At 40.0% G+C, this 139,047-nt stretch overlaps 1 protein-coding gene and 2 long non-coding RNA genes across 7 annotated transcripts; 1 reads left to right on the plus strand and 2 right to left on the minus strand.

Annotated features, from left to right (window-relative positions):
* Nucleotides 1-1,727: 1,727 nt before the first annotated feature.
* LOC138735640 (uncharacterized) lies at nucleotides 1,728-27,065 on the minus strand. Of its 2 annotated transcripts, XR_011339850.1 has the most exons (4): nucleotides 26,976-27,065; nucleotides 18,540-18,679; nucleotides 9,892-10,110; nucleotides 1,728-4,000 (listed from the first exon to the last, which is right to left on the minus strand). It is a non-coding gene; the product is annotated as an uncharacterized lncRNA (long non-coding RNA). The 2 variants fall into 2 exon arrangements; XR_011339835.1 differs by lacking the exon at nucleotides 26,976-27,065 and having other exon boundaries at nucleotides 18,540-19,271.
* A 4,788-nt stretch (nucleotides 27,066-31,853) lies between these two features.
* Nucleotides 31,854-70,088, minus strand: LOC138757083 (SWI/SNF-related matrix-associated actin-dependent regulator of chromatin subfamily E member 1-related-like). Of its 4 annotated transcripts, none has more exons than XM_069923835.1 (10): nucleotides 70,035-70,088; nucleotides 65,426-65,501; nucleotides 64,104-64,224; nucleotides 50,536-50,742; nucleotides 48,992-49,112; nucleotides 48,710-48,747; nucleotides 48,085-48,163; nucleotides 45,806-46,021; nucleotides 38,390-38,525; nucleotides 31,854-35,734 (listed from the first exon to the last, which is right to left on the minus strand). In XM_069923835.1, the coding sequence occupies exons 2-10, from the start codon at nucleotides 65,446-65,448 to the stop codon at nucleotides 35,611-35,613; spliced, it is 1,065 nt and encodes a 354-aa protein (XP_069779936.1). In that variant the 5' UTR covers nucleotides 65,449-65,501; nucleotides 70,035-70,088; the 3' UTR covers nucleotides 31,854-35,610. The 4 variants fall into 4 exon arrangements, with proteins under 4 accessions (XP_069779936.1, XP_069779926.1, XP_069779955.1 ...); XM_069923825.1 differs by having other exon boundaries at nucleotides 69,985-70,087; XM_069923854.1 differs by having other exon boundaries at nucleotides 35,642-36,454; nucleotides 69,985-70,087.
* LOC138757092 (uncharacterized) lies at nucleotides 70,022-83,592 on the plus strand. The gene is made up of 3 exons (XR_011353339.1): nucleotides 70,022-70,491; nucleotides 78,316-78,404; nucleotides 82,036-83,592. It is a non-coding gene; the product is annotated as an uncharacterized lncRNA (long non-coding RNA).
* Nucleotides 83,593-139,047: the final 55,455 nt, after the last annotated feature.

Consider the following 139,047-nt stretch of genomic DNA (forward strand, 5'->3'; position numbering starts at 1 on the left):
GTGATCTCAGAATCAGAAAATTCGATGTTTAGCGGCAGTATTATAATGCAAGCATTCATATTATATCCATCTCACAACATTACCATAAAAAATAACACAGTAAGGCAGTTACTTTGGTTCATTGATTATTCAGGAATCTGATGGCAGTGGGGAAGAAGCTGTCTTTGTGCCACTGAGTGCTCATCTTTAGGCTCCTGTACCTTTTTCCCCGATGGTAGCAGAGCGAAGGGGGCATAGCCTGTGTGGTGGAGATCTTTGAGGATAGAGGCTGCTTTTTTAAGACACCGCATCAAGTGGATGTCCTTGATGGAGTGAAGTCTGGTGCCTGTGATGTTGCAGGCTGAGTTAACAACCCTCTGGAGTTTATTCTTGTCCTGAGAGTTGGCGTCTCCGTACCAGGCAGTGATGCAACCAGCCAGAATACTCTTCACGGTACACCTATAGAAGTTTATGAGAATTTTTGATTACAGATCTAATCTCCTCAGACGCCTCACAAAGTATAGCCACTGGCGAGCCTTCTTTGTGATTGCACCAACATGGAGGCTCCATGACAGATCGTCAGAGGTTATGACACCCAGGAATTTGAAGTTCTTGACCCACTCCACTGCTAAGTACACAATGAGGACTGTGTTGTGTTCCCATGACTGCCTCCTGATGTTCACCATCATCTCCTTGGTTTTGTTGATGTTGAGCACAAGATTGTTATCATTACACCATTCAACGAGCTAATCTATCTCCCTCCTGTACGCTTCCTCATTGCCATTTGTGATTCTGCCAACAACTGTGTTGCCATCGGCAAACTTGTAGATAACACTGGAATTATGCCTGGCCTCAGAGATGGGTGCATAATGAATAGAACTGTGGGATAAGCATGCGTTTTTGAGGTGTCCCTGTGTTGATCATCAGTGAGGAGATGTTGGTTCCAATTCGTACTGACTGTAGTCTTCCTCAGAATAAGTGATACAGTAAAAATACAAGTAAATACATAATATTTTACCCTATATAATCTCCCACTCCCAACCCTAACCCACCCACCCATCCTGAACCACCTCTAAACTACCCCAAAAGAAAGAAAAAAAAGAGAATAGAAGAGATCAACCTACATAACAAGCTTCAACTATTGCCATGATTTAGGGCAACCCCAACAACTTGGAAAAAAACTATTACAAATTCAGTCCCATACATCTCATATACAGGCACTAAACTTTAACAAAGATAGAATAATTGTTATGTAAATTATACATGATCTTTTGCAATGGAAAGACCTCATTTCCAAATGCCACCATTGAATACTCAAATCAGTCTAATTTTTCCAAGTAATTGCTAAACATTTTTGAGCCACAGCAAATGCCAATGAGATTTATCTAATTTGAATTCCAAACTCAATTTCTTAATATAGCCCAATATAAATACCATAGGATCAAGCAAAATTTTAAATTTAAATAGAACATCTAAAAGTTCCTTAATTCTATTCCAGAAAGGTTTCACTGTTTCACATAACCAAGTCAAATGCAAGAAAGAACCAACTTGTTTATGGTACCTAAAACATAAATCAGAAGAAATAAACTTATATTTCCTTAACTTCTCAAGAGTTAAATATAACTGGTAAATAAAGTTATAATGAACCAGTCCATACCTTACATTTACAATTTTAGTCATTCTGTCCTCACATAAAGTCATCCAATCATCATGAGAAATAGACATGAACAAATCTTTTTCCAATTTTAATTTAGATTTATGAACATCTGGCTGAAGCATTTTATTCTGTAATAAAGCATACATCTCAGATACAAATCCTCTCTTTCCACCTTCAGTAAACTTTCAAATTTAGACTGCCTAAGTAACTGTAACGTATGCTCAAAATTATCCAACAATAAAGCTCTAACTTGATAATAAGTAAACAATGTATTCGAAGAAATTTCATAGTTCTCTTTCATTCTTTGGAATTAAATAAAATACCCAGCCTCATAACAATCCTCTACCAATATAATTCCTTTCTGTTCCCACAATTTCAAATGTTGATTATTAGTGTAAAAGGAAAAAGCGTATTTTGAAATAAAGAAGTTTTAGCCAAGATTTTACCTTCAGTACTTATCATTTCATAGGGACTCGTTAAAAGTGGGATCTTATAGAACGATCTCTTTATTAAATGTAGATTATAAAATTGTTGCCAAGGTTCTAGCTAATAGATTAGCTAAATATTTATCAGATTTGGTTAATGTAGACCAGGCGGGTTTTATTAAAAATCAGTATTCAGCAGACAATATTGTGAAGTTGATTTCTTTAATTAATATTTCTCGGGAGCAATTCGACCAACCTATGGTAATTGCCCTTGATGCAGAAAAGGCCTTTGACAGAGTGGAGTGGAGTTTTTTTGTTTAAAGTGTTGGAGAAGTTTAAATTTGGGCCTCTTTTTATTGGCTGGATTAAGGCTTTATCTAGAAACCCTATGGCTAGAGTTGTGACAAATGGACAGGTATCTTCTTTTGCGTTATCTAGATTGACTAGACAGGGCTGTCCTTTGTCACCAGCTCTATTTGCGTTGGTCATTGAACCTTAATTAACTTTGGCTCAGTTGATTAAACAAGATAGTAATATTAAGGGTATTACGGTGACAGCAGATGAGTATGAAATACATTTATTTGCAGATGATGTTTTGATATATTTAGCACAACCTATGCAATCTTTGGGGAGTCTGCATGTTAGACTGGAGCAATTTGGTGAATTATAGGGATAGAAGATTAATTGGGATAAGAGTGAAATTATGGCCTCTGGCTGATGTGGATTATTTGTCTTGTAGGCATATTGTGAGATTTAAGTGGTCTGATCGAATTAAGTATTTAGGAATTATAATAGATAGTATGAATTGAATTATTTACCTTTGTTGTCTAAAATTAAATATGATTTAAATTGGTGAAAAGATTAACCAATTACATTAATAGGACATGTTAATTATGTGAAAATGAATGTCTTTCCCCATATTCAATATCTTTTTCAGTCTATTCCTTGTAGGATTCCCCAAAATTTTAAAAAATATTTGAATGCTTTGGTGAGGACATTTTTGTGGAAAGGTAAAATGGCGAGGGTGTCATTGCAGAAATTGACTTGGAAATATGCTTTAGGAGGACTTCAACTTCCTCATTTTCAGAATTATTATGAATCAGCGCAGTGAAAATTTATTAATAGGATGTTTGAAGTGGATAAACCTTTGGTATGGGCTAATATTGAATTATCTCAGATTGATGAGAAGAGGATGGATCAGTTTATTTATAAATAGAATTCTCAGCTTTTACAGAGTTATAATTTACCAGTGTTGAAGCATTTAATGGAATTATGGACTAAGAAGAATGAAATTATAGGTACTGAAGGCAAAATCTCGCGGACTGTGGTCTTCTGATGAGAAAGTCAAAGATCCAGTTGCATTGGGGTGGTGGGGGGGGGGTGCTTTTTGACCAACACTGAGGAATAATGGTATTGAAGGCTGAGCTGCATTCGATGAAGAGCAGTCGTATGTATGAATTGCTGTTTTTGAGGTGATCCAGAGCTGAGTGGAGAGACAGTGATATTGCATCTGCTGTCGAGTGATTGTGATGGTAGGTGAATTGCAGCAGGTCCAGATCTTTGCTCAGGAACTTGTTAATTCTGGCCATACCAGGCTCTCAAAGCATTTATCACAGTCAAAGTTAGTGTTACTGGTGGCAATTGTTGAGGCAGCTCACACTACTCTTCTTGGGTACCGTGATGATTGATGCATTTTGAAGCAGATGGGATCCTCTGACTGTAGCAATGAGAGGTTGAAAATGTCCATGAACACTCCAGCTAGTTGGTTGGCGCAGATTATCAGCCCCCTGCCAGACACGCCATCAAGACCTAACACATTCCGAGGGTTCACTCTCTTGAATGATGCTCTGATGTCTCCCTCAGAGACAGATATCACAGGGTCCTCAGCCTTTTCAGGGATCCCAGTAGGACATGTCTGTCCGTGTTTAGCTAATAGCCTCTGTAGAGTTAGATAAGTAGAATAGTAGTCAGTGGTTTTTTTTTTATTCCTCCCATCCCCACTCCTTTATTTAAAGGAAACATTGGTTGCAATATCATCTATTATTCTATAAGATTTGTCAATATTCAATTTTATTCTCATGTACTGTACCTGTGTAACATTTATATGATGAAACAAATAAAAATATGGAAAGGGAGATTTAGATTGGCAAAGAAGAAAGGAGTAATCCAAGGTTTAAAAAAAATTAATTGGAGAAGTGCTAATTTCAATTGAATGAGAATGGTCTTGTCCAAGAAAATTGAAACCAGAATTTAACAGTCAAAACTGTGTCATAAGAGAAAAAGGTGGTTCAGATAAACATATTAAGACATATTCTGTCAGGGAGGAAAGGAAGAACAAATTTAGATCACCTTGGATGTTACCAAATACAGAGAAGAAGATAAATCAAGTACAGATTATGGATGACAAAGATTATGTTGTAAATATCAGAGAGAACTGGGTTGATTACAAAAGAACCACAGGGGAAATGCAAATTAAAATAAAGAGTGCATGAAAAAAGGTTAGCTGTCAACATAACCGAGAATTCAAAATTGTTCTGTAGACAAAAAAAAATAGCTGGAGGGTAGTACATAGAGCACAGGGGTACATTAAGAGAAAAATGGGTACTTGTGCATGGATGCTGAAGGCAATGTTAAAGTACTGAATGAGAAATTTGCACTTATTTTCACTAGGGAAGAGGATGCATTGACATTAATAGTGGATGGATTAAGGAGGATGATTTGTAATATATGGCATGAAGGTATTAGAAAGGTTTGCTAAACTTTTAATAGCCCAAGACCAACAATCATGTGGTTCATGTAATTACCACTCAAGTGGTCTTTAAAGCCATTCAAATATACCAAATCTCAACTATCTTCCTGTAGCAGCCTACAATGGTTCATATTACAGTCTTCTTCAGCAGTTTGAGGACCTGGTGGCAAATGCTGGCCTACATCACATGAGTTTTCATTCACCTCATCTTTCCAGTCCATCACAGGACCTTTCTGCCAGATCAGGCAAACTTGTGGCAACCAAATGACAAATCATACATTTGCAAAGGTCAGCATCTCCTTCAACCGGTTTATCTCTTTTATCTCCATGAATTTCTTGGGTATTATAAGCCCGAGCAGTAGGGGTTAGCTTTGAAGCCAGAAACTATTCATACAAATTGACTTATCAATGGGATTGATATGCAATGATGTTGCTTGACTGAAACATCACAACAGATATTTGGACATTAACATTCTTATACATCTTAGACTGCAGTTTAGCTGCACCATTAATGAAACAAATGCAATGAATTACTGCCAATCTCTAGAGCCACTTATCTCTATTCCTTTGCTTATCTGATTCAACTGGAAAGGATATAGATTTTATAACTTGAAAAGATTTAGATCCGATGGATCATATATCTGCAGATCATATAGATATAGAGTTCATAGCTCTCTTTAATACACCTTCAAGAATTCCTTTGCTCCAGCATCCCAGAGCAAAGGAAGTCAAAAACATCATCTTCAGTTTCCATTAGGATGAAAGCATGGGCACAGGTGTCTGGCGCCTCATTGCCACACTATTGGAACCACTTGTTTCTGCTTATCCTCTTCTATTACTTAACAGCACAGGCCCATTAATGCTTCAAGGGGGTATAGGGAGATTAGGTTCAAAATATTTTCTTTCCTCTGGGGATGAGAGAGATATAGTGAGTGAATGCTGAGTCAAACAACACTTTAGTTATACAGAGTCCTGTCCAAGTAATATTCATTTAGAAACAAAACCAATCTCAAAACTATCAAAGAATCAGATGTCAGCTGTCTTTAAGTGTTCCACTTTAAATGTTTGAGCATGCATGTCTAAAGGATAGAAAATATGTGTGACTGGATATTTGCATGAGGGCAGGTGAATGAGCAGCAGTAATGCATTCAGCATTCAAACATACCAGTGTTTCTGTGTGGGACCATCTTACATTGTTTAAAGAGTTTTGTTCTTAAATATAGTGGCATAACGTCACTATTAACCAATGTAATCTTAACAACAAATAAGAAATTCTGTGCCTCTAACATTAGTTCACCTTTTGCTTCTCGAAGGTAAACCATGGATCATGAGACACAATTAGCTGAGCCACATAATTACCAAATTTACATTTTCATTCTGCCCACAGCTAAAGAAAAATAGAAAGAAGTTTCACCTTGAAAGCTATGGATTATTTTTATTGATGCCCTTAGGTACAAGCTCCAGTTATTCTTATTTGCCTTTGCGACCGATGTAAGAAAATGTTTCAAATTATAAAATCAAGTAAGCAACATTGTTATTTGCAGACAAACTTACCACTGTTCTCTAGGACAATCCACTTTTATCTACAGGATTAATCATTGTGTGCAAGATTCAGGGAAAACTACCATCAAAAAGTGTGATGACATTTGGCTTAATTTGCACAAACCGATTCTTATTAATTACTTTCTTTCCTGCACTATTGTTACCCTTCATGACTGGAATATCTCTTTGGCTTGGCTTCGCGGACGAAGATTTATGGAGGGGGTAAATGATATCATTGCAATTTTTGGGGAACTACTCTCTTGAGCAATGAATCCACAAGTGGAAATATTTATTTTCTTTAAAAATCTGTATTCTTGTTTTCAAAATCTTATCTGGGCTTGATTGTCTGTAATCCATTCCAGCAATATACCTCTCTAAGATATCCATACCCAACCTACTCTCTCTTTACCATTCCCATAGAAAAGCACAGAAATAGGCCCTTTGGCTCATCTAGTCCATACTGAATCATTTATTACTCTTAGAACCATAACCTGCGACCAGACTCAATGACTGGGATTAAGAATGATTGGGAACTTCATTATAATTTTTTACATCAGTTATGTATTACACACCAGAAATTGAATAGATGTGGAGAAGATATTGGATAGATGTGGAGAAGATATTGGAAACTCTATTCATTACACATGATCTTGTTTAAAAATTAAACCTTTTAGGATCTCCATTAGTACGTTTTTATGACAGGTTATGGGTGTGTTTTTCCGTTAAATCCTGAATTATTGTTGATGGGAAATTTAGAGAATGTAACTCCTAAATTATCTCTATCAGATTTGCAATTGAAATTTGTTAAATTAGCTTTGGTAATAGCAAGGAAATGTATTGCTGTTACTTGGAAATCAGATGTTTCATTAATATTAGGAAGATGGCATACAGAGATTCAAAGTTGTATTCCATTAGAAAATATTACATATAATCTGAAGGGTAAATATTATGTATTTTTACAGATTTGGACCCTGTATGCTCCAACAATGTGATTAAAATTATAAATACTTCCTTTGAGTCCTCCAGTCCGGTGAAGTCTTCCCTTAAAAATTAGTAACTTTTTTTTAGAAAAATGTTTTTTTTTAATCTTTGAGCATCTTCTGAAGAAATCCAATTCACTATATAACTATGTTATTAGATATGTATATATATTATATATATATATTAGTAGGGATCAGAGTGGGAGGTAGGGATTAGTTGGGGTTCATATGGGTTTTTTCATTATTTTGTTTTTTTTCCTTTTTTTCTATATTAATTAATATATATTTCTAAGTTTTGTAACAATGTGATTTATGATTTTATTAATTTGATTGGAATATGATTTAAACATATCATTTTCCATCCAAGATTGGTTTTCCACTCTTAACTTGATTAAAGAATCCTAATGTTGTGCACAACATTGTTTGTTACAATTTAAGGTGGTACATAGGAAACACATGTCTAAAATCAAATTATCTTGTTTTTACGCAGATGATGATCCACTACGGAATAAGTGCAAAATCTTTGAAACCTCTGATTCATGTGTTTTGGGAATGCCCTAATTTAGAAAAAAAATTTGACAGATATTTTTCAGACTTTATCAAAGATTCTAAAAATAAAATTAGAGCCACACCCTCTCTGTGCTTTGTTTGTTTTTTTTTCTCGAGAAGACTTCAACTCAAGATAGAATTTTAGCTTTACCTCATTGATAGCTAGACAAACAATTTTAATGAAATAGAAAGATGACATTCCACCTACTCATACACAGTGGTTACATGATGTAATTTCCGATTTAAGTTTGGAGAAAATTAGATACAGCAATAAACATATAAAGTTTGAATTTAACAAGACACAGGGCCCATTCATAGAATACTATCATGATCGGAATATTTAAGAAGTCTGGATGCTCCGGAGACTCTCTGTCAGATGTCTGAAGGTTGCTATTAGATCCATAGGCCTCACAATTTTACGTTAACCTTGCTTAGAGGGAGAGGTTAGATTAGTCAGAGGACTTTTGTTTTTTTTTTATCTTTTCTAGATTAATTGGCTAAATATGGGTTTAAATATGGTTGACACGAATCATATCATTAATTATGATAGAATTTACCATTTATTTATATAAAGGGATGTTTAATTTTGTCTCATCTATTTTATATCCAGAACTATATTGGAATATATTATGAGAAAGGGATAAACTGTTAATTACCATATTTATAGAATTTGATGTCTTAAAGAAACAGGTCAAATAAACAATTATGGATAGGTTTTTGATAAACAATATTTATTTAATTTGTGATATGTATATGATATGATCAGTTGTTTGTTATATTAGAGGGCTTTGTATTTAGGAATTTATATGTTAAACTCATTAAAAACAAAATTAAAAAGAAATGAGATCTGCACCTGGACCATGGCCCTCTATACCTCTCCCATCCATGTACCTACCAACTTTCTGTTAAATGTCAAAATCAAATCCACCACTTCCACTGGCAGTTTTGATCCACACCTTCACCACCCTCTGATTGTTGGAGAGGTTCTCCCAAAATGTTCTCTTTAAGCATTTTGACTTTAACCCATGTTCTCTGGTTCTTGTCTCACCCAGCCTCAGTGGAAAAACTCTATTTGCATTTAAACTATAAGCCTCATAATTTTGTATACCTCTATCAAATCTTCCCTCATTCTCCAATGCTCCAGGGAATAAAGTCCTAACCTGTTTAACCTTTCAGTACGAGTCAGCTTTTCATTGCTACTTCCAAATTTTTTCTGCATTCTTTCAACTTTATTTACATCTTTTCTGAAGGTAGGCGACCAAAGCTGCACCACAAAAGCTCCAAATTTGGCCTCACCAATGTCTTTTATTGTTCCATTAATGGTGGCTCCCTGATCTCATCTTCATCTCTCATGGAGGACCTTAACCATAATTTAAAAATCTGCTCCAGCACCTCGACTAGAATACAGTTCCAACTTTCATCTGCGGACTGATGATTCCTTAAGTTCCATAAACTCATCACCATCCAATGCAGGACTGGCCCATCAGTCAATGTAGATCTTAGTTTGGAAACCAAACATTTGTCTTGGGGTTTTTAAATAGGTGGTTATGAATGATGACAAATGAAATTGGACCAAACAAAAACACACAAAGAAAAGGCAAAGTCCACATAAAAATGACAGCTGCTGTACCTCAGGAGATGAAGTAACTCAGGTAATGGGAATATAAGCATTTAGGAAGACAATTAGCAATAAACTCAAAGATGCATTTAGGCATTCATTACTGACATTTTCAGCTGAAAACATCAATCCTCGGATCCCATTCATAAAATACTCTTGATGACCCAAGCATTTTATCACTTGTCCTAATATCACTGTAGTAGCCCTGTCAAAATGTTCATTGCCATCATTACTGAAGCACCTTATAATTCACAAGATGCAAAACAATGAACGATTATTGATGCTGTTAATATGTATATATAAATTTAATTAATTAATTAATATTTCAATAGCTTGAATTTTTTTTAAAATTATTTTCACGACCATTTATAAAATGTTAACCACAAACTTACTGTCACGATGTGTTGAAAGAATCAAGACATCTGGTATTCTTGGTGCTATGCCCTCTCTTCTTTCACCATAACTAATATCTTGGCCCAATTTTAGCACTAATTCTTACAGCCTTGTGAGATATGTCGAAGCACTCCATTCCTGTTCTGTCGAATGTCATCAGTTCCTCGCTTCTCTTCACATGCCATCAATTCTTCCCCACTTGCAGGATCAGAATTAATCTGTGAGACAATGGATTCATCTACTGAGACTTTATTTAGGCTGTGAGCTTCTTCAGATATACAAACATATGCAAATAAATACATTACATATATTGAACAATGTCAATGCTGCTCTTTAGAATGTGCATAATAAAGCTAATTAATGTGCAGTTTGCTTAGGAGTGGATTTGTATGCAGCTACACCAGAAGCTGTTAAAGTAGACCTCACATGCTCTGATACAAGCATGAATACAGCTGCAAAGTGTAAAAGCTCTATTACAGCAAGAAATACAGCCACAAGCTGCTATCTAACTACAAAGGAGACTACCATGTAGCTTATAAAATCACAGTTTATAGTTTCTAATCTCTAGTTTCTGGAACCTTTGAACAGACTGCTTCATACAAGTAGATATTCTTAAACTCCTTAAATTCTCTCGGATTTTGTCAATTAGTGTCACACCACTCCACCGAATAAGGAGCTTCTCATCAGCTCCCAAGCTGATAACAGAAAAAAAGGAATGCTGCCTGAAAATGCAGCCCTTTTCCCTGCCAGCCACCACCTTAAAACTTCCAGTTACCATTTTAAAGCTTAGTTACCATTTTAAACTTACATTTTATTATATTCTAAAATCTATCCTATCAAAGCTGGGAAGAAGTTGAAGGTTTGCTCATCCAGTGAACTGTGACGAACATAACCAGATACATCTGCAAGAAATGATTCCTCAAGTGGATATTGACAAATATGCATGGCCCCTTTCATTTAGAACATTAAAAGGAACAAAGTTATTAAATTAATGCACACTCTTTGAAAACTCAAAATCAAGCAGTTGAAAGGGGAAAAGTCAAAGATAGCTGATGAACCTTTATAATCTGTCTATTCTGGTTAACTCTTATGTTGTGATTGACACTTCTTTGTAAACCCATAATAAAAATGCTGGAGAAACTCCGCAGTCTTGCAGCACCAACCTGTTATATCTGGACCATATAACCGATGATTCAGGTCTGAGCCTTTTCTCAAGATATTTTTTTTCACCCATACAAACATGGAAAGGGCAGATATAATTCAGGAAGTTTTGGGAGTGTACGTTGTGTGCTGGTGCCATCTAGTGGCCAAGCATCACAATGCCAAAAACGACCTTGATGAAGAGGATATGCAGGATAAACCATGGAAGAGTTCAGAATCAATCATGAATGTTTTCCAGTCAATAGATGAAAGCATGCGCCCTGCAAAATGACAAATTAGAGAGATTTTTGCTCTTATTTAGGGGTAACTATTGGCACGCACAACTGGATGGCAAGTTTGGTTACAATTCAATCTATCAATTTGCTGGCGACACCACTATTACAGGCCTAATAACAGCTAGCAATGAGTCAGAATATTAGATGGAGATCAAGAATCTGGTTTTGTGGTACCAGAAAAAATATCTTGCTCTCAGTGTCAGCAAGACTAGGAGTTTATTGTGCATTTCAGAAAGGGGAGGGGGAGCAGGCAAGAGACCACAGACCAGTCTTTATTGATGGGTTGGGAGTAGAGAATGTTAGTACCTTCAAATTCCTGTGTGTTCAAATATTGGAGGAGCTCTGCTGGAGTCAGCACATTGAGACAACCATGAAGAAGGTACACTAATCCTCAACCTTTTAAGAAGTCTGAGGAGATCTGGCATGTTGTTGAATACCTTGAATTTCTGAAGCATGGTGTGGAAATTTCTTAAGTATACTGACATGTTTGGAAACTTGATTTCTCAGAAATGCAGAGAGAAGAAGTGGCAAACCTAGCCCAGTTTATCTCGGACACTGACCTCCTGTCAACTAAAATACATTTACATGAGACACTTCCTTAAGAAGGCAGTCAACATCAGAAAGAATTCTCATCACTCTTCTCACTGTTACTTTCAGGTAGAAGGTGCAGAAGCCTGAAGTCCAGCACCCCTAGATTGTTGAAACTCCCTGCACTACCCTAACCATAAACTACTGTGTGACTACACTATTGGAACAATTTATTTTTGTTGCACCAACTACAAATGTGGATACTTATTTATCCATCCTATTATATTTAATATTTTTTTTTCAGTCTTGTCATATTATGTTAAATTGAATATTCCTTTGCAGTTGCCAGTTGGTATATCTTCTGCATCTATGTATGTTTGGCTACATCTATTAAGAATTTTGCTTCTTCTACAAATACAGTGCCCCCCCACCCCATTATGTTAAGGACAAATATACTTTTCTTCCTAATTTAACCCTGTTCTCCACAATTTTAAATATATAATTTAAAAAATCACGCAATTAAAGTGCACATTCCAGATTTTATTCTAGGTTAATTGTATACATTTTGGCGTGACCATGTAGAAATTACAGTACCTTTTATACATGGTCACCTCATTTCAGGGGACCATTATGTTTGGGACATTTGGCTTCACAGGTGTTTGTGATGTGAGAGAGCTAGGCTTTGCTTCTAAGCTTTTTATCACCTTTGGAGTCTGTAGTTGCCATTTTTCAACACGAGGACCAAAGTTGTGCTAATGAAAGTCAAAGGTGTCATTATGAAGCGGAAAAACAAGAATAAATCAGTAAGAGGCATCACCCAAACCTTAGGATGACCAAAATCAACAGTTTGGAACATCATTAAGAAGAAAGAGCGTACTGGTGAGCTCAGGAATCTAAAGGTACTGGTATTCCAAGGAAGATCTCCACTGCTGATGACAGAAGAATTCTCATCATATTGAAGAAAAATCCTCAAACAGATCAGAAACACTCTTCAGGATGCAGATGTGGCTATGTCAACATCCACTGTCTGCAGAAGACTTCATGAACAGAAACACCCGAGTACTCACAAGCACCTGTGAAGCCAAATATTATGATACCCTGAAATGAGGGGACTATGTACAAAGAGTGGTGTAGTTCTACATGGTCAAACCAAAATGTATACAAATAATCTTGAATAAAATCTGGAATGAGCACTTTAATTACAAGTTTAAAGCACAGGGGAAAATAAAGGAAAAAGTTTATATTCCCAAACATTATAGAGGATACCGTATGTACTTATGCAATGATAATAAACTCTTCCCATCATCATCAAGAAAAATAAAGCATTCTGCAGAGGAGGTCCACTGAACCAAGGAAATATTTGGATCTAGGTTTGGAGACAGAAAGAGGTAAAGTGAGCAAGTGCCCACTGACTTCCACCGCTGTCTCCCAAGCAGGACTATGACATCCAGCACATTCAGCGGGTGAGAGCATCTGTGGAAAGAGCTGACATTTCAGGTCCAAAACCCTTCATTAAAACTGGATAGGTGAAAAAGCAAGCGGACTAATATTACAGAGAGTGCCAGAAGAGATCAAAGAGGATATCTGTGAGAGGGTGCAGGTCAAAGTTAATCATTATGTTAAAAGACTGTCAGATGGAAAGAGAAACAAGCAAGTTATAAATCTATTGCCAGAGAACCCTAACAATATACAAAAAAAAAATTGTCTTGAAGTACATAAACAAGAACAAATCATGCAAACTGAATTACATAGCCCCCAATATGGGATACAGGAATTATGGTGTGACTAATTCACAGTCAAGGCAGCCCATATTCAACAAAGTGGATGCACAAATTATAATCCAGCCACTCCAATCTAGACATTACAGTTTGGCAATCTAATTCCCAATAAGTCAGTAAATCCATAAATTACAATCCTGATTCGTAACCCTAAATATTTTGAGACAATTTTATTGATGTGGACATTCAATCTATTTTAATCTTTTTTCATATAATTTAATTTTTTTTTGTTTTATTTGGATTCTGAATTCCATTAATATTTAAATCAATTATATCTTGTTCACAAAACCATTTAGTATTAATTGTTTACATCAGTTTATCATTTTTAACAAATACCAATTAGAGTCGTCATGAGGGGGAACAAGGGCTTGAGAGTATAGTTTAAGATTAGCTAAAGTTTGTGGATGCTGGTGAATGACTAAGAGAAGGGTGCATAATTGAAAAGGGATCTGATAAAATGACTGATAACAATTTCTGAAACAAAGACGTGATGAAAGGCTTCTTATCTTTTTGAGGGATAGTACCTGCAATGGCAGGTAGAAAATTTTGAAACTCAGGACAAGAGTTGAACAGAACACCAAAACTTCAAATAGTTTAGTTCAGCCTAGATTATTCAATGATTGTCTGTGTGTTGAAAAGGTAAGTATGTCTTTTTGATATATTTTGTCCAATTTTAATAACTTTCCCACATTTTAATGTTTTTAAATACATTTGGCATTTTCATTTACTTAAATGCTTATTTTTATTTATCTGTTCTAAAGAAGAAAAGCAAAAATAAAGTTTATGGTATTAAACAAAGTTTGGAAATGTGGAGTAAAAAAACGACGAAAGAACAGTTGAACTGTTGTTTTGTCATTTGGAGGCCTATACAGGTACACAATCCTTTATCTGGAACCCTTGGAGGACAGTGTGTTCCAAGTTTCAGATTTTTACTGATTTCAGAACAAAATCCAGCTGCCTCAGATTTAAGCCCACCTGAACTCTGCTGCCGTATCCATCCCCTTCGAGTTATGCTGACGTCTCTCTCTGCCTGAGTCGCACTGACGTCCCTCTCTCCTCCCCCCGACCAACCAAGTCGCATTGCCGTCTCTACCCCCCGCCCACCCATGTCGCGCTGCCGTCTCTCCTCCCCACCCACGTCGCACTGCCGTCTCTCCTCCCCACCCACCTGAGTCACACTGCCGTCCCTCTCTCTTCCCCTGCCCACCCGAGTCACGCTACCATCTCTACCCCCCCGCCCACCAAAATCATGCTGCTCTCTCTACAACCCCAGCCCACCTGAGTCACACTGCCGTCTCTCTTTCCTCCCCCCCCCCCCCCCCACCCGAGTCACGCTGCTATCTCTCTCCCTCCGCTGTACCAGCACCAGGGAAAAAAATGCCGGTATTTAGAGCTTTCTGGATTTTAGATGTCCGGATAAAGGATTGTGTACCTGTACTGCGGACAGTGTGAGGAAAGTTACCTTTTAAGCATACACCCATGACCCAGAAGTTAAAAAAGAAAGAAAATCTGTAGACACCATGGTTGAAGTAAAAACACAAATCTGGAGAAACTCAGCAGGTCAAGCCATGTCCTTTCTATAGCAAAGGTAAAAATACATAACTGTTGTTACAGGTTTGAGCCCTTTGTTGTGTAAAGGACACGACTTGATCAATAACCTGGACTTCAGTTTACAGGGCATCAAATTAAAATATGCAGATGACAAAACTTTAGGCAGCATTTCCACAGGAACAGATTTTGGGACAATTTAGGCAGATCGGTAAAATGACCATTAGAATATTTAACATAGAAAGGTTAGACCCAGTATAGTAGAATGGAAACAGAAAATAGGTCACTGGAAAAAGCAGTGCAGCCAGAGATGGCAAGTCAAGGCTCTTAGAGAAAAAGGTGAGGGTGCTTAATCTTTATTAAAAGTACAAAGTACAAAGGTAAGTTATGACAGAGTTTAATTAAGTACTGTTCCCACAGGTGGCATGAACAATGTTTGGGAGAAGCAAGTACAGTCACAAATATAATGTGGAAGATGTCACACTGATTAATATAAAAAAGGACCAGCTTTCAAACTGTTTTCAAATGTAAACTCCTACAATCAGTAATCAGAGTTGAAATTAGAAAATCAGAAACAGAATTTATTGTCATGAACAAGTCATGAAATTCATTGTCAATCAGCTACATAAACAAATAGCGCCAACTGTGAAGAGAGAAAATCACTAATTCACAGCAGAACGTGACTCATAGGGCTACATTAATTAGAGTCATGGGGAGATAAAATAATGAAAAAAATAATCTCTGCCTATCAAGTCCATGACATTAATCATAATTTATTCTCTCCAGATCTTCAACTCCTCCCAGATACCAACACACATTTACAGACTGAGGGCAATTTGTAGGCCAATTCAATGACCTATCTGAACATCTCAAGGATGTGGGAGGAAATCAGAACACCCCATCACAAGGAGAACGTACTAACTCCAGACAGCAGCCAAAGTCAGGACTGAGCCTGGGCCCCTAGTGCTGCATGTCATTAGGTGTGCCCCTGTACATCAAACTGGGCATCAGACATTTTGAGCGAAGATATTTTGCACCTTTGTGTTGAAATTCAGGGAAAGTTCCAGACTTGCTATTTTTAGCACATAAAACATGAACACAGGCAAACACTGTACACGCAGTTAATTAATAATTGGGTTACCTTTGTACTTAGAGAATCAGACTTCAGAATACTTTGATAAAAGAAGTAGATTTTTATTATCTCAGTATTTTGTTTCTCAGAAAAGTTTTAAATAATGATTTGAACCAATTTGTCCCAATAAAGATCTTTGAATATTCAGATTTGGTCTTGTCAGTGGTGCCACCACTTCAATATGTACTTCGATAAAACATTTATCCACTATGTTAAAAAAAACTTGAAAGATTTCGACCTGAAAAATTGACAGTTCCCTTTCCATCCACTAATTCTGCTGTATCCTTTGAGTTACTCCATTAGATTGCTTTTTTGTCTTAAATTCCAGCATCTTCTGGCTCCCATTTAATGATGTAACTATTGAAACTTTATTTAATCACTTACTGTTATCATTGAGCTTTACAGTGTTAAAAACTCAATGTTTCTTCAGTTCAGAGGTTCTACTAAGATTCCCCCCAACAGGGCTCCCTTACATGTCTCTTTATGCCGAATAAAGACTTGCTACTTCTGTAGATGTTGTCTCCATGTGGCTTATTCAAAGTCACAACAGGCTCCATAATTTAGAAAAGTAAGCAAGAACTTAGCAAAAGTGCATGCAGATTTGATACACACGAGAACTTGGCTAAAAGCAGAGGGCGGGGTTGTTCTCCTTAGAAAAGAGATCTGGCATAATTGCATAGATTTTGATAAAGTAAGCAAGCAGAAATGGTTTTGCTTATGAATGCAGACAAGCAGCAGCACAAAGACAGCATCCAAGGTCAGGACTGAATGTGGCTCTCTGACACTGTGGGGCAGCCACTCTACTATCTGTGCTGTCAAAGTGCAACATACACCCATTTTCCCCCTTTCTTTTCATCTTAAAAAAAAGTTTCCCTTTAATTTTTTTAATCCACCAAACATATAAACTTTTTCCCCCTCTCCACAAATGCTGCCAGACCAATAGTTCTCAACTTTACTTCAGATTTGGAACATACAGAGTATTTTGCATTTGTCGTTTCACCTCTGTGTCTGATTGCATCCAGACTGCTAGCTTAAGGAAGGCAACCTACTTGAAATGAGAGTGGAACAGAAGGGCAAATATCTTCACGCTGAATTCTGACAGAGACACCGGTTCATAATTCAGATCCAAGAAAGTACTGAAAATCCGCACCCAGCCAGCAAATCTGTGGAGAACAAATCCTTTTGCATTTTGGAATGATAATCTTTCACTTCAAAAATTATCAAAACCATTCTTTCTCTTTCTGTAGATAATGACTGACCAGGTGAATATTCCCTTTTTTTTGTTCAAGTAAAAATATTTAAAAAAACTTGACTTTAGACAGATATTGGAATCAAAAAATTAAAATTAAAAATACAGCAAATACTTAGTTGGTCAGGTGCATCTGTGGGAGGAGAAGCAAAGCGAAGACAGAAGACACTGCCGGAGGATCCCTGTTAGCTCCATTTTTCTTTCCACAGATGCTGAGTATTTCCAGCATTTTCTGCTTTTATTTTTAAACATGCTGGGGGGAAAACTTACCACTGTACAACAGTTGTAAAGTTGTAAACAGCTGTATATCTGCGTTGCTTTCATTTGATTCAGGACCTGTCCTCACCCTTGATTGATTTTGCTTGGCAATTTGAGGCTCTCTGGAGTAGCCTTTATTCCCGCCCAATTTTTAACCATTTGCCAGAAATAAATGCCAAAAATAAATTGGTGAAAAGTGCCAAAATTACAACTTACTGCTCTATTTGTTCCTATTCATTCCTCCAGCAGAGATGAATTCTATAATTTCTGACAGTAAGACACATTTTGGCAAGTGCAACAGTCTAATCAAGTCACTAAATGCCTCACAGCTTCAGTCAAAATTGCTTCTTGATGTTAGGGATCAGCCGAGTGAAGTTACTACCTGCCATCAATGCACATTACTGCCAAGATCCCCACTGGCTTTGATCACATGGTCTCCTATTTTATCACTTTATGCTATTAATGTTTATGCATTAATCTAGTTGGTCAAGCAATTTAAAAAAAAACTGTGCTTGTTTGAGTGGCTGTAACTAGGGAAGAGCATCTACACAAATTCACGATGAAGGACTCAGGCCTGAAATGTTTGCCTTTTACTTCCTGTGGAAGTTGCATTACCTGCTGAGTTTCTCCAGCATTTTTGTGTATTGCATGAAAGCCTCCTAATTACTTACTCATATTCTATATTTTCTTAAAACTTAAATAAAATAAAACTACTTACTCATATCTTTTGAAGATGGTGATATGGAAAATTCAATGGGAGTCTTTCTAAATCTTTGGGGCTTCACTCCTCTTTATCGCTGCAATCTTTTCCCACTCGACACCGCCATTGACACCATCCAGTTACCAAAGCTCTACCTTCTTTAAGAAAACAAACCTCTGAACAAAAGTTTAGTCTTTGTTTCCTTGACAATTTTGTCCAAACTTTTTTCTTAATTTTTCTGGAAAAAAGTTGCTCGACATTGTCATATATTCCAAATTAGAATAGGCAACAAATCCACTTTCCTATATCTTGAAAAAAAATAGACCATTTTCTCCCCATTGTTGCCCTTCCATTAAATAGATGCATGACTGACATTTTTTCCTCAGTGCCACTTTCCTGCCCTAATCTCATATCCCTCAATTCCCCAAGATCTACAACTCTATTCATCTCGGTCTTGAATATTCTCGATGACCAAGCCTTCACGGTCTTTTAGGTGGAGAAATTTCTTTTCATCTTAATCCTGGATATGGACAACATATCCCATTATTCCTTATCTATTCTGTAGTCAAGTGGTTCTCAACCTTTTTCTTTTCACTCATATACCACTTTAAGTAATCCTGAGGCCATCAGTGCTTTATGATTGCTTAAGGTGGTATGTGGGTGTGAAGGGAAGGTTGAGAATCACTGCTCTAGACCCAATTGTTACTGAAATATTTTGCTTGAAAAGAAATTGTCATTGGCCCATTTCCTTTGGAGTTATGAAACCATGCACAGAACAAATCAATTAGGTACAATGAAAAAAGTGGTTTTCAAACTTTTTCCTTCCACTCACATACCACCATAAGCAATCCCTTACTAATCACAGAGCACTTATGGCATAGAAAATACTTAAAGTGGCATGTGAGTGGAAAAAAAAAGGTTGAGAACCACTGTTGTTGTCTGGTGTTCATTGTGGTTCATTGGGAGTTGGTGATCCTTCTGACCACTAGAGGCCATTGAGAAGGAAGGTCCCTCCTCGGGTTAGATGAACAAAATGGATGTAACCCACAAGGTCATGAGTTAGTAATAAAATACAAGTAATGCAAAAGAACCCAAGATTCTTTAACACAATAGAAGAAACATCACATGGTACCAAGTGTGGGTATCAGTCAGAGACACTGTGAATTGGACTGGGAATGTTGACCACGAGTGGCAATTGTTCAAACAATTCATGCTGTATCTCTTACAGCATTGGACTCGATAGCAAACTGGATGCATGGAAGATTGCACTGCCTCTTACTGTGGTGGGACCTCAAGCATTAGAGGTTTTCATCACGTTTTGGTGAGGCAGATGATCAGGGCAAGTTTGACAAGTTATTGAGATGTTTGGTGGACACTTTATTTTCATACGCGTTTTGCTCAAGTGCACAGCTGCAGGCAGAGAACATTGATACCTTTTTTAATGGCCTTGAAATTGAAAGCAATAACATGCAATTTTGGATTACTGTAAGATGCAATGATCTGTGATCAAATTATGTTTGGAACTGTTGACAAGAAAGTGAGAGAGGTTGCTATGAGAGACAGAGCTTACCTTAGCTGGAGCTATGAGGATATGCCATTCCCGTGAATTAGCTCTACAGCACGCAAAAAAGTTTGGTGAGTGTGCAAGTGCTGGTGAAAATGAAGGCACAGCCATTACCGCAGTTTCTAGACGCACACATTATCAGAGAATGAGACAGAGAGACATCCAATTGTAAATGATGTGGCACATATCACGCACCAAAATAATGCCCAGCCTATGGAAAAGTCTGTAACAAGTGCAAAGGACAGAATCACTATGCAAAACAATGTTTTTCCAAAGGGAAACAAAACAGAAGTGAAAATGTGTACACTAGAGAAGAAACTGCCTTCAGTAATACATTCTTCATGTGCATGGTAGGGCAGGAAGGTTTCAAACCAACAGGCACTGAACAGTCAAGCGTGAACAGAGTTGAGCAGGATAGGTGGACTGTATCATTGCATGCTAATGGAGTAGATATTTCTTTCAAACTGGACATATGGGAAAAGGCCAATTTGATCTGTGAGTGCAACACCAGGGCAATGAAGATAAAGTTACACATCCATCCAAATTCTGTTCAGCTCAAGGCCCACAATGGACGGCACATTGATATGAAAGGTGCATGTAGACTGAAGAAGAAAGTTAAAGGTAAAGAGCACCACTCATGTTTGCAGTAGTCCCAGATGAACATGAGTCACTGCTTGGTGACAAAGCATGTGAAAACTTAGGACTGGTCAAGTCGTATTAACAGCCCCAATGCACAGAACACCATCGAGGAAATAATGGATCAATTTCCAGACATTTTCAAGGGGTTTGGAGTTCTACCATTCACCTATAAGATACAGTTAAAGGAGAATGTAAAGCCAGCAGTGCTTGCCACAAGGTGGGTTCCAGTGCCACTAAAAGACAAGCTCAAGCATGAACTCGACCAAATGACTCACTAGGGTTCATAAATAAAGTGGAGGAGCCTACAGAATGTCAGCACGGTTGGCTTAGTGGATAGCACTCCTTTACAGCGCCAGCAATCGGGACCGGGGTCCAAATCCTGCACTGTTTATAAGGAAGTTTGTATGTTCTCCCTGTGACTGCGTGGATTTTCCCAGGAGGCTCTGGTTTCCTCCCACCATTCAAAACATTCTGGGGATGTAGGTTAATTTGGTGTAAGTTGGGCAGCACTGACTCGTGGACCAAAATGGCCAGTATATATAAATTTAAATTTTAAAAATGGGTGAATTCAATGGTGTGTGTCAAAAAGAAGAATGGTAACCCATGCTTGTGCATGGACCCAAAAGACTTGAATGCCAATATAAAGAGAGAATATTATCAGATTTCAACCAGGTATGAAATTACAAGTAAGATGGCTGGTGCAAAGTTTTTCACCAATTGGATGCATCTCAGGGCTTCTGGCAATTAAAACTGCATGAAGATAGCACAAAATATTGTATATTCAATACACTATTGGTCCAGTACTTAGGTTTAAGGATGCCTTTTGGAACTTCCTCAGCTCATGAAGTGTTCTACAAGACAATAGAGCACATCACAAAACACATGGATGACATGATCCTTTGGGGATCCACAAATGAGCAACACGAGAGGCTCAGCAAAGGGCTACAACGAACCTAGAAGTATGGATTAAAGTTAAACAGAGCAAAATGCAAGTTTGGTGTGAAGAAAATCACCTTTCTGGAAAATAAGTTGTCAGAGGCAGGTGTGGAGACAAACAAGAGCAATCTCAAAGCAATTCTTGAGGTGCACAGACTAAAAGGGCATATTGAGATGCTTGGAATGACCAATTTCATTATTAAATTCACACTAAACCTGTCTTCCAAAACAACGCCTGCAAGCTCACACCAAGACACAAGAGCAACTCGTCCGTGAACTACTCTTTGCAGATAATTCTGCTTTAGTTGCCCATTCTGAGCCAGCTCTTCAGCGCTTGACGTCCTGTTTTGCGGGAACTGCCAAAATGTTTGGCCTGGAAGTCAGCCTGAAGAAAACTGAGTCCTCCATCAGCCAGCTCCCCACCATGACTACCAGCCCCCTCACATCTCAATCGGGCACACAAAACTCAAAACGGTCAACCAGTTTACCTATCTCGGCTGCACCATTTCATCGGATGCAAGGATCGACAACGAGATAGACAACAGACTCGCCAAGGCAAATAGTGCCTTTGGAAGACTACACAAAAGAGTCTGGAAAAACAACCAACTGAAAAACCTCACAAAGATTAGCGTATACAGAGCTGTCGTCATACCCACACTCCTGTTCGGCTCTGAAACATGGATCCTCTACCGGCATCACCTACGGCTCCTAGAACGCTTCCACCAGCGCTTTCTCCGCTCCATCCTCAACATCCATTGGAGTGCTTTCATCCCTAACGTCGAAGTACTCGAGATGGCAGAGGTCGACAGCATCGAGTCCACGCTGCTGAAGATCCAACTGCGCTGGGTAGGTCACATCTCCAGAATGGAGGCCATCGCCTTCCCAAGATCGTGTTATATGGTGAGCTCTCCACTGGCCACCGAGACAGGTGCACCAAAGAAGAGGTACAAGGACTGCCTAAAGAAATCTCTTGGTGCCTGCCACATTGACCACCGCCAGTGGGCTGATTTCACCTCCAACCATGCATCTTGGCGCTTCACAGTTCGGCGGGCTGCAACCTCCTTTGAAGAAGACCGCAGAGCCCACCTCACTGACAAAAGACAAAGGAGGAAAAACCCAACCCCCAAACCCAACCAACCAATTTTCCCTTGCAACTGCTGCAACCGTGTCTGCCTGTCCCGCATCAGACTTGTCAGCAACAAACGAGCCTGCAGCTGACGTGGACATTACCCCTCCATAAATCTTCGTCCGCGAAGCCAAGCCAAAGAGAAGACAGGACAAATGTGAATTCAAGTGGACAGACACCATGAGGAAGAATGAGGATGACTGAAGACCATTCCAACTACAGAACAGGTGGTGTTGGCATTCGTTGACCCATCCAGAAGGATGAAATTATCTATGGATGCTTCAAAAGATGGAATAGGTGCCATACTACTTCAGGCTGTGGGAGAAGATTGGAGGCCAGTTGCATACAAGGACAATGATCACATCTGAATGTCAATATGTACAGATCGAGAAAGAGTGCCTAGGTCTGGTCATGGACTCGAAAAATTCTTCAGCTATGAGTATGATCTACCAACATTCATGGTGGAGACAGATCACATTATTAATCGCCATTATCAAGAAAAACCTCAGTGAGTCTACAACCCCTCATGCCCTGCTGCTGATCATAAGTGCTGCCATCTTGGACACATACCCCCGCGGTCATAGAACTTTTAAATAAAACTACCTTCGGCTCTTTTAGCAGGTTATTTAAAGACAATGCGAAGCTGACCGCAATCGGACTGGGTGATTGGACCCCTCGGGAGTGCCGTTGGTGCTCCCTGCAGGTCAACACTAATGGCAGTGCTGCCTTTAAAGCAGCATCGCCATTTTCTTTATTTTATTTTGTCTGCTACAACAATGACTGCATTGGTACCACCTCCTGCAACTGTGTCAAACTTGAAAATTTTATAAAATTCCCCTGAAATCCACCCTGGCCTTAAATTTACCTGGACTGTTACTGACACCTCATCCCCCATTCCATTATCTGTCTGCCTCCATCTCAGGGGACAAACCATCCACTGATATCTATAGCTGCTTTTCAGGTGCATTCTCTGCCAAGAATGCGCCTGCAGAAGCGGATTCAGACCTGTGGAATGGTTGTTCAGGTGGCAGCACTGAAAGTGCAGCGCTGGCCACCTGAAAAGGACAGCTGAATGGGAGGAGCCTCAGAGCACACTCCGGCCCCTGACCCTTTGGCCTGTTAGGGTTGGGGTGGCCGGCGCGGGCTGTCAGAGCTGGGGCAGCTGGCGCGAGCTGTCCCCAATCTAATCCCACTGCCCCATTCTCTCCCCATAGCCCTGTGTTGGTCCCCACACTGATCCCACTTCCCCACTCTCTCCCCATAGCCCTGTGTCGGCCCCCACACTGATCCTCCTGCCTCATGCTCTCCCCACAGCCCTGTATCAGTCCTCACACTGTTCCCACTGGCCCACGCTCTCCCCACTGCCCCGTGTCAGTCCCCATGCTGATCCCACTGCTCTGCCTGCGCCGGCCCACCCCAGTGCTGACAACCCACGCCAGCCGCCTCAGTGCTGACAGCCCCCGCCGGCCGCCCAGTGTGGGAACTGATACAGGGCTGTGGGGAGAGAGCGGAGAAGTGGGATCAGTGTGGGGACTGACACGGGGCTATGGGAAGAGCACGGGACAGTGGAATCAGTGTGGGGACAGCACGTGCCAGCCACCCCAGCACTGACAGTCCATCGTGGCTGCCCCACAGTGTGGGGACTGATACAGGGTTGTGGGAAGAGCATGGGGCAGTGGGATCAGTGTGGGGACCGACACAGGGCTGTGGGGAGAGAGTGGGGAAGTGGGATCAGTCAGACCGCGCCGGCCACCCCAGCCCTGATGTCCTGTGCTGGGGTCAGGGGCAGCAAGGAGGGGGATTGTCAGACACTCGCCAGCTGATTGTTATCTCCTTAGCAGCCACTTTCAGCCGGCGATTATCCCTCCCGGAGGAGGGTGACCAAGTGCGATTCGCAGGCGCCTCCTACACTTTCAGGAGGTCTCCCGACAGTGGCATAGAGGTTAAATATGCAGCTTTACATTGGGGTATTTTGACCACCTCAAAGTGCCTTATGACAAACCCACTGACTCTCATAGCTCTCTGGATTATATGTCTTCCCATGCTATTCCTTTCTCAGAATTCTCCACTGCATTTGTTCTGCAGATTAGCTCTTCTGCGCCAGGACATCCAAAATGTAAACTTCCCTTTTGCTGTCATTGATAAACTCCACACCTGTATCTTCTTCACTTTTCAGACTTCTGCCCTCAACATCCTTAACTCCCAGATAGAATAAGGACAGAACAACCTTAACAGCCTCCACATCCCACTTATTAACCTCTGGCACTTTTGCCAACTTCAGCATGATCTCACTACCAGCCACATCTTACCCACTCCACTCTATCCCCTTTCCACGAAGACTCCCTAGTTTGCTCTTCCCATTATAACTGTGGAAAGTGCAAAATGCTACACCTGCTCTCTTGCCTTTGTCCAAGGCCAAAAACAGAACTTCTAGGTGAAGCAGAGCTTTACATACACCTCATTAACTTAACCTACTGCATTCACTGTACCTGCTTTTGCATCCTTTTATGCTGATGAGACCAGAGATTTGGTGTCCCCCTTGGCTGAACCTCTATGCTCCATCTGTGGGTTTGAACTTGACGTTCCTGCTAACTCTCCCACCTATTCCGGGAGTAACGTGTCTGCTCTTAACCTCATCTGTTATCTGGCGTGGGAGGAGTGGGTGTGCAGGTGTGGGCTTGAGGAAAAGCACATCATTTTCCTCCTGGACAGCCTTAAACCTAATGGCATGAACGTTAGCTTTATAACTTTAGGTAACCGTCATCCTCATCTGAATTCACTGCTTCAGTTTATTTACCAATTCTTGTACTTTTATTCCCCTCTAACTTCCCCTCACCCCCTCTCTTCCCCAAGGTAGAGGGAGGTTTCTCCCTCTACTTGTCTCTCCACATCCCACGCTTTCTGTTCTAGGCTTTTTCACTGCTGGACTTCTTCCCCAGCTTTATATGTAATTTTATCTTTTTTTAATCTTAGTCTTGATAGATGATTAGACCAGAAACCTTGACTGATCATTTCAATTCATGAATGCTGTCTCAGCTACAATTCTTCCAGCAACTCTTTGCCTGTGTAAGACTCCAAAATCTGCAGCTTTTTCCCCATAGAAATAATATATGGCTAGGTTTAATTTTTTTTTTAAATTTAGACAACAGGCCCTTTTAGCCCACGAGCCTATGCCAACCCCACCCCCCCCCCCCAAGCCCGCCTGGTATGTTTTGAATGGTGGGAGGAAAATGGATGGCATGGACAATGGGCTGAAGGGCCTGTTTCCATTCTGTATGGCTGTAGATGTCACTGTGAATCCAAAGACTGACGATGAAGCTACAATGTTTTGAATTTTGAATTGATGTATACACCAGTGAAAGTTATTGTGTTGGCTGACGCGCCATCCAAGGCAACGACACAGAGTGAAGCACTCAATAAGAGTTCCACGAAGACAGTTGTGAATCTCCACGTGATTCTGATCACTGAATCTCTGACATGAAATCCAAGCAGATTGTAGCTGAAACAGAAAAAGGACACTTCTACATATCATCAAGAATCTGAATGAAGGATAGCCTAGAGATGAATGTCAGCCATACTACGTCATCAAAGCTGAGTTGAGTGTTGTCAATGGGCTTCTACTCAGAGCAGAATTATTATTCCTCAATCACTGTGACAAGAGATGCTGAAAAGGCTGCAGGAGGGGCACCAGGGAATGGAAAAATGCAAGAGGAGGGTCAGAACTGCTGTTTATTGGCCAGGGATAAATGCTGAATGTTCTCAAGCTGTGAAACTTTTCTGAAACATCACACAAAGCAGCCAAAGGAACCCATGACCATAACTGACTTACCGGTGAAGCCATGGCAGAAAGTTGGGACTGATCTGTTCCACATGGAAGGAAATAATTACCTGCTGGTTATTGACTATCTATCGAAGCAGCCTGAGATGGTGCTGCGTCACAACATATCTACTGCCTATGTGATCATATACAGGAAGTCGATTTTTGCAAGACATTGAATTACTCAAATTATCTAGTGACAATGCACCATGCTATAGTTGTAGAGAATTCCAGAACTTTGCAGAAGAGTATGATTTTTGACATGCGACTTCAAGTCCTTTGCATCCCCAGTCAAACAGTGAAGCAGAGAAAGGAGCTCATGTAGTTAAACAGCTGCTCAAGAAAGCACAAGACAGTGGCTCAGATCCTTACCTAGCTCTGATGAGTTACCGAGCTTCTCTATAAACATGGCCTTTCACTTGCTGAGCTCCTGATGGGATGTAGACTACACATCACACTTCCCAACTCTGCAGACCCAAACAAGAAGAGAGATGTCAAACAGAAACAAAAACGTCTGCAAAGGAGATAAAAACCAAACCATGATAAGTCAGCAAGAGGCTTAGGCCCATTGGCACAACACGACACATTGAGACTCGGTGATTCCAACATCTGGGACAAGGTGGTCACTGTACTGGAGGAAGTAAATCCAAGGACTTACACTGTCAGAACAGAGGAGGGTCAAATACTGAGGAGGAATAGAGTCTGCAGAAAATGCATGTGATGCTGCAAGAACAGACAAAGGCAGAAGATCCAGCCTGCACAGCATCAGAGGAAACACCACCAGGGCTTGACAGTGGTGAACCAGTGCATCTGTATTCAGAACATCCGTATGCATTATTGAAGCATCTGACAGGTTGAATCTCGAAAAGAAAAAGAACTGCACACTTAAAAAGTCTGTGCTGTTTGTGTTTATGTTTGTTTTTAACCTTTAATTGAAATTAATACTAATTTACCATGTAATGTAGCAAGATTCAACATCTTAAGGAAAGGGGATGTGGAGATTGGGAGTTGATGATCCTCCTGACCACTAGAGGGCATCAGAGACAGAGGGTCCCACCTCGGGTTAGATGCACAAAATGGATGTGTCCCACGAGGCTGTGAGTTGATAATAAAATATGTAATAAAAAGAACCCAAGTTTCTTATCCAAATAGAAGAAACATCACATTCATGTGCTTTCCTTTGGTGGTGTAAGTTCATTTGGCTTCATGACAAAGATGGCTAGCACTCATTTATGAAGCTAATATAGACTGTTGTCATTCAAGGCAATAACTATTTGGAGTTAAACAAGTCTGTATAGACTGTGCTTGTAGTTTACACAAAAATGCTGGAGAAACTCAGCAAATCACATCATATTCTTTGTCTAGCAAAGATAACAATAACCATTTCAGGCTGGATCCCTTCAACAAGGGATGAGAAAAAAAGCAGACAGGTGCCTGAATAAAATGATTGGGGGGATGGGGGGTTGGGCACACAGGGAGATGGTTACAGGCAGATATGGGTGGGAAAGAACAAGAGAAAAATGGTGATAAATGATAGGGTACGGGATAGTTCTCTGAATGGGAAAGGAGACATTGGGATAAGGAAGAGAGAGAAAGGAGAGTGATTTATTGGAAATGAGGTAGATGTTAATGCCATCCAGTTGGAGAATGCCTATACTGAATATTAGGTGCTGCTCCTCCATTTTATGGGTGGTTTTGGTTTAACAGTACCTGAGAACATGGATAGACATGTCAGCATGGGAGCAGGGTGCAGAATTGAAATAGTTTGCCACAGTGAGATCCCTGTCATTGATGTGGACAGAGCTAAGGTACTCAACTAAATGATATCCCAGTCTGCGTCCAGTCATTCCAATGTAGAGAAGGCCACAATGGGTGCACTGGATATGGTAGATGACCCCTGTAAATTCACAAGTGAAGTGTTGCTTCAGTTAACAGGACTATTTGAGTCTTCAAATGGTGATGAGGGAGGTGGTATGGCACTTCCTGCAGTCACAGGGAATGTCCCAAAAGGGTGATTAATGGGAAGGGATGAGTGGATGAGGTAGTCACAGAGGGTGGGTGCCTGCAGAAGGCAGAGAGGGAAAGATCTGTCTGGTGGTGGGATAATGTTGAAGGTGACGGAAATTGCAGAGGATATGTTAGATGGGGAGCCTGGTAGGATGGAAGGTGAGGACAAGGGGAATCCTGTCCTTGTTGAGTCTAGGAGCAGATGGAGCCAGCGAGATGTGTGGAAAATGGAGGTGATGCCAGTAACGGCTGAGTCAATGGTGTTAGAGAGGAGCCCTGTTTTTGAAGGAGCACAGCTCAGATGATCTGGAATAGAAGACTTCATCCTGAGAGAAGATGCGATGGAGACAGAGGAATTGAAAGGAATAGAATCCTTACAGGGCAAGTTACAGGGGGATTCTGCAGAAGTTGTGATTGTATTGAAGTACACAAGAGTGCTGGAGAAACTCAACAGGCCATGCAGCATCTATAGGAAGTAAAGATAACCAACATTTTGAGCCTGAGCGCTTTGCACACACCATGTGTGCAAAAAGTAACCAGGTGTCTGAATAAAAAGATAGGGAGAGGAAAAGAAGGGGCAGGGGGAGGAGTACATGCTGGTAAGCAAGCGTTTATGTGGATATAGGTGGGAGGGCAGAAGATTAAAAAAAAGGTGAGGTGATTGGGGAAGGGGGTAGCTGTTTGAATGGAGAGACAAGGGATTGGGGAGCTAGAGGAAAGGAGAGAAGGGAATAGGGAGAGAGACAAAGAAGGGGCCTAATAGAAATTGGAGAAGATTATGTTAAAGCCATCTGGTTGGAGAGGGCATTCTTGACCTCATTGACTAAAAATTATATCCCAGTTGGTTGGCTTTCTGCAATAGGAGAGAGTTATCCAGCTCTGAAACCAGCCCTTTATCCCAACTTGTCCAAGCTAACCAAGTTGCCAATCCAAGCTAGTCCTATTTGACTGCATCTGGTCTGTGTCAGCCTAATACCACAGTACAGGACTTTCAGTCCACAATGTAATGCTAACTCATGTAAACCTTGTCCATAACAATCTAATGCAAGAAACAGAGGGTTATGGTGCAAAGTAGGGAAGAAATAGATTGTTGTACAATGCCTCCAGAACCATCCTTAGCAAAGCAATCCAGGCACCCACTACACTCTTTAAAAAAAACCTTTCCTCTGACATCTCCCCTAAAGATTCCTCCACTCATCTTAAATAGATATCCTCTGGTATTTGCTATTGTCACCCCAGCACAAAGGTACTGGATGTCCATCCTATCTTAGCCCCTGATAATCTTGTATACCTCTCTCAAATCACTGCTCACTTTTGCTGCTCCAGAGAAAATCTTCTCTGCAACCTCTGTGTAGCTTCTACATCTTTTCTGTAAAGAGGTAACCAGAACTGGATGCAATATCTTTCTGAACTTTTCCTACCCATGGATGTCTAAATGCCTTTTAAGAGTTGTAATTGTTACCTGCATTTACCATTTTCTCTGGCAGTTATACCTACAAAAGTTTTCCCTTGGGCCCGGTTTAAACATATCCCCTCTCATTTTAGATTCCCCTATCCTTTCAGACTGTAACAATTTACCTTATCTATGCCCCTCATGATTTTACAAGCCTTTATAACATTACAACTCAGCCTCTAAACTTCCAGGGAAAAACATTCTTAATAACTAAAGTCCTCCAGCCCCAGTAACATCCCTGTGAATCCTTTCTTGCTCAATGAAATCTTTCATATAGCCAGATGAACAGACCTGAGCATAATACGCCAAATGTAGTTTCACTAGTATGCATAGTTGCAACATCCCTACTCCTGTACTCAATGCCCTGACTGATGAAAGCTTATGTGCCAATTACTTCTTCATCACTCTGTCCACCTGTGTCATGAGTTTCAGGAACTATGCGCCTTTACCCCTATAGCTCTCTCTTCTACAACTCTCTCCAGTGCTCTACTGTTTTGGCATTAATACCCTCCTGATTAAACTACCAAATGCAACACCTTGTACCTGTCCAAGTTAAATTCCATCAGCCATTTCTTGGTCCACTGCCGAGATCATCTAAATCCTTTTGACAAGGACATTTTATGATAAAATATATTTTCCCAATTAGTTCTTTGTATCCATTGTGATCCTTAGACATCAGTTCTATCCTCTTTGAATCACTTTGCTGAGTTATTTTTTTCATCATGTGATTTTAGTATAAACAGGTTATTTGGTCATAGGGAATCAACTTCAGCCAAATCTCCTTTCCTTTTCTAGTACCTGTCAATTCACTGTGATCTGAAGAAAAAGCCTCAGCTGTTCTCTATCTTTCTGAGAAGAGCAGTTCTATTATTATTATAATACTGTAGTCCCAGCAGGATGCTAACTCAGCAGTCCATTAAAGAGAATGGACTCTCCCATATGCCTCTGGAAGAACCGAGATTCCCATGTTTTAATATTATTTAATTTGTTAAATTGATTTATATTAAATTTGAAAAGCTTTTATTATCACTTAGTGCTACGTAAGACAATGGTGCTATCCAGAAGCCAAATGTGTTAAATTAAAATTAAATACATTTTTTTTGTAATTCACAAATTTAAATATTATTGAAAAATTATACAAGGTTGATAATTACAATCATTTTGATAATCCAGATTTTAAGTGCCATCTATATGGAGTTTGCATGATCTCCCTGTGACTGCACAAGTTTCTCTAGGTGCTCCATTCTCCTTGTCATCCCAAAGATGTGCAGTGTATAGATGAAAGGCAAAATATTCAGGGAATAACGGGTGGGGAGGGAGCAAAAGGGAGTTAATAGCAATGTGATAAATATACAAGGATCAATGCAGGATAAGTATAAATAGGTGGCAATGACTTGATTGGTCGAAGGGCCAGTTTCTGATCTCTTGAATATGTTCTAAATAAAACTACATAACATTTAAACGCAAAGAAAGAAAACCCAAGAAATTCTGCACAGCAAGCAAAAAGTTCTTCCCAGCTTTACCACCTTAATTCAGAAAAATCAAATTTACCAGAACAAATCAAACCAAACCAAATTCAGATGAGATATTCTACTCATTGATCATTTATGCATTGATCTAACAAACATTTCTTTCTTTCAAAAATTATATTTTTTTTTGCTCTGTAGTTTTGGTGTTCCTTTAAAAAAATAAGATGGCAAAACAGTATCAGATGTTTATTGCATGTGTTATAAACCAATTGCTACATTTTATCAACAGACTGAACTACATAATAAAGTTAACATACAAAGTTTGAAGATATAAACAGGTTTTTAATCTGAATAACAAGACGTATGATGAGGGAAAAGAAATTAGTGAAATGGAATTAATCTAACACAATACAATCTGAGCAGTACATCTAGTCACAAAACTTAATGGTATTTAATAAAAACGTAAGATAAGGTATCTTTGAAGTTATACAACTAATCCCAAAGATTATACTGTCACAATTTTCTTTTGCTACACAGCCAAGGCTTCCTCATAGTTTATATATTTAAACAGAAACACAAGGAAAAATGACTTGCAAAAATTCCAAGAAAATGCATAATGCAACTTGCTGCTGATTGAAGGGGAAAACCAGTATTTGTGGAGATATACACTTGAATATAAAAATATTATGCAGGAAAAGAAAATACCATATATTTCAGTGTATAAGTCATGTATTGAAACCCTCAAAAAAAATTAGAGGTCAACTTATACAAAAATGAGATCTTAAATTCAAGTAAAATAAAAACTGATGTAGATTCGGCATATTAGACAGCCCTGGAAGCATCTCTTCACCGCTGATGCTCCCCACCACTGGGCATCGCCATAACAGCCCCAGACGTTTTACAATTGTAGAGCACGAGGTCCCCGCTCCTGCTCAGGAGCCGACAAGTAGCCATGGTTCCAGCACCAAGCAAATTTGGGCAGTGAGGCAATTTCTTCAATGTGGATGGCACTGCACCCAAAGTTGAGAATGGAGACACTGACTCCGATGCAGTGGATCCAGCACTGTTTGGCATCTTTCTGGCCAGAGGCAAAGGTTTTTTTTAAAACCTTTTTTTTTTAAACTTGCCTGCATAATTTGCAGATTTTTTACTTGGTGATTGGGTTGTGGCAGGAAAGCTGGACATCAGTCTCTGGCACGTTCCTTGCAGAAAATTTGGGGGGGGGGGGGGGGGTGGGGAGAGGAGGCATCAATTTGTATGCCTAATATATAAAAAATCATGAGGCTGAAAAAGGGGACTCTATTTATCTGAAGGTTGACTTGTAATGCTGAACTATACAGTAAGCACCTGAACTCAATAATAGAGCTGCTGGTGAGTTAACATTTGCAGGCTGAAGTAAGAGAATAGAAACTTGTTAGAGACCCTGTCTTGTGTAACTTTGACGCATTTCTGCACATTATGGATTTACGTTTAAGTCTTTCAGTTCCGTTTATAACTCCCAGCATATAGATAATTTTAAAGTTTAAAAAAAAGCTGGGAATTTGAAACAAAAATCACATGCTGGAGAGGCTCAACAGTCAGCAATTTTGGAGAGAGTAACGGCAGCAAGCTAGGTTCAATTACCTACCTTCAGAACAGGAGAGAAAATAGACCAGTGAAACCAAACAGATTGAGTGACTGATTTGCAGATCATATTTTGTTTCGTTCTGAAATGTCAACCTAAGCTTTTGATTGCTTACGACTTCAATTCTCTACTCCATCCTTTCTTAAAGATCAGCCTGCTCCACAGAAGCTCAGTGTAAACTCAAGGAAGAAGCACTTCGAGAAACCTCAGTGAAGGCACGTTACCAGTTTCTTCACTCAACACTGAATTCAACAATTTCACATTCTCGGACAATCCAGTTTTGTTTTGCGTGTTCCAGCACTTGTCTTTTTTCCTTCATCTGGCAATTTAAGATTTCACTTCCCCAAGATACAACTTTCTTTTATTCATAATCCCTAATCTTCTATGTTCAGATCGTTTCACCACCAGCTTTGTCATTAAAATTCCTGATTTTAATCCTATCACAACCTTCCCTTTAATTTTGTATATAAACATATGAAAAATGTTTTCTATTTCTGATAGAGGATTATTAACTGGATTTTTTTTTATTTTTATAGATGTTCTGAGTGCATTAAATATTGTTTTTGAGAGTAGTTGCCTTTGCTATTCTTTAAAATATGTCCCTACCCATCCCACCTCACTTCCTTTCACAAACATATTTGGATATACTGTACAAGCGATCTTTTATAATGGTAATGATCTGACTGGTTCAAAATGGAAATATGGGAGAGAAAATCTTAACTTGATATACTGATACCATTCTAAGCCATCAGACACTTACTTCTATCTGACTAAACTTCCTGCCCTGCATCCTGTCAGTACTCCATTCCAATCTCAGTTTCTCCAAATCCATCTTATCCATTCTGATACTGTGATGTTGGTGAAGATCACATTTATATTGTGTAGCAGCTCTCATTGCCCAGCTTAATGACATTTTCCTATAGCTGGGCAAAGAGAAAAGATTCTTAAGGATATGAGCATGACTGGAGGATTTAAGCTGCAAGGAAAGGCTACATAAGCTTGGCCATTTTTCCCTGGAACATAGGAGGCGGAGGGTTAGCCTTATAGAGGAATACAAAATCAAGAGGGAATAGTTAAGGTGAATGGTCAGTCTTTTCCCCAGGGGTAAAGGAATCCAAAGCAGATTAAAGTAAGGAGGAAAAGCAACCTGAAGGGCAAGTTTTTATATAATATATATATATAATATATATATATATATATATATACACACAGCCAATGGTGTCTGTATAGAATGAGCTCCCAGAAGAAAATTGAGGGTTACAATTACACCATTAAAAAAAAAGAAATTTAAATGGATAGGAAAGGTTTGAGGGAGATTTGGGCCAAATGCATGCAAATGGGACCAGTCTAGATAGATAGGTGGGGCCTCTGGGTTTGTTTCCATGCTGTAGAGCAATAGAGCATTGGGACTCTCAGTTCATATTTTAAACCCAAACATTGAGGATAATTTCTCATTTCACACAAAAAAACTAGGAACACAGATTTTAAAAGAAACATGTGAAAAGCTAAAATAGACCATTATAATTTTGGGTGCCAGTGAAATATATGTAATTTAGTGTAAAAAAGTCGAAGTAATGTTGAATTTGTACACTGCACCAGCTGGAAAAAGGCATCAGGTCCAAACTCTGACATAAATTTTTTTTTTTAGTTCTTTTCACTGTAATTTGTCATTCTAAGTTAATCTGGCTATGTTGAACAATTTAGAAAAGACTTCTTCCTTTCAGCCAAACTTGAACATGTGGCTGATTAATTACATTGAATAACAGCAATCTGATAATATCCAATGGATAAAAACACATCTCAAAGATTCAGAATGTACATTCTTTGGAATTTTGTCCTCTCTCTATTTTATAACCACTTCCAAATGTACTACTGGTTTAAGGAATATAACATTGAACCCTGAAACTGAAATAATTTGCCCACCAAACAATATACAGTAGAACTTTCTTTGTAACAGCATCTTGCTGATTCGGGACCAATCACTGAACTGGACTAGTGAGGTTCATTTAATTAAAAGCTCTCTGTTAAACCAAGGTATGGTTCTTATTACTTCATGATAGCAGAATGCCAATAATACTGATAAGCACTCCAGATCAAGTTGATACCACTTCGTAAAACAATCTAAAACTTGAAACTTTCTAAAAGTAATACCCCACATATTGTATACCATGAAGAAAAACAAATCATGTTCACTAAAGAAAAACTAATTCAAGCCAAAAGCTTAAATCTTTGGCTTGAATCAAGAAACAAAGTAACCCCACATACAGTAAAAGTCCAAATATCCAGATGGCAGTAATCCAGACCACCAAAACTCTCAAACATTTTTTAATTCAGCGGGCTTTTGTGTGCTTGTGAGTGCGTAAGCGCTATAGATGCACAGAAGTCACAGAAATGAACGAATTTTTTTTTTGTATTTTATATGCAAACAAAGTTTCATTAATAAAATATCAAAATTTACCTGTTCATCTCTTCTTTATTCTCCTTAAATTTGAATTTTAAAAGTAATGACTGAGAATCCAAAAATCCAGACCAACCCAATCCCTGAGCAGTCCAGATTTTAGGTCTTTTACTGTATTTCCTAAATTTAAAGAAGCAAATTTGTGATGAATTTCATCTTACCAAAATTTTTTCTCTGTGGTCAACTCCAAGAGTTAACTCATCATTAGCTTATATTTACTGGGTATAAACCAGACTATAATGAAGTGGAAATGGCAGTGCCTACAACCCTCCACTCATGGCTGTTTTCAAACCAGACTTTGTAGCTTCCTTTACTAACATAGTATTTTACATTTGTCTACAAAATGTGAATACAAACATAATTTAATCATAACAAAATGGCAGTAAACTTTTCAATGTAGTTTCTAAATCTATAGTGTGCATGGACAAAGACATGCTAATTATAAAAGTTAATAAAAACTAGAAAATCAACTCGGAGGTCACAACCTGCATGATGCCATAGTTGACAAAAAGAGTTTTATATGTAACAGTTAATTGTTTTCAGTAACTTCAACAAATAGTCCTATTTGCTTCTTTTAATTAATCCTCAAGCTTTCTTCTGAAAAGTATTTAGTGTGAAGTCAGTTGTTCCATTAATATAGCTTACTTTAAGCTTGAATGATGTTAAATGTTGGGCTGTTTTATTGGGCTGAACTCCAAAACAACAATTCTACCCTCTTCTCACAGAGTAACAGCACACTGTATAAAGTTTAAAAAGATAAAGCAGCTTGCAATTTCAGCTAACGTGGCTATCTGTGAACTGTATTCAGCGAAGAAGTTCCTGGTGTTTTAAGGTCCATCACTAAAATAAGAAAATACAACTTGGATAATTCATAATATATGACAATTAAATCAAAATGTAAATCAATTTAATTAAAAAAAAAATTACCAGTAATTTCCATGGGTAGAATAAAACCCTAGGGGATGAATACATTAAATGCATCTATCCAACAAAATTAATAATGGCTTCAGGGAAGATCATATTGACAGACCCAACACAAAATGAAAAGAAATGAAATAATTAACCAAGTAAAACTTTCTAGTTGTGAGAAGGCTTAACGAAGTACAAGGTGCCAAAACTCTTACTTGCAACACTGGAAATACCAATCTAACAGCACTGCTAAAGATTGAGAAGCTCTTACTAAATGTTTTGGAGCTACACAGCTTCCCACAAAATAATTAACTTTTAGGTAATACCAAAACTGTGTTTTTATATTGGTTTTGCAATGGTTCATAACATAATAGAATAGAAACTAAAAACAGACATTTCAGACACTTTTCACACAGACCTGTAGAGAACGTGGAGCGGAGTCGCAGTGCTTCCACAATGTCCAACTGCCGAGTCCTACTGATGTATGCTCCATACAGGCTTTAAACAGGTGGTTTTATTTAAAAATCCTGCATCTGTGGGGTCTGCGCCCAAGATGGCAGTGCCTATTATCGGCAGCAGCCACAAGGGGTTGTAGATTTAAGGGAAGCAAAGGACTGTCACAGGGCACCAGAAAACATGGAGACTACCCCCTCCCCTACCCCCACTGAGAAGGAGAGCAGAGATGACCCACAGGACAGTGACCATGGCAAACCAGTGAGGGACTTGGAGGTTGAAGAACACATAGGAGGTAGGTTGTAGGTAGCTCAAGGCGAGGAACTCATGCAGACTGTGGGCTGCTGGCAACTGCAGTTGAGAGATTAACACCGGGCTATGGAGTGGTGGAGACTGGCTGAAGAGGTACCAGGTATTGGAACTTGGATGTGAGAAGGATCCAGCGCTAAAGGATTACTGATCACATCAGGGGTTCGGATCTGGAGCTCAGGCTGCTGATAGTTTGGACTGGAGTCTGTGTGGCTTCAGGGTCTGCAGGAGCACTGGAGGCATATCCATTGATACACAGTGAGTCTGAGGGGACTCTTTGCTTCTCTTTGATTGTAAGAGGCACTTCAGGCAATTTGTGCTGATGGCAAATTTGTCTGCCTTATAGCAGACGCAAAGAATTTTGTGTAATATTGCACTGTCTTTATTACATGACAATAAATTGAATCTAGAGATCTTGCGCATCAATTATGCATTAAACAATTACAAGCTGCATAAATTACTTTATGGTATGGAGATATTTTAGAGAAAAAATCAGCTATTTAATTGTTAAGACTAGCATTATCTTTTGTTTCTACTACAATAATCTGTCAACATGCAAGACCATTATGCAGATTACTTTTTAAAGCAGTTCATTACTTAGGAAAAAAGTCTCTCCTGTCATAGGTATTCAAAGGTTTTATAGACAGCAAAGGCATAAACACTACACCTTATTTTGAACAAAAATCCAATTTTAGATATTTGACACAGTATTCAAAATAGGCATGTGGCAATAATTAAATTTCAAATTCACAGAGATCTCACAATGCATTTTCTAAAAGTGATAAAAAGAATTTATGGGCATCACATTTTCCCTCGGGCCTGTCTACTGGAGGAATTAACTCTCTGAATGAAGAGTGATATGTAGCTTTCGAAGGATGCATATATGTTTTTGATCAAAAAGACATGAACTTCCTCAGTAAACTTCTATATGCTGATGTTGGAAGAATAAGTGGAAACATATTAAGTGCCTAAAAATGTAAAGATAATGGAATTTAGCATTTTTTTTTAAAGTTGATGCTCAAACACAGTTTGCAGTTCAGTGTAAATTGTATAAATATGGGGAACATGATTTAAGTTTTACTTTTCATGCCTACATATAATTACCTTCTGTCTAGACAGCTGACCATCTCTTGCACCCTCTTCACAAGCTTTTCATTCTGCTGAGGGTTATTGTCTATGATACTGTGCAGTTTTGTCATATAGGAATCAACTGTGTCCAGTGTCACACTTTCTCCACTTCCTAAGGATTTAGAAAAAAAGAAAAATTAATGTATTGCTTTTTTGTTTCCTGAAAAACATGCTTGGTATAGCTTTTCTCAACGGTTTTCCAGCCTTCCTGTATCTTTTGCTATGAATAAAATTTTAGCATTCAACAATTGGTTTGAAATTTAAATTGATGATCGCATTTGGTTAAAAAGTAAAGCTATCACAAGATTACAAAAGTAAAAACACGACGCTGGAGAAACTCAGCAGGTCAAACAGTGTCCTTTATATAGCAAAGATAAAGATACAGCCCTTCATCAAGGTATAAGCAAAATGAAGGTAGACATCCAAACAAAATGGTGGGGGGGGTAGGGGCAGGGGGAGAACCACTGTCCCACAGCTAGGAGGTAATAGGTGGATGAGGGAGGGAGGGCACACCAACAAACAAGGGGAGGAGTGGAGAGCTGGAGGAAAGAAGGGATGGGGGAGAATGGGGAGAAGGCTAGCAAAAAATGGAGGTCAATGTTCATGCCATCAGGTTGGAGAGTGCCCAGATGGAAAATAAGGTGCTGCTCCCCCAATTACGTTTTACTCACAAGATCACAAAACTAGCATTTGACATGTTTAATACGTGATTCATTTGCTGAAATGAATTTGCCTTGTGAACTGACCATTTGTTTTTGATAGATTCAGTGTACTAATTCTAATCTATCTGATCAAGGCAAACCTAATTCAAGTTAGAATAATTTGTAAATTATGACAAAATATGTCCTGTACCTACAAACCATGACAGTTGTTCTCTTGACAATGATTTTAATGTACAAGTATTCAACGATACTTGTTTTCAGAAAAATAGGCATCTCAGTGGCTATCCAATTATGGTTAACCGAGCAATCGAATAACCATTATACATGCTTGGTCATTTGTAACAAGCTCCAAAAGGCATTCAAGTACTTAATTTTTGTAAGGAAAATTGAACAAAAATAGCTACGAGTACCAGTATTGTGCATTTGTGGAGAGAAAAATAACATTAAAATTTATGTTTGGTGACCCTTTCTAAGAATTTACAAAAAAAATTAGTAAACAGTTTTTAAAGTGACAAAGAGAAGGCAGAGAGGAGGAGGGATGGAATCAAAGAGAATCTTTGTGTTAGGGTAGAGACCAAGAAAAACCAAATGACACAACCTATTGATGGTGTGGCTGAGAAGGCAATGAAGGGTTGTTCATTGCAGTTGATCTCCCTGAAGATGCAAGAAGATCAGGCATAAAAAGATACAGCAAGAAAACAAGCAAGTCAATGCCTGCCAGCTGTGAAGCACATATTTTTATCAGTCCAACTCTAATACCATTTTATTCCCCTCCCCAACATTCCCATTAATTTTGCTTGGCTTTTACCATTCACCCAGTGTGATCAAAACTGGGCAGGAGAAGTGTACACCATTTCCACCTGAAACCTCATGATCCAGGATACCCTTTATTATGCTAGTCCATATTTAAATGAGGAGATCAACCCTAATACAAAGGGAGCAGTACCAGGCATATCTAAAAGTGCCACGATGCCAGCCTAGTGAAACTGCAGTACAAGAATACACCAGTATGCAACAGGAAAAACAGCATGAAATACCCAGAGCTAAGTGATCATCAAAACAACAGCTCAGACTGAAGTTCTGCAGTTGAGCCACATGGAGTTGGAAGGTGGTACACAATTAACTAGTTGACTAACGAGGGGTTGTCTGCGTTCCTTCCCATCCTCGACATGTTGAATTATAGAACAGAAGTGCCAACACAAGGCAGAAGCATGAATGGACAATCCATCTCATCTTCCTCCCAAGATGCCCACCAAGAAACCAGTCTGCAGTCAATTTTATTCACTCTACATCAAAGAATGGTGAGGATACAAAACCAAAAGCTTTTGGAAAAGACACACACCAGCTGATTACTGTGGAGTTGCTTAGTCCAGAATAGCGGTGCCTTGAGCCAATTTTTTCCAACAGTGATAACAACGGCACCCACTTGACAATTGCCCAAATTGATAATGCCATTGAATGGCACTACCAAGTCTTCCACCAGCCATATCATGGGAGTCAACATGACCAAAAGCACAGCCAGACCAACTGCATTTCAACTGATTCATCAGACACCTTAAAGCCTTTCCACCATCTAGAAGGCATGTCAGGAGCATGATGGAATATTTCCACTTGCCTGTGTGAGGGAGTTGCAACAACATTGAGAGAGCTTTAGACACCATGTAGGAAAAAGCAGCCTGCTTGACTGTCACACTTCCCCCAGTAATACACACTTCCTTGTGTGTACAAATGACAATGCTCCGTTTACTCCAAAACACCTTTTAAAACCTGCCACCTTTTACGAGAGGACAAATTCAGCACCTCAAAAATCACACATTCCCTGACATGGAAATGATCTTAAATCATCACTGGGTATAAACCCTGGAACTCCTTACCTAGCAGTGCTTGGGAAATATATTCATAAAAAGGACTGCAACTTACCACATCTCAAGAACAGGTAACAAAACCAGATCTTACTAACATTGCCCCAATCCCGAAAATGAATAAATGAAAATGGACAACATTAGAAGAAGACACTCTCATTTCCATTACACAAACCAACTCTTCAAAATTTTTCTGAATTTGTCCGTTATGATCTGTCCTTTGTCAGTCCATATTAATTACAATTTGACCAGACAAAATTTGAGTCAATTCTAGCACCATAATAAATCAATATTATACAGAATATTCTGGGTTATCCAGTTTCTCTGTCCTTTCTTCAATAATTATACACATCAATTTTAATGCCAATTTAGTGGAAATTATCTCAGAAACTGCACTAGATTTCTAACATTTTGCATGGTTAAACAAAAAGCCTCCAACCCTTTTTAAAAGTTAAATTGTAAGCAAAGATTGCTGGTGGAGAATCCTACAAGGACTAGGTTAATCTTGGGATAAATAAGAGGATGGCAATATTAAAAGGAACTTCAGCATTTACTTTTAGCAGTTTACAAGCAATTGCTAATTTCCTTCCTACTCACATTTTCCAATGGAATAAATGGAAACTCACTCCTTTACTTTATGCTTGCAAATATCAAGCCTAGAAGAACAATTTTGTGGCTGTTCTCAGTTAAAAATTATATTAAATGTTGCTTTCTTGAAACTGGTAATGAAAACCATAATTTGAAAACTCTCCATAAATAATTAAGCGAGTAGATGATCAGCCATGAATGTGATGAATACTGCAGGAGGCATGAGTCAAATGGCCTACTCTTACCCTCTTTCTGTTTACTTCAACTATTTCTAAAGATTTTCAATTTCAGGTGCTGGGACAGTTCCTCAGGACAGGTTTTCAAATCATCTAAAACATCTTGAATTTAATAAAGATCATGTTTCACAAAGTGTAAAACTGCTTTCCAAATCAACAGCACTAATTAGGAGAATCACTCAGAATAATCATGAGCGTGGCTCTTGCTGATCATTGCAAGAATTTGCCTAAATCTGCGAACACATGGCACCTTTATAGTGCTGGAGGGACAAGCCCAGGTCATTAGCAGGAGCCTATGCCTCAGTGCCAGGAAGGTTAATCGAATTCCAATAGCCCAAGGCCAAGTACAGGCAAGCCGGAGAATCCAGTCGAGGTCATTTATATGGGTCCAACGACAAGATGTGCACTAATGGGTGGGGCGGAACCATGCCTTGATTGGCAGCTGGTGTGTTCTCTGACTAGATAGGGGGCAGTGCTGTCACATGACAGCCACAACCCTTCCCAAAACACCCTCCACCATTAGACTCCTAAACAACAAACTCAATCAGGGACTCATTTAAGGAGTCTTACTTGTGCACTTTTATTGATTGCTTTTTTTCCCTCCTCTCTATATAGCACATTTGTTTATTTGTTTACATGTGTACATTGTGTATGTCTTTTTTGCATTACCAATAGTGGTAATTCTGCCTGGCCCGCAGGAAAAAGAATCTCAGGGTTTTATGTAATGTCATGTAGGTACTCTGACAATAAATCTGAATAATTTTAATGGATAGCTAAATAGGCATGGAGAACCAATTCCCCCCCCCCTCCCCCCTTCTATTTCTTTTATTTCATTCAGGAAATAGTGACCATCATGGATATGACTCCCATGACAAACAACTTTGCTCTAGTTTAATTACAGAATGTTGATAATTAGCTTTACCCCATCAACATTTTCATTGCTCGTCTTACATTATTCCATTACAACAAAACTTCTTCAATTGAGAACATTAATAAGAAGGCAACAAGCAAAATGTTCTGATGAGATCTGGGACCTCACCAGTACCAATGACATTCTTGTCACTCCAGCTGTCTCTAAGCTGCCCTGATCCTGGTTGTTGTGCTGGTAATCAGAGTCCAAGCACAAGACTGTGCTGTGGACCAGGCTGGGAGTAATAGAACAGTCCAGTTCCCAGACATCCCTCAAACTGTATGGTAGCAGGTCCTTGCAGCATATAAGCCCGTACCATCCAAATATACCAATTGACATACACACCCTGTAATGTTTTTGGAGAGTGGGAGGAAACCTAAACGGACATGGGGAGAACATACAAGCTCCTTACAGAGAGCAACAGATTCAAACTAAGGTTGCTGGCACTGCAATAGTGTTGTGACAGCCTTTCTGGCTGTCCCAGTTGTGGAAGGTCTACGCCATTGATTTAGGTTCCCACTACATCTTAGTTTCCTTGCAACAAGATTCAATTTCTTTCTTTGTCTCAAGCTGAACCAGATTTGGAATTGAGCAAACCCTTTGAATAAATATGGATTCCATATACTCCATAAAGCACCCTTTATATCCCACCACAAATCATCTGCTGTCAAACCCTCACCTTTGCATCTATTTAAGTTTTACTAGATTATGTCCCATTAAAGTGCCTTGAGAGGCGATTGGTTAAAGATGCTATTGAATTACACATTTCTGTCCTCAGGTTATGAACGTCCGAATTATGAACAACTCGTACTTACAAATGGACATGCACATTGTGCGCATTCTACCCCCAATTGGTGCACATGCATAATGTTAACTTATGAACGCTAAATAAGAACCATAAATACCTGTTCCACCTTACTTACAAATTTGGCTTAATGGAACTCGTTCATAACCTGGGGACTGCCTGTAACATATTTGCAAAATATTCTTATTTTCATAATTAAGCTATACAATCAGGAAAGTATAGACTGGTATCCAGAATTCAAGCAACTGGCAGCCTCAAGCACCCAGCAAAAAAAAGAGGAAAATAATTTTTAAAAATTAAAATAAATAAGAATAAAGTAATACGTTAAAAAAAATGCAAGTTTAAAAGTGTAAAAGTAAATGTTCTCTAAAGCAACACCTTTGGTGAAGATGGGTGCAAACATTCACCCACCAGAGTGGCTTGGTTGTGTTTTGTTCATAGCATGTTTGAATAAAGTTGTGTGAAACAGCAAAATGGCATTGGCAAAGATGAAGTGCTGGTTGATAGTTGCTCGCCATTGGGGTGACTCTCAAAGTCTCTCCTTATCCTAACTTAGCAAGAGTCGCCCCGGTTAGAGGCTTTATCTCTAAACTTGGGGGAGTGAATTATCTATAATATTATTGTTCATCTTTCAGGCGGTTCTATGGAGGGGAGGAACCTGCCAATGCAGCAACGGTAAAATATTTTCAAAGAATGTAACTGAAAATAAAGTAAAATGCTTCAAGGTTTATATATTCATGCAAGTGAAGTTTAACTACAGCTTAGTATTTTTGTCTTTTAAACTGTTTATTTTTAAAACAGGTGTATTAGATATTGTAAGAGTGTCTCAAGCAACCGGAAAATACACTTATCCGGCATCTATCAATGCCCCTAGGTGGCAGATATTAGCGGGTATACTGTATTTCTTTATTTCCTTTGTTTTGCAATATCAAAGGCCCCCATGGAGTAAAATCATAGAACATAGCACAGCAACAGGCATTACGACCCATAATTGTGGTGAACAACATGATGCCAAACTAAATGAAATTCCTGCTGCTTGTATAGAATACTTATCCCTCTATTCCCTGCATATTATTATGTTTATTCAAAAGCATCTTAAATGCTGTGATCATGTCTACTTCACCAGGGAGCTACCAATGTGTTTAAAAACAAAAATCTGCTAATTTCTTTAAGCTTCCACCCCCAACTCACCTTAAATGAACGTTCTGCAGTATTTGACTTTTTTTTTTGATCTTGGGTAAAGGATTTGTAATGTCTACCCTATCTGTGCCTGTCATAATTTTATGAACATCTATCAGGTCTTCCCTCAGCCTCTGATGCTCCACAGAAAACAACTTTGCCTGACCTCTTGAGTAGAGGGTGGTGAATCTGTGGAATTGGTTGCCAAGACAGCTGTGTAGGCCAAGTCATTGGGTGTATTTAACCAGAGGTTGATAGGTTCATCATTAGTAAGGGTGTCAAAGATTATGAGAAGACAGGAGAATGGGGTTGAAAAGAAAAACACCTCAGCCATTTGAATGGCGAGACAGACTTGATCTACTGAATTGCTTAATTCTGCTCTAGGGTCTTATGGTTTTATAGTTCACACCCTCTAATTCAGGCAGCTTCCTGATAAATTTCTTCTTTAGCCCTTTCCAAAACCTTATCATCCTTCCTGCAATACGAAGCATTGCACATTGTACTCTGAATGCAGCTTAACCAAAGTCTGTGATGATTTAAAGTCTTTTTATCCTGCTTGTTGTAGTTAGGTCTAGTTTTGCATTACTCCAAATAAATGTTTATGGACTTCAGTTTGTGTTTAGCAATTCAAAGTCTACTCCAGTTCACTATGAATTATTCAATTCTTATTTGAATCAGATGTTTAATCTTATGTAACGGAAACAAATGGAAAATTCATGGCTATATGCAGAAATTAAAATCTACATCATGAGCTCAATACAAGCAGAACATTTGTATATTAAAAATGACAACGAACAAGTTTGTCAACTTGATGATTGTGTCCTGCAAGAAGAAACTGTTTAAATCTCAGTATTTTTACGTTATCGGATTTCCTTTTCAAAGTACCAAAGTACTTGTATCACCCACACACAATCATATGCTTTAAACAAATCCTTTCTCTGTACAGGTTTTGATTTACTATACTGTCAGGCACATGAATTGTGGCATTTAATTAAAAAAGGTTTTCTGTTCCTGAACTCACATTTCTACGTATTAAACAAAACCAACTACTACATCAAACGAGGTCACTGAATTTCCAGTTACCAATCATAGACTGAAAATGTGTGATGGCTGGATGGGTAATTTGACTTTAACAACATATTCGTCTGACCTGGTAGTGAGACATCAATGAAAGTAGTTGTTAACATTTGCCGTAAATTGTCGAGATGTTTGTGTAGATTTGCATTTTGGTTCTGTTCTTCAGTGAGCTCCTCCTCTAGTTTCTCTTTCGCACTTCTCATGTTATCAATGTGCTTTTGCAAGACTGCATTTTGCTCTTCATATTCGATATTAGTCTTTCGTAACTTCCTCAACTCTGCTTCTCGAGCTGTAAAATATTGTTTAAAAAAATACAGCATTTTTCATTTGCTTTTCAAGGTATGCTTTCCTTAACATTGAAGAGTCTCAAAAATAAAAGCATAGAGAGAAAAGTACATTTTCCCAAATACCTCCCTTCTGTTTGCAAGTGTGAGAAGAACAATTTAATTTTTTTTTTTAAGAACAAAGATATTTTATCAGGGAGTTCTGATGAAATGTCATTGAGCAAAATTAGCACTTCCAATATCTTGTATTTTCATTTGACATTATGATCACAACTGGCTAGTCATTTGCTGAGATGTATAGGAAAAAAAATGTCCAGGATTACGATGTGTGAGAACTTGATTATTAATTCTGCATAATAGAAATGAATTGAAAATGCATGGCTACATCCAAAATTGAGAAATTCCCAATCATCATCTTAAGATAGATTTTTTAATAAAAAGAAACATTATTTATTCTGTGGCTCAGAGGCTTATTTTCCACATTCGCCCACCTCCGCTCTTAGTTGACAGTCTCTTTCACACTTTCCTGACCAGCTCAATGCAATCTTCAAGTGACTTTTCATCTCACTTCTCTGTACAGTTTGAAATGGACAGTTATTGACATGTTTGGTTCTCTTACTGGGGTAGATAGTGTCTGGATTGTAATGCCAGGTGGCCCTGGTTCATCAAACCTTATTTGTGACAGTAGGATTTTAAGCCAGGCTTTTAGCTGGGAATGTTTATATCTTCTTGAAACCAACAGATCTTTTGTTTATTTTGAATGTCCACAATTTTTTTCCCCCTTTTAAATTATTCTCCAATGGTCCTTTTCCTGTTCTTCTGCAATTACTTTGACATGATTTCACCCACTTGCATGTCTTCCTGCTTCATTTATTATCACTGTCGTCACTTTGAACAGCTTTAATATAAATGATCAGTTGCGGGGCATTCAATCCATTAATTTTCCATCCCCATGATACCGATCACCTACTTTATCTGATTATTTTTCAACTCAGCAAAAAGGTTGCTTCAATTTCAGACAATAGATAATAAGCATATCTTGATGGTGTTATATTTATTAGGTTTATTTTTTGTTTATACCTTTGTTAATTATACAATACCAAAGTTCGTCGTTTTGATCAGCATATTAAGTAGCCTTTGTTCATTTGCCATAAGCACTGTGTGATTTAAGATAAAGGCGCATCAGTAGCTTCTTTGTTTTACATCTGCTTAATTTTTTTAAACATTCCATATTTCATGCAAATAATTTTCATTAGCTAATATTTCCAGTACAATGGTAATTCTTAATTACCAACAACTCTCCCGTAGCATCTAACCCATCAGTTTCATAATAATATCTCAATGAATCTTCATGGAACATGTCATAAATGCATTTTAATTGTTAGAATTATATTTGCAAACAGCTCAAACAAATGAAATTTCAACAATTTATAGCACCCTCTAAGTCATTTAAAATATTGTTCAACGGCACAATAACCATTTGATGCATCAAGACCACTAGGCACATCATGCTCTTTTGGAATTCCTCATAATTAAGGACATCTTACAGATACACATCGTACTTCTTTATGTGATTTGCGAGGATACTATTTCGATAAATAAAGAGCTGTATCCATACATCTTACAGAAATCTTGCATCATGTTTTCACAGACTTGCATTTGTCCACAGCTTCCCTATTGCCTTAAGATTCAAACCAAGACATTGAAATTCTTTCATTGCCTTAATATATTCAGGATCACAAATCTTCTCTGTCCTATATCTATGCCTTATTTCCACCTCTGTTCCTCTTAAATTAAGCTCCTACTGTGATTCCAAAATTCACAGACACTTCAGCCATTGAAATCCAGTTCTATATCCTAATTCCATCACTCAACTTCCAAATCTCCAGCTTCCATTCAGTGTTTAAAACCATCCTTAAAGTGCACCTTTTTTTTTTCCACCCTATTCCCTTTGCTCGGTACCTATTATGCTAAAATGTTATTACATTTTTACGGAACATCGATATAAATTCAACATTGGGTGTTTTGGATCAAATATTTAACCATAAAATTATTGTTAATTCCCTACCTTTGTTATGGTCAAGAAATTCTTCAGTAAATATTGGAATATTGAACAGAGACATTTTCCCGTGCTGATCGTTGTTCTTCTAAGAAAATAAAATAGTAGACAGAGTAAAGGACGAGTGTCTTTTAAAAAAAAAGCCTATAAAATGTACTGAATTTTCTTGATTTGTTCAGCTAAGAAAAACTAAACAAAAGCCTAAATCACTTTATGTTTTTTGTTTCATATACTTCTGGTGCAATAACATCTGGTAAAAGGAGGCTTCAACTGCAGTACAGTTGTTTTCGCTTACTTCATGATCACTGATGGTCTCTATATTCACACCCTTTATGAAACATTACAATTTTATCTATTAACAAAGACACCTAGATATGCCTGTTTGGACCATTCCTCTCTGGCTCTGTGATATAGAGCCACTAGGCTTTCATGCACGCATGGTCAATTGTTATGCATTCCATAGAAACAACTGCTGTGCACACAGCTAACATAATTAAGAAAGCTGAAGACTGATTTTAATGCAAACAAAATATTCAACTATAATGAAGAGGTTTTAGATAAAGCTGAACTTTTTTGAAAATAATCCCACTGTGCCATTTATTTTAATACTGAGTAGCATTTCAGATGCTCTTACCTCAGTATGCATGCCATTTGACAACGAGTGAGTGGTTTCTAAAAAGAAAGCAGAGAATAATTAATTGAGAAAAACAGAGTTGTGGAAAAGCACTAATCAGTAAAATTTCCACCTGCGTCTTACTGTACCTTAGTTTTATTTTCTTTGCAATCTGACGTGCAATGAAAAGATACAAATCGATAAACATCTAATTTTAGTTTTCCACTAATAATCCAATTCTTAAACTAAGTAAATATTTTGTAGCGAGCACACTGTATTAATTATGTGAAATAACAGGCCTACCTTTCCTTAGCTTCTTTTCCTGGGTTGCAATTTTGCTCATTTTGTACGCTTCAGTTCGCTGATATTCCTGCAGTTCTTTTAAGTATTGTTGCTTTGCCCGTTCAGCTTCATCAAGATAGCACTTAAAAAGGAATAATTCACATCCTTAAACATAAATGATGGAAGGGGAATCATAAGTAATTCATTCGTTTGAAGGGCACATGATTACGCAGACCAACATTCAAGAAAGATGAATCATCTCAAAATAATGGCTCAGATTTTGCAGTCGGCAGCAAGCTCTGCTCGCTCACTGCTAAACCCAATAAAAAATTGCAATTACCTTGAGCATTCCTTCCAGCGCATACATAGAAAAACACTGGAAGATTCTTCTTCAGTGAGGTCTTGTGCATTGTAGTATTATTCAGATTTAAAAGGGGCATCACATGGGATAAACAAAACTAGCCCCTTCAGAAAAAAGAATATTGACAGTGGTCAAACTTAACTATAACTGCGAAACTTGAATCTTCTAAACACCCCAAAATGTTCCTAAATATTTCAGAAACAATACATTTGGTAATATTTAAAAGTTTGAAAACATGGTTTAAATTGAGCATGGCCATGGTAGGTGAGTTTAAAGGAAGTGCAGGAACTGGGTTGAAAGGAGCAGAGTGAGATCCAGAGGCAATCCTGGATGTGCCCAATGCCAGCAGAGTGAGTACATAACAGGGCTATAAATCCAAATTCCTGGATTAACAATCCAGAGAATTGAAATCAGCAGCTGTGAAATTTAAACGCAGATAATTTTGAAAAAATATTAAGTAATCTTAGTGACGATCAGTACAAAATCTAAGTTGTCAGTTCAAAAATATCCATCCAGAGAGAAATCTGCCACCCTGTATAGTCTGACTGACATACAATTCCACACCATGAAAAGGCACAGTAAACTGTTTTGTTCGCTGCTGTGTTCAAATCAGCAGGTGTATAGGAACACCACCAGCTGTGGATTCCTCACCACTCAATTTTTTTTTAAATGGATCCTTTGCTGCTGGATTACTAGCCCTGTATTTCACTGAATATTGGAAAGCCCCACTCAATGGCACTGTTGGAGCACCTTCACAAGGAGTGCAGTTGTTCAAGAAATCTGCTCACCCCATCTTCTCAAAGACAAATAAGAATGGGCATTACATGCAGGTCTTGCAAACAACACCATGATTTCCCCCCCCCCATCAAAAAAAGAATTAAATAAAAAGGGAAGAAATGGTACCAACAATTGACTAAATGAAGTAGTGATCTGGGTGTATTCGGGCAGCTCAGGCTCATGGGCCAGAAGGGACTGTTACCATGCTCTACCTCTCATTTTTTTTTTTTAAATTAAGGTTAGATTAGGGGAAAATATCAATTTTTAAAAATAAGTCTGGCATGACAATTATATTTATCTGCTGCACCATCTTCATTAACTCACTTGGTTAGTTGAACAAAATAACTTGTTGGGATTAATAGAGACACAATGCCTGACAGGCTTTCCGATATTTATTGTAATAAACAGATTATGGAAGACACCAAACCTGTTTGTCTTCAGGAGGGAGTTTGCTCCATTCACTACCCAACATCTTGGTGATTTCTGGAAAAGGTAAATCTGGTTGCTGTGCCCGTAACTGTTCACGGCGTTCATTCAAAAATCGCATATACCCTGTCAGTGGAGCTTTTGGTCCATTGGGTAAACTCTTTTTGCGCTTTTTTCCCTTCGGCCAGCCTCGTTTCTTGGTCACATGCTGTTGATACAAATATAAAAAAACAGCTGAACAGCCAGCATAAAATTTGAAATCAAATACTTACAGAACTGGGATATGACTCAAACTTTCAATAAAATCATACCTATTAACAGCACATTTTCAAATATTTCAACAAAAGCATGGTAATAATAACAAGGCTGACAGGCCTTCATTATATATTTTTACCCACATTGATAATATTAATCATACAAAGGCTGGCAATTTGCCTAGTACTACTGTCCCAGTAGCTGTTCAAGCTCCATTCTCAGAACATCTCAAAAGAGTGAGTGAAAACACTGTGCCAAACTTTTAAATCCCTGTCACAGCCTAAAATAATTTACAATTTCTGTACTCCACTTGCTTAACATTCACAACAGAGAAAAAATGTCCAAAAACTTCCCAGCATTAAATTAAGGGAAAGGATTTTTAAAATATTCCATTGAATTCATAATAGTGCCATTTAAAGCCATCAAGACTCTCTGAAATATAAACTCCACGTAAAAAAAAAACTGATAGAACGATGAGTTCTCTCTGCATCATTTCAAAACAAGCAACACAAGTTTTTAACTTTACAATACGGTGGAAAATAAATCCTGGCTGTTTAAATGAACCAGTGTATCATATACACATGGTAATACATTATGGCTCAAGTCTCTCATTAAACCCTGGGACCTTAGCCATCATGCTTGTTCACTTAAGATTTAAAACTAAACAATCACATGACTCAGTTGATAAATCAAGGGATGGACAGGGAGAATTGTCTCCATTAGGGTCTCTTCCTGCATCAAAGAGAATGCAGAGGTAAATTCACATAATTTGAGGAGGATTAATATAAATGAATTCCCTTGCCTACGTTAATTTGTATCCCTATACGCCCGATCATTCAAGTACCATTCAAAAAGCTTCATATTGTCTATCAATGTTTCTGGCAGCTTATTCCAGATTTTAATTATTCGTTGAGTATAAAAATTACCCTTTGTATCTCCTTTAAACCATCTCATTCGCACCTTAACCAATGGTCCCTAGTTTTCGTCACCCCGTCCATGAGAAACAGATCTAGTTTCTCCATTCTTCAAAGTCTTCTTTGTGAATCTTTTCTCCACCCACTCTAGCTTAAACATGTCCTTCCTGTAGTAGTGTTCAGAACTGCACATAATGCTCCAAAGGCCACCTCACTAATATTGTGTACACCTGCAATGTGATATCCCAACCCTTGTATTCAATGTCTCAGCCAATGAAGACATTCATACAATATGCATACCCGCATTCCCATTTTTCAGGGAAATTATGTATACCAATGTCTCTCTGCTCAATAATGCTCCACATGGCCCTTCCATTCACTCTACATGTCCTGCCCTGGCTTAACTTCCCAAAATTCATTATTTCTCACTTGTCCAAGTTAAATTTTATCTGCCATTCATTTGTTCAACCTATCCTTCCCCCAAAACCCAACCTGTATCTGTTATTGTTCTCTTCCCTCACCCATCAATGCACCTACCCACATGGGTTTCTTTCTACTTGGTCTAAGCACCCACTTCTCCTCCTCCCCCACCCAATACCTCTCTCCTCCACATTACCTACCTTACCCTTTCTCAATTCACCCTCTCACTTTATTGCACTGGCTATCTTTCCCCTATAATCACAATCTTGATGCAGGGGCTCAACGTGAAACACTGAACATTTCATTTGCCTCCACAGAAGCTGTCTAACCCACTGAGTTCATAGAATAATGGAATATAGCTGCAGGATTTCCACACCATCGAGAAAATGTATATGGAACGTTGCCATCGGAGAGCAGCAGCAATCCATACCACCCAGGATATGTCCCGTTCTTGCTGCTGCCATCTGGAAAAGAGATACAAGCACCACAAGACTCGTACTACCAGGTTCTGGAACAGTTCTTACCCCTCCACCATGAGACTAAACAACATTCAGAGACTCAATTAAGAACTCTTTCTTTCCACATTATTATTGAATATTTTTGTTCTACATAGAACACTACAGCACAGTACAGGCCCTTCAGCCCTCGATGTTGTGCTAACCCATATATTTCTTTAAAAAAAAGTACAGTACAACACCGATCATCCAAAATCAGATTCTCCAAAATCCTCAGTTATCTGAAAAATATTTAAAATTTCGGATAAACGAGGATATCCAAAATCCTAATTTATCCAAAATTTTTTCGGAGCCGAACTGACCAGGGACTTTGGGTTCCCAGTGGCGGTAGCAGCAGCCCTGACAGCGGGAACCTCAAGCTCTCGGGTAAGAGCGGGACCATCAGGCTCCCAGCATGAGCAGGGCCTCATTGGGGAGATGTCAGAGATCGGTGGTAGCCACCATTTTTTTTGGTGAGAATTAAACATTATTTTTAATGCTTGAAAAGCCTTTCCTCATTGTTTGTTGTTGTTTAAACACTGCTACAAGTGATTTGCTACTGCTACTGGTCTGTTTTTTTTTTAAATGACCAGTTCCCCCAAAAAAAACATTTATCCGAAATGGGCTTGGTTCTGACCATTTTGGAAAATCGGAGTTGTACTGTACTTTTGAGTTTCGTATCACTAATGCTTTTCTAGACTTTGACTTTCCAAACCACGTACCTCCCCTCCCCCACATTATATACATGCGTGCTATACGAGAATTTTTTTTTACATGTTGAAAGAACGTGCAGAATTGAATTGAATTGATAGCTGGCGTGGGAAAGTCACACCTGCAATTTATAGCAAGCATGGGAATGTTATAGTGAGCATGGGAATGTAACAGCAGCATTGAAAGAACTTGCACGATTTATAGCGGGCATTGTAAAGTTGAACCGACAATTTATAATGAGTGTGGGAATGTTATAGCTGCATTGAAAGAACACATACAATTTTGATTTTGGGAATATTCTCTTGGCTTGAGTGCCATGGTATTCCGAGAAAGAGGATATGCTGGCTAGAGCAATGCACCCTAATTGCCCAGACTTGTCCCCTGATTTGAGACATTAGGATAATTCTGCCCTATGGCATCAATTTAATCATCCTCATTTCATCAAATTGAACCATAAAATTCTCAATTACACACTATTTTTAACAAGATAGGCTTTAAAGGCTTTTTAAAATCATGACAATTACAAAAATAAATTCTGGGACTTTTGAAAAGTTTAAAAATGATTGGGAAAGAGAACTCAACCTTCATATTTCTAATGAAAATTGGAATAAAATTCTGCGACTGGTAAACTCTTCTTCTCTATGAGCAAAACATTCACTAATACAGTTTAAAGTTGTTCATAGAGCTCATATATCTAAAGATAAACTCCATCGCTTTTATTCTCATATCGATCCTATATGTGATAAATGTCAACTGGAAATAGCTTCCCTTACACATAAGTTTTGGTCCTGTCCCTCTTTACAGAATTATTGGAAGGAAATTTTTTCCATTATATCTACTGTTTTGAATATTGATTTACAACCACATCCCATTACTGCAATTTTTGGATTACCTATGATAGATTTGACTTATTTATCTCTTCCTGCAGATCGTATGATTGCTTTCTTACACTAATGGCTAGAAGATCTATACTATTGAATTGGAAAGAGGTTAATCCTCCCAGTGTTTTCCAATGGTTTACCCAAACTATACTATGTTTAAACTTAGAGAAAATTAGAAACTCTGTCTATGAATCCCCTTCTAAGTTTGAGTTAACCTGGCGACCATTTATTCAATATTTTCATTTGTGGTGAGTTGATCTGGCTCTGTTTTCTTTCTATAATTATGTATGATAATTGGGCTGTAAGATGAGATCGGAGTGATCGGCGTGGTTTAGCTATATCTGTAGGTTTTTTTTTTAAGTTTTTTTTAAAGTTTTTTTTAATTCAGATTTGTTTTTTCTTCTTTTTTGGGTTTTTTTTTCTCTTTTTTCATATATTGTTATTAATTATATCTTTTTTTTAGAGATAGTTCACACCCTAAACTGATCTAATTTTTTTTTTATGATATATTTTTATTCTGTCTCTCTCTTTGGCTTGGCTTCGCGGACGAAGATTTATGGAAGGGGTAAAAAGTCCACGTCAGCTGCAGGCTCGTTTGTGGCTGACAAGTCCGATGCGGGACAGGCAGACACGATTGCAGCGGTTGCAGGGGAAAATTGGTTGGTTGGGGTTGGGTGTTGGGTTTTTCCTCCTTTGCCTTTTGTCAGTGAGGTGGGCTCTGCGGTCTTCTTCAAAGGAGGTTGCTGCCCGCCAAACTGTGAGGCGCCAAGATGCACGGTTTGAGGCGTTATCAGCCCACTGGCGGTGGTCAATGTGGCAGGCACCAAGAGATTTCTTTAGGCAGTCCTTGTACCTTTTCTTTGGTGCACCTCTGTCACGGTGGCCAGTGGAGAGCTCGCCATATAACACGATCTTGGGAAGGCGATGGTCCTCCATTCTGGAGACATGACCCATCCAGCGCAGCTGGATCTTCAGCAGCGTGGACTCGATGCTGTCGACCTCTGCCATCTCGAGTACTTCGACGTTAGGGATGTAAGCGCTCCAATGGATGTTGAGGATGGATCGGAGACAACGCTGGTGGAAGCGTTCTAGGAGCCGTAGGTGGTGCCGGTAGAGGACCCATGATTCGGAGCCGAACAGGAGTGTGGGTATGACAACGGCTCTGTATACACTTATCTTTGTGAGGTTTTTCAGTAGGTTGTTTTTCCAGACTCTTTTGTGTAGTCTTCCAAAGGCGCTATTTGCCTTGGCGAGTCTGTTGTCTATCTCATTGTCGATCCTTGCATCTGATGAAATGGTGCAGCCGAGATAGGTAAACTGGTTGACCGTTTTGAGTTTTGTGTGCCCGATGGAGATGTGGGGGGGCTGGTAGTCATGGTGGGGAGCTGGCTGATGGAGGACCTCAGTTTTCTTCAGGCTGACTTCCAGGCCAAACATTTTGGCAGTTTCCGCAAAGCAGGACGTCAAGCGCTGTAATATTATTGTTTAATATCTCTGTATTAATTCATTACTCACTATGTATTTTTTATATCTCTTTGAACTGTATGTGTTTATAAATTATAATAATAATAAAAAGATTGAAAAAGAAAACAAGAAAATCATGACAGGATTGAAATCCTGCTTAATTCTGAAGTCCGTCTTCAATCTATTTACAGTACAACACCAATTATGAAATCAGATTCTCCGAAATCCTCATTTATCAAAAAAAAATTAAATTTCAGATAAATGAGGATATCCAAAACAAATCAGAAATCCTCATTTATCCAAAAATTTTTCAGAACTGAGCTGACCAAGGACCTCAGGCTGCCGACAGCAGGAGCCTTGGGCTCGCGGTAGCAGGAGAGGGAACCTCAGGCTTACGAGGGCTCGGTAGGGAGGTGTCGATGATCAGCGACGGCCAGTATTCTTTTGGTGAAAATTAAACACTATTTTAATGCTTAAAAAGCTTTCCCTTGTTTGTTTTTTTTTAAAAAAAAACACTGTTACATGTGATTTGCCGTTGCTACTGGGCTATTTTTTTAAAAATGACCAGTTCTCTGAAAAAAATTTATTCAACATAGGCCCAACCATCTCAGATAATTGGAGTTGTACTGTTATTAGGCTATTTCGTGCAAAGCCTCCGTCTGGAGGCTCGTATAAGCGCGGAGGGAAAAATATAAACGACTGTCACGGAGCATCCTAAAAGACTGCTCTTACGTCACATTCTTTTTTTTAAAGCTTTATTTAAGATTTTATAACATGAATAAAATAGAAGATTATATTTAAAAAGAATAAAAGTAAGATAATAAAATTACAGTACCACATTGGTAAACTAAATAAACTAACCCCCCCCATAATTATTGCACAACATTAATAACCTAACTTAAAATTAGTCTAACCCCCCCCAAAATAAACAGTGAAGAGTTAATAAAGTGAACAATATTATATATAAGAAAAAAAAGCCCACTTACAAAACAAAAGATAAAACATAACAAGTAAAGATACTAACAAAAAAAAGTTATCAATACTAAAATATCACACTTAAAAACATATTTAAAGCAAACTTAAATGCATATATTTAACAAACGCAGTCTACTTTAACCTATAAAAAGACATCCTATCCTGAATTGAAAAAGATATCCTTTCCATGGTCAAACAGGATTTCATCTCCAAATGCCACCTATCTAAATGTAATATATTTCTGTCTTTCCAAGTAAGTGCTATACATTTCTTGGCCACAGCTAAAGCTAAATAGATAAAGGAAATCTGATAATCCTTTAAACCTAAATCAATTAGTGATTGCATATTCCCTAATAAAAATATATCAGGATCTAATACAAGACAGGTATTATATAAACTATTAAGTATAGATTGAATACCTTTCCAAAACTGGTGCAATCGATCACAAAGCCAGACATTGTGCAAAAAAGTATTAGCCGTCTGGTCACAACGAAAACAGCAATCCAACTTACTAAGACCAAATTTTTTAAATTTTTCTGGTGTTAAATATAATTGATGTATAAAATTATAATTAATCATTGCTAATCTAGCATTAATCAATTTCCGAATACTATTCTGGCAAATTTCCATCCAGGCTTCTTCAGCTATTGTAAAACCTAAATCTTTTTCCCATTTCAACTTATCTTTTACTTTCAGTTTCTTGTAAAATACAATACAAATCAGATATATATCCCTTTGTTGGTATTGAAAGTACATATTCCTCAAAATTAGAATCAGGCAGTAAGATCATATGTCGACCACATATCTGTTTTACAAAAGATCTTAATTGATAATACACAAATACAGAATTTCCACTAATACCAAATTTCCTTTGTAATTCATCAAAGGAACAAAAATGTCCTTCAATAAAACAATCAGATAAATTTTTTATTCCTTTCCTTTCCCATTGTTTCAAGGTGATATTGGAGACTGTAAAAGGAACAAGTTGATTATTATACAATGGCAATCGTCCAGACCATTTATTTTTGAGCCCCAATTTGTTAAGTTTACTTGTCCATAGATTCAATAAATGCTTCAATATTGGTACATCATAAGTTCGTAATAAATTTTTATTTCATCGAAACAAAAACTCATGAGGAAATTTTTCTAAAATAACCGCCATTTCTACCTTTGCCCAACTGGGCGGATCATCCATATTCATTAATGCACTAAGAAATTTAAATTGAGCTGCTTCATAATAATGCTGAAAATTTGGTAATCTTATACCTCCAAATTGGAAATCCCACATCAACTTTCTCATTGCTAACCTCGGAAATTTTCCCTTCCATAAGAAGTCTCTAATTGCTTTATATAAATCCTTAAAAAAACTTTTGTTTAAAAAATAAGGAATAAGGGGGCATGGCAAGATGGCGTAAGGAACAGACGTGCCTTCCAGTCCTCTCCTGACTCTGAGTTATTGTTTTGTTTATAAGTGCCCGTTAAAATTCTTTAAAAAGTCTATAAATAGTAAGAAGTGCTGAATTAATAGCTAATGGTACATTTGCTAAAAAAAAGTAAAAGAAAACGCCAACAGATCATTAAAAAATTACATTTCCCGAAATTATCTGAGCCTACCTGTTTACAAGAAGCCAGGACTCAGCGTGCAATGGATCCAGGAGAAGAAGTGCAGGATTCGGCATTGGAACTTCGTTCTGTACCGGTAGGGCTCTTTAAAGATGATGTCCGGCAGCCTTTGGAACAAAGGGCTGGCCAGGCGCGTGTATTTCAAACAACGTCCGCTGTGAGCGCTGTCACTGAGAGTTTGACAGCTGAATCAGCTAGGACGCCACCAGCTGGAGAGTTAAAGAGCCGACCTCCGATTGATATAGCGGTGGCGCTGTGAAATGCACCACCAGTTATGATGGTTTCCCCAGGTTTAGATATAATGAAGGCTTTTGATGAGATATGGCTTAAAGATAACCCTGACCATCAGCCTCCTGATATTGCTGAGGGGGCTGTGGCAGGGGTTTCTACACGGAGCCATACTGCAAGAAAAGCTGCTAAACCAAGGGAAGGGACAGAAGATCCTTTGGTCTCTCAGAAACAGCAGGATCCTACTATGTCTGAATCTACTTTTGCTGATATGCTTATCAAGAATCTTGAATTTAAGTTATATTCTTCAATGAAACAGCTAGGTAATTCTATGACCCAGGTCTATTCCAAGCTTAATACATTGGTGGATATTAACACTCAACAGATGGCTGACTATGGAGCTTTTAAACTTGAAACTAATGAAAGACTTGATATGTGTGATCAAGGTTTAGTCGACGTACAAGATCAATTGCAAGATGTAAACAAAACAATTGAAACATTGCAGATTCAGAATAAAAATTTAGCAAAAAAGGTTGATTATTTGGAGAATCAATCTAGACGGAACAACGTAAAAATTGTTGGTTTGCCAGAAGACATAGAAGGGCCAGATCCAAGAAATTTTTTTACTGAATGGATTCCACGAGTGTTAGGACAAGACAAGTTCCCCAAAGGTTTAATATTGGAACGTGCTCATAGAGCTTTGGGAAGGAAACCTTTTTCAGGACAGAATCCAAGACCTGTTCTGGTCCGTTGTTTAAACTACTGTGATAGAGAGACAATTTTACGTGTGGCTATTAGAAACGCACAGCAAAATAGATCTCCTTTGATGGTTCAGAACAATCGTGTTTTTTTTATCCAGATCTGAGTCAACAAAATTATGTTTCAACGACGTGAATTTAATTCCGTGAAAGAGTTGTTGTGGAAAAAACATTTAGGTATCCTGTGGTATTGAAGATTTTTCAGGATGGATATCAGCCAAAGTTTTTTGATAATCCTAAAGAAGCTATGGACTTTTGCTCAATCTTTACCAATTACGCAATTTCAGGAACGACGTAGTCCTCCACGGTCTCCAAAGAGAGTGGAGATACAAGATGGGAATCAGATTTCAAGAAGAAATGGAAGCAATGGTGGTCGAAGTGGCAAAGTTGATTAAAAAAAACCAAATCTTTTACTTTTTTTTGGAGAAGATTTCAGATAATGATGATAGTTTAATACGAAATGGGAGTTGGGAGAGGGAACTGGGTGGGCACTATTTTCCAGAAGTCATCAGCTACGTGTGAGTTATCTCACACCCAGTACTTTGTGGGAGTTACCGCATTGTGCGGTTTAAACAGGAGGAGGTAGTTGACCTCTTGCCTGATTTTTTTTCCTTAATTTTTGGGTTAAGGAGTTAAGTTTTTTTTCTATTACTTTTTTTTAAATAAATATTTTTTTCTTATCTTTTTGTTTTTGATTGTAGTTTTAAGAGGGAATAAGGGGAGGGGTGTTTCCTTTTTTTTCGGGGGGGTTTCTTTTTTTTCTCTTTTTTTTTCATTGAGTTGTTGTAAGGAATGTCTAAATTGAAGTTTGCTTCTTTTAATGTCCAGGGTTTAAATAATCCAATAGGATTATTTAAAATTTAAATATAATGAATTACAAACTTATCGGTTTGAATGTTTAATGAACCGAACTAAACGTAAGTTTTATGAATGGGGTGAGAAAGCCCATAAAGTTTTGTCATGGCAGTTAAAAAAGGAACAATTATCCAGGATTATACCAGCAAGTGTAAGAAAGTACTTGCTTACTTAAAAAAAATTAAAAGTTAATGTGGCTTTTTTGCAGGAAACTCATTTAACAGATAAGGAACATTTGAAACTCAAATGTGAATGGGTTGGACAAGTTTTTTATTCTTCATTTAATTCAAAGGCAAAAGGAGTGGCAATTTTGGTGCACAAGAATTTACCATTTCAGTTACAGAATGAAGAGAAAAATGGTGGAAGATTATTAAAATTGAACTGTACAATCTTTAATGAGGCATGGACTTTGCTTGATGTTTATGCTCCGAATGTTGAGGATACAGCTTTTGTTGTGGATACGTCTTTATTACTTGGACAATCAAATTCTAATGTGATGATTGGGGGAGATTTAAACGCGGTTTTGGAGCCTTTATTGGACAAGTATCCAAGAGTAATTAAGAAATCTAAGATGGCAGTTCAAGTAACTAATATGATGTCAGATTTGAATTTAGTTGATATTTGGCGAAGATTTAATACTAAAGAGAAAGATTTTTCTTTTTATTCTTCACGTCATAATTCTTTTTCTAGAATTGATTATTTTTTAATTTCAACACATTTGCAGGATAGGGTTATATCGGTGGATTACAAGGCAAGACCGGTTTCGGACCATTCTTTATTATTATTAGAATATCAGAGTTCACAAGATGTTCAGAGAGCTCCAAGATGGAGATTTAATACTATGTTATTACAAAAACCAGAATTTATTAGTTATTTAAAACAACAAGTTGAAGTTTTTATTAGTAATAATATTAATTCTGTTTCTAGTCATTTTGTTTTATGGGATGCAATGAAAGCTTTTTTACGAGGTCAAATTATTAGTTATGTTTCTAAAGTAAAGAGAGAATTAAAGAGATTGAAGATTTAGAGAAAAAGATAACTGCTACTGAAAAAGAATTGCAAAAAAGCACTACTGAAATGCAAAAGAATCAGTTAACTAATTTAAAATTTAAATATAATGAATTACAAACTTATCGGTTTGAATGTTTAATGAACCGAACTAAACATAAGTTTTATGAATGGGGTGAGAAAGCCCATAAAGTTTTGTCATGGCAGTTAAAAAAGGAACAATTATCCAGGATTATACCAGCAATTAGAAAGAAATCGGGTATTACTTTTAGCCAAAAGGAAATTAATGAGGAATTTTTTAATTTCTATAAAAAATTATATACTTCGGAATGTAAAGATGTAACTGAAGATGTTATAGATTCTTTTTTGAAAAATATTAAATTGCCACAATTGAATCAAGAAGACAGACAAGAGTTAGATAAATCCTTTACAGAAAATGAAATAGAAATGGCGATAAGAGATATGCCAAATGGAAAAGCACCTGGTGAAGATGGGTTTTCTATAGAGTTTTATAAAACTTTTTATGCTGATATATCTCTTATTTATAAGGATGTATTACAACAAATTTATAATACTTTTCAATTACCCGAGTCTTGCTCTAATGCAATAATTACAGTTATACCAAAAAAAGATAAAGATCCTTTACAGGTTTCTTCTTATAGACCAATATCGCTGTTAAATGTAGATTATAAAATTGTAGCTAAAGTTATGGCTAATCGATTAGCTCAATATTTGCCTAAAATAATACATAGTGACCAAACGGGATTTATAAAAAATAGATATGCGTCAGATAACATTTTGCGTTTAATAACTTTGATAAACAAATCTAAATCTCAGATGAATTATCCAATAGTGGTTTCATTGGATGCAGAGAAGGCTTTTGATAGAGTGGAATGGAAGTTTTTGTTTAAAGTACTTGAGAAATTTTGTTTTGGTTCTTCATTTATTGGATTGATAAAGGCTTTATATAATAGTCCGAAGGCTAGAATTGCTGTCAATGGGCGGATTTCAGAATCTTTTAATTTAACAAGGTCTAGTAGAAAAGGATGCCGATTGTCGCCTGCTTTATTCGCTATAGTTATTGAACCTTTGGCACAATTAATACGCCAAAATGAAAATGTTAAAGGTATGAGAGTTTTGAATGAGGAATATAAGATTAATTTATTTGCTGATGATGTTTTATTATACTTGGTGGATCCGGGTATTTCTTTACCAGCAATTCAAGAATGTTTAGAAAATTATGGTCAATTATCTGGTTATAAAGTAAATTGGGCCAAAAGTGAAATTCTACCAATTTGTAAAGATGATTATTCAATATATAAAAGTATTACCAATTTGAAGTGGACTACACAAATTAAATATTTAGGAATTAATGTTAATACGGAATTTCAAGATTTATATTCAATTAATTATCTTCCTTTAATAAAAAGGATTAAATTAGATTTGATTAGGTGGAAGGATTTACCTTTGGGTTTATTAGGGAGGATTATTAAGGAGGAAAAACCCAACACCCAACCCCAACCAACCAATTTTCCCCTGCAACCGCTGCAACCGTGTCTGCCTGTCCCGCATCGGACTTGTCAGCCACAATCGAGCCTGCAGCTGACGTGGACTTTTACCCCCTCCATAAATCTTCATCCGCAAAGCCAAGCCAAAGAAGAATACTATAAAAATGAATATCTTTCCTCGAATACAATATTTGTTTCAATCAATTTCTTACGTCACATTCATGTTGAGCGGCACTTTGTAGCACCCTCCGGAGCTGTAGCATCACCCGTCTTAAATACGCAGCAGAGCAATGGTCGTCTTCTTTACCCATAATGCCCATGCAGCTGGAACTGTTATAGGAAACAGAGCAGTTCCAGCTGCGTAGGGTTTATGGGTAGGGATGGCGGCTATTTTGCTCTGCTGCGTTTTGAGCCACAGATGAACAGCCCCAAGGCTGCCCCTGTCCTGACGCCCCCCCACTGGCCACCCCTGCCCTGACGGCCCCTGCTGGCCCCCCCACCCTGTCAGCCCCTGCTGGCCCCCCTGCCTTGATGGCCCCTGTGCTGATGGCTCCTGTCGGCCTTCTCCTGACCTGATGGCCCCTGCCCTGACAGCTCCCATTGGTTCCCCCCCCGACCTGATGGCTCATGCCCTGATAGCTCCTGCCGGCCCCTGCCCTGATGACCCTCGCTGGTTCCCCCCCACCCTGATACCCCGCATCAGCACCCCCTGCCCTAATGGCTCCCACCGGCCCCCCTGCCCTGACAGTTCCCGCCACCCCCCCCACCCAACTGCTCCCGCCGACTGCCCCTGCCCTGAGGGAGCCATGGAAGGAGAGGTGCAAGTGGAGCTGCAGCTGGACACACTTTCTGCAAATGGAGTCATCAAGGACACCTAACATCTCCCTGATCTACATTTCGCAGGAGCTATTAATTCTACATCTGAAGCTATTATTGGGTTAAAAGGACAAATTTAAATCTGAAATTGGGTGGAAACTGTGAGAAAAATATGTAAAAGAGTTCTCAACTGAAAACACAGATGCAATGATACAAATAATCCCATCATGTTGAAAGCCTCCAATGTTATAATTTGTGTATTCCTTGTGCTTTCAAAAACATATTAAATTAGGCAAATGGTTAAGAGTAAAAGTGCTTACACATCAGAAAAATGATTGATAAATAGAAGCATCAAGTCAAAAGCCATCATATACTCCAATTAAATCTGAACAATGAAGGTCAGCAAAAGTGAGAGGAGTGTTCTGTGAAAGTCATGGATTTGTTATCAACTGGAGAGGTGCTTCATAGTTTCCTGAAGCACTTAAGGAATCTACACTAAGGAAACAGTAACCTTGTCCTGATCTTTGTGGCTGTCAACTAAATTATGTTTTTTCTTTGCCCAAATGAAACTAGTAAGTACTCACTAACGAAACACATTTCTGAGCATTGAGCATAAAAGCTGGCAAATAAGGTGAATTTCAAATGATAGCACTACTTACTTCATTTTTCTTCTCAATGTGCTTTTCATTTTTCTGTGATCCATTGTACATATTATGACCTTTCGATGTTTGACTTCCATCCTGTTTTACACCATGAGGTGATCGTGGAGCTCCAGAGCATCTATAAAGGCAATGCAAATGAAGTATTATATGATTCACATTCAATAATCGAAACAGACATTGTCACAGAAAGAAATGGATGCAGTGTGAAAATTGAATAGAGACCACAATAAATGAGAAACATTGTTTGTGGGAATTCAATAATCAAATACTAAAGGAACGCATTAAACCTTATTGAACATAATAATGAAGACAAGAAGAAATTCATGTACAGTATTCATTTTAGCACATACAAATTATTAAAAACACAAAGTATCCATATGCAGTATTTTTATTTTTATGATATCATCTTTTTATAGCCAATACCAAAAGTGAACTTTAGTGACTATGCAGTGATTATTGGCCAAAAATAAATATTTAGGAAACTGTTCGACTTCTGTTGTTGCTTCTCATGTTAATAATATCATACCTGCTCCCAAACCAAGCCACTTCTTTAAAAGTTAGAGTTTGAAATTCTGATGCGAAATATGTACAGTAACATCAAATAACAGGCAGATTTTCTGAATTATTATTATCGTATCCATCATGTTTTCAATTCATGCTTTTTTGGAGGTTAAAAAGTTGTATAATGAATTAACCTGTGAATGAGGTGAGTTTAAAGGGAGTGCAGGGCCTCATTGAGTTTAAAGGGAACATGGGCTGCAAATGTTGCTGGATATCAAGATTTCCGAAAAGCAAATTGCATTTTGATAAAGAAAATAACAACCACCAAGTGACAAATTGAATTTTCACTAATTTTTTTTTGAATAATAACATTCAAATGCTTACAAGGCACCAAAATGTTCGATAAATACTATCAGAAAGCAAAACAAAACCAGACAAATATGTACTTCACAGGAAACTCATTTTAAAAGAGGTCAACTATTCAAAAATGTCATTTTCTGAATTGATCAGTTTGTGATAACTTTCACCATGTTGGAAGCTAATATATTAACGAATGCACTATTCAAGTAAATGGCCTGATAATTTACATTAACAACTAAGTTTTTCATTACTATGCAAGAAAACACCTTAAGATTTAATCAGGCAACTACATAGATTCCTATAGAAAGGATGACAAAGTTTGCTTAAATAAGGAAAATAGGTTGCGAGTTCATTGAAAATGCTGTAAACCGATCTAAACAATTATATACAACTGATGAACTAGGGTGCAAGATTTCAAAAGTAATTTTTGATATTTCCAGGCTAAAAATTAAACCTACCCAGAGTCTGGTGCACAATCCATCACTGGCAAACATGCGCCTGATGAAGTCAAAGAGCCAAGTTAACACAAAGGACCTGGATGGAGAATTATAAAAGAAGCTACATTAATACCTCAAAGCTAAGGTTCCTCACAATTTCAGGTTTCAATACAAAATAAAATCAAGTATACAAGAACAAACTACTAGAATTTTATTATATTCAACAAGTGGATCCTTCTATGTCAGTACAGTCTGACCAAATATCTCACTAATCCATGAGAGCAAATTACACTACTGGGCATCATTTAAAAAAAAAATACAAAATTTAAAACTATAATACAAGTGTTCATTGGGTTTCAGGGAAAATATTTACATCCATGGCAGCTTTCTTTGCTATGGCACTGTCTCTCTTAACTGGTTTGAAACTAGATATAGTTAAACAATGTGATGATGAGAAAAACAACATGCTCACAAGGAAAGAATTTAAAGTGAATGACTGTCCAACAAAACTGAATTTGCAAAAACGTATTCTCTTAACAATTGTCAAATTGTTTGCCAGCTGGGTTTACCTGCTGAGGTGTACTCCACAACCAGAGCCAAATATACTCTGAATCCACTGAGTGTACGCACTGCACAGTGCACTAAGGTCACTGCCAGGTGTACCTGCAAGGGTGTAAAATATGGCAGAACAGTCTTGACTGATACAGATCACACTATATCAACAGTTGAGTGAACCAGCTGTGGTGCACTGTAAAGTCACACCAGGTGTACACTATACCCACAGCCAATTGAGAGTAACTGCCTGGAGCACACTCGCAGCAAGTGCACCTGCTGCAGAACACGCTACCTCAAAGGCAGAGTCTAGATCCCACAATGTACAGTATAGCCTCAGTTGAGTATACCTGCCACATTTTACTCTCAGGCCAAAACCAGTGTTAATGCCATGATAAACACTTCTACCACTGCCAAATGTACCTTCTTCACTGCACATACAGCCAGTCATCTTTGCTGTGATGTACTACATGACAGCGTACCAGTAGTGGTTCACACTAAAGCCAGCACTCTGTGTGCCAGTTGCAATGCATACAAGAGTCACTATAGAACACATTATCACTAAGGCTGAGTGCAGTGCGCACCTCAGACCAGCCATTCTGATGCTTGATACACCAACTGACAATTACACTGTGAACATTTGCTCTGTGCCCAAAGCTGGTGCATCTTCTTTGATATACATTTACCTTCAGCAGGGTCTACAGGCCATCCTACACGACATTCAGACTGAGAAGTGCCTATCACTGTGCACAAAACCACAGCTGGCTGCAACCGCCTCGACCTACCGTACACCCGCAGCTTGGTGTAACCGCCTTGACCTACCGTACACCCGCAGCTGGCTGTAACCACCTCGACCTACCGTATACCCGCAGCTAGGTGTAACCGCCTCGACCTACCGTACACCCACAGCTGGGTGTAACCGCCTCGACCTACCGTACACCCGCAGCTAGGTGTAACCGCCTCGACCTACTGTACACCCACAGCTGGGTGTAACCGCCTCGACCTACCGTACACCCGCAGCTGGCTGTAACCACCTCGACCTACCGTACACCCGCAGCTAGGTGTAACCGCCTCGACCTACCGTACACCCGCAGCTGGGTGTAACCACCTCGACCTACCGTACACCCGCAGCTGGCTGTAACCACCTCGACCTACAGTACACCCGCAGCTGGGTGTAACCACCTCAACCTACAGTACACCCACAGCTGGGTGTAACCACCTCGAACTACTGTACACCCGCAGCTGGCTGCAACCGCCTCGACCTACCGTACACCCGCAGCTGGGTGTAACCACCTCGACCTACCGTACACCCACAGCTGGGTGTAACCACCTCAACCTACCGTACACCCACAGCTGGCTGCAACCGCCTCGACCTACCGTACACCCGCAGCTAGGTGTAACTGCCTCGACCTACCGTACACCCACAGCTGGCTGCAACCGTCTCGACCTACCGTACACCCACAGCTGGGTGTAACCACCTCAACCTACCGTACACCCACAGCTGGCTGCAATCGCCTCGACCTACCGTACTCCCACAGCTGGGTGTAACCACCTCAACCTACCATACACCCACAGCTGGCTGCAACCGCCTCGACCTACCGTACACCCACAGCTGGGTGTAACCACCTCAACCTACCGTACACCCACAGCTGGCTGCAACTGCCTAGACCTACCGTACACCCACAGCTGGGTGTAACCACCTCGACCTACCGTACACCCGCAGCTAGGTGTAACTGCCTCGACCTACCGTACACCCGCAGCTAGGTGTAACCGCCTCGACCTACCGTACACCCGAAGCTAGGTGTAACCACCTCAACCTACCGTACACCCACAGCTGGCTGCAACCGCCTCGACCTACCGTACACCCGCAGCTAGGTGTAACCGCCTCGACCCACCATACACCCGCAGCTGGGTGTAACCGCCTCGATCTACTGAATACCCGCAGCTGGGTGTAACCACCTCGACGTACAGTACACCCGCAGCTGGGTGTAACCGCCTCGATCTACTGAATACCCGCAGCTGGGTGTAACCACCTCGACGTACAGTGCACCCGCACTGGATGTACATGACACCACTGCCAGGTGTACCTGCTGAGATATACACGACACCACAGATGGGTATAACCACCTCAACATACCGCCTCATAATTATGAGCTCTCACACGACACATTTAGCTTGTTTAGTTCCATTGGCGTAAGTTTTGAAATTGTTGAGTGAAATGGAGGAATTGCCGAACTTCCTCAGTATTCTCAAAGTTAAGGCATTGACATGTTTGGTTCACCTTCAGATCAAGATGATTGGTTCAGGTCATCTCATTGGAAATGCTTACTTCCAGGAACTTTAAGCTAACAGCTTTTTGCATTTCAGCATCATTAAAGAGGTCAGAGGTGTGGTTTCTAGCCCCTGACCTGAAGTGTATGAAAAACTCTTTTGTCTTTCTGACAGAGAAGGAGAGGGGTATGGAAATTATCTTGGCATCATGCTATAAGATTCTTAATCTCCCTTTCATCATTATTTAATATTCAACCCGATTCTGGCACTTGTCAGCAAATTTGAAAATAGAATTGGAATGGTACTTGGCTGAACAGACATGGAAATGGATGGAGTAGAGGCTGAGTGCACATTCCTGATGAGTGGTGATGTGTGATCATGGAGATGTTGCTGCATATCTCCATACTCTGTTAGACAAAGTCAAGAATACAAATGCAAAGGAAGATGATGAATCTTGAATTTTGGGGAAGAGTTAACTGGGTGCTTTTGTATTGAAGGTAGGCCTGCTCTCCACTGGCCACCGAGACAGAGGGGCACCAAAGAAGAGGTACAAGGACTGCCTAAAGAAATCTCTTGGTGCCTGCCACATTGACCACCGCCAGTGGGCTGATATCGCCTCAAACCGTGCATCTTGGCGCCTCACAGTTCGGCGGGCAGCAACCTCCTTTGAAGAAGACCGCAGAGCCCACCTCACTGACAAAAGACAAAGGAAGAAAAACCCAACACCCAACCCCAACCAACCAATTTTCCCTTGCAACCGCTGCAACCGTGTCTGCCTGTCCCGCGTCAGACTTGTCAGCCACAAACGAACCTGGAAGCTGACGTGGACATTACCTCTGCATAAATCTTCATCCGCGAAGCCAAGCCAAAGAAAAAAAAGGCCTGCAATCAATAAATTGTGCTCTGACATGGATGTTCTCAGTATCCAGGTGTTTCAAGGCAGAGGTGAGGGTCAGAAAGACATCATCTGCCATGAACCTCTTTGGACAACTGACAAATTGAAGTCCATGATATTGTCATGGGGCTCCAACCTGTTGCAGTACTAATTCATGGCTTTGCTTCGCCAATCATCTTGAAAAGGTTGTACTTGGATTTCTTGCAGAGGGACAGGTCTCCTGACTTGCATGTCTCCCTCCTGGCCTTGATTTCACAGTTATCCATGGTTTCCATTTGGGGAATTCCTTTATTGTTTGCACTTTTCTACACACTTGCCATTGAAGTAGTTAACAACTGTGGTATATTAATCGAGGATGCTCAATGAATCGTTCAATGCACCAGTTTACCGTCTTAAAGCAGTCATGTCAGATCATCAGACCACTGTTGAAAGATTTTCACCACTGGGCACACCTAACTCCACTACTGCACACGTAGTTAGTGATCTAACTTGAAGTGAAAGCAGGTAGATACACAGATTGAACTGAAAAAGAGCACTCTTGGTAAGCTCAATTGAAATCCCTGGCTATTATGAACACAAAGCCACCTGTACTGAATCGCAGCCCCTTATACACAATCACAGCACAATTCAGCAGCCAAAGTGCACGTTACAAACTCAGCCACATATACGGTACCATGTACCAGTCCCAGGGTGTACCGCAACAATAGCACCGTGCACCAGCCCCGGCCGAGGGGGGGAACGGACCCGCGGCGCCCAGCACCAGCCCCGGGAGGGAGCTGTTCTCCCGCTGCACCCCCTCCCCCCCCACCCCGGGCTCTGTTTGCCGGCGTCACTCCCACGTGTGTTGTTCGCCGATCCTCACCTAGCACCGGCCACTTTCCAGTGCCTGCCGGAACGCTACCGCTCACCCACCGTTCGCATCCAGAGGCACCCGTAAATCCAAACGCCACTCCGCTTCCACTGCCGGGTCACAGGGGAGGGGTCACCAGGCAACAAACACGCGGGAGATGGGAGTGCAGCGCCTCCGCTGGCGGGAGGAATCCATCGCGAGTCGGCCAGTTCACCCCGCGAGCGCTCGCTCTGCCCGCCTGGGTTCCGGGACGATCGACAGCCCAGGGCCCGGATAGCGAACTCCTGCTCGAGGCCTGCACGGAATATACAAGTTACTGGGCGTTTCAGGCAAAATTTGTGGAGGTGGAAGCAGGGATAATCGTGTTTTTTTTTGCAAAAGTTAGAGACAACGTAAGTTTTCCAGCTGCGTGAAAGCGCTCAGTTGAGGAGAAGGTGAGCCTTTAGAAATGCTTGGCCCCAGTCATTGGAAAGCAGGTGAACAGATTTCTGGATCTGAAGACAATGCAGGAAAATGGCCGTGAGTTGAAAGATAACCCATGATTTAATCACGGATAGAACAGGTTCAAATGGCCTGATGCTTCTGTCTTTAGGATTAAATGTGACAGCATAGAAACATTCTTTTGACCAAGTTCACACCAACATAAAGTAGCCAATAACACTAAAGCTACAATTCCCTTTAAATTCTACCATCCATCTATATGCTCAGGACAATTTAGTGGCCAATAACTAAACCACATTTCTTTGGCATTTGACAGGAAAGCAGAATACCATCTAGGCAACGACAAACTATGCCAGTGTTCAAACTGCAGACAGCATTACAGGGTATGTAGAGCTTGTGATAGTACAGATTCTATCACCAGTGTTTATATGTACAAATGTACAGATGGTAGTGTAGGATGTGTCCCGCATCGGACTTGTCAGCCACAAACGAGCCTGCAGCTGACGTGGACATTACCCCTCCATAAATCTTCGTTGGCGGAGCCAAGCCAAAGAGTGTAGGATGACTGTGATTGGCTGAGAGTGTAACCACACCTACTGGTAGGTCTTAAAGGATTACTCCAAGCCCGACCAGGTCATTCTGGACTGGTCGACCTACTTGTGATATGCTCCAATCTTTTCGTTAATAAAAGCCTTGGTTTGGATCAACAAGTCTTTGGTTCTTTTGACGCGCATGACAATTTTATTAACTAAAAATAAATATTGAAGGGATGGAGCATATGCTACGGCTTGAACACCTCGACATCGACCCACAGTCAGCTACAGCCTCGAATGACTTTAAGCACTGGGTGAGGTGCTTCGAAACATACTTACGGCTCTCTGATCCTGCCGTGATAGAGGACAGCTATCGACTACTAATATTGATAACTATGGTGTCCCCGAGAGCCTACCAGAGTGTCCAGGACACGACCACTTATGCCGCAGCCATGAAGGTGCTGAAAGGGCTCTACGAGCGACCAGTGAACAGGGTCTGTGCTCGGCACAAACTTGCTACAAGGAGGCTAAAGCCCGGTGAGTCCCGTAAAGCTTATATTCAGGTACTAAGGGCAATGAGCAGGAACTGTGCCTGCACAGATAGAACTGCTGCGGAGACCACAGATGATCTCATTCGGGATGCCTACATGGCCGGGGTTCGATTGAATGAGGTGAGGCAACACCTGCTAGAGCACGGGGAAGAAAACCTAGAGAACGTGATCCAGATCGCAGAGACGATGGAGGCTGCGGTCTTAAGTATGGACATGTACTCTCGGGGCTGGACCCCACACTCTGATGTAAGTAGGATGCCCTCCCTCTACCCTACTACTGCCACTACACTGCTGACCAGAGACCTGCCGCTGCCGACCGGGGAGCCGCAGCCTCCGACCAGGGACATGTCGCTGCCGACCAGAGACCCGCCGCCGCTGCCACTGCCGACCGGGGACACGCCGACGCTGCCAACCGGGGACACGCCGACGCTGCCGACCCGGTACCCGCCGACGCTGCCGACTGGGGACCCGCCACCACTGACCGTCCCACCACTGACGACAAGCAGCGACCCCCAACACTTACCTTTGGCTTCAGGCAGCAATACCATCTCCTCGACACTGTTTTTTCAGGCCCCACTGTTTGCGTGATGTCATCACGCACACGTTGCGTGACGTCATCACGCAGGTCTCCACTGTCTACATTACAAGTCTTTGCGTCATTAACCCTCGACCAGGACATCCCCCAGCCCCTCACAAAAGCAATAGAAGTGATTAAAGTGCATAGACACTATACCACTTGCTTATTTGACTCTGGGTTAACTGACAGTTTTATTCACTCGGACCTGGCCCACCATTGAGGACTGGCTATTCTCCCCACTACACAGAGAATTTCATTGGCGACCGGATCGCTCTCGACTGGGGTAAAGGGGTACTGCATGGCGACCCTGAAAGTTCAGGGCATCATGTTCACAGACTTCAAACTATTAGTCCTTCCCCAATTGTGCACCCCTGCTCTGCTGGGACTGGATTTTCGGTGCCAAATCCAAACCATTTCCCTGCACTTTGGGGGGCCTCATGCTCCGCTCTCTGTCTGTAACCACTCAACCCCGGGAACCTCCTGCCAGCAGCAGCCCGAGCCACCCGCCCCCACGCCCCGGGGCCTCACCTGTAGTCTCTCTACCCTCTGAGATGCTCAGCCTGCACTTTTCGCAAATCTCACTCCTGGCTGGAAGCCTGTGGCCACCAAAAGCCGGCAATATAGTTCAGAACACAGGAAATTTATCACAAATGAAGTGCGCAGACTGCTGGATGAGGGCATTATCGAACCTAGCTCAAGTCCATGGAGGGCTGAGGTAGTAGTTGTTACAAACGGGGAGAAGCCGTGAATGGTGGTTGACTACAGCCAGACAATTGACCACTTCACACTCCTGGATGCATACCCCCTTCCACGGATCACGGATGTGGTGAATCAGATCGCCCAATACCATGTATTTTCCACCATTGATTTACATTCGGCCTATCATCAGCTCCCGATCCGCCGAGAAGACCCACTTTTCATGGCCTTCGAGGCGAATGGGCGGCTGTATCAATTCCTCAGGGTACCCTTTGGGGTCACAAATGGTGTCGCGGTCTTCCAGCAGGAAATGGACCGGATGGTGGACCAGAACAGGCTGACTGCTACTTTACCGTATCTGGAGAATGTCACCATCTGAGCCCATTTCACGGAGGATCATGATGCCAACCTTGAGAAATTTTTTTCAGACTGCAACTTGGCTGCACTTGACCTAGAATTTCGACAAGTGTGTCTTCCGGACCACTCGGCTCACAATTCTGGGTTGTGTGATGGAGAACAGGGTGGTCATGCCGGATCCTGACTGCATGCGTCCCCTCATGGACTTGTCCCCCCCCCAACACCCAGAAGGCACTCAAAGGCTGCCTGGGTTTTTTCTCTTACGATGCCCAATGGGTTTCACACTATGCTGACAAGGCACTGCCACTCATCAAGACCACCTTCTTCCCCCTGTGAAATGAAGCCAAAGCGGCCTTCGACCACATCAAATCGGACATCGCTGCTGCAACGCTGCATGCCATCGACGAGTCCATTCTGTTCCAAGTCGAAAGCGATGCGTCTGACTTTGCACTGGCTGCCACTTTGAACCAGGCCGGCCGGCCGGTAGCCTTCTTCTCCAGAACCCTCCAGGGTCCTGAGAGTCGACACTCCTCTGTCGAGAAGGAGGCCCAGGCCATAGTCGGGGCAGTACGTCGTTGGAGACACTACCTCACTGGCAGGCGCTTTACGCTGCTGACCGACCAACGCGCGGTCTCCTTCATGTTTAGCAATTCCCAGCGAAGTAAGATCAAGAATGACAAAATCACCAGGTGGAGAATCGAGCTCTCCACCTTTAATTATGACATACTGTATTAGCCAGGTAAACTCAACAACCTGCCAGATGCACTCTCCAGGGGGACTTGCACCAACATGGAACTGGACAGGCTACAGAAACTCCACGAGGAGCTCTGTCATCCAGGGGTTACTAGGTTCGCGCACTTTGTCAAATCTCGCAACCTGCCCTACACGGTTGAGGAAATTCGCTCCATGACCCGGGCCTGCCCAGTGTGCGCTGAGTACAAGCCCCACTTCTTCCATCTGGAGAACACCCACATCATCAAAGCCACCCGCCCCTTTGAGCGTCTCAGCGTAGACTTCAAAAGGCCCCTACAATTGACCAACCATAACACCTACATCCTATGGTCATCGACATGTACTTCCGCTTCCTGTTCGCTGTGCCCTTCTCGGACATGACTGCTTCCTCAGTTATAGAGGCCCTGCACAGCATTTTTGCCATCTTCGGGTACCCCAGTTACATCCACAGTGACAGGGGGTCCTCATTTATGAGCGCGGAGCTGCGGCAGTACCTTCTGGAGCATGGTATTGCTTCAAGCAGGACCACCAGCTATAACCCACGCGGTAATGGGCAAGTTGAAAGAGAGAATGCCACCGTCTAGAAAGCAGTTACACTTGCCCTCCGGTCCAAAGGTCTCCCCACCTCTTGCTGGCAGGATGTGCTCACTAGTGCCCTACACTCCATCCACTCCCTCCTATGCACCGCAACCAATGCATGAAAGAATGTTCTCCTTCCCAAGGAAATCTGAGTCGGGTACGACTATACGGGCATGGCTCACGGTTCCTGGTCCAATTCTTTTATGACGCCATGTCCGGTACTCTTAAGAACGACCCCTTGGTTGACCGAGTGACTCTGCTCCATGCGAACCCGCATTATACCTACGTTGAGTACCCAGAAGGATGGGAGGACACAGTCTCGGTAAGGGACCTAGCCCAAGCCGGATCTGACGCAGCAGTGCCTTTAACCCCACCTCCCCGTAATCCTCCCCCAGGTCACGTGCTTGAACAGAGGTACCAGCAATACCCCACCAGCTCAGGCCAGACTGTTGACAATGGCGTTGGGGAATTGAGTGAAGCAGTGGCCATTCCCTACAGGCCTGCCGGCGACATGACTCTGGCGACCCCTATCCTGGCACCATGGCGGTCACACCGGATGGTCAGACCCGCTGACCAGTACAACCCCTAACCTCCATTCACCCTGGGGTCGGTTCTCAAAGAAGGGGTGAATGTGATAGTACAGATTCTATCACCAATGTGTATATGTACATATGTACAGATGGTAGTGTAGGATGACTGTGATTGGCTGAGAGTGTAGCCACACCTACTGGCAGGTCTTAAAGGATTGCTCCTAGCCAGACCAGGTCATTCTGGACTGGTCGACCTACTTGTGATATGCTCCAGTCTTTTAGTTAATAAAAGCCTTGGTTTGGATCAACAAGTCTTTGGTTCTTTTGGCGCGCATTACAGAGCTATAATGCAGCAGCACCACTTACTGCCCGACTGTGCTGGAAGAACTCAAAGCATAAGATTGCTCAGTCTTTAGCATGCATTGGCTAATTTCAATACAGAAAATAGTGCACCAAATATACACTATATTGAAAGAAGTGCAAGTGCACGACTGTTTTACGAAGAATTATTTGGGTCCTAGGATGGTAAGAAGGGACAAGGTGTTGCATCTCCTTTGATTGAATGGCAAACTACCACAAGAAAGACAGAGGTTGGTGGAAATGGGAGAGCTGCCAGAGAATCGTAATGAGAACATTGAAAGGGAAAGGGTGTGGAAGATAATTCTAGTGATGGAATCTCATTGAAGATGGTGTAGCGAACAAAGACACAATAGTCAGTGTGAGCCAGTTTAATTGATTTTACTGGAACACCCCTTTCTCCCAAAGTTGTGTAAGGAGAGCTGTGGGTGGTTCTTCCTATCTTTGGGCCGGTGCAACTAATTCACCCAGGACCGTAAGTGGGGCTCTATAAATGAGTTCGGAGGAGGATGAGGCCAAATCTTCTTTTGGCACCGTGTGGATTCCCAGTAGCACCCATGGCAATTCATCAGTTCAAGCCATCAGAGGAATTTTCAGTTGGCGGTGAAATCTCTTGACAAGGCCATTGGACTGTGGGTGGTAGGCCGTGGTGTGATGTAATTGGGTGGCAAGGAGCTAGGATAGTGCTGACCATAGTGTCGAGGTGAACTGTGCCCCCTTCTCCAAAGTTTTGTCCATTGGCAGCTTGAAACGGGCTATCCAATAAGTGATGAGAGCCCTGACGCAGGATGTCCGAGAGTGGATGTGTCTGAGAATGGTATCGCGTCTGGCCATCTGGTAAACCTGTCAACTATGGTGAACAGGTACATGGCACATCTGGAGATCAGCAGGGGACCAACGATGTCGATGTGCAAGTGGTCGAAACGCCTGTCTGTTGGGGGAAAGCACTGGAGCAGGGCTTTGACATGTCTCTGAATCTTGGAGGTCTGGCAGCATACACAATTTCTGGCCCAGTGGCTGACCTGTTTACGCATAAACTTGTCGGTGACCAACTGCGTCATAGCACGTATGGATGGGTACACTAAGCCATGAATGGCGTCAAACACACAGTGCCTCCAGTCCACCAGTAAAATGGGTCTTGGCTGTAAGGTGGAAATGTCGCAGAGTGGTGTAGCTCCGGAAGGTCCAAACCTCATTGTCCTCCAGTTTGAGCCCTGAAATGGAGGTATAATAGGGCAGTATCTCAGCTTCTTGTAGCTGTGCTGCTGCCAGAGCAGTGTAGCTGATTGATTGAATGGACGTATGGGAGAGTGCTTCTGCCACGAGATTGCCCTTGCCTGCAATGTGCCTGATGGCAGTGGTGTATTCTGAGATATAGGAGAGATGTCTCTATTATCTTGCGGACCAGGGATCTGATTTAGCACAAGCGAATGTCAGGGGCTTGTAGTCCATGAAAAAGATGAAATCCCTCCCTTCCAGGAAGTACCAGAAATATTGGATGGCAAGGTCGAATGCACTGTATTTCTAGCCCAGTGGCCTCAACTGCTGATGTTCCCTTTGTCTTATACATCATTCTCTCCAATTTACATGTAATATAAAACATAGTTTTAATGAATGGTATTTGAATTTGAAATTGGCCTTTTTTCTCTCCTTTTACCTTCACCCTCTTTTTCTCCTGAAGCCAGTGAACATTTTCTTCATTTTACTGTCATGAAAGAAAGGGTTGTTGTCCTAACACCATGACACCAAGCTCCCTATCTCTTTCCTGTGCTCTGTCTTGTCATTGTTTAAGATCTAGCCGATTGCAGTGATGTCATCTGCAAACTTGTAAAAAGAGAGCAGTATTTGACCATGCCGTCATGAATGCTAGGGAGTATAGAATGGGAATTATGTGGAGCATCGATGTTAAAGGTGATTGTGAAGTAAGACCAATCTTCGGTCCTTGCATTCTGCAGGTCAGGAAGTCAAGGATGCAGTTGCAATGGGGATGCTGAGATCTTGGTGATGAGTTTGGAGATGAATATCTCAGGAGTCTGAGATAGATTTTCTTAGTATCAGTGTTCCAGGGCTGAGTGTAGGTCCAGAGGGATGACATCTCCCATGAACCCTTTGCAGCATTAGGTGAATTGTAGTGCATCAAAGCTGCCTGGAAGGCTAGAATATAAGTGAGCAATGACCAAACATCGAGGGACATTGTCTCATTTTCCATTGGCACTGGCATGGTAAAAATTTGGAACTCCCTTTTGCAAACTGAAATTGATTCCAGGTTGTTGTGAGACAGGATTTTTCCACCAGAATTCACAACAGGTATTGAGAAATATTGTCATAAGGACTTAGGTCACTAATTTACCGTGATCCCATCAAATGGAAGATTGGCTTAAGGCAGTGGTTTTCAAACTGCTCCTTTAAACTCACATTCCACTTTAAGCAGTCAATAGACAATAGATAATAGGAGCTGGAGTAGGCCATTTGGCCCGTCAGGCCAGCACCGCCATTTTAGATCATGGCTGATCATTACCATCAGTACCCCTTTCCAGCCTTATCCCCATAACCCTTAACTCCGTTACCCACAAGAGTCTTATCTAACTCTCTTTTGAACATAGTCACCGAATTCGCCATAAATGCTTTGTGATTGGTAAGGGATTAGTTAAGATGCAATATGAATGGGATAAAAACGTTGAGAACCACTGCTCTAGACCCAATTGTTACTGAAATATTTTGCTTGAGAAAAATTGTCATTGGCCCATTTCCTTCAGAGTTATGAAACCGTTTACGTAACGAATCAATTAGGTGCGATTAAAACAGTGGTTTTTCAAAGTTTTTGCTTCCTCTCACATACAATCCCTTACTTGATTAAGCAATCCCTTACTAATCACCGAGCACTGATGGTAGAATGTGAGTTTAGGGAGGCAGTTTGAAAACTACTGTTTTAAGGAGAATCATTTGTTGCCTTGATCAGTAATTATCATTTATTATCAAATTAATTTCAGTGAAACTTGGTTGGATACACTTTGAGAATGAACATGAGTCAGGAGCGGACATAAAGATCTAGAGTCAGATGAAGAACTTCAGAATAAAGGTGAAACATTTTAGTTCTTCACAGAGTCTTTGCAGTTTCCTAGAATTCCAGCAGGTGGCATCTGGTGATTAGTTCTTGCATCCATAACATACAAAATACAGCAGTCAAACTCATCATATGAGAGCATGTTAAATAGATTAAAGCATGGATTATTTGAGGCTATTTCCCATCCATATATTTGCTGAGTAACTGAAGCTGGAATTATGCAATAACAATAAGGCAAAACCACAGTTTCATTTGCCGCCTTTGTTCACTCATTAAGGAAGTTTTTTCTGGTTATTTGTTGTATTAGAATCCAGGCCGATCTAGGATCCTGCTATATTTTCTATCTATTGAAGTGTTTCTTTTAAGGTTCACTGTCAAATATCTCTCAACACAGAGATGTCACAGGATACTATTCAAATTTTTCATTTTTCTGCAGTCTTTAAAAGTATCATTTCAGATTTATTGTCAGAGTACATACATGATATACATCATATACAACCCTGAGATACTTTTTCCTATGGGTGAGACAGAATTACCACTTATTGGTAGTGCAAAAAAAAAACTGTACACAGCTTACACATGTCAACAAATAAATAATTGTAAACAGATAATGAAGTTGAACAAACGGACTGCAATACAGAGAGAATTTTTAAAAAAGCAATAAAGTGCACAAATAAAAATCTTTAAATGAGTCCCTGAATGAATTTGTTGTTGAGGAGTTTGATGGAAGATAGGTAGCAGTTGTTGCTGAACCTGATGGTGCGAGTCCTGTGGCACCTATACATCTTTCAGGTGGTGTGGATCCCTGATGACTGCTGCTGCTCTCCGATGGCAGCGTTTCCTGTTGATGTTCATGATAGTGGAGAGGGTTTTGCTGTGATGTCCAGGGTTGCGTCCACTACCTTTTGGATGGCTTTACTCTCAGGGGTATTGTTGCCCCTATACCGGACCGTGATACAGCCAGTCAACAAACTTTCCACCACCCATCTGTTTGCTGTCGTTTTTGGTGTCATACCAATCTCCCCAAACTCCTGAGGAAGCAGAGACACTGACATTTTTTTTGCACAATGCCATTAATGTGTTCCAGCTAGTGACTCCCAAGAACCTAAATTTGGTCACCTTCTCCATCTCTGATTCCCCAATGATTACTGGATGGTGTTATTGTTGTACTGAGCCATACAGTCATAAGTATAAAGTGAGTAGAGTAGGGGGCTAAGAATGCAGTCCTGAGGTGCTCTGGTACTGATCCAGATTATGGAGGAGATGTTCTTACCATTCCTCACTGACTGTGGTCTTTTGGTGAGGAAATCCATTGATCCAATTAACAGTGAGGTGTTGAATCCCAGGTCTTGGAATTTGCTGATCAGTTTTGAGGGGATGATGGTGTTAAATCCCAAACTGTCGTTGATAAAGAGCATCCTGATGAATGCATCTTAGCTGTCCAGGTGTTCCAGAGCTTGATGTAGAGCAAGTGAGATGGCATCCATCATAGACCTGTTGCTATAATAGGCGAATTGGAATGTATCCATGTCACCACTCAGACAGGAGCTGATATGTTTCAACACCAGCCTTTCAAAACACTTCATCATTGTTGATGTAAGTTGATGCTACTGGTCGATAGTCATTAAGGCAGATTACTGCACTCTTCTTGGGCATTGATTGATACCTGTTTGAAACAGGTGAGTACTGTGTTATTATGCGTGTCAATAAGAACTACATTTACCAGCATGCAATACACATGGTTGGCTGGAAACCAGAAAGGATGTATATGGCGGGAGTCACGAGCATTATCAGTTATTGTCGGTTGAAGACAGTTGGAAATCATTGAAGAAGGTGGAAGCAATGCAAGGAAAACAAAGTTGGTTAATTGATAAACCCATGTTGTTGTTCTTCTTGAAAGAACAAGTATAACAGGTACCATGTCCTGCCGGAGTGAGATGTTGAAGATATTGTTAGGCTGGTCAGCACAGATTTTTAATACTCAGCCATATTGTCCAACCAGGCTGGATGCTTTCCTCGGATTCACTCTCCTGAAGGCAGTTCATCCACAGACACAGACAGAATGAGGTCTTCAGGGGACTTGGGGGTGCAGAGGGTGGTTCTTTGCTATTAGTGTGGTTAAATTGGGCATAGAAGGCATTGAGTTCCTCTGGGAATGAAGCTTTGCCATCTCCAACTGCACCAGATTTGGTTTTGTAGCAGTTTATGGCACCTAGGCCCTGCCACAGCTGTTGGATGTCCTTCATGGTTTCCATTTTCATGCAGAATCTCCATTTTGCCCAGGAGATGGCTTTTTATAGGTCATACCTACTCCTGTATTGATTTGGATCTCTGGACTTCAATGTCTGTGATCTTGCTCTCAGCAGGTCCCGGATTTCATTCTTCATCCAGGACCTCTAGTTGGGGAAAACACAGAACCATTTGGTGGGGACATACTCATCCACAGTCAAGTCATGTCTCCTTTATTTGTTGTTCATACCATGAGATAGTGTTTCTCCAGGACCACAGAGCAGATATACATAAATATAAGTTAAAAAAGAAGTTAAATATTAAGATGTGTTCAATAAAAGTCCATGGTACACTATCCACATATGTTCTGGGAATTCAGGAGCCTAATGGCTTGGGGGAAAAATTCTGTTGGTCAACCTGAACGTAAAGGCCCCAGTGCTGCGGTACCTCCTACCAGATGGCAGAAGGGAGAAAAGTTTACATGAAGGGTGTGTGAAGTCCTTCACAATGTTTATTGCTTTCTGCGTGCATCGTGTGTGGTTGATAAAGTCTGTGACAGGCCTGGTGTAATCATTCAAATCGTCAGCTGAGTCCTTAAACACTGCCCAATCCATGGACTTGTGGAAGTCCTATAACTGTTTTTCAGCCTCCTGTGACTACCTTCTAGCTGTCCTGATCTCTGGAGGCTCTCTTTTTAGGCTCTGTCTGTATGAAAGCAGAAGGAGCACAGCCAGATGATACAACTTGCCAAAATGTGGTGTTAGGAAAGAACGGTAGGCCTTCCTTATCTTAATGTAGCAGTGATTGAGTAGGCTGGGACCCCTGGTACAGCAGATTACATGCTAGCAGTAGATAGGCAGGGTTTTCTTGACATGGGCCTGGTTAAAGTTGCTGACGAAGACTTGTACTGCATTGGTCTGGCCTGTCGCTTGTTTACTGACCACATCGTGCAGTGCCTGTTTGTAATCAGCATCAGGGGCGATATAAACTCCAGTGAGAATCACTGATGTGAACTCTTGAGATAGATGGAAGGGTCGGCATTTAATTGAGATTTGCTCCAAGGCAGTAGACAGGAGGTCAACATAAGTCCAATGTCCGTGCACCACCCAGTATTAACGAAAAAGCACATTGTGCCCCATCTCTCTTTGCTAGAATCAGAGTTTTGATCCAATCTTATGGTGAAAGTGTCTGGTTGGATCTCTGTTGGATTTAGATTTATCTAATTCTGATAAAGCAGCTTGCTCTCAGGTCATTAATTTTACTCTCCAGCGACTGGATATTCGCCATCAATATGGAGGGTAAGGGAGTCTCAGACCCATATGCTTCGGTCATGTTTGGATCCCAGCCCTCACTGTTCTTAACTGTTCTGGTTTGGTACTTTTAAAAATTAGATATTGAAGACTATTTCATTTCACAGAAGCAAGAGATCGATGGGAACTTGACAAAAGATTTTTCTCCAGAGGCATGATCCCGAAGAACCGGAGACTGAAGAATAATCAACAGGGTTCCTTTGTTTAAGAAGTGCAGTAAGGAAAACCAAGAAATTATTGTCGGTGATCCTTACACCACTAGTCAGAGAATTTTTGGAGGATATTCTTAGGAATGACATTTCAACACCACTTGAAAAGTATGGACAATAGGGATGGTCAGAATAACTTTGTGCAAGGGAGGTCTTGAATTTTAAATTTGATATAGTTTTTTTTGAGGAGGTGACAAAGATGATTGAGAACAGTAGGTCAATTGATGTCATCCATGGATTTTGACAAACTCCCTAAAGACAGGCTGATTCAGAGGACATGGTCTACATCGAGCCCTGGAAGACTGGATTTTAAATTGGTTTGGCCATTGAAGACAGAGGGTAGTGGCGGAGGGACCAAAGGTGTTCTGCAGAGATCCATGCTGGGTCCTTATTATTCATAGCACTGCCAATTTTTGTGTTGTCTTCTAATCTGCATATTTGTCCAGACCATTTACGCACAGCATATATCACGAACAAGGGAAAATAGTTGAAGCAGATACAATAGCAACATTTAAGAAGGATTTAGACAGGCACATGAACAGGCAGGTGAAAGAGGGATTATAGACCATGTACAGACAATTGGGATTGATAATACTAAGGATTGATAATGGGTATATTGTCACATTTCTGAATACAATGGACAGAAGCACCTAAATTCTTACTTGCTGTAGCCAAGCAAGTACATAAGATATGCCAACTACAATAGTGTGCATAGAGTTATCCCAGTATGGAAAAAGATAATAAATATTTTTAAAAATCAATAAATAAATAAATGTTCACAGTTACAGTTAGTTCAAGAAAAGATGGTATTAAAATTGTGGAGACAGCCTTACAGGTGATGGTTTAAATCGGCATCATGGCTGAAAGGCTTATTCCTATGCTGTCCTGTTCTATGTTCACAGCATCCAACAAATTTACAGGAAAATATGTCTTTGGTCTTAAAACTGTGCCTAAACATCAAATTCTTATTATTGTGATTCCTTAACATTTAACACAAAATTGATCAACTCAATGATTTAAACAATGTATTTGTTTTCCTTGAATTCTTATTGGCTGATGTGACAGTGGGCCAGGAGCACATCATGTAGCATGTCCCATTAACTGGGCGGCACAGTTGGCGATCTGGACTGGACCTGGGTTCGAATCCCGCGCTATCTATAAGGACCTTTTACATTCTCCCCGTGTCTGCGTGGGTTTTCTGTGGGGTCTCTGTTTCGTCCCACCCTTTAAATAGAAACTACAGTAAAAGTCCAAAAATCTGGATTCTCAAACCTTTTTAAATTTAGCAGGCTTTGCATGCATGCATGTGTAAGGGCCAAAGATGCACAGTGGCAACAAGCAACCATACTTCATACAGGTAATCTTATCAAATAAATTCTTTTGTTTACTGAATATTTCTTTCACAATGTTCATGTTAAAACCTAATTTCAAGTGTTACATGCTCATTTTTGCAATGAAAAGGATTTTTGTTTACAGTTTTGTCAAGTATTGACTTATTTTCCTTTAAAATTCCTCATTTTGATAATTCAAACATGTTGTATTTGCTAATGAATAAACTATCAAAATTGACCTGTTTTCTTCTTTATTCCTTTTTAAATTTGACTTTTAAAAGTACTGTCTGAGAATCCAAAAATTCCAAAAATCCAGTCTGACCCAATGCCTAAGAAGTCTGGATATTAGAACTTTTACTGTATGTGATAAGAAGTACCTGCAAGAAAGAATGGAGTGGAACGACAGGGCAGATACAGCCTTAATCAAAGATTTTCTTCTTGAAGGATACTTTGGGCTCTGGCTTATATTTTCGGCAAGAGTGGATGAATACAGTTACAAATGATACATCTTTACTGAAAATTAAATACAGGTCTCCTCATAGCAGTGGTTTGTGTAACTGCTTCCTGTTCAATATAAGTATTGCAAAACAGCTGTAACACAATTTAGAATTAAAAAGAATGACTTATGTTAGGGCAATTTAAATGATAAGTCGAAATAATCCTGCTAATGAACATTGAAACAGAGAATGTGTCGTCCAGGAGCTTTGGTCATAAGGGGATTTGCAGTTAGTTTGAATCAATTCAGAGTTTCTGACAAAAGTCATATCAATAATTACAGCAAGAGATGCTTCCACTGTTGACCTGTAATTCAAACAGCTGGTTTTATTTGGGCAGTGATGTTTTTATTAAGACTTGGATTAAGACTATAAGACCATAAGATATAGGAGTAGAGGTAGGCTATTCGCCCCATTGAGTTTTCTCCACCATACCATCAGGAGCTGATCCATTTTCCCCACTCAGCCCACCTCCCCTGCCTTCTCCCCATAACCTTTGATACCCTGACTATTCATATACTTATCAATCTCTTCCTGAAAAACACCCAATGATCTGGCCTCCACAGCAACCCATGATGGCAAATCACCAGTCTCTGGCTAAGGAAATTCCTCCACATCGCTGTTGTAAATGGGTACCCTTCAATCCTGAAATTTTTTCAGGTGGGCCAGAATGGAGTGAAGCAACAAGGCTATAGCATCGTCCATGGAGTGATTTCTTCTATAGGCAAATTGAAATGGGTCCAACTTCTCTGGGAGATATGCTTCGATGCATTTCATCACAAGACACTTGAAGCATTTTATAATGGTGGAGGTCAGTGCCATTGGATGGTTGTCATTGAGCCCTGTTACTGTCGCCATCTTTGGTACCATAATGATGGTGGCTGTCCTGAACCCGGCGGGAACAATGGACGGCTCTAGTGAGATGTTGAAAATATCCGTGAAGACCGCCATCAATTGGTCTGCACAATCCTTCAGTACCCGACTAGGTAGGTAATCAGGTTCACTTTGGCTAGAGTTCTCTTCACCTCAGCTGCGGCTATGCAGGGGAGCCCATTCATCAGGGTGACATGGAGCTTTCTTTGATGTCATGCTGTTCCCTTCATCAAACTATGCATAGAAGATGTTCCGTTTGTCTGGAAGAGAAGCGTCATTGACCTTAATTTGCAAGTCAATTTCTGACCTGTTATAGTCTTGATCCCTTGCCACATGCACCTCGTATCACTGGTGTCTCACAGCTGTCTGTGGATCATCTGTCCGTACCCTTGCTTTGCCTTCTGGATTGCATAGGAGAGTTCAGCCCTGGCTGATCTCAGTGCATCCTAGCCCCTGTCCTGAAGACAGCATCTTGAGCTCTGAGAAGGGCCCGAACCTCTGCATCTAACCATGTTTCCTGGTTATTCCTGGTGGTGAAGCATTTGATCTCAATGGCATCCTCAATGGAGTAGCCAGACGCTATGACCTCGTGTACTCCTCTATGTTTACATGACCATTGCTGCCTCCATGACCATGGTCTCAAAGCAGTCTTGCAGCACTGTGCCCCAACCCCCATCCTATTCTTCTTGTGAACTGACTTAGTTTGCTTTGCCAGCAGTCTGTATGCCAGGGTTAGCAGGACGGATATCTGATCCAGGTAACTAAGGTGGGATATTCCCACTCCAATGCCAGCACATCCTTTTCTTAAATAAGGAGCCTAAAATTGTGCCCTGTGCTCCAAGTAAGGCTTTGCCGGTCCCTTATAAAGCCTAAACATCACATCCCTATTCTTATATCCTGTTCCTCTTACTATGAATGTTAGCATTGCATTCACGTTCTTCACCACTCAACCTGGAAGTTAACCTTTATGGTATCCTGCACAAGGCCTCCCTTTGCACCTCTGAATTTTGAATTTTCTCCCCATCCAAATAATAGTCTGCCCTTTTATTTCTTCTACAAAAGTGCATGACTCTACACTTTCCAACATTTCATCTCATTTGCCACTTCATTGCACATTCTCCTAATCTAAGTTTCTCTGCAGCCTTTCTGTTTCCTCCTCACTACCTTCCTCTCCAGTTATATTTGTACCTTCTGCAAACTCAGCTACAAAGCCATTTATACCATAATCTAAATCATTAACATTCAGCGTAAAAAGGAATGGCCTGAACACTGAGCACTAGCTAACCAGAGCAGGATCCCTTTATCCCCACTCTCTGTTTCCTGCTGATCAGCCAATACTCTGCCCATGCTAGACTCTTTCCTGTAACTCCATGGGCTCTCAGCTTGTTAAGCATTGTCATGACCAGCACCTTGTCATAGACCTTTTATTTGACACTCCAAATATACAACATCCACAGCATGTCCTTTGTTTAGCCTGCTTGTGATTTCCACAAAAAATTGCAGTAGGTTTGACAGGCAAGATTTTCCCTCGAGGAAGCCATGCTGACTTCGGCCCATCTTGTCAAGCTCCTCCAGGCATTCCATAATCTCATCTCTGACAATCGACTCCAACAACTTCCCATCCACTGATGTTAGGCTGACAGATAGATCTATCATTTCCTTTCTGTTGCTTCCCTCCCTTTTTAAATAGCGGACTGATATTTGCAATTTTCTAGTTCTGCTGAACCATGCCAGAATTTATTGATTCTCAGAAGATCATTATTAATACTTCCTTCAGAACCTGAGAGTGGATTCCATCTGGCCCGGGAGACTTTCGACCCTTAGACCTTTCAGCTTCCCAAGCACCTTCTCTTTGGTGGTCATAACTGCACTAGCCTCTTCCCTGACACCCTTGAAATTCTGGTATACAGCTAATGTCTTCTATAGTGAAGAGTAGAGTAATGCAAAATGTGTATTCAGTTCCTCTGCCCTCCCCTTGCCTCCAATTACAATTTCTTCAGTGTAATTTTCTATTGGTCCTACTGTAAATCTCTAACCTCTTTTTTACTCTTAACATGGTTTTTAAAAGTTTTTAGTATCCTTTTGAGATTATTTGCTAGCTTCCTTTCAAAGTTCATATCTTCCTTCCAAATGATCTTCTTAGTTGGCTTCTGTAAGCTTTTAAAACCCCAATCCTTTATCTTCCCACGAATTCTCACTGCATGCCCATTCTTTTGCTTTTACTTTGGCTTTGACTTCTCTTGTCAGCCATAGTTGTATCATTTTTTCATATATATATTTGTTTTTGGGGATATACCTGTCCTGCACTTTCATTATTTCTCACAGACATTGCTGCTCTGCTCTCCTCCCTGCTAGTGTGCCTTTCCAATGAACTTCTGCCAGTTCTTTCTTAATAATTCTGTAGTCTCCTTTATTCCACCAACATACTGTGACATTTAATTTTAGCTTCTCCCTCCCAAACTGTAGGGCGAATTCTATCATATTTTGAGCACTGCCTCCCAAGAGTTCTCTTACCTTCAGCTCCCTTATCAACTGATTCAATACACAATAGCCAATCCAGTTTTACCATTTCCCTGGTCAGCTGAGCCACAAGCCATCTTGAAGGCATTCTATAAATTCTTTCTCTTGGGATCCAGTGCCAACCTGTTTTTTCCCAATCAACCTTTATATTGAAATTCCCCATTACTATTGTAACATTGCCTTTATCCCTCTGTAGTTTGAACGCCACATCTTGGCTTATTTTGGGAGGCCTGCATGCAGCTCCACCTTACAGTTTCTTCTTTCTATCCACAAGAATTCTAAATTTTCTGATCTCTCTAAAGATTGAATTCCATTTTTAACCAGCAGAACCATCCCACCCCCTCTGCCTATCTTCCTGTCCTTCCAATATGCTGTGTATCCGCTGATATTTAGTTCCCAGCTGTGGTCATCTTTCAGCCACAACTCAGCAATCGCCACAAGATCATACATGCCAACTTCCAGTTGTGCTACTAGATCATCACCTTTATTTTTATAAGGCGGGCATTTAAATACAAGACCTTCAGTGCTGTATTCCAAAGTACCCCAAGTTAAATCCTTAATCTTACACTACACTTTTTCCCTATTAATTGCCTTTCATTCCTCACAATCTCACTGCACAGTGTATCTACTTGTGTATCTCATGCTTAATTCACTACCATCTCATTCTGGTTCCCATCCCCCTTCTAAACCAGTTTAAACTCTCCAAACAGTTCTAGCAAACCTACGCTCCAGGATATTACTCCCCATCCTGCTCAGATGCAAGCTGTCCTTTTAGTACCAGTCATAACTTCCCCTGAAGAGATTCCAATGATCCATGAATCTGAACCTCTCCTCCCTGCACCAACTCTTCAGCCACACATTCATCTGCCATAACTTCTTATTCCTGCCCTTACTGGCAAATGACACAGACAGAAATCCTGAGATTAAAAACCCTTGAGGTCCTGTTTTTTAGCTTCCTACCTGAGTCCCTAGATTCCCTTTTCAGGACCTCATCCCTTTTTCTGATCTATGCCATTGGTCCCAAAGTGGACCATAACATCTGGCTGCTCACCCGCCGGCTTGAGAATGCTGAGGGCTTTTTCTGAGATGTTCCTGATCCTGGCATCTGGGAAGCAACATGTCACCCAGGAGTCTCGATCTTGTTCACAGAACTTCCTATCTATTCCCTGAACTATTAAATCACCAATTATTATCGCTCTCTGTGCTGACTGACTATTTCCCTTTCCTCTCCTAAGAGTAACCCAGTTACTGCAACTGTCTCCTTATAGCTTCTGTCTATTATCCCCTCTGCCACCCAGATGATCTGCAGTTCTTTCTTTCTTTTTCAACCTTCTTTATTAACATTTCATAGTATACATAGCATAAGGAGAGTAGAAATAACGCAATTAAAATGGTATGTCCAAGTCTACATTGTATAAGTATCATATATAAATTCCAAAGTGGAAATGTGACTTATTATAAATAATTCTCCTTATAAAGAAAACAGAGTTAAAGAAATAATTATATATAAAAAGCCCCAACTAATCTACTAAAAAAAACATATAATAGAAGAATAAAAAAACAACTGAGGAGCCTATCCCGAGGATCTGTCAAATAGTTTAAAACATAGCTCCGGCCCACACCTACAGATAACAAAAGGCAAGAATTATATTACATATGGAAAGGATTAATTCATATATCCCATGAAATAAATCAAAAAATGGCTTCCATGTTTCTTGAAATTTAGTAGTTGTATCTGATTTTTTTCAAGATTTAAGAAAGACATAACATGAGAAAACCATTGAAATAAGGTAGGAGAATCAGAGACTTTCCATTTAAGTAAAATGGCTCTTCGAGCTAATAGCTATATCTCGATATGTAAAAGTAGGTAAACTACCTACACCTGTAATTCCAAAAAGAGCAGTTAAGGGGTTAAGTTGTAATTGAATAACCAGCATCATTGATAGAGTTTTAAAAATACCTTACCAAATTTTTTTCTAACACGGGATGTGACCAAAGTATATGAGTCAATGAAGCCACCTCAATATTGCATCTAACATAAGTAGAGCTCATATTAGGAAAGATGCGAGCTAGTTTATCTTTAAACATATAAGCTCTATGAACTCTTTAAACTGTATTAAAGAATGATGAGGGGGGGGTGTGGCAAGATGGCGTAGGGAGCGGACGTGCATTCCCGGTCTCCCCCAGGCAGTTATATAAATACCCGTTTTAAGAATATTTATTTTCTGTTAAAAGTCTTTGTTTTGTTTATCAATTGTTTTTAGTTTAAAATGGCAACAAAGATTAAGGAAAATAGAGTTCAAATACAGAACAAAACTACACTCTCCGACTTTGGAAGAAACTCGGCCTACTTGCCCAGACAGAACCACGGAGTCAAGGCTGGAATTTTCTTAAGAACGGAGCTCATTAATTGGACTGTCGGATAAGCTGGCCTTGGACACCCCTCTGAAAGATGTTTAAAATGGCAACAAAGATTAAGGAAAATAGAGTTCAAATACAGAACAAAACTACACTCTCCGACTTTGGAAGAAACTCGGCCTACTTGCCCAGACAGAACCATGGAGTCAAGGCTGGAATTTTCTTAAGAACGGAGCTCATTAATTTATTATCTGTGAGTATGCATACATTGCAAACAGATTTTAATAGTTTTGAAAAGGTTTTTTTTAAACTAAACAACAAGATCAGTTTAATATTGAGAAAATTGGAAAAAACGGAAACTTTATTATTAAATTTGGAAATTCAGTAGAAAGAAACTATGAACAAGATTGATGATTTATAAAATTAAAGTCGAAGGAGCAATGTCCAAGAAGAGTTAAAAATTTTGAATAAGTTTTTCTTGAAAATAAACAATAATTTCAACTTAACATTGAGAAGATTGACAAAGTGGAAAATTTGGTATTAAATTGGAAAACACAGAAGAAAGAACTTATGAATAACATTGGTGCTTTAGAAGATCAAGACCGAAGGAATTATGTTCAAGAAAATTTTAAAAGATTTGAAAAAAACTTTTTTTTTGAAAGTAAGCTACAAATTCAATTTGAGACTGAGAAGAATGGAAGATTCAGTGTTGAACTGGGATGTTCAGAGGTGTTTTAATTCAGTGGATGAAATTCAGGAAGACTTGAAAAAAAAATTTAAAAAAAACTTTTATTGATTGTAAACAATGTTTAACTCAGTGTTGGGAGGGTGGAAAGGGTGCAAAATTTAATATCAAGTTTGGATTTTCAAAAAAAGAGTTTATGAATAAGATTGGTTAAATTGATGGACCGGGGTTTTATGGATATAAGAAATGATGATTTTTCGGTTTATACATGTATTTTGTCTGCCTGGGGATGGGGGGGGGGGAGGGAGTGGTACTTCTGCTCCCGAAAGTCATATGCCACTTGTGGTTTATACCACACCCATTTGGGTTTTTGGGAATTAACCACCACAAGGTGGTTTCCTAAGGGGTTAGGGGAGGTGGCGGGGGGGGGGGGGGTGAAAATTTGAAAATTATTTAGTATCTATTATGTAATATTATACTAAGTCAATTTGAAATGAATGTATGGAGATACTATAAATAAATTTTTTTAAAAAATGAATGATGAGCACAAAGTGAAGAAGTATTAATTAGTCTAGTGATTCTTCCCCATGTTTCAGGAGATAATGTTAGTTGAAGTTCCAATTCCTATGTTTGTCGAATTTTACCCTTAGGGACTGATCTCAAATTTAATATAAGAGTATAAATAGTACAAATTGAACCTTTCAGAAAGGCGTTTCACTGGAACAAAGTGTCAAGTAAATCTGGTTGTTGTAATGTTAGATAATTAGACATCACCATATTCAGAAAATTTCTAATCTGTAGATATCTAAAAAATACATGTATAGTAAATTTTATTTGGTAGAAAGTTGTTCAAAAGACATCAAACCACGGAAAAAATCTACAAAAGAGATAATTCCTTTAATCTTCCAGATAAGAAAGGTTTGGTCAAGAGTAGATGGTGTAAAAAATAATTAAGATATATAATATTAGGCATGGGAAAAAAAATTTAGTCCAAAAAAACCTTTGAAATTGAAACCAAATATGTAATGAATATTTAATTATTGGGTTGAAAATATACTTACTGATCTTAGATAGTCTAAAAGGGAATGCCGGTCCTAAAAAAAAGCTAAGGAATAAATCTGGTCAGATTTCATTCCAAATCTACCCAGAGTGGACGATTAAATTTATCAAAGTAATAAATTCAAATATTAACTGCCCGTTAGTAAAATCTCAAATTCAGTAAGGCCATACCACCATCTATCTTAGGTTTCTGTAAGTGAAGCTTATTCAATCTGGCCCCCTTACCATTCCAAATATGAGATGAAATCTTAAAATCAATATTATCAAAATAAGATATCAGAATAAAAATTGGCACAGCTTGAAATAGGTATAAAAATGTCAGGAATATTATCATCTGAACAGCAGTAATATGACCAACCAAAGACAAATTCACAACCACAGGAACCTCCCAGTGGCCAACGATTTCAATTCTGGGTCATACTCCCATGCTCACATGTCTGTCCATGGCCTTGTATACTTTCCAACCCTGACCACCCGCAGATTGGAGGAACAACACATCATTTTCTGGCTGGCACCCTCCAGCCACATGGCATGAACATTGACTTTACTGCTTTCCATTAAACCTGCTTGCCTTTTCTTCCCTCTCCTGTCCTTCCAGTTCTTCCACCCACACAACCCTACCATTCCCCCTCCCCCTCATTGCTGCTGTCCCCTCCCTCCTTTCTCCACCTATCATCTCCTGCCTTACAGCACCCCCCTTTCCCCCTCTTACCCTTTTGTTCAGCGTTTGCTGGCATCTTTTCATACTTTGATGAAGGGCTCAAGCCCGAAACATCAGTTACGTATCTTTGCCTTTGCTACATCTTGTGTTTTTACTCCAACACGGTGACAACAGAATTTTGAGTTTTACATCTAGTAGAAGATTGCTTCACAAAATCTAATAAGGAAAAAATTTTACATGTCCTAGTGATTTTAACACCTAAATAAGTAAAATGCCCTTTAAAAATCTTGATCAGGTGAGTTTATTAGGAATAATTCATCTTTATGAAAATTTAGTTTATATCCAGAAAAACTCCCAAAATCCAGTAGTAAAGAGATAATCGCAGGGATAGAATTAGCAGGATCTGAAATATAGACTATAACATTATCTGCATATAGAGAGACTTTATGTACTTCATCTCCTCTACTAATACCTTAAATTATGGAGTGCAATTGCAAGAGCTTCTAATGCCAGATTAAAAAGTAAAGGGTTGAGGGCACAGCTTTGTCTAGGACCTTGAAACAATTTGAGTAGGGACTAGAAGTCTCCAAGCTGTGATTGTTATATGGTTATATGGTTAACAACTGTAGTTGGTTTAAAATAAAGTAACTTAATCCAGAAATTAAATCCAGAACCAAAATTGAACCTTTCCAAAATTTCAAACAAGTATTTCCATTCAACTCTATCAAAAGTTTTCTCCACATTTAATGACACTACACATTCAGAAATCTTAGATGAAGCAGAATAAATTATATTAATTAGTCTTCGAACATTAAAACATGAGTATTGCTGTTTAATTACTGCAGTTTTATCTTTCACAATAATCTGAGGAAGAATATTTTCTAATCTATTTGCTAACATTTAGAAAGAATTTTTGAATATTTTATTTAAATCAACACATAATTATAACAAATAATATCAAATCACAATATTATAGTTTTTTTTCAAATATATATTGATAATATAAAAAAGAAAAGAAAGAAAAAAATCTAAGATACTAACACTAAAAACTAAAAAACTTTAAAAAATCCTTAAACCCCTCCCCCCCAAACTAAACTAATCCCAATAACTAAAATCTAAATATAAAATACATAATAACATAATAATTTGGATGAGTTAGATGACACTCAAGGATCCCAAAAATAATTTTTTTCCAGAAATTATTACTTATTTCTTAACCTACCTAAATACTTAATTCCCCCTCTAATACTAAGAGCAGGTGTGTGTAATGTATATTTAAAATGAGAAAAGTTCTTTGGATCACAGTCCAATCTCACTGGTTGCAGGCAATTCATGTACTGTGCAAAGAAGTTAGCATTAACAAAGTTCACCAGTCTTTGGTGCTTAACAGGCAAATGGTTACTACTCAGGAGGGTTCTTGCTGGTTTTCAGTGAGAGATTCCTTTTCCAGGACATCCGCAACCAATTCCTTCTCAATCAGTCTTGCTGACAAAACTTACCCCTTTCAGGGTTCTCCAGATGATCCTCTTTCTTTCAGATCACCTTTCACACTGCCCATCTTCTCCTTTGACCAGGCAGCCATCCAAAGTTTGCCAGTTTATCCTTTTGGAACTGATTTCTGTCTCCTCTCTTTCTGTTTCACACCCTCCCTCTCTCAGAGCAAAACAGTTCTCCACTGCCTTCAAAGATCACATGCTCTCCCAGGCAAGCTGCCATCAATACTTTGTTGCCTTTTGCAAAAAGCATTCTGCAAAAGTCCTGCAAGTATTCTGTGTTTTAAAATGTGTGTGTGCAAGCTGCTCTAACAATTCCTCCCAAACCACCTCTACATACTCTGTCACACCAGCAACCCTAGATTTGGGAGAGTGGAGAATGGAAACACAGCACTGCTGTGTTTCAACTACCCATTCCTACTACTGGCGGCTCCGTACAGGCTTTAAACGTCCTGTTAAAGGAGCCGACAGTGTTTGTAAGTAAATTCCTCCAACAGCAGAGGTCTTTGTCCAAGGCAGTGGTGTCTGTGTTCAGCAGCGGCCACAAGGGGCTGCAAACTCCAGGGAGCAGCAGACCAGCAGAGGGCAGCAGAAACAGGGAGAACAGTTGACCCTACAGGATAGTGACCATGGCTGCAGACCAGCAAGGGGCTCAGTGACTGGGCGACCTGTAAAGGCTACGTGTGACTTGTGGTCAGGAGACACATGGACAGAGGGCTGCTGGACACCTGGCATTAAAATATTTTTTTTTTAATTTCTAATTTTTTAAAAATTTAGGCAGGCCACCACCCCAGTGCCCTTGCCACTGCCATCTTTCTCGCTGCCTCTCCGCTATGTCCGTCCCCCTCCCTGGCCCTTCAGTCAGCAGCACTCCCATAGTGGATCGATATCATGACCAAGCCCACCTATAGCCTGGTAGCATCCTGGGGTCCTTCTTTGGATTCAGCATCTTGACCATCATGATACTGCTCCCGGCAGGCTGGTTCCTCGCTAACATTGAGAGCTTCAACAAGCAGGAGTGACGATCCGTCGCCCAGGAGTGGAACCTGAGACAGTCTCCTCTCACGCACTCTGCTCAACCGTCTCAACCATGAATTTCATCAACCGACATTTGTCCTGCGGCCCTCTTACAAGTAGATTGTTTCTGAATGCAATGTTAATGTGGCACGATCAGTAACCACAAGCCAACACAAAGCGAATGATTAAAGGCTTTAATATCCAGAAACATCAGTCACATCTCTACATGCTGCTGACCCAGATCCAAGGCTGGTATGGAGAGCGGAGACTAGGGCTATCAGCCTTTATTGGGTATCTACAGGGTGAAGTTACAGGGTCAGAGCCAGGCCAGCCTGTACAGTCTAGTGAGGTCACAAATGCACTACCATGTTCCACCACAGTTAAATGCTTCCTTTGCTGAACGGATGTTCATTAAAAGAAATATAAAAGTCTGAATAAAAAAATAAGGCATACAGCATGTTAACAGGCCCTTCCTGCTATGATCCGTGCCACCCATATTCCCCAATTAACCTACGACCCTATGTTTTGAAGGGTAGGAGGAAAATGAAGCACTTGAAGAAAACCCACGCAGACAGCGCCGGATTTGAACCCAGGACCCTGGTGCTGTCATAACATTGCACTAACCGTTATGATAATCAGTTTGTAATTCAAAGTTGAGCTATCTTTTAGCTATCAGGTTGCCATTTGTGTCAACAACTGCAAAATTGGGGGGGGGGGGGCATGGCAAGATGGCGTAGAGTCTAGACGTGTAATCTCGACCTTTCTGGCCAGACTTATAAGAACCCATTTTTAACTTTTTGTTTTTAAGTTTAAACTTTTTTAAAACTTAGTTTTTAAACAGTTATGGCCATTAATGGTAAAATGTTATGGCCATTAATGGTAAAAAGGTTAAACTTCAAGTGCAGAAGAAATTACATTTTCGGAATGTTGAAGATTTAAAGCCTAAAAAGCCTGCTACAGCTTCAGATTTATTGCCTGTGGGAGCTGGAAAAAAATGACTACTACTCACCAGGAGAAGGATATCGCTGGAATTACTCGTTCTCAAGAGGAAGGTGCGTGTTCCCAAGAAAAGGATTCTGATTCTGGCAGCCTGCTAACTTTAACAGAAAGAGCTTGTAGGAAAATGACTCCATTGTTTGAAACTACTCAGGCTGTACTCTAACCTGAAGACCTTAATCTTGTTCGTGAGTTCTTGAAACAACTGCGAGTTGTGGGGTGAGATCAGCATCAACCCCCTGAGGGGGCCGGGGTACCGTCGCTGGGAGTTCAAACTCACAGTAAATTTGTTAAAAAATCTGTTAAAATGCCTGCTGTTGAGCTGCAGCAGGAACTGCAGTTATCTAGTTCTGACACTACGTTAAAGAAAACAGGGTTGAGTCTTTCTGAATTATAACTTAACCTGTTAAGTGCTGTTACTCAGCCAATTATGCAAGAGTTGGCTCAAATGAAAGATGGTATGAGGTCAGAATTCACTACAGTTAATGCATGTGTGGAAGTATTTTCTGAAGATTAAAAAAAAAATTTCAGTCTGCTTTTTTGGAATGTAAACAGGAAGTGGCCTCTAATACAGAAAAAGTGATGGAGGTGGAAAAAATCCATTAAAGAATTGCGAGAACGTGAGAAGGAGTTAGAGAGGAAAGTAGATTATTTGGAGAATCAAAGTAGAAGGAACAATGTGAAGATTGTTGGTTTGCCGGAAGGTATGGAAGAACAAGATCCTCTTCATTTTTTTACAGAATGGATCCCAAAAATATTGGGGCAAGAATTTTTCTCTGAAGGCTTGGTATTAGAAAGAGCTCATAGAGCCTTAAGAAGAAGACCTCTGCCTGGTCAATCACCGAGGCCTGTGATAATTCAATGCTTGAATTATTTGGACAGAGAAACAATACTTCGTCTAGCAGTGCAAAATGCGAGACAACGACAAGCTCTGTTAATAATTCAGAATTGTAGAGTTTTTTTTAATCCCGATTTGAGTCAAGAGGTTATTCAGCGTCGGCGTCGATTTAATCTATTTAAAGAAGTTTTGTGGCGTAAAGGCTATAAGTCTACTTTTCACTATCCGGCAGTGTTGAAGGTGTTTTGTGGAGACTTTCAATCTCAGTTTTTTGAGAATGAGCGTGAAGCAATGATTTTTGTTGATTCGTTGCCAAATGTATGAGGACTAAGACATAGTCCACCATTGTCTCCTAAAGAAAAAGCTGGTTGTTCTGGAAATGGAAGAAATGGTAGAAATGGAAATGGAAAGAGTCTAACTTCTGAAATGGGGTCACCGAGTTTGGAATCTCTTGGATGAATAGAAGAACTTTCTTATTCTTACTTTATTTTTATGTTATTATGATATTTTGTTGTTATTCTTTGTTTGGCTGGCAAGGGAGAGATTTGCTCTATGTTCTATTAGTCATCAGTCACTGGAGGGTGATCCACACCCAAGATTGGTTTAGGGATTAATACCTTTTGGTAGTATTTTTTGGGTTTTTTTTTAACTTTATCTTTTTTTCTTTTTTCTCATTTTTATTTTATTTAGTCTTTAATTTTTGGTTTCTTTTTCTCCCATTAGAGGGCCTATTTACATTGTTTTGTGTTTTTATATATAGATATTATTAGTTTTTAGTAGATATGTCAAAGTTAAGGTTTGCTACTTTTAATGTTCGAGGTTTAAATACTTCAATTTTTGTTTAGATGAAATGTAAATTTATTACAGCAACATAATGTGCCTATATTAAAACATTTAATGAACTTATGGACAAAGAAAAAGAAAATGATAGGTTTTAGTGGTGAATTGTTGGCCTTGACTCCGTTGTATAATAATTAACTTATTTCTTTCTCAATACATAATCGGTTTATTATATTGGAGATTTAAAGGTGTGGAAAATTTGGGAGATTGTTTTAAAGAAGGTAAATTTTTATCTTTCGATCAGATGAGGGACAGATAAGGTATTGATAAGAATAATTTGTTTCTTTATTATCAAATTCGATCTTTGGTAAAGCATGTGTTTGGTAGAGATATGAATTTACCTGAAATGACTAAATTTGAGACTTTTCTTATGAAGGTCCCCCAGAGAAGGGTTATATTTCAGTTATGTATCAAATGTTACAGGATATAAATTTCAATTTGCTTTTGTATATTTAGCATTATCTGTAGCGAAGAAATGTATTGCTGGTACGTGGAAAGATACAAATATGATTGATATTAATAGATGGCATAATGAGATGAAATATTGTTTAATAATGGAAAAATCATATATGTTTTGCGTGATAATTATAGTTTTTTTTATTAATAAGTGGTTGTTATATTCAGAATATTTACATTTTGATTTACATTGATTAGATTTTAATATTTATACTTAATTTTTCTTTTTTTTTCTCTTTTTATGGCTCTCCTTAGGAGAGTTGGCAGAAAGGGGGGGTTCTTTTTCTCTTTTTCTTTTTTTTTCTTTCTTTTTTCTTTTATATATATAAAATATATCGTTCATTTTTAGTTTATTGTTATGTATGTTACTTATTATCTGTATTTTGAACGAATAAATAAAGTTTAAAAAAAAACAACTGCAAAATTGAATATTTTCAGATGTAAATTGAATTTCCTTTAACTGAGCAAATTTCAGCTCTCTGGAATAGTCAATTCTTGGAATAACAAAGATAACAAAGAGGATTTTGGCCATAAAACAAAGTGGAAGCCGGCATTCTGAATGATTGTACAGAATTGCTATCTAAATCTCTGCTCAGGATTAAAAATGACACCAATGACCTTATTCATCAGCTTATGATTATAAAACTCTCAGGGGAGAGAGAGCCAGCCTAAATCAAGCACATGCCTGAAATCCTGTATGTATATGGCCCTGCTTGGCAATATTCATAGTATGTTGGAAAGGGCATTTCCGTTGTGCATAGTTTAATCAAGTGTGGCTGTAACTTTCTTTCTATAATCATAAATAGTTATATGTCAAGTGGTTATACCTTATAATCTCATTTGCACAATGTTAGAACTAAATTGATTTAGTTAGTTTTTATATTAAAGCATCTAAAATCTACTATAAATAAACATTCTGCAAATATACTCCACCAGCAAAATGCAACTGCAATCACTTTTATTTATATAGCCATTTTAATATGTCAGAGTTAGGTATTATATTATAGTCAGACATTCAGCTGATATATATATTATTTTTATGTTTGCAACAGCTGGTAAATCATTTTTTAAATTTCTATCGATAGAATCACTCATTGGTTTTCTTTCTTCCAGTCTGTGCTATCATAAGGGAAATATTGTACTTAGTCATGATTGTATCTAACCTTCACTTCCTGAAATAAAGCTGATTCCAGAGGGTAACAATCATCAGTGGTTTGAATGCAATCAACTAGTGTCCGATCAATATGGTCCTGTCAACAGAAAGAGCTGCATCAATAGCAATTACATTTATGGACCAGCAGTCTAGTAAAATAGCTGAACACATTGCACACCTCTGATAGCCAAAATAATTTGACAGAAAGATGAAGATGCAGGATGCCAAAAGTATGGGTAAAGAATGGTGTCATCAAGGAAAACAGAAAGGTACGGAGGTTCATGGATCATGGTTATGTTTTTTGAGGTAGTGAGGGTTGGGGCCGTGGGATAGTATGAAAACAAGGATGAAAATTTTAAATATGAGATATAGAATTTAACACTGGAGTGGTGGTAACAGATGATAGGAACTGAATACCATATAACCATATAACCACTTACAGCACAGAACAGGCCAATTCGGCCCTACTAGTCCATGCCGTAACAAACCCCCACCCTCCTAGTCCCACTGACCAGCACCTGGTCCATACCCCTCCAGTCCTCTCCTATCCATGTAACTATCTAGTATTTCCTTAAATGTAACCAATGATCCCGCCTCGACCACGTCTGTCGGAAGCTCATTCCACATCCCCACTACCCTTTGCGTAAAGAAATTTCCCCTCATGTTCCCCTTTTAATTTTCACCCTTCAATCTTAAACCATGCCCTCTAGTTTGAATCTCCTTCACTCTTAATTGAAAAAGCCTATCCACGTTTACTCTGCCTGTCCCTTTTAAAATCTTAAACACCTCTATCAAGTCCCCTCTCAATCTTCTACGCTCCAGAGAAAAAAGCCCCAGTCTGCACAACCTTTCCCTGTAACTCAAACCTTGAAATCCTGTCAACATTCTCGTGAACCTTCTCTGCACTTTCTCTATTTTGTTTATATCTTTCCTATAATTTGGTGACCAAAACTGTACACAGTACTCCAAATTTGGCCTCACCAATGCCTTGTACAATTTCATCAATGATTAGTCTTGATATAAATGGAATTACGCTTATAAACAAGTGTTTCCTTGCATCACCACATTTCTGCACAATATCCATGTCCTTTGCAAAACATAATCTGCTGGAGGAATTCAATGGGAGAAAAATAATGGTCGATGTTTTGGGCCACAACCCTTCACCAAGACTGGGAGTGTGGAGAATAGAAGCTTGTGAAGAGAGGACAGCTTGGGAGGGAGGACAGGGGCCCATGTGAGATTGGTGCATTTGGAAGAGGAGAAGCATGATGGACAGAGGGAATCAATTGGCAAGTGCCAAATAAAAGGAAAAAAAAACAAGGGTCAGGTAGAGGAAGATGAGTTATAGAGGACAGAGTAGGTGAAAAGAAGACAAAGGCTACCAGTGCTTGAATCTGATAAGAAGAGGTGAAACTCACTCAGAAAACAGAAACTATCAAGATCTAAATATTATCTCCAGCTGCAATGTTAATATCTGGGTGAATAACTGCTCATGTAGGTAAAGATGCCAACACATTGTCTTTTGGAACACTGCCCTGTAACAAATTATACCAGTATTACTGATACAAAATAAAACATCCAAGTGGTTTTCATTTGTGTTGGAGTCCAAAATGTGAAACTGCAAATATGAGATTGTAACTAATAAATCCATTAAAAATTTAAGGAAAATATTACTTCTTCACTCAGACAGTACTGAAAATGCCAGGTATACACTCGATATTGGGTCAATGCTCTCCAAAGTTTTGAAAGATGAGAGATGAAAAAAGTTTTTTTTAACAAAATTTCACAGAATATTGCCTGTGTTATGTTTCCCCGGAAGAGGAGTCCCAAACCAGGGCTAACTATCTCAAAGTAAGGATCAAAGAATTCTAGAGATGAGAAAAAAATTTGTTCTCCCCAGTTTATGGAAAGCTTTAGAATTCTCTATCCATGAAGGACATGGATATTCAAAGCACAGATCAATTAAATTTGTGCCTCTCCATGGTCACATTAATCTGGGGGCTACACATGTCCCTGAACTTGTACTTAAGGCACTCAGGGTTCTTCCTGGACTCAGCGGGTTGAATCATGCAGTCCCCTTCACAAACCTCTTCAGCATAAACAAATGCCCTCTCCCTTTCAATGGCCTCTGGGCTGGCGAAATTCAGCAAAATATATGCTTTTATATGAGTTGACTTGTCCCCATGCATACAACTATAAAAATATCATATTCTTGCTCAAATTTTTGCTGCTGTTCACCTACATTGCCATCAAAGATGAGTGGGTCCGGGCATTTGAAGCCATCTGCCATAATGGTGGCCAAAAACGTGGCAGAGGTTTACTTGCATCAACTGTGATTGGTGGCTTCAAGCTTGGGTTCCTGTCAATCCCACTTCTGACACCATGTTTACAATTGTGCTTTGCAATGAAGAGACTTGAAGCCAGTACTTTAAAAACAACCAAGAATTTTATTAAAGAAATACAAATGCCATATACCGCAGGAGAGTCTGGAAGAGTTCCTGCTCCCAGGCAGCACTAGATTCAATTGACATGCGACACTGCTGATCCTGCACCTGCACAATGCACAGGCGCAAGTACGATGGCCCCAATGTGATTCTAACGGGGCAAGAACAGCCTATTCTGGTGGCTGATAACAATCAGGAAATCCTTTGTTTTCCTACTTCACTCTTAGAATGGACAGCCTAGTCCCTCTTTCTTTATTTTTTTTTGATTAGTTCGAGGGGATTTTGTAATTATTTTTTTTCTCTATCATTTTTCTTTTGATTTTACCAGAGGAGAAGAAATTTACTGATAATATATATTTGTTAAATACTAATACCTGTATGTTATTTTTCTTATACACTTATAAATACATGAATGTAATCTAACTCTCCTCTTATATATATGTTTGATATAACTCAATAAACAGATTGAAAAAGAAAGGAAAATTCAATGTTCATACCATTAGGCTGTAGATTGCCCAGGTAGGATTCGAGGTATTGTTATTCTAGTTTACATTGTGCCTTACTCTGGCTATGGAGAAGACCAAGAATGGATAGGTCAGTATGAGAACAGAAAGGTGAGCTGAATGGTATGTAAAGGAGTCTGGAGGCAGAGTTATGGGGAGAGTTTTGGCAAATGTTATTTATTTATTTATCTCTGGAACATCGAAGGTGAAGGAAAGAACTGATCGAATATTATGAAAGGAATACATAGGTAGACAGTCAGAATCTTTTTTCAGTGCGAAATTATACATACGATAGAACATGCATTTACAATGAGGGAGCAGAAGAGTTTAAAGGAGATGCATAGGACAAGTTTTTAAACAGAATAGGAGGTGCCTGGAATATGCTGCCAGAGGTACTGGTTAAAGCACATAGGATATTAGCATTTAAGAGCTGACAGATATGTGGATATGCAGTAAATAGAGTGATGCACATGATGTACAAACAACAGTTTTAATTTAATTTGGCATCATGTTCAATGGAGACATTGTGGGCTGAAGGAATCTGTGTCTGTGCCTGTTCTGTGTTCCATAATTTTAAAGGGAAATTTACTTGAAGTTTAAAATTATGAAGGATTTTAATTAAAGGATAATGAAGAACCTTTTTGAAGGTACTGTTTAAGAAATGATAAATAGAGGGTACAGACAGAAAAAAAAAGATGTGATCGTTTTTTTTAACCACCCGGATAGATTTGTTCTACAGTCTACTGATTAAAAGAGTGGTGGGGAGTTGAATAAATATGTGGAAGAGAAAATTGCCAGACCATAGTGAAAGAACAGAGATGTAAAACTAATTACCTACAGTACTAGGACAGAATTGTAGTTTGTGCTATCAGATACCTACAACAGATGAGCTGCCTGAGGTACAGCAACACATAACAGTTTCAGGTTTTATCTTATTTCACTGATATAAATGCAAGCACATAATCAATTGTGTAAAGAAGCCAGAAATATTGAATGTCAAGGAAAAATAATTTGGTTTTCTTTCCGGCAGATGCTGCTGTTTAAGCTGTAAGTAATGTTATACTACATAACTTACTGTAGAGGAAAAACACAATCAGATATAACTAGTGAACATATTTTTCCCCAGGGATATTATTAACCGAGTGGTCTAATTTATTGAATATCCATGGCAACACTGCAATTATTGCGTGAGCTGGAATAAAACAAAACGTTTAGATGCACTAATCTAGATGAACAAAGGAAGCTGAAAAAATATCATCTTAAATGAATAAGTTCTACCACATGATTAAAACACAGTATTTTCTTGAGGGAAGCAGCAGGTCTGAAGATTACACAATTCCTTTTACATCCTTAACCCCACACGATTTGGGGAGGCTTACTGAAGGGAAAGGCCACTTGGTCTCATGATAGATCAACCACATAGAACAATCAAATTTAAGTTTATTTGACTCATTTTCTCTAGTACAGTAAGAAGGGTTCTTCTGCAAGCAGATAAACAGGTAATCTCTAACATGTATATAGCCATGTACAGAGCACAATTTACAGAGTATAGGATTACAATAAAAAAAGATCAATTAGCAACAAGCAAGGGGACTGTTATAGGTGAATGGCAAGAAAATTTCAAGAAATGGCATTCTCCATTTACTGTGCACACTTCAAGTAATTGGACTGTGCATGTCAGGTTAAGGAGTAGTGTCTGTCTTAATGGAGAATAGATAAACTGGTAAAGAATTCCATTGTGTGAGGGGGGAAGATTTTAAATATAGTTTCATGGTGCATTGGCCCACCCGGGATAAGCTATTAATCTGTTAAAATTAGCAATAAAAAAACATTGGAAACAAGAGACTTTTGAAAGGCCGTGGCTTTGCATGGTCCAGTTCCTCACATGATCCCCCATAATAAAAAAAAATCATTCTCAGCTGAGGAAACAATGCCTTCTGAGGAAGTGAATTCCACTCATTTATAACTCTCTGAATTACAAGTTTTCCTTCATCAGTGCCTTCATTTGTTGATCCCTCTTCCCATCCACCATTTTATCACAAAACTCTATCCTTATTAGCCCTTCCAACTTCCTGCCTTTTGTTCCAAATATGTATATTTTCCATTTATGTACGAGCTCCATAATCTTGAGTTTAACAATTAAGATAAATACAGTTTTTCCTATTTTTCTCACTTTTTTTTTGACTATCATTCTTCTACAACTCTGCATTATCTCGCTATTTGTCTCTAATCTTTTGGGTAGCCCTGACATTTTTTTCATTCTGAAATTAATTTACAATGTCAGAATTAGTACCCAGGAACAAAAGATGGATCATATGTTCCAGATAGTTTGTGGTGACATTTATGTTTCTTACTAGTTTCTTCAGTTTCCACCACCCCTACCATAACTTACCAGCATATCTTTCTATTCCAAATGACCTTGTGCCTCCAAATACACTAAAAATTTGTCTGGTTCCCTTTTAAAGCATTTAATCTATTTGTAGTTAGAATGTTGGCCTGACTACCACTCCTGTGTTTTGTCCTTTGTGTCTTCCTGAATAAAAAGGAATGGATTAATTTGTTACCAGTGCACCTGCTGGTGAATTCATCACCAAATCCATTGCTGGAGCTGTGCTGGTGAAAAGGACCAGATGCAACTTGCATGTACCTCACATCTTCTAAAATCAATGGTCCATGAATGGATTTGTAATAATAGAGTGCAAGCTAGTATAAATATTGCATTATAAATGTTTCATAGTTTGCTTTATGTTGTTAAGGAGAGTGTGCTGAAACATGGACTGAACAGAAATTAAATATTAATTGCTGCCTAAGCAAAACCACAAGACATTTATTAAAAAAAAATCTTGGAAACACAAATTCTAAACCCAATATGTGATATCTTGTGGCAATTATCTGTTCACAGCATATTCCTGTTAATTGCATCTTGCTATTTTTTTTTAAAAAACACTAAGTTTGTCCAGTCATGTATTAATCTGTTCATTATCTAAAATGTAGTTTTTCATGTTTATATTATTGCTAACTATGTTTTGATAGAATGTTAAAAATAAAATGGTCAGGGCAAAAATCATATTGCTTTATGAAAAAGTGGAAAAACAAACTTAAAAATAATTAGCATACAGCAGTTAACATAGCGGTGTTACAATGCCAGTGACCCGGGTTTGAATCCAGCACTGTCTGTGAGGAGTTGGTAAGTTCTCCCCGTGTCTGCATGGGTTTCCACCAGGTGCTCCCACCCTTCAAATCATTTGCGGTTCTAGGTTAATTGGGTTGCACAGGCTTGTGGGCCAGAAGGGCCTGTTGGCGTGCTGTATATCTACATTTAAAAAAAGTTAAAAACAATTAAATCAAAATCTAATTGGAATGACCTTAGTACTTTCATAGAAGAACTGATTTTGCATTGCATGCTGACTAAAGCTTAATTATAGACAATGCCCAGAGGTATATGATCAGAATAACAAATGTAGGGTAAGATGACTTAGTCTTGCAAGACTGGACAAAGTTATTCTCAAAATGGCAAGGATAGGTAATGTGAAATAATTCAGGTTTTGGAAACATGAAATAAAAACAGCAAGTGCTGAAATTAATCGGCCAATCTGGCAGCATCCGGGGAGAGCGGAAGAGAGTTAACCTATTGCTGCCATGCACTAAGCTACATGGTTATTTTATAAGTTAGCACAACACAATTTCACCACCAGTGACCCAGTTTTGAATCTGATGCTGCTTGTAAGGAGTGAGAACGTTTTCCCTGTGACCACATATGCTGCTGCTCAGGTTTCCTCCCACCCACCAAAAATGAAAGGGGTTTGGGGGTTAATAGGATTGGGTGACATGGATTTTGATGGCTGGAATCGACTTCTAATGTATTATAAGTAAATAAACAAACAAACAGATAACTAGATGGATGGATGGATTGATAGATAGATAGATAGATAGAGAGAGAGAGAAAGAAAGAAAGAATGTTTCACAGCCTGTCACTGGAACCTGTACACATTTCTGCATACTTCAGCTGTTCAACTGCACTTCATCAGATGTTAGAGCAAGGACAGACACCCTTTACGGTTTACATTGTAAAAATAAACACGGAAGATACTGGAAATCTAAAATAAATAAAACAGAAAATGGTGGAAATACTCTGCATGTCAGGACACATTTGTAGAAAGACAAAGAGCTGACGATTCAGATCAATGACCCTTACTCAGAATATCCGCTGTGAGCTTTTGTTTGCCCTTGTGGCCATAATTTTCATGTCGTTGTTCCAATTAAGTTTCTAGGGAACTTGATGAAGGCATTGAAAATCAAGAGGTGAGTCAAGTCTGTTCATGGGGTTGTCATTGTGTGATTCTTTGGTGAATGATACTTGCCACTTGTCAGCTCAATGGGTAAAATTATTTATCTGGATATAAATATATGATAAAAAAAACATGAATAAATCTTGCCTATAGAACAATTTCAATATATTTTCTTCTATTTCATATTTGGAAAATACACAATTATCCTATTTGCAAGGTCTCTTCCCCACTCTGCTATTCCATTATTCATTGATGAAGCATGTTCTGCTTAGATTGATCTTCAGGTCACACTGTCAAGTTAATTTAGATTGCATTTTTTGAGGCAGTTGGCAGGTGAGAACTAGATGGTTGAAAGATCATGGCTCATTTCAGTTTATTTTAAACAATATTTGACACCTGTCAGCAAGAGTCATATTTAGTGAATCTTAAGACAGAAATGAATTCTAACATATTGTTATGATGGACTTTTAATTGATTTGGCATTAGATATGTCACCTCAGATTACATACCAAGGCACATAATTTCTTGAAACATTTAAAAGGTCTTTGCCAAGCCACACTTTATTTCTGTATAGAAATGAGTAAAATCATTATATCATTGAAATATTCTTTACCGTTAACAAACTCTACACACACACACACACACACACACACACACACACACACACACACACACACACACACACACACACAATATCTAAGTGTTGGTTTTATTTTATTTTACAAAATATGATGCCTTTTCGTTGAGTCCAGTTAATTCAAGCAACAAAATCCAATTTGCTAAAAACTAAGAAAGGCACAGAATGAAAGGAGCACAAAAATTACTGGGTGATTTAATAGTAATTATTTCAAAAATATTTCAGTTATGTTTCAGTATTTATATGTCACTAGCAATGCCAGCATTTATTGCCCATCCTAAATGCCCTTGAGGAGGTGATGGTAAATTGTCTTATTAGATTGCTGCAGTCCTTCTGGTGGATGTTCTCCCTCAGTGCTGCCACTTAGGGAACTCCAGGAATTATACCAAAGTTAATGGCATATCTCCAAGAAAAGATGATGTGTGATTTGGAGGGTTAGGATTCCCATGTACTTGTTACCATTGTTCGAGTGTAACTGAGGTAACAGGAGGTATCACATTTCCCCGTGACTTCTGTGAAAAAATACTTTATAAATTTTCCCACCATGTCAGAAATGTTTGGCATTAGTTAGTAAGGCATTACTTTAGGTGGTATGTGAGTGAAAATAAAAAGGTTGAGAAGCATTGGTCAAGTAGTTGTTCAAAATGGCAGCGACCTCTCATGTTGGGACTAAGAAGTGCAATGTACATAAAGTGCAATTTATTTTTATAGACTATGTTCTAACATGCCATAACCCATTTTACTTTAAAAATTCACCCTGTGCCACTTAAAAATGGGCAATGAGCCACAGTTGGCCCAGAGGCTATAGTTTGGCCATCCTTGGTTTGCTGTATTTATGTATGGATTGATTTGCTGGATAGCAGGCAAAACAAACCTTTTCACTGCACCTGTGTACATGTGGCAATAAACTTGAACTTTACTTGAACTGTGATTTTGGGGAATCACAGAGCTCAGTGCCCCAATCTAACTTCCTGTTACATATTACTACAAGACCTCTGCACTCTCACTACTGAATTGCTGACCTCATTTGATGCAGCAGGTAAACTGATGAGCCTTGGAAGAAAGAACAGCTTTGGTCGCATTCCCCTACATAGTAGAGTTGAATATTCTCTTGCAAGTTATTCAGAAAAGTTTGTGAGGAGAATTAGAACAAATCATCTAAATCGAAGGACTCACTTCCATTGATAGGTGATTGGAAATTTCAGGCAATTCTCTGAGAGGATTTACCTTGAATGAAAGGAAAAGTCACAAATTGGGTATTGCTAATGCTCAATTGTCCATCTTAAATATCTGAGGTTGTTCAAAATGCTGATCCAACATATACAGTCAAGGTCAACCCAGACACCTATCTATCTGACATGTGTTGGCCAAAGTATCTCAATGATAACTCACTGTAAGATAATAAAGCACTGCTTGCCAGGATTGGATGATTTGTCATCCTACCTTACCTTGCCTACCTTACATGAATCTGCTGAGATTGCACCTGGAGTATCCTGCTCCGGTCCTCATTTATAAAAAGGAGCATTTGCATTGGGTGCAGTGAAGGGAAGCACTTGTAGGTTCCTGGGATGAAGCAGCTAATGTATAAAGAGGAATTGTGCTCATTGAACATTGTGTACTGAACAATGAGTGGTAATTTTATTGATAAATGTGATTCTGAGAAGTGGATGCTGAAATATTGTTTCCCCCATTGGAGATATGAAGAATGAAAGGTCAGTTTCAGGGTAACTGTTTGGTCATTCCAGATGGCATCAGGAAGTTTGTTTTCCCTTGGAGAATAATCTTTGGAATGGTGTACACCAGAGAACTGTGGAGACAGTCATTGAATATATTCAAGGCTGGAATTGACAGATATTTGAACTGCAAGATGTACATAGAGAGAACAGAAAAGTTAAGGGAAGACTAATGATCTAACTGAGTGGTGCATTGGGGGCTAAATGATCTATGCTGTAACAACATTGATTTATAACTGCTTAAAAACAAATAAAGAATACACTCACTCATTCCTTCCAGCACACCATGAAAATGAGTTTCTTTATTAAACTCTATACACAAAAATACATTCATTTTCTTCCAAAACACCACCCAGCCAAACATCTCTGACCTTCTCATTGGATCACTGCCACACGAGTAATCGTGACGCTATCACTCTGCTCCTCCCACTCAGCCTCCAAGCCAGGCAATGAGGCAACTGATTGGAATTGTCCCACTACGTAATGATCTGGAGCGCTGTCAGTACGATAGTGCAAGTCAGCCGATGCATGGTCCGACTGGCAAGGGTCCTCTGGTTGCAACACCGGCTCGTAGATTATAATCCAGACCATCATAAAATAGCAAAATCTGAATTTGATCACATGCAAGAGGTGGGCATAGTCTGTAGATCTGTCAGCTGCTGGACTTCATCGTTGCATATGGTTCCAAATAAATCTCCTGGGGAAGTGGTAACCTTGTGGTAATGATCATGCTCTGAATTCTATGGTGCCTGACTGATACAACATCCCTAATTAACAAGATTTCTCAGCAAACCTCTATGGCAAACATACATTTTCAAAAATAGATCAAGCACCTGCTTACTATCAGATTTCATTTGAGTCTTCAAGTGTCGTGAAGATGGCAGTGATTACCCCTTTTGCCACGTTCGAGGAGCAGAGTGAAAGATCACGATCACTCGTGTGGCAGTGATCCGATGAGAAGATCAGAGGGACTTGGCTGGGAAACTTTGGGAAAAAAGGGAGTGTATTGTTGTATCAAGAGTTAAATAAAGATAGTATGAGTTATCTTGACACTATCACTTTGTTTCTCCTGCAATGCTTATGGACTCATTCTATGGCATAATTTTGAAAATGATTTTTCTGTTCAGTCTAATAGTGGAGTCTGCCATCACTTTTATTGTCAGTCTGTGAAATTCTGTACACAAAGCCTCAGATGGCATTAAATACCACTGAGTCCTTTTAAATAAACAATGATTTATTTTTACTTTAATACTTAGCATGGGATATTTTCACAGGGGATGTTGATATTGAACTGGGATTGAACTGTGAATTTTTTGAAATGCAGAGAATAAACCATCAGTTGACCCTGTACACCCAGGCCTCGTTTCCTCAATATTTCATTTGATGGCCGACAGTTAAATTAATGAACTCTTCAGTCCAATTATCCCTGGATCTTAGATCAGTTGGCCAAAGGATGATTTATAGCTGGAGATATTTCAAGCATGGAACTGAAATCACTCCTACCATCCTTAATTTTAAAATATCTTCACACCTCAGCTTCTTGGCTGTATAAAAAGTAAATGTTTTCCTCAACTGCATCAGGTTCCAGTGACACTTCACCTTCCCATTCTTGGTGCTTGAATCTGTACATTTGATTTATTAAGTGATGGGATTTGAAATACAACTCTGGATGTGTTAATAGTAGGCCCTTTCGCACTTGTGTCCCACTAAATCAGCCATTCAGTGTCCTGAGATAGGAATAGTGGTTTGGCTTTTCACACTTGACCACTCTTAACTGGGACACTGCCCGTGTTCACATTTGCAAGGGAACCATCCCTGGAGTTAGGACTGTTCTACCTTCTACCAGTAATATCATGACGCATCAAATGATGGTGGACCTGCTCTAAATTCTGATCAATGTATTATGATCTTATATTCAAACAATATTAATCATGTCTAATTTTAACATAATAAAGCTTTATGTACAGTCCCTGTTGTTGTGCCAACCTATATAAACCTTTATAAGGGACCATGGGAAAGTGCTAACAATAAATAGCAATAGTAGACAATTTTTAAACAGTGTGGGAAAGTTGGTAGTGCTCTAGCGCACAATGTAGCAATACTGTGGGATAAAGCGATGCCAGGCCTGTGCGCTAGAGCACTATCGGCTTTCCCGCGCTGTTTAAAAATTGTCCGCTATTGCTATTTATTTCCTCTCTCTCCCGCTGCAACTTTCCTACAGCAATGTATATACCTTCATTTTAATATTTTCTTCCTTCACGTTTCTGCAATCATGCAAAAACTTGGGCCATTTCTATCCCAGAATGCAATTGCTCATTCTATAATTGCATGATTGCAACGCTGGCGTTTTCAGGAGTCGAGGCAGTTTATCCCCGTTATGAGATGATGTCATCTCATGCCGGTGTTGAGAAGATTTGGCTTTCACACGAGACCCTTTTTAGGCCAATTAGCCATTAATTCCTGGGACCACTTGCAAGTGTGAAACTCTTGCCAGGCAGATAGCATGTTTGAAAGTGTTATTTTGCCTTCTGTAATTTATGATAACCTACATCAAACCTGGCTGGAAGTTGGAAGATTTTTGTAACTAGATAAGGTTATTGTGTACATGGGATTGCCAACACTAATTGGACTTATTCCTCGTAGAATTATTGCATGACTTTTTGCCTCCAATCAATTGACCCAGAGCCTCTTCCTCAAATAATTCTATAGCTTACAAATAGATCTACATGGAAATTTATCTTTTTATTGTCCTATGATTATTTCTTTGAATAATGGAGACAAGAATTGTACAGCACAGAAATGAGCTCTTTAGCTCGTCACATTCAGTCTGACCTCTTTGCTCATCTATAATCATCTCAGTTGTATTAGCACTGTATCCATTTTGAGAAATGTTAAACATAGATTCATAGAGTCAGAAAGAAGCCCTTCAGCCCACCAAGACTATGCCAACCATCAACCACCAATTAATATTACCACAAACCCCCTTTAAAAGATGTTCCTTTCGGCTTAAACCTATATCTTCTTAATTTTGATACCCATGTAAATCAGTTGCTATATTTATTCGTCTTTAGGAACCACAAAGGCAGAAATTAGAGAATTTGATGTTAATACCATCTGGTCTCTCTTTCTCTATCCCTCTGTCTTCTTTCCTCCAGCTCCCACCTGCCTGCTTTTTGTTCATGTCTTGATGAAGGACTCAGGGCTGAAGCATTGGTTATATCTCTTTGTTTCCTATAGACACTGCATGACCTGTTGAGTTTCTCCAGCACTTAGGTGTATTACACTGCGATCACAGCATCTGCAGACTTCCCTGTTTAACTACATGCAATATAAGTAATTCTTTGAACCTCCCAATGAGCGGTACCTTGCTTAAATAACCCCAGCCTCCACATAAAATACATTTTTCTACAATTATTTCCATTCTGCAGGTGTGTAGTGTTCTGTGCTGATCAATCTGATATATATTGTGCCGATAAACATTTCCATCTGCATTGCTCCATTGTGAGTGAAGGCACAGCTTTTGATGCAATTATTCTAGTAATTTTGTGGATCTAGCAAGTACCTGGCAATTCTGATGCACAAGATGTCTTGGCATTTATCTCAAAAACTGGGATTTGTTTATCCCTTTGAGTGAATGTGGGGGCTGCTTCTTTTCCCTTGCAACCACCGACACCATCATTCATTGCTTCTGTCTTGGTGTGCTGTGCAGTGTGACAATCTCATATGTTTGCAATGCAACAAGCTGTCACATAATGCATGAAATGGAACAATGCAGTTGTTGGATTTGCACTTCTAAACCACCTTAACCCCATTTCACATTGAATGATGATCAACTCTGGGTACCAGAAAGAGTATTAGCATCGAATCCAACCACGTTTTCATCCAGCAGAAATAGAGGCTATCCTGCTTCTCAACATTAGAATTTGAGGCACTATTGGTGAATACTTGACGCTATTATCCTTTTTGAAAAATTGACAGTTTGTCCCATAAAATGTACCAAGGAATGATGCTGTGGTGTAACTTGTGGCAGTGTTAGATTGTGTGTTTCCTCAGTCATCTCTATCCCAAGGGACTGGCTTAGAAGATTATTTTTCTACACTTCAGCATTTTTTGTGTTAAGGAACTGGCTGAGCCATCATTTATCTGCAGCTATTAAAAGAAGGGTGTTAAAAGATATGAGACTATTTGATGGATTTTACTGAATCATAAAAGCCTCTTTGCAGAGTCAAACACATTCATCAGAATGATGAAGTGCAAAGGAGGCAACTATTTTGCAGAGCACCTGTCCTCTGTCCACAGTAGAACCATAGAACCACAAAACATTACAGCGCAGAAAACAGGCCCATCAGCCCTTCTAGTCTGGCCTAAACTTTTATTCTGCCTAGTCCCACTGACCTGCACCCAGTTCATCGCCCTCCACACACCTCCCATCCATGTACCTGTCCAAATTCTTTTTAATTTTAAAATTGAGCCAACATTCACCACTTCAGCAGGCACTTTGCTCCACACTCCCACTACTCACTGTGTGAAGAAGTTCCTCCCTCAACCTTTTCCCTTTCACCTTTAACCCATTTCCTCTGGTTTGTACCTCACCTAACCTCAGTGGAAAAATCCTACTTGCAGTTGTATACCTCTACCAATTCCCCCTCATTGTAAATAAAGTCCCAACCTGTTTAATCTTTCCCTGTAATTCAGTTGCGGAAGTCACGGCAACATCCAAGTGTGGCGTGGATAAAAGCTCACATTTGACTGGAGGGAGAACAAATGCTTTTATTAGCTTACAACACAGATAGGGTTCATGAATAGGCTTCAGAGGGGTTCTGGGTTTAGTTGGGAAACCAGAGTTATATATGGACGCCATAGGGTGGTGGAGGGGAGCCAGGAGGCGGGACCAGTCGTCAGTATAGCATACTTCTAGTGAATCCCAGTTCATTACATTCACCCCTTCCTTCAGAAATAAGGGTCTGTGGATGAAGAGAACAAGGATCAGAAGTTGGTAATAGACACAGAAGAGAAATATTTATAATACTATTTACAGATTTAGGCTGTCCTGGGTGTGATAGTACAGATTCTATCACCAATGTATAGATTGTAGTGTAGGATGATTGTGATTGGCTGAGAGCGTAGCCACGCCTTCTGGCAGGTTTTAAAGGGTTGCTCCTAGCCAGACCAGATCATTCTGAACTGGTTGACCTACATGTGATACACTCCAGTCTTCTAGTTAATAAAAGCCTTGGTTTGAATCATCAAGCCTTTGATTCTTTCAATGTGCTCTACACTGGGGTCTGGAGATCCTGGAGGAGCACATTAGCATCGGGGGACCTTCTTGGGCTCCTTGAGTCTGCTGGTCCGCCTGTGATGGGTAGTGGGCTGGGGCTCCGGTTCGACGATAGAGGGGGGTTCACTCTCTTCCTGAACTGGGTCACCTGAAGTCCTAACCGGGGGTGGGAGAAAAAGCTAGTTAGATCATGGGGTACTGAGGCAACGGATCCACTGTTCCGGTGGGTGCTAGGTCCCTGAGGGAGACAGTGTCCTTCCTGCCATCCGGATACTTCACATAGGCATATGTGGGGTTGGCATGGAGCAATTTCACCCTTTCCACCAGGGGTTCGGTCTTGCATCTCTTCACATGCTTCTTTTGTTTTTGAAAATTTTATTAATCATGATAAATCATACAATGAAAAAATACAGCTTTAAAAAAACAGAATACATGCTTCTTGAGAAGGATCGGACCAGGACTAATGAGCCAGACTGGGAGTGTAGTCCCTGATGCCATCAATCTGTCGAATGTAAACATGAGCTCATGAGGAGTAGCATTGGTCATAGTGCAGAGTAGCAACCGAATTGAGTGGAGCGTGATGGGGTGGACATTCTGCCAGTGTGAATCTAGAAGGCCTTTTTGCTTCAGGGCAAGTTTGACAGCCTTCCAGATCGGGGTGATCTTTTTTTCAACCTGCCGGTTCCCCTGGCGGTTATAACTGGTAGTCCTGCTGGACATGATGCCCCTCACCAGCAGGTACTGACGCAGCTCATCACTCATGAAGACTGAGCCCCAGTTGCTATTAATATAGCCGGGATACCCAAACGGTGAAAATAGAGTCTAGGTCTTTCATAACAGACAAGGAGGACATGTATGGGCATGGGATGGCAAACAGGAAGCAGGAGTACTCATCAATGACCAAGAGAAAGTAGATGCTCCCGTTCGTGGAGGGGAGACATCCCTTAAAATCGACACTGAGCCATTCGAAGGGCCTGGATGACTTAATCAAGTGTACCTTCATGGGGTGAAAAAAGTGCAGCTTGCACTCAGCGCAGACCTGGCATGACCTGGTCATTTCTCTGACGTTTTCTATTGAGCAGGGCAAGTTGCGGGATTTGACAAAATGAGCCATGCAGGTGACCCCTAGATGTCAGAGTTCATTATGTATGGTCCACAGTTGACCGGTGTGTGCGGAGGCACAGCATCCTCTGGACAAGGCGGTCCCCTGGCCGATAGGCGATGTCAAAACAGTAGGTGGAGAGTTTGATCCTCCACATAGTAATTTTGTCATTCTTGATTTTGCCCCTCTTGGCGTTGCTGAACATGAATGTTTCAGAGCGCTGGTCCGTGAGGAGCATAAATCTTCTACCAGCCAGGTAGTGCCTCTAGTGCCTTATGGCTTCTACAATGGCCTGAGCCTCCTTTTCCACAGATGGGTTCTGGAGTTTGTGGTCTTGAAGCATCTGTGAGAAAAAGGCAACCAACCTGCCCACCTAATTGAGAGTAGCAGCCAGGGCTACATTCAAAGTGTCATTTTTCACTTGGAAAGGTACCTTCTCATCTACCATGTGCATGGCGGCTTTTGCAATGTAACTTCAGAGGTAATTAAAAGCCGTCTGGGCTTTGACTGAAAGGGGGAAAGTGGTGACCTTTAAGAGGGGATGAACCTTGTCGGCATATTGAGGGACCTACTGGGCTTAATATGTGAAAAATCCCAGGCATTTCCTCAAAGCTCTAACAGGGAAGCTCTAACAGGGGTGCATCCTATCAGGTCCGGGGCCAATTATGCCATACTCCACACACAGCCAAGGATAGTCAGTCATGTAGTCCTGAATACACACTTGTCAGAATTATAAATGAGATTCAGGGCTCTGAAGAAATCTTTGGAGATTGGCACCATGGTGTGGCCACAGATGGTGACATTGTTGAGTTAGAGGAAAGTAGCCTTCAAACCATACTCATCCATCATCCTGTGCATCTGCCGCTGGAAAGTAGACACCCAATTGGTAATACTGAAAGGGACCCTCCGGAACTGATAGAGTCAACCGTTAGCCTCAAATGGCCTGAATGGGCATTCCTTGGAATGGATTGGCAGCTTTCAGGTTGATGGTCGAATAGACCCGCTACTGAGTGATATCATTCACCATACCCAAAATGCCAGGGAGGTTGTGTGTGTCCAGGAGTGTGTATCTCTTAATTGTTTGGCTATGTAGTCAATCACTAAACTGGACTTGTAGTCCACCTTTACTACCATCATTTGCATTCTCCATGGGCTGGTGCTGAGTTTGATGATCCCCTCCTCCAGCAGGCGCTGGGTCTCCATTTTTATAAACTCCTTATCAGCTGTGCTGTACCGCCTGCTCTTAGTGGCAATGGGTTTACAGTCGGCTGTCAGGTTTGGGAACATGGTGGGGTGTCCATGTTCAGTGTTTTGAGAGGCTGTAAATGGATCCTGGTTTTGAGGGCTCTTGTTCTGAACCGTTACTGGGGGAAGAAGACCAGAAAACTCCAAGGTCACGCTTTTAAGGTAACACAGGAAGTCCAGACCCAACAATACTGGAGCACACAAGTCACCTAAACTGTACATGCGATATTTACAAACTTCCCTCCCTTCAAATGACAGATGAACTATGCAATGTTTCTGTACCCGCGCCGAATGGGACTGGGATGCTAGGAAGATTCGGTAATAAGACGGGTACCTTTTTAAGTTATATTTTTACACAGTCCGTGAGTCTATGAAACTTTCCGTGGAGCCTGTGTCAATCAGGCGCTTGGTCGAATGTCCATTTACTCTCACCATCACCATCGAATTGTTGAGGTGGTGAGGTCTATTCTGGTTGAGGACCAGCGATGCCAGGTTGCCGGAGACGCTGTGTTCTTCCCTCGAGTGGGCCCCTCTGTCCTGAGTCGACCTGCGCAGATAAGATGGCACTGACCTCGTTGCACAGCAACATGACCACCCTCCTTCGTCCTCTGATGATGACGATGGTGCCGAATTCGAAATCAGGCTACTGCAAGATGGCCACTGATCCTTTACACATTGCTTCCGTAGGCAGGGGGGTTGCGCGTGGTCTCGGTGAGTCTGGAGCAGATGGCTTGGGGCTGGAATCACATCCAGGAATGGTATAGGCCATGGACTTCCCTGGACCTCCCTTCTCGTGGCAGATCCTCACCCAATGTCCCTTCTTCCCACAGCTGGAGCACACCAAGTTTTTGAATGGGCATCGGGCCCAGGGGTGCTGTCCTTGCCACAGAAAAAGCACTCCCTGGTTCGGGAAGCAGCAGTTTTTGGCCTCTGTAGCATGAGCAGCTGGTGCTTGGAGGTGCTCACCATAGATCACAAGTTTGCTGGCCTTGAGGTTGTTGGTCTCGAGACTGGCTTGTTCCGGTGATTTGGTCAGCTTGACATAGCTAGCGAGGTCTTTCCCGACTCAAGTAGTCCCTCCCTCACATACCTCTAGCAGACCCCTGCGATTAGAGGGTCCCAGATCTGTTCATCTTCCCAGATGCGACCCAAACCGTCCTCATACCTGCACTTCTTAGCCAGAGTCCGCAGATCCAGCAGGTAATTGTCAATCGACTCTCCGGGCTGTGGCAGCATAGGGAGAGCTGGTGCCTCGCTAGGACCTCATTCAGAGTCTTCATGTAGCGGACCTTCAGTGCCTTGACAGTGGCCTCGTATGTCGGGCAGTCTCAGACAACTGCGTACCCCTTTATTCCTACGCTTGAGCTGAGCGCTGACCTCCAGAGCTCATCTGTATGGAAGACATGCCTGATTGCCTTCAGGTAGGCTTGGAAGCAGTCTAAACAATATGCATACTTCTCAGATGCGTTGGGGGACTGGGGGTCTATTAGCAGCATACTGGGCGAGTAACACCTCCATCCTTGTTAGTAAGCTAATAAAATTGTAGCATAGATAAAAGCTCACACTCAACTGGAGTAAGAACTAATGCTTTTATTAGCTTACAACACAGGTAGGGTTCATGAACAGGCTTCAGAGGGGTTCTGGGTTTAAGCGGGAAACCTATGTTATATACAGGCCCCAAGGAAGGAGCCAGGAGGCGGGACCAATCATCAGTACAGAACACTTCAAATGAATCCCAGTTCGCTGCACCTAATAAAACATATCTGTATTCTTTCATTTTTCTTGATATCTTTCCTGTAGTTTTGTAGCCAAAATTGCACATGATACACCTAATTTGACCTTACCCATGTCTTATATAACTTTACCATAATATCCCAACTCCTATATTCAACACTTTGATTAATGAAGGCAAAGATGTCAAAAGCTCTCTTTATAACCCAATCTACCTGTGATGACACTTTCAGTAAATGATGTACTGTATTCTCAAATGCCTCAGTTCTACTGTGCTCATCAGTCCACTACTATTTACCATATATGTCCTTTCTTGGTTTGTCATCTCATACTTGTCTGCATTAAATTCCATCTGCCATTTTTCATTCCATTTTTCCAGCTCATCCATATCCCTCTGTGAGCTTTGAAAACCTTCATCACTGTCCACAATGCTTCCAATCTTTGTGTCATCTGCAAACTTACTGATCCAATTTAGCACATTATCATCTAGATCCAGTGCCATCACTAGGGTTGGTATTACTCAGTGCGGTAACTCATAGTGTCACTCACCCCCTCCACTCGTACCAGACCATATAGATCCTTAGTAATGTTTTTTGTACTAATGTTACTTGTAAATTCCCGTAATTCCTGTATATTCCCGTATATCAATGAATGTAATGGCAATAGTAGTGAGATAAACAACTAGCAAGATTAAAATTACATCTTTAAAATACAATAACATACTACTTAATTCTCAAAAAAGTTATTGATATAGATTCACAAATACTAATGACCATAATATTGTAGCTAAAGCACCAGAAAATTTGACAAAAAAGCTGCAACCATAAAAACACCAGCAGCAATGAAAACGACAGCGCGTGCTTGTAGCGCGTGCAGACAAACCACGTGATTCAAAATGTCATTGTAATTGGGTAATAATGACAGCTCTGACTCAAGCACATTAGAAGGTTCAAGAAGTAAATTGGCAGAGTTTTAGCCTTGCAAGTATATTAATACATGTAAGCTTGGCTTACAAAAAGTTTTTTTTTGTTGATATAACTACCTACAGGGATATTTTAATAAAAAATAATACATTTCTGCTGAAACACTGCACAGAAATTTTATAGACATCCATATAGGTGTCACCCTTCTAATGATGGTTCCTGGTGTGGGCTGCATCACCCTCCCTCCCCCATACCCTGCTCGTGACACCAGTGTCCAGGTCATTTGATATAGATGACCAACAACAATGGCTTCAGCACTGAACCCTGAGGCACACCAGTCTGAGAAACAATCATCCGCTACCACTCTCTGGCTTCTCCTGTATAGCCAATATCATATTCAGTTTATTAACTCACCATGAATACCAACCATCTGAACCTCCTGAGCAGCATCCTATGTGGTAGAGAACATCCACAGCCTTTCCTTCATCAACCTTCCTGGTAACCTCCTAGAAAAACTCTGCAATATTGGTTAAACATGACCTACCATGCACAAACCCATGCTGATTATGTGTAATCAGTCCCTTGTTACCCAAATACTTGTATATCTGATCTCTTTGGACACCTTCCAATAATTTACCTACAACTGACATAAGGCTCACCATTCTATAATTTCCTGCTTTACTTTAGAGCCTTTTTTAAACAATGTAAGAACATGAACTACCCTCCAATCCTCCAGCACCTCAACTGTGGCTAAAGACATTTTAAACATTGCTGCCTGGGCCTTGGCAATTTCTACACTACCCTCCCTTAAGGTCTAACAGAATATCTTGTCACGCCCATATTTCATCTTGTATTGTACGTGTGAGTTCTTAGACAAAACATGGATGAAGGAAAATGTTCTTTACTTTAAAATTGTTGTAAGCAGCACCATGAGGCATCCCATGAAGCTGCAGCCTCCATTACAGATCTAACATACTGTCTCTTGCTCTGTGTCAGCCCCCTTCAGGCAGTCAAGTCTAATCATACAGGAAATATAATCAAGGCCTTGTTAGTGACCATGCAAACATGATCAGTATCATTACATCTTCTTTTATTAAAACAAAAGTAGCTTACTTTTAACTAACATGCTTTCTTTGTATAACTGCAATTTTAACTTTAACACCTGGAACTTACATTTTCATTATTATCAACATTGTTAATATTTTTTAAACTTGTTTTGTGTGTTTACATTTACATATACTAAAACTTGAAGAGTGAATAAGATTTAAATTTGTTCAATCAGTCTCATAGGAGGATTCACATGTCTTGATGATCTCTTGATTGATTGTCCTTGAATCTGAGTTGTTGCCTCAGACAATGTCTTCTTAGCTGTGTATTCAGGTTATTCAGCCATATCCATCTTTCCATCTACTGTGGCTGGTCCTATTTGAAGATCTCAACAATTTCTTCACAGAACAGCACCTTCATCTGACTGAATGATATATGATCTTGGTTAGACTTCACTTAGGACAGTTCCCTTCTGAGTCCATAAGTTTGTTTTGTCTTTTAGCTTTACTTGGTCACCAATGTAGAGTTCCAGTAGGTTTTTTGTTCCTCTGTCAAAGTAATACAGTTGCTTTTCTTTCTGTTGTTCTTTGAATTTGCTCACCTTCTCTCCCTCTTTTGTTTTTAGGAGGTTCTCCAGAATGGGTAGGTTTGATCTTAGCCCACTTCCCATAACGAGTTGTGCTGGTGACATACATGTTGTGCGGTATACTAGCATGCTCTGGTTGAAGTCCGTTCCTCTCTCTGTACCAATTTTTCCCTAGATCATTGGACTGTGGAAATTGAGGACTTGACGTGGTGTGTACAAAGTCCCACTCTTTGGCAAACTATCTGAACTTTAAATTGCAAAACTGGGGTCCATTGTCTGTGAAGTCCTTGCTTGCCATGCCATGTCTGGAGAATATGGCTTTTATACCTGTTATTACAGCATCTGCAGTGGTGGTGTTCAGTTTATACACCTCTGGATATTGGGAGTAATAGTCTGTAACTACAAGATAGTCCCTTGACACTCAAATAGGTCAGTGCCTATCTTCTGCTAAGGTCTGTGTGGTGCTGGGTGTAGCTTTAGTGGTTCTGCAGGATTGCTTGCTTACTATTTCCAGCATATTGTACAGTTTGACACTTCATTTGTTATATCATTGTTGATTCTTGGCCAGTACATCACCTCTTGTGCTCTTTTCTTACACCATAAATCCTTTTTAGCATCTCTTTTCTCAGACTCTTTTGGATAAGGATTTTGCTTTTTTTGTAGATGATGTCTTCAACCACTGATAGTTCCACCCTTCAGTTCCAGTACTCTGAAACGTCAGGTGAGCAGTCCTGCTTCATGTTGGGCCATCCATCCAAGATGTTTTTTCTCAGATGTCTTAGTGTTTCATCTTTGTTTATCTCTGACTTTGTGAGAGATTTTTGTATCTAATATGGGCATTGCATTTGTATCATGTCCACGAAGGCATTCATATCTTCATCCATTTTGGTGTTTGCAGGCTCTTTCATGTCAACAGTTCTAGGCAACATGTCTGCTGTGTACATTAGCTTACACGGAGTGTACGCCACATTCAGTGTATAGCATTGCAGCCTAATCATCATTCTATGTATTCTCAGTGGACATTCATTTAATGGCTTTTGGAACAATGCAATCACGGGCTTATGGTCAATCTCTACACTGATTGCTTGTCCTGATACAAACTGATGAAATCTTTCACAGGCATACGTGATGCTAAACAGCTCCTTTTCAATTTGAGCATATCGCGTCTCCGCGTCTGTCATTGAGTGTGATGCATATGCAATGGGTTGCCAGTCATCATATTTTTGCAGAACAACTGCACTGAGCCCACTATGTGATGTGTCTGATGATATCTTGATGGGTCTCGCTCATTTGTAAACCCTCTTTTAATAAAAGAAGATGTAATGATACTGATCATGTTTGCATGGCCACTAACAAGGCCTTGATTATATTTCCTGTTTGATTAGACTTGACTGCCTGAAGGGGGCTGAGACAGAGCAAGAGACAGTATGTTAGATCTGTAATGGAGGCTGCAGCTTCATGGGATGCCTCATGGTGCTGCTTACAACAATTTTAAAGTAAAGAACATTTTCCTTCATCCATGTTTTGTCTAAGAACTCACACGTACAATACAAGATGAAATATGGGCGTGACAAGATATTCAGTTAGACCTTGAGGGAGAGTAGTGTAGAAATTGCCAAGGCCCAGGCAGCAATGTTTAAAATGTCTTTAGCCACAGTTGAGGTGCTGGAGGATTGGAGGGTAGTTTCGTTATTTCGCTCCATGACTTTTCATTGTCATGATCCCAGACCCATTCAATGTTCTTTTCTGTTAGTCTTCTCAATGGAGCCATCTTTTCTGAGAGGTTGGATATAAATTTACCCATACAGTTGACCATTCCATTTAACCTCTGTACGTCCTTTTCACATTGTGGCCTTGGTATGTTCCCAATGGCAGACACTTTTCTGGGATCTGGTCTGATGCCCTCACTGCCAATAATATCTCCTACAATTGTTAGTTCTGTCACCCAGAGATGGCATTTCTCTCTATTTAACTTCAGCTTTGCTTTCTCTGTTGTTTCCAGCACTTTCCTTAGTCTCTCATTATGATTCATCCTCATTATTCCCCATACTATGATGGCATCCATGAAGGTATCAACTCTTTCCAGGTGTTCATAGACCATATGGATAGTTTTATGATACACTTCAGGAGCTGAGGCAATTCCGAATGGTAACCTTAGGAATCTGTATTTGTCAAATGGACTTAAACATGCATAGTTTTGAACTTGCTTCATCCAATTTTAACTACAAAAATTCTGATGATGCATCAAACTTGCTGAAAAACTTTGCATTTGTAAACTGTGACATGAGTTCTTCACATGTCGGAAGCTTAAAGTGTTATCTCTTTATTGCTCTGTTTAGATATCTTGGATCCAGGCAAATTCTAAGCTTTCCATTCTTTTTGACAACAATGACATGTGAACTCACCCACTCCGTTAGCTCATCTATCATCTGAATCATGTTCAGGCTTTCCATCCTGTCCAACTCTGCTTTAATTTGCTTTTGAAGCACAAATGGAACTTTTCTGCATAGATATATTATCAGTGGCACATGTTTATCCACTCTGATCGTGTGATCCCCTAGAAGGCAGCCTAGATCCTGAAATAGGTCATTGTACTTTTCATGAGTTCATCGTAGACTGTCCCTCCTTCGCTTTTAACAATGAGGACTCTTTTTACCATGTTCAGTTTTTCACAGGCTGTTAAACCTAGTATGGCCTGTACATCCTTTGGTACCACGATGTGCTCTTTGTCCTTGTATTTCACTTTGACCATGCATTCTCCTTGCACTGATATATCGGTACCTGAATATCCTGTCACTTTTGTTCCATACATCTTTGATCTCGGTCTAATCTTCTTAAAATCAGTCTCTGATATTATATTAATTTGTGCGCCAGTATCCAATTTAACTGAAATGTATATGTCATTCACTTTTAATCTCAACATCCAGTCTCTATTTTCTTTCTTGTTTTCAGACACAATGTCTACATAGAATTTCTCTATCTCCCTTTCATGTACTGCATGAACCTTGCTTTGTTACACTTGGTTCCTACAGAAATGGGCATATTGGCTGCTTTTGTTGCATATATTACATGTTCTACCATATGCTAGACCTTTTTTTGGTAGGTGTCATGTACCGCATTGACGACATGGATTTCGATTGTCCCTTTCATTTTTGTTCACTGACCATGCCTCTCTTTCTACTTTGGCGCACTTTTTGTTAAATGGTTTATATCCGTCCTTGCTCATTGCATCCATGTTGCAGCTAGTTTCACTGAACAGCTCTTTTGCCTGTGATTTTGCAGTTTCTGTAGCCCTACGGAGTACTATGGCTATTTCCAGGTCTAGATTTTGCTCTCTTAGCAGTCTTTCCTTTAATCTATTATCTGGAATACCACACACAAGTCTGTCTTTTATCAGCGAGTCAGTCAGTCCACCAAATTCACACATTTTCCTTCTGTTTCTCATTTCAGTCACATACTGATCCATACTTTTTTCCATTTTCTGTGTACATGTGAAAAATCTGTGCCTCTCAATCATCACATTACGTTTAGGTATGCAGTATGCCTAAAACTGTTCCATTATTTTTTTCCAATTTCATTTAGTCTCCTTCAGCAGCAAATGTGAAGTTATTATACATCTTCACGGCTTCATTACCCATGACATGTAAGAAAACTGACAGTTTCACTTTATCCCTTTTCTCGTCAGCTCTGACTGCCACTAAATACAATCCAAAATGTTGTTTAAATCTGTTCCAATTTTCAGATACATTATCTGTCAGCTGAAGTTTCACTGGTGGGTATAATCTTTCCATTTTTCTCTTTGTTAGCTTCTTTTCACTGATCAGTTGCTGACTTTGGATTTTACCTTTTAGAGTATTTCCTTTTAATTTCCTTCATCCCACTTCTGACACCATGTTTCATGTTGTATTTGTATGTGTGAGTTCTTAGGCAACACATGGATGATGGAAATTTTTCTTTACTTTAAAGTTGTTGTAATCAGCACCATGAGGCTGCAAGTCTCCATTACAGATCTTACATACTGTCTCTTGCTCTGTATCAGCCCCCTGCTGGCAGCCAAGTCTAATCAAACAGGAACTATAATCAAGGCCTTTTACTAGTAGCCATGCAAACATGATCACTATCATTACAGCCCAGAGGATTTATCCACCCTTGTTTGCTTTAAGAAAGCAAGCACTTCCTCCTTTATAATGTGTATAGTTCCATAACCTCACCATTTCTTTTCCTTACTTCCTTACTATGTGCCAGTTTCCTGAATAAATATTGATGCAAAAAATCCATTTAAGATCTATCTCATCTCTTCTGGCTCCATACATAGGCTCCAAAGTTCAATGGGACCAATTTTGTCCCTTGTGATAGTACAGATTCTATCACCAATGTGTAACATAGAAACATAGAAGAAAGGAGCACGAGTAGGTCATTCGGCCCTTCGAGCCTGCTCCGCCATTCAATGAGATCATGGCTGATCTTGAAGTTCAGTACCCCATCCCCGCCTTCTCTCCGTAACCCCTAATTCCCTTATACTGAAGAAATATATCTAATTCCCTCTTAAATATATTCAATGAACCTGCCTCTACTGCTCTCTGTAGCAATGAATTCCACAGATTCACCACCCTCTGGGTAAAGAAATTCCTCCTCATCTCGGTTCTAAATGGTTTGTCTATTATCCTCGAACCATGGCCCCGGGTTCTGGACTCCCCCACCATTGGAAACATCCCTTCCGCATCCATTCTGTCCAGTCCTGCCAGAATTTTATATGTCTCTATGAGATCCCCTCTCAATCTTCTAAACTCCAGCAAGTACAATCCCAATTTGCGCAATCTTTCCTCATAAGTCATTCCTGCCATTCCAGGTATCAGCCTGGTGAATCGCCTTTGCACTCCCTCCATTGCAAGAACATCCTTCCTCAGATAAGGTGACCAAAACTGCACACAATACTCCAGGTGTGGTCTCACCAAGGCTCTGTACAACTGCATTATGGTATCCTTATTCCTATACTCAAATCCTCTTGATATGAAGGCCAACATACCATTTGGCCTTTTAACCGCCTGCTGTACCTGCATGCTCGCCTTCAGTGACTGGTGCACAAGAACCCCTAGGTCTCTCTGCACATCCCCATCTCCCAATCTATTGCCATTCAAATAGTAATCTGCCCTCTGGTTTGTATTACCAAAGTGGATAACCTCACATTTATCCACATTGTAGTGCATTTGCCATGTATCTGCCCAGTCCCCCAATTTATCCAAATTACACTGGAGCTTCCTGACCCCCTCTTCCATGCACACAACCCCTCCTAGCTTAGTGTCGTCTGCAAATTTGGAGATATTACATCCAATCCCCTCATCTAGATCATTAATGTAAATTGTGAAATGCTGGGGTCCCAGTACAGATCCCTGTGGCACCCCACTGGTCACCGCCTGCCACTCAGAAAATGAGCCATTTATCCCAACTCTCTGTCTTCTATCTGCCAGCCAGTTCTCAATCCACATCAATACCTTGCTCCCAATCCCATGAGCCTTGATTTTGCATGCCAGTCGTTTATGTGGAACCTTATCGAAGGCCTTTTGGAAATCCAGGTACACCACATCCACTGGCTCTCCCCTATCTATTTTACCTGTCACCATCTCAAAGAATTCCAATAGATTTGTCAAGTACGATTTACCTTTTGTAAATCCATGTTGACTCTGTCCGATCCCTTCTCTACTAGTCATATGCTCTGCTATTACATCCTTAATAATGGATTCCATCATTTTGCCCACTACAGATGTAAGGCTCACTGGCCTATAATTCCCTGATTTTTCTCTACCCCCCTTTTTAAATAGTGGGGTAACATTAGCTACCCTCCAATCCATGGGTACTGATCCTGAGTCTATTGAGTTCTGGAAAATAATTCTTAAAGCATCTGCTATCTGAATGTCCACTTCTTTAAGTACCCTAGGATGTAGATTATCAGGCCCTTGGGATTTATCGGCCTTCAATCCCTTCAGTTTTCCCAAGACCATGTCCTTCGAGATACTGATTTATTTCAGCTCCTCCCTTGTATTAGTCTCTATGTTTCCCAACATCCTTGGGAGTTTATTTGTATCCTCTCTTGTGAAAACAGAACTAAAGTAAGAATTTAATTGATCTGCCATTTCCTTATTCCCCATTATATATTCCCCTAATTCTGACTGCAAGGAACCTACTCTGGATTTTTCCAATCTTTTCCTCTTGACATATCTATAAAAGCTTTTGCAGTTATATGTACATATGTACAGATGCTAGTGTAGAATGACTGTGATTGGCTGAGAGTGTAGCCACACCTACTGGCAGGTCTTAAAGGATTTCTCCTAGCCAGACCAAGTCATTCTGCACTGGTCGACCTACTTCTGATATGCTCCAGTCTTTTAGTTAATAAAACCCTTGGTTTGGATCAACAAGTCTTTGGTTCTTTCAATGCACACTACATCCCTTGCTATCTTTTTGCTCTTAATATACCTGCAGAAACCCTTAGGATTTTCATATTGTCTGCTAAAACAACCTTATGAGTTTTTTTATTCCTCTTGATTTTCTTCTTAAATTATTTCTTCCATTTTTAATATTCCTCAAGTTCCTCATTTTCTCCGTTTTCCCTATACTTGCTGTACACCTCTCTATTCTTTCTTAACCAGGTTCCCAATATCCCTTGAAAACCAAGGTCCCCTATGCCTGTTAACTTTGCCTTTAATCCTGACAACATAAAAGCTCTTGTGCTTCCAAAGTTTGGCCTTTGAAGGCCTTCCACAAACCTCACACATTCTTGCCAGAAAACAACTTATCCCTATCCACACTTCCTTAATCCTTTCTCATTTCCTCAAAATTATCCTTTCTCAAATTTACAATCTCAACCAAAGGACCAGACCTATTCTTATCCATAATTCACTTGAAGCTAATGGTATTATGACACTGGATTCAAAATATTCCCCGACAAATACTTCTGTCACCTGTCCTGTCTTGTTCCCTAAATGGAGATCCAGTATGGCACTCTTTCTAGTTGGTACCTCTATATATTGATTTAGAAATTCTACTGACACATTTAACAAACTCAAGACAACAAGCCCTTTTACAATATGGGAGTCCCAGTCAATGTATGGAAAGTTAAAATCACCTCGTATCACAACTTTGTTTCCTACAGCTGTCTGCTATTTCTTTACAGATTTACTCCTCCATTTCTCATTATTGAATGTTTTTCTCCCCCTCCAGTGCAGATGCAAGCTGTCCTGTCGGAACACGTCCCACCATTCCAGGAGGAGAGCCCAGTGATCCTGCAGCCCTCCCACCTACATAATCTCTTTAGACACATGTAAAAATGGCATTACCCTCTTATTTCTATCCTTGTGAGCACATGACTTGGGTAGAAATCCTAAGGTCACAATCCTGGAGGTCCTGTCCTTCGACTTACTGCCTAACTCCCTGAACTCTCTTTGCAGGACCTCATCACCCTTCCTACCCCCGTCATTGACCACGGGATCTGGCTGCTCACCTTTCCTCTTGAGAACACTGTGAACTTGATCTGAGATTCTCAGACCCTGGCACTAGGGAGGCAACGTACCATCCGGGATTCTTGATCTCTTCCACAAGCCTTTCGTATGCTCCCATAACTATACAATCCTCTATTACTGCAGCTCGCCTCTTTGCCTACCTTCCCTTCTTAGCCACTCCATGCCATGGCTTGTCACTGGTAAGTCATTCCCCCCCAAACTGTATCCAAAATGTTATACTTGTTATTGAGGGGAACAACTACAGGGGTGCCTGCACTGCCTGCCTTTTTCCTTTCCCTCTCCTGACTTTTACCCAGCTACCATCCTCCTACCTCCTAGATGTGATAGCATCCCTGTAGCTCCTGTCTTTCACCCCCTCTGCCTTCCGAATGATCCAGAGTTCATCCAGCTCCAGCTTCCATAGTGTTGGCTTCCCTGACTGCAAGAGGAGCATCTCCCTGATTTGGCTATCATTCCCACTATCTATGGAATTGAAAAATGTTAGAAAAACTTGTCTCAACTCCTGCACCTTCTCCTCAGCCTTTGCTCACCGAAGCCTTGCAAACTAAAGCCTCGAATTCCCAAACCTACACTGGCCACTCCCACAGTGGTTGCTCTGCCGTGTGCCTGCTTTATTTTTATTTGCTCCTGCTCCTGTGTAGCTTTCTCACACTTCAAGGTGATTTATTCACCAAGACCTGTAAAATGCTCCTTGTTTTAAACACTTCTCCCCGACCTGGGAGTAGCTTTCTTGCTCTGTGACTTGATTGGTCCACTATAATGCACCAAGATCCGCATTTGGAGCTCCCAGTTGCAAGCCATCCCCTTCCCATTCCTGTATCAATTTGTCTTTCCTCAGCAACTCATATTCTGTCATTTTATACTTTATCAGATTCCATAACCTGCATTTTATCACCTCCCTGTCTATGCTGCTATATTCTCTCCCTCACCTGATTCTATCTGCCCATCAATCCCTCCTCACCTCGATCCACCTAGCCCCACCTCTTGCCCCACCTCTCTACATTTCCACTTTAACCTGGCTACATCCCCTATCCTCTTTCAGTCGAGCTGAGGGATCTTGATATGAAACGTTGATGGTTCATTTCTCTCCATAGATGATGCTTGAGCTGTGGAGTTCCTTGAGCAGGTCTAGTTTTTGTAATGCTTGTTAGTTTTTCTTCAGATGTCCTTGGCTTTTTGCCTTAAAAGTTTATTTATATATATATATATATATATATATATATATAGACCACTGGTAATATTTCAAAGCAAGGGAACAATATATTTTTTTGCTACAAGGAACAAGGGCAAAGATTTCCAAAAGAAATGCTGATATCATCAAGGCCTTCTCCTTTTAATATTAAAAAAGTGTAGATTCTGCAAAATAAGAGATACTCTAAAATTTAAAAAAAACTGAAAATGCTGGAAATACAGTAGTCTGCAGCTCACACTGCATAAGTAGGAAATAGGAACATTAACAAAGTTAATGCTTCATGTTCACTATCCTTCTTTGTAACCAATACACTTGTTGAAATAAATAAATAAATAAATAAATAGATACATATATATATATATATATACACACACCACACACACACACACATGTACACACACATATGTGTGACTTGTCAGCCACAAACGAGCCTGCAGCTGACGTGGACTTTTTACCCCCTCCATAAATCTTCGTCCGCGAAGCCAAGCCAAAGAGAAGAGATATATATATATACATGTATGTATATATATATGTATATATGTATATATATATATATATATATATACATATGTGTGTATACGTGTATCTGTATGTGTGTGTGTATATGTATGTATATACACACACATATACACACACATACAGATACACGTATACACACATATGTATATATATATACATATATATACACACACACATATATAGATACACATATATATACACACACATATATAGATACATAAATGTATATATATATAGATACACACATATATACACACACACACACATATATATATATATATATATATACACATACCCAAAAAAGCCAGCTGTAGCTTGAATCCCAGTGTGTATAGATATATAAATAGATACACACACACACACACACACATATCTATATATATATTTTATATACACACACACACACACACACACACACACACACATATACATACATATATGTGTGTATATAAGCCCTGTATATTCTAAATGTATTAGCATCTGTCTTACCTCTTCACATCCCATCTTCCCTCTACACTCTTAGTCCTTGATAGAGGGTCTCTACCTAAATAGTAGACCATGCCTCTGTCTCCACACTTGCTTTACTTGCTGAGTTTCTCCAGCAGTTCATTGTTTGCTTCTCCAAATTACAAGTTTTACTCTGAAGGCATCTATATTCTTCCCTATGACAATTCTAAACAGTCTGATAACACACATTTTGTTTCTTAGAAATTGCTTTAGAGATATTTGTTCCATTATAGACTCTTCTCCCAACATTTACTTTGCCAGTTTAGGACTAAATTTTATTGTTATAATTAAGGGCTGGCACAGCAATAATGGGTACAATGGCATTCTTCTGTACTATATGGTATAGTGCTCCCCACTCCAAAAGGGTAGAATAAATGTTGACAGTCCCATATATACTGAGAGAGTGTTGATGATGCTATCTTTTGAATAAGAATTTAATCCAAGACTACCCTCTCCAGCAGTGAGCTCATCTGTATTAACTAAATGAGCAACCATCTGCACACTTGGCGGTTGCTTGCTGAAGGTTGGCCAGGATGTTATGATCAAATCAAGTCTCAACCTTCTGACTCATAAAAAAGTGTCAATTTAAGAAAAAATGTTTTTGTGTACAACACATAGCAAATAGGATTCAGATGATAGGTCTCAAGGTCTTCTTCACTGTGGCAGAATTCACTGAAATTATTTTTTTAGTAATATTTCACAAAATAAATGTGACAGTCGGCTGATCAATGACATGTTACTGATTTATTATGCTTTTGTTTGGTGGAGGTGTTTGATTCCTTGATTATTGTCAAAATACTTGCATTTATTTAAATACAATGAAGAACATTTTTTGAAATGTAATGAAAATACAATTAATGCTAGTACTGTATTATAAAACAAATCAGAGTAAAATGTGATCTTTAAAAAATATCTAAAGCTCATCATCCCTTCTGGAAGACGCGAGTCTGCTTTATACTCTGATTACAGATGGGTTCAATCAAACCCAAAGTTCAAAATGAAGTCACTTTCTTCATCTTCAGTCATAAGGTGACAATCTTCAGCCTGGAATATTTTTTTGTTTCAGTGGGACAAGTAGCAAAATTCTAAGAAATATTGGAGTGGTTGAGGGTGAGTAATTTGGCATATATAAATTGCAATTTATATTAAATCTACCAACATTGGTGATTTGCCACTCAGAATGTAACTGGTCCTGGAACAATCCTGTTAATTATTCTGTTCTTTAAAAAGGCATGTATCATAATGACTGTTCTTTTTTTCATCAATATTTTCTCCATTCAAAAATAAATGCTTTAAGCTGGCATTGACGAACAGTCAACTTCATATGTGTCTTTTCTTCATCTCAGGTCACTTCATAGCAAGACACTATGTAAGAAAAACAGTCAACATCCATTCAGAGATTTTTATATATACAAGAAATTGGGTGATCAGAGGCAAGAGGAGAATCCAGATAGCTGAGAGAGTCCGTGGGTTTGTAATGGGTAGTTTGTGTACTCTGACGGAGACAGAGAGGTCAAGGAAGGGGGAAGAGGCGTCCGCAACAAATCAGGTAAATATAAGCGCAGGGTGGAAGATGACAGTGAAGTTAATGAAATTATCACTTTCTGCACAGATACAGGAGGTAGCACCAATGCAGTCATCAATGTAGCAGAGGAAGAGTTGGGGAGTTGCACCTGAGTAGGATTGGAAAGGACTGTTCTGCATACCCAAAAAAGCCAGCTGTAGCTTGGATCCCAGTCATGTGTCCATAGTCATACCCTGGAGCTAGGGAAAATGGAGGAATCAAAGGAGAAGTTATTATGGGTGAGGACAAGTTCTGCCAAGCATAGGAGAGTGTTAGTCAATGAAGATTGAATGGTTCTATGTTCAAGAAAAAAATAGAGGGGCCTGAGGTCTTCAGATGAGGAATGGATGTGTAAAGGTATTGCATATCCATGGTGAAGATAAGGCAATGAAGGCCAGAGAATTGGAATTCTTCAAAAAGGTGGAGAGCCTGAGTGGTATACCAGATATAGGTATGAAGGGGACTGGACAAGAAGGGAACTGGACAAGAATGGACAAGTTGGTGTAGAGGTACAAGAAGATATGTTTAGTGGGGAAGGAGCAGACAGACCCAATGGGTTTCCCAGGTCAGTAGGAGGTAGAAGTGGGCAGTGTGGGATTAGGGAACATCAGATAGGTCGGGTGGAGCATTGTCTTAGGCCATTGATAGGTTGAAAGCTGTTCTTAGTCTGAAGTTAATGGAGCTAAATTCCAGCGTGTGGTTATAGTGTGTGATGGATATCATGATGCAAGTATATAAAGACAAATTAATATATCCAAGGTATCTACTGAAATGTGATGCTCTCTGTTGAGGATCTTTGACATCAAAAACAGCTAAGCATTAAACCAAGACCCCCAAAAGCTACACAGATTGCAAATCAAGAAATGTAACACAATTATATCAATTTTACTATGTTGTGTATGGAAGGCAAAGCAAAGACAAAGTAATACTAATAAGACAAAAGGACAGGAATGAAAGTAACAAAGAAAAAACTGAAACTGATATATACTTTTATGTCTCCAATATGAACGTCTGAAGGAATGAACTATTAACTTATCAACACAATATTTCTGGATTAGAGAGTGTTGCTGAACAGTAGTTATCACTGACCCACTTATGGCTTGGTGAACTGGCCTTTCACTTTTTCTGCCAAGAGATTAATAGATTTTTTGTTCTTCAAGGGAACCAAGGGAAATGGGGTTAGTATGGGAAACTGGTGCTGAGATACAAAATTAGCCATGTACTTCCTGAATGAAGATCAGATGTAACAAGCACATTGAGCAGCTGCTGTTTTGTTCCTATGTTTCAGAAATGGTAGCACTTTATTCCTTAGATTTTAATTAAATCACTTCCCAACTTATTTTATCTTTTACCTCATAAAATATTTAAGAATACTTCAAAATCCTTAAAATAATGTTGGTGTTTTATTCAAAAACAGTTTGCCCCTCTTGCCTTCATCAGTTATAGTCTACTGCATCACTCAGCATAATTGCCTGCTCAGTGCAACTTCTGACAAAAAAAAATCACTGTACATAGCACATGGAGAAAAGTTGTACATGCCCCTCTGTTGACCTTCACTCCTGTTGTGCATGGGTAGAAAATGCACTGTATTCCCTTGGAGAGGCACTCAGTCTGAGCTGCAAGAGGAGTTGTCTCATGGTTAATGGATGATAAAAATAGCATCAATTTCTCTCCATAGAAGTTGGTAAACAGTTTTGACATCAGAGTTCAAAGTTCAACTGTATGGTCAGAGTACATCACATACAACCCTGAGATTCATTTTTCTGCAGGCCAGGCAGAATTTATAGTAACTGGTAACTGTAAATTGTACTCAAGAAGAAATAAATATGTACAAAAGAAAGAAAGGTAAACAAACTTTCTGTGCAAACACAAACAATATAATGAGCAAAGTAAGAGTCCTTTGTGTCTCACTTGAGCTTTTGAATGAGTTTGTTGGTATGTGTCTTCTGGCTCCTGCTTGGCAGCAGCAAAATTTCCTGATGGCACCAGTGAGAACAGAGCATGTGCTGGGTAGTATGAATCCTTGATGATTGCTGCTGCTCTCTGACAGCAGTGTTCTATGTAAATGTTCTCGATGGTGAGAAGGTTTTGCCTGTAATGTACTGGGCTTTGTCCGCTACCTTTTGCTGGGCTTTCTGCTCAGAAGTATTGATGCCCCCATACCAGGCCATGATGCAGCTGGTCAGCATACTTTCTGCTACACATCTGTAAAACTTTTCCAAGGTCTCTGATGACATACTGAACCTCCACAAACTTATGAGGAAGTCGAGGCGCTAAGGTGCTTTCTTCACGATAGCATTAGTATGCTGAGTCCAGGAAATGTCCTCCAAGGTAATGACTCCCTCTCCACCTCTGATCTCACAATGATCACTGGATCGTACACCTCTGGTTTTCCTTTCCTAAAGTCCTTGTCTTCGTGACATTGAGAGGTTGTTTTTGGTTCAGCATTCACATATGGTACATGTTCAAAAACTGAAGGCCTGTCACCTAGATCTCCATTATTGTTTTAACTATAGGACATATCCTTAATATTTGGGAAAGTAGATTTAAGACAGAGACAAGGTGGACTGATTCTCCCAGAAAATAGTGAATCTGTGGAACTCTCTGGCTAAGGAAGCAGTTGAGGCAGCCTCATTATGTGTATTTAAGACATATTTGGATTTTAAAATAATGTGTTTGTCATAGATGAACTGGGGTAGGAGTGGAAATTGATAATATTACAGAGGTTATTTCAGAAGATATGGGATTGGACACACAGCTGCAGATCACATGCCGAGGCCATGAAAAATCTTGGCCAGCCAACAAAAATAGCCAATGAGGCAGCTGTAATTACTGAAGCAAAAGCAATATCCGTGCAAGGCCCAAGGACAATAAATTCTCTGTGTTGAACTAGAAATTAAGATCACCATGCCTTAGAGATGGTACAGGCTTACAGCATTGAGGCAGAGGAGGTGTAGAAGGAGACGTAATTGTGAGTTTAAATTTAATGTCACTTGAATTGCAGTATCAACAGATATTTAAATACTCAGGAAAATCTATTGATGCAAAGTAGAAGTTGGGGGGGCAAAGATAGGTGCCAAGAGGACGGTCTTCCATACTGTGGTGTTCTCCTTTTCCACTTGCCCATTACCCCAGAGTTGTACTGGTGGACCTGCTAGTGATGCCCCTGACCAGTAGGCACTGCCGCAACTCATTCCTCATGTATGAAGTACCAAGGTCACTGTGGATGAAGCTAGGGGACCAAAAAGAGTGAAGATATTCTAGAGGGCCTTGATAATTGTGGCCATAGTCATATCCGGGCAAGGTATGGTGAAGGGGAAAATGGGAGCATTCATCAATGATGGTAAGGAAGTAGACATTCCAGTTGGAGAAGGGGAAAGGGTCCCTTGAAATCAATGCTGAAGCACTCGAAGAGGTGGGTAGCCTTGATCAAATGCTCTTTGTCTGGCCTGTAGAACTGGTATTTGCATTCGGCATAGACCTGACAATTTTTAGTCGTAGTCCAGACATCCTCAACAGAGTATGGTAAACTTCAAGATTTGATAAAATGGAAAAAACAAGTAACTCTGGGGTGGCAACAGTCATTGTGGAAAGCCTGCAGTCTGTCCATTTGAACACTAGCACAGGTTCCTCTGGAAAGAGCTCGTTATGTTTGCCAGGCTGGTAGAGAATGTCATAATTATAAGTGGATAGTTCGATTCTCCACCTGAGAATTTTATCATTCTTGATTTTTCTTCTTTGCTTATATTAAACATGTATGCTACCGCTCACTGATCTGTGAGGAGGTTGAACCATTTCCCTGCAAGGTTGTCCCTCCAGTGGCATACAGCCTCCACAATGGCCTGGGCCTCCTTCTTGATGGAGGAGTGGGAAATTTCAGGTCCTTGGAGGGTTTGTGAGAAAAAGGTGATAGGTCTGCCTGCTTGATTGAGTGTAGAAGCCAGTGTAAAGTTAGACTCATTGCTCTCTACTTGGAACAATGTGGACTCATCTATGGCATACATGATTGCCTTGGCGATATCATCTTTGATGCTATTGAAGGCTGCTTGAGCAAATCTTGTTGGCATAGTTGGGGATCCAGTGAGCGTAGTATGAGTAAAACAATGCGACATCTCTTCAGAGTTTTGAGGGTATGTACGAGAGGTAGCTCCATCAGCGGGCGTATTCAGTCAGGTTTGGGGCCAATTGCACCATTCTTGACCATGCTACCAAATATGGATAACAATGCTGTCTGGAACACACACTTAACCTCATTATAAGTAAGGTATGCATTTTGCTGCCCGGAGGAACTTGCAGACATTTCCATCATGATTCTGCAGATCGTGGCCACAGATAGTAACATTCTCTAGATATGGCAAGGTGGCCTCTAGATCATAGTGGTCCACCACACGGTCTATCTCCCATTGGAAAATAGAGACCCCATTTGTGATGCCAAAAGGGGCCCAGAGGAAGTGGTAGAGGTGGCCATCTGCCTTGAATGTCATATACTGGCAGTCCTCTGGGCAGATCAGGAGCTGTGATACACTGACTTCAGGTCAATCGTGGAAAATACCCGATATTGTGCAATCTAGTTGACCATATCAGATATGCAGCGAAGGGAGTAAGCATCGAGCTGCATTGATGGTCTGGCTGTAGTCTATGGCCATCCTATTCTTTTCCCCATTCTTCACCACAGCCACTGGCCCCTCCAAGGGTTATTACTGGTCTCGATGATATCCTTACCCAATAAGCTCTAAACCTCATCTTTAGTGAATGCCCTGTCAGCTGCACAGAACCATCTACTCCTGGTGGCCACTGGCTTGCAGTTGGGGTGAGGTTGGCGAAGAGCGGGCGGAGGTGAGGGGGGGTGTCGACCTTAAGGGCCGAGAGACCACATGCTGCCAGCAGGGTGCCATCTGTGAACTGTTCATTGCAGATGGTGAGGTGGGGGAAGACCCCATCGAATTGCAGAATGACTTCCTGAAGTTGGCACTGTAAATCCAGCCCAAGTAGCAAAGGGGCACAGAATTGTATCATAATGAGCAGTATGAAGTGTTTGTACATTACGCCTCCAACAGTGAGGGTCATTATGCAGGTCCCCAGGGTTCTGCCGTGTATGATTTGAAAGTGAGTGATATCCTGTGCTTGGTGGGTCGTACATTAAAGCACAGTTGTTTAGTGGTATCGGGGTTGATAAAGCTGTCTATGCTCCCACTATCGAATAAACAGTTGATATCGCGCCCGTTTACCTGGAAGTCAATCATGGACCTGGTGAGTTCGTGCGGGGCCCCCGGTTCAGAGTGGTGGTGGCCAGTATGGATTCATTGTCTGAGTCTGATGGGTGATCCCGCACCTAAGATGGCTGCCCTCTGCCCCAAGATGGTCGGTCTTGACCCCTCAAAGTATCGTATGACAGGGAAGATGGCATTTTGCGTGCAGACCAAAATGGTGGCCTGCAGGATTTGCACATGTTGTTGCTGGTGTCCAGGGAAGATAGTGCCAATCACACTGCCCAGAATTCAAATACGGCACTGCTAGACCTCGAGGTTGGTTTGGACTGGCAAACTTTGGCATAATGCTCTTCCTTCCGGCACCTGGAGCACACTGCATCTTGGCAAGGCAGTATTTCCTCGGGTGCTGACCCTGCCTGCAAAAGTAGCATTTGGAGAGATCTCCCTCAATGGCAGCCGAGGTCAGATCACGAGAGTAGTGGGACAGGGTAGGGGCTAGTCACTCATGGGGCAGGATGACACTCAATCCCAGAATAACAGCACCAAAGGTGCCCATGTGGCTGAGTAGTCATCGGAGTTCTGTAAGGCCACTTGCAGATTGAGAATGTTTTGCTCCAATAGCCATTGTTGTATGTACTCTGAGCGGATATCAGCCACATATGTGTCTCTGATGAGGTCCTCTGCATATGGGCAGCTGAGATGGCCTTACAGTCAGATTCCCTACACAGGATTTGGGGGACCTGCAGGTACTCAGCAGTTGACTCATCAGGTCGTTGTTTTCTTGTGGCCTGGCATAAACTTCATTAACCTTCCTGTGATACTGGACCTTGAGGGCAGCTTGGTACAAGCTGGTGTCACTGATCAATGGGAACTCTTGGGGCCCAACACACAAGAGGAGTAGTCGCAGTTGGTTAATGTTCATGGCAATGTTGTCTGTGCCCACCACCAAGAAATTTTCAAAGTAGCGCAGCCACAGATAAAATGTGTTCAGGGCATCCAGTGACTGGGGGTGGGGGTGGGGGGGGGGGAGGGTTGAAAAATTTAGTTAATAAAATTGATGTTACATCAATAATCACAAAAGGCTGATATTGTGAAACTATCCGGCTTTTATTAACTAAAGACAGGAACTACCAACAACTTCATTGACTGATTGAAGCAAAAAGAAAGAGGAACACATAAGGGCTATGGGTAAGATTGGTCTTAGGAGGTGTGTCCAGCTGGCAGCAGCCAATCATGGCACAACAGTAGTTTACCACAAGTAAAATTAACCTTAAAACTCCTTTGTTAATCTTTCCTATGCCTTTCAGTCTTAAGCTTTCCTTAAACTTTGAGTATATATTGAATTAACTAAAGTTCAATCACCTCTTCCCATACACATCAGTTTTATATATAGTTTCTCTATTTTACCACACACTGGATCCTTGGCAAGGCAGTATTTTCTCGGGTGCTGACCCTGCCTGCAAAAGTAACATTTGGAGAGATCTCCCTCAATGGCAACCGAGGTCAGATCACGAGAGTAGTGGGACGGGGTAGGGGCAATGTCCATGTTTTAAGAATATTTTCTGAGCCATTGATTCATTTATCAAGTTTAGGACTGCTTTCAGGCTGAAGGCCATTTATAATTGTAAGCCAAGTGAACAATCTATCAAGTGGTTTGCTTGCTTAAAATTTCACACATTGCCGTGACACTGTTAAAAGACAATCTCAGCAATTGTTTGAACAAGATGGTGAAATAAACCTGAACTGGAAAGCACTTCAGTAACGAAACAAGATAATTTCTTCACTGATTTTCAGTGACTTTGAAGCAACATTCTGTAAGGTTACAATTTCAGCTTCTTTTTAAGATCATTTGACCTTGTGAAAATTTTTGATAGGATCGTTCAATGCAGAAGAGGGCCTTTCAGTCCATCATACCAGATTGATTCCTGGTTTGGCTTCTTGTTTTTTTAGGAAAGATTAAGCATGGCATGTTCCATCCAAAGAGTTCAGGAGAATAAAGTGTGAAATCTCTGAAACAACAAAATTCTTGTGAAGCTTGACAGAATAAATGGGAAATTAATGTTTCATCTGGCAGGAATGACAGTCAAAGTCTGCAAACAAGAGTCAGCC

Source organism: Narcine bancroftii, chromosome 1 (genome assembly GCF_036971445.1).
Source record: "Narcine bancroftii isolate sNarBan1 chromosome 1, sNarBan1.hap1, whole genome shotgun sequence".
Classification (NCBI taxonomy): domain Eukaryota; kingdom Metazoa; phylum Chordata; class Chondrichthyes; order Torpediniformes; family Narcinidae; genus Narcine; species Narcine bancroftii.

What these genes read in the sequence shown, in the direction of transcription:
- LOC138757083 (XM_069923835.1), bottom strand. Translation starts at nt 65,448, where the DNA reads ATGGATTGTGCACCAGACTCTGG. An exon ending in GGAAAAGAAGCTAAGGAAAG is followed by an intron (nt 48,748 to 48,991) that starts GTAGGCCTGTTA and finishes CTTTCTTTTTAG; the next exon opens with AAACCACTCACTCGTTGTCA. An exon ending in CAAATGGCATGCATACTGAG is followed by an intron (nt 48,164 to 48,709) that starts GTAAGAGCATCT and finishes TTATTTTCTTAG; the next exon opens with AAGAACAACGATCAGCACGG.